We start from the raw sequence: 116,827 nt of genomic DNA on the forward strand, positions 1-116,827 counted from the left end.
TTCAGGCAAGTGGATCCTGTGCCCCTCCGCTTCCTCCAGAAAACCCCCCGGGCCTTTGATTTCCCCAAAAAGGGAAAAGCAAAATTTGCTTTGGTCAAAAACATGACTTTGGACCCCTCACAGCATCCATTTTTTTTTTTTCCTTAGCCCCGGTGAACGCTTTTCGCGGTTTCTTGGTCAACCCGTGGCTTAACAGGGATGGCCCGTTTTAAAACCCCTTTTCTTTTTCCCAACCCCTCTTGGTGGGGGGATCTTGAAGCAATGACTCCCGCAGCTGTCCACCCCCTTTTAAAAAATCCCCCACTTTTTGAATGGGTTTTTTTTTCAACAAAATTTTACCTAGGGGGCGGGGTCCCTACACTGGGCCCGTTTTTTTCCCTTCCCCCCTTTCCCTTATTAATGTTTTGGGCACAAGCTCTGAGAACGCCCAACCCCTTAAACAATAACCTTTTTTTCTTTCCCTCCTTGTCAATGTTTGAAGGTCGCCTTTTGGACAGCTGTCAAAACGAAGTCTTTTTCCCTGTTTGGGGTCGGCTTCAGAACTGGCTTTAAGACCCCTTTAAAGCCCCTTTTCAGGTGTTTTGACTTTAAATGGCTGATTAGTTTGGGGGCACCAGGTTCTTCAAAATTTTAAAACCCCTTTCCAAAATTTAATTTTTTTGACAAACGGAATTTTTTGGGTTTTCATTTGTTGCCACTTCAAATCAACAAAAAAATGAAATAAAAAATTTGAATGAAACAGGTTTTTTGGGGGTGCATGAATAAATAAATATATAATTACACCTTTTGAAAGCAAATTTCTGAAAAAAAATCAAGTTTTTCAAAAAATTCTAATTTACTGGCTTTTTTCCTGTATAAAAATTTTTTATTTTTTCTTACCCAAAATGGCAAAAGTCCCACTTTCCCCTACTTGAGTAAAAGACAGGGGTTCTTGTGTTAAAAAAAACTCTGGGAAAAGTGGAAATACTGATTAAACTTCTTTATCAAATAAAGTAACAAAGTACAGGCGTTTTAAATTTACTTAAAAATATAAATTAAAAAATAGAAACCACTTTTTTTAAGCTGTTTCCTACATTTTAAATGGAAATTTTTCTGCCAATAGGACTAATCTCCCTTGTGTTCATTTTCAATAAACTCGTCGTCCAGCTACTATGCTTTAAAGCCACCGCCACCAAAACTGCAAATGATTTTGCCGCCCAAAAGAATACCGCCGAATCGGGCCCTTTTATCTTGTGTGGTGCGTTTAAATGCAAAAGTTAAAAATTTTTCCCCTCCCAAATTTGATTGAATTTTTGGGAGGGGGAATGAAAAAAAATAACTAACTCCATTGAAATGTTTTAAAACTGAAGTTTCGAGCCAATTTTTTAAAATGTAAGGAGTAGAAGTACAGATATTTGTGTAAAAATGTAAGGGGGTTTAAAATAAAAAAATCGCCCTAAAAATAAGTAGTAAAGTAAAGTAAAAATATCAGAAAAAAACTACTTGAGGAAAAGTAACAAAGTATTTGTACTTCGTTACTTCCCATCCCCTGGTTTTTTTAAATGATTTTTCAGGTGGGGAAAAGTGTTCTCTGGGGGATTTTTTTCTGGTTTTCTTCACTGGATGTGAAGCATTCCACCTTAGGTTTTTCCCAAAACCAAGCATTTGAGTTCACTTTTTTTCCCGGGTTTTCCCGTGGCCAATTCCTCATTTTTGCACAAACCCTTCCCCAATGGATCCCCCAATTTTAAAATGACCTGGGTTTTTCCATAAAAGAAATTTTTCCCCGGTTTTGGACGAGCCCCGACAGGATATTGCTATGAAGAAATTTTACCCTATTTGGTACTATGTTTTTGTTTTTTTTTGTTTAGGAGCTGCTTTCATTTAAAGAGACCCCCCATAATGAAGTCCACACCACAAAAAAAGTGAAGGCCCCTAAAATTTTTATTTTAAAATTTCCCCAGGGAAAACATTCAAAAAATTCAAGTTTCATTCAAATATTTAATTTTGTTTAATTTTATTGTAAAAAATTGTCCCGTATATATAATAAAAAAAAAATGTTTGAAATTTCCCCTATGTGTTTGTGTGTATGTATATATACACTTTATTGCCAAAAAATAAATTTTCTCCCCGCCTTGGGGCTCACAAATGACTTTTTTGACATCCCGTTTTCCCAATCCATAGGGTTCAATATGACGTCGGGGCCCCCCTTTCAGCCAAAAAGCTTCAAATCTTTTGGGAAGGGTGGCCCCCAAGGTTTAGGAGTGGTTTATGGGAAAATTTTTGACCTTTTTTTTTTTCCCCAGAAAGGCCCTTTTTTAGGTCGCCCCACTGATGTTGGGACGAGAAGGCCCGGCTCTCCGTCTCCCCTCTAAATTTATCCCCAAAAGGGGTTTTTATCGGGTTTTGGGGCAGGACTCGTGCGGCCATCAAGTTTCCCCCACACCAGACTCGGGCCCTCCATTCTTTTTGGCCTTGCTTTTGGGGCACTGGTGCAACCCGTCAAGTTGGGAAAAGAAGGGGGCCCGCTCCAACTGTTCCCCCAAAGTTGGGACAAGGAATTGTCCAAAAAAATCTTGGATCTGAAACATTTAGAGTTCCCTTTCCCTGGAACTAAAGGGGCCCAAACCCAGCTCCCCGAAAACAACCCCACACCAAAAAATCCCCCCTCCACCAAACTTTTCACTTTTCACAAAAGAGTCAGACAATAACCCCTTCTCCTGCAACCCCCCAAACCCCAACCCTCCATCAAAATTGCCCGATGGAGAAGCGCGAAATTTGCACTCCAAGAAAAAGTCTCCAAATGCTCTAGAGTCCCTTGGCGGGTTTCTTTAAAACCCCCCGATCCACGCTTTTCATTCACTTGGGGGATTTTATGGTTTGGGGTCAGGTGCTGACCATGGAAAAACCCCTTCCATGAACTCTCCTGCGCAAAATGGGGCTTGAGCTAATCTGAAGGCCACATGAAGTTTTGGGGGTCTGTAGGATTGACTTTTGGGAGAAAGTTGGGGACCTTCTTTGCACTATGCCCGCAGCATCCCCCCGACCCTGCTTTCCGGGCATTTAGTGGGGTACCAAATTTTGTGGCTAGGGTTTCTGTGTTCCCCAAAAAAATTCCATTTTTTTTATAATACAGCTACATTGACTGTGGAAAATTTAGGGCGAGGGAAAATTTCACGGGTGGATTTGTTGCAAAATGGGATCCATCAAAAGTTTCCCCGCTGGGGAAATTTATGGGGCTCCCCCGAGAGCGCCCAAAATTTTTTCCCCCAAATGTTTGTAAAAAAAGTTGCATGCCTAGGTTCTTGAATTTTACACCTGTGGGCCCTGGGAAATGATTGGGAAAACCTAATTTCCCAAAAAAATTTGGAGGGTGAGCAAATACTTTTGGCAATATAGTGTATACACATATAATATTTATATATATATATATATATATATATATATATATATATATATATATATATATATATATATATATATATATTAGGGGTGGAACGGTTCACAAAATCCACGGTTCGGTTCGGTTCGGTTCACAGTTTCGTGGTCACGGTTTTCGGTTCAATATATGATAATTGTTACCCTGAAATCCCATAAACATTAATGAAATTAATGAAAAAATCCAAAAAAATTAATGAATTGTAATTATTTTTTATGATCTGCAGAAACCCTGGATCATTTCCGCATGTTTTGCTGCTTTGAATTTAATCATCTCGCACATGCCCTCTACGATCTCCAAGGGACTCAGAGCGGAGCGGTAGGGAGCCACAGCAGAGGCTGTAGGCTTTGGTTTGTGCTGCCGGTCTGGAGCGCAGCGGGGCGGAGCGCTGACGGAGTATGTGGGATTTTGGGGTTAGCATGAATTTGTTGGTCATGTTGCTGTTAGCATAAACAAAACGTGTTGCACAATGCTTGCACACTGTTGCACTTTTATCCACAACTTTCTTTCCACCGTCATCGCAGGTCACTCTAAATCAGGGGTCACCAACCATTTCAAGGCTGAGGGCTACTTCATGGCTATCGAATCATAGGAAGGGCTACCAATACTGACCTATGAACAAGAGGGGTCAGCGTTCACCTAAACTTCATCCAAATTAAACACATTTTTATTAACTTTTCATTTCTAATTTTCCTTTAAACATTATAATTTTAAAATCTCTATAAATGCTAAAATGCCCTATATGATTACTATGATGAAATGCTCTAAATTATTAAAAAGAAGAGTCAGAATAAAATAAAATTTCAAACCTAGCCCACTGCTGAGTTGCTGTTTTTAGAAGGCGTTGAGGGCACCCCATGTGGTCCTTGACGGCCCCTTGGTGCCCGCGGGCACGGCGTTGGTGACCCCTGCTCTAAATGCAAAGCGGTCTTATACAGCAGACCTATAAAGTGCTGCTGGTGCGTCTTCTAACTCCTGTTCTTTCCAACTCGCCATACCCACACAATTCTCCACAACAACGGATTTTTTTCTGCTACACCCGGCTACGCTGCTTCGCTTCTTCTTCTTGTTTACTATTGGTGGTTGGCTTTGGTCGCAGTACCGCCACCTTCTGCTCTGGAGTGTAAACGCTTCGCCTATGAGAAAAAGGAGCAGCGCATGAACCGAACGAAACACACGCGAATCGAACCGAGACAGTCGAACCAAACAGTTCGGACGTTTTTCATAAACCGTTCCATCCCTAATAAATATTTATATTTATAAGAATAACATAATAGGGAAGAGTTAAAATATAAACAATAAAATTCTGTAAAGTGTTTTAACAATATAAAACTGGAGAATAAATAACCAATATGCAGCTATGGACATTTTTACAGTAATGGATATTTGAAAATAGCAGCAACATCAGAGATGTGCAGAATGACAGCAGCAGGTTATTTAACTGACTAAGGTTTCTATCATTACATTTGATTTTATTTGTTCCTGCTCCGGGTGGTTGGAACCTTTATTCCACTCTGGATTCTTGTGAGTGTAGTCTTTGTTCACTTTACAATAAAAAAGAAATAAACAAACAGTTTTGAAAACTTCGATTTTCATTCTTTTCCTGCTTTTTGTGTCAACTTTCGCGGTTGCTAAGCAACAGAGCATACGGCGGTAAAACTGAGCTTTGCGCAGGCTGCCTGTAGGAAGAGACAGACAGCCGCCATCAGCTAACGGACTGCACCTGCTGAGCTCGCGCCACCCGCCGCCGCTGCGCAGCTACAATATTTTACTGGTCTAAAGGTTTTCTCCCCTGGACTGCCTAAAATGAACATGTAAGGTGAGTACATCTGCCCGATTTGACTATTTTAGACGCCATGCAATTTTTATTGTTTCTTGGAGTTTTCTAGGTTTGTTGACTAGTTTTATCAGCTTTATACTAGTGATGGTGAGGTGAGGCCTCATGAGGCATCGGTCTCCGCCAGTCACGTGACATTTGTTGCTAAGACGCCATTTTAGGTGGAGAAGGCGTAGTGTAAACAACCGCAGCATAGCTAAACGAAGGACTAAAGGATTGAGTTTGTTTCTCTGACTATATGGAAAAAAGTAAGCAGAATGCGTAATTACCGTACCGGCAAAAACTTAATAACGAGGCCAGGGACCGTTACTTGTCGAAACTGTCGGATATTAACGGCATAGATCCTTATGATCTCCGCAGCAAAGACTGGAGCTCCGACGTCACTTCACTGCCTCCGACCTCATCAGTGGACATAACAAACTACCTAGTGTTTGGCGTCAGTGCCTACACTTGCAAGGAATTCAAAGCATATAAGTCACTGGAAGCACACGGACAGTTCACAAATGGCTCCTTTTTTGTCTCATTTAGACAGGGGGAACAGATTATAGCAGGTGGCCTGCTCATAGGCGGATCTACTGGGGTGGCATAGGGTGGCAAATGCCACCCTAAATAACAGCCTTGCCACCCCAGCTGCCACCCCAGTTGGCGGTAGGGGTGGCGAGGCTTATAAATTATGGATCATTTGAGAATTACGACCGCTAATTTCCAATGTCGGACTGCAGTGAATGCAGCACGAGATGACACGAGAGCGACTGAGACTGATTGTTTTGAAAACCGAATGGGGCAAAGCGAGGGAGCCAGGGGTGATAGGGAGAGGAGACACGGGATGAAACAGGTAAAAACTGATTAACTATCTATCGAGAAATGAAATCATAATGAAAGCACAATGTTGCTAGCATAGCTGCAATGCTGATTTTGAGATGATAACAATCAGGTTGCAGAACGTTATTTCTCTAACTATGATGTTAGTTAGGCCTGACGTCTCAGGCTCATAAAGACATATTTGCGGTCAACTATGACAGAAAAGAGATTATCAAGTTTGGTTGTACTCAAATCAAAACGCACAAAGGCTTTGGATCTAAATAAAGTTGTGAAGCGTTTTGCTGAGCAACATGGAAATCACTGCATTCAGCTGTTATAGGCATGTCAACTTTATGTACTGCTCTCTGGTGGGCCTTTACAGAGCTGTTACATTTTGTTTTGGCACCTGAGAAAATCTGATATTTCCTTTAATAAAACCAAAAGTGTTAAAAGTTAAAAATGTGATACTGGTGTAAATCCTGCTCAATATGAAGCAGTGTTGTTGTTTCTTTTTTTGTATATATAGTATGAAATTATCCAGAAATGACCTGTATGAACCTACTCACAAGCAAAATGTATTTTTATGTTGCTTCTTTTCAGATTTGTGGAGATTTTGATGTAACATACAGAACCCGCCTTTTTGTTGATTTGTTGATACAGCAGTATGGAGGACCAACTCTGCCATATTTAAAAATAAATACAGAAATAAATAAATGCTTAATAAATAAATAAGCATACAATTAATTGCCACCAAAAATACAAACAACAAATAAATGTAAGTAGAAATTAAATTATACAGCTAGTCATAAAGGTTTATAACTCTTTTAATTGGCTTCTTTATTTCTTTGCCTTTTTAATATTTACCTTATTTATTTTTTTGTCATTTATTATCTTCAACTTCATTTTTTAATTACTTATATTTTTAAGTATTTATTTATGTGCATGTTATCATATTTTTGTCTGTTTTATTCTTCCTTTGTATTTTTTTTACCCTAGTTATTTCTTCGCCGCTATTTCTTTCTGCCTGCCCTTTTAACATTTCTGCCTGCCATTATAATATAATTTCTAATTACATTTATTTGTTGATTGTATTTTTGGTGGCAATTAATTGTATGCTTATTTATTTATTGAGCATTTATTTATTTCTGTATTTATTTTTAAATATGGCAGAGTTGGTCCTCCGTATACAGCTCTATCTACAGCATATTTACATGCATGAAATGTCCCTTTCATGTTGCCGTAACTGCTGTATGTCAAGTTACTGAGTAATAAATGTGGTAAATGTGTGTTCAGAGTAAACATTACATAGATGTCCAGTACCTTGTTCGGTGCCTTGACCCATTTATTTCTATTGTGTAGTTATGCTCACTTTAGAACAGTTCAGTCCATAGATCTCTGATGGGTAACTTTTTCTTTCTATAGTTTCTTCTTGTGCAAATGCTGCAAAGCTGCCTCTCTGACAGTCAATCTCACACATCTGCGACTCAGCACCTGTGTCTTACCTTAATACCTTTCCTGTCATAAGGCCCCTCTAGAAGTAGTGTTATCATTCTTCTATCTCCTATTAAGTGAGATCACATTGTACGATGTATTATTAATATGAACTGTTTCACATGAAACACTAGTACTGTACATACTATTCTCACCAAACTGTGATAACTGTGATTAAATTCAGTGTAAACAAATGCCATATGTTGCCACCCCTAAAAAATTCCTGCCCCCCTCTTGCCACCCCATAAATATTTTTCTAGATCCGCCCCTGGGCCTGCTATAATTTGTTCCCCCCTTATAACTTTAAGAAATAAAGGTCAATCAACTCCAAAGTTTCAGGGGTTAGTTGTCATCATAAAAGATACTTATAAGCCAAAAATGAAAAAGCTGGGGCCTTTTTTGTCGGATTGAGACAGGGGGAACAGATTACAGCAGGTTTTATTTCATCCCATATTGCCAGTTCTGACAATATGGGATGAAATAAAACGGCTGATGTTAGAAGACAAACTGTTTATTAAGGATAGTACAACATAGATAAATTGTAAGTTACTATAAACACAAATATAGATTTAAGTACTAAATTTCAACCAGGAAAAAATTATTTTCCTTCTGCATATAGTCTTTAATGATTACACGTGCACTCCATTTTCTATTTCATTTTTATTACAAGTATATGGTTTACAACAGTTTGCAATGGGATGAGAACATTTGGACACTGTGAAACAATGAGAGATTTTTTTAAGGAACGTGTGGAAAAGAAGAAGGATCTGTTTGCTTTCAGAGGAAGGAGTAGACACTGCTTTCAGCGACCAGCTTTCAAGCAAACGTTTGTGTTTTATTATTAGTTTTAAATCAATATCACTGGCGATATTCTGCTATAACATGTGAAGTAAAGAATAAAACAGTAAAGCTCAACTTTCATACACATAAAACCTTTCAAATTTCAAGTTCTGCACGTTGGAATTGAAGCGGAGTTAACTCGGGTTGTTCTTCCTACTCCGTGCGCGCTCCCGACGAGGGGATACAAATTTTCGCAGGGATAACTACCTTGGCACGACACCGGGACTGGCAGCCTCTCACACAACACGATCGTGTCATTTCTGGTAAATAATTGTGCCGAAAGAACAGCCGCGTGTGGGTTATCTCGACTTTCCACCTAATATGGTGGTTTTCCCACGATGCACCGCGCCCGAGGTAAACAATTGACGTCACCTGGCGGAGACCGATTGAACCGTTTGGCCAATTTGCTTCAATGATCCCCACAGTTCATGAGGCTCCATGTAAACATGTCGCCACCTACTGGTGTAAAGCAGAACTACAGTTAGTAATAAAATCTGTGATTTTTTAGCAAACGTTTTTCTTTTTTCCCCTTTTAAATTACGTTGAAATTGTTAATTGTTAGTGTGTATAATAAAATCTTTTGTCATTTTTTTTAGTATACAATTTCTTAGAACAATCATTTAAGGTGCACAGTTCTGCCATTTTAGTGAAATAAACTCAAGCAGACAGTGAAAGTGTTTGTGCAAATTGGGCAATGATGAGCAAAATGAAAGGTAATTTTTATTTAAACATAATAGTTTTTCCACATTTTTTGGTTTTATTCAGTCGGAATTTGTGTTCAACCAATCTTTTGGCTAAACCGACCTAATTTGGCAGTGTTTTTACCCAATCTATATTTTAAATTCAATTCAGTTTATTTATATAGCGCAAAATTCACAACACATGTCATCTCAAGGCACTTTACAGTTCAACCAGATCATCCAGTCAAATTTATACAAAGTTTTCTATCTAAGGAAAACCAGTTGATTGCATTGACTCAGTGACTCAAATACAATCCCTCACACTAAGCATGTTTGTAGCGACAGTGGAGAGGAAAAACTCCCTTTTAACAGGAAGAAACCTCCAGCAGAACCAGGCTCAGTGTGAGCGGCCATCTGCCAAGGTCGACTGGGGTTCAAGGAGACAGAAGCTCTTTTTACTAGGGCAAATCAATGAAAATTAGTCTCATAAGCCAAAATAATTAAGTTTAATCGCAATTTTCAAAAGTCAAAAGCAGGTTTTGAACCATCAACCTCAAGGGTGAGGGTACTGTGTCTTATGCTGCATTCACACCAGACGCAGCAAGAGCAGCAAAATCGCGTCTGCTGCTTCCTTTTTGCTGCTTGTACCAGTTAGTTCTGACGCGCGGCTAAAGCAGCTTTGCTGCTCTGGCTGCGCGGTTGAAAAGTGGGTCTGACGCGCGTTGGGTGGAGCTACTCTATCCTTTCTTTGCCTTGCTGCTATATTTGCTGTGATCAGTAGGAATAAAGTAGTTTTAATGTTTTTAAGTGAGAAAATCCACCAAAAAACTTAATCAGCCGAACCCTGGCCTAAACGCACAAATTTTTCACCAAACCAGCCTCTCATCCATACGAAGCCGGCGTTTCGGGGGTCTGTAAACAATCTTTTTTTTATTCAGCCTTCAGAGTGGGAAGATTTTGAAACGCCGTTTTCGCGTTTCCATCTTTAAGCTCTAACTGCATTTTTTTTTTACACGCATGCGTCATAGCGTCGCCTCTAAACACGCATGCGCGACACAGTATCACAACAACAATGGCGCTGTACTGTGTTGAATGGTTGCTGCTCATGCTACTCACCCTGCTGCCGGGCTTACAACAGAATCTTCTTCTTCTGGAATATCTCCAGGAAGAACAGAGCAATATCGACGACATAGTTCAGCACCTGAATTTGACTGAACCACGAAAATGGACCCGCAGGGCAACCATGTATAAATATTACTGCGCATGCCCAACATTTCGTCGCCTATTTTTGTTTTGGCACGACAGCGCCACTTACGGCCTGGCATACATTTCGCAGCGTTTTCATGCATTCGTGTGGACGATCGCATTTATTTTACGTCTCCGTCTTTACGGCAAACGTTCTGGAAAATATTAGCGTTTCGTGTTCGTTTTGACTTTGTGTGGACGGGGCCTAAGATCCAAAATTTTGATATCAACACTAGAAATCCCACAGATACGAGAAATTTCGTCAGTCTCCAGTCCCCCCTGACAGTACTCCACAACTCATGAATCCCTTTTCAGATGTTAATGCCCCATTAGCGCTGTGGCGGGAGAAACATTTCACCCCCTTCAGTTTCAGTTTTAGCTCAAGTCTCTCTCTTTGAGAGTGTTTTACCTGAGAGCAGGAGGAAAAACATCATATTTGTAATTAAATATAACTAGGTCTACGTCATCAGTGTCGACAACTGCACAATGATTTCAGCGCAGCGATCAGATGATAACTGATCTGTACATAACTCAAGCGATCTCTCCTCTCTCTCTGACTCTCCTCTGCTGCAGCTGAGACGGCATCGGGAAACTACAGGAAAGTTCGCAATATTGTCACAGATTCAGCTTTTTCTGGATTAATAACTGGTCTGCGGATTATTTATTCTACAAAACAGACACATCTCCACAACTAGAACAAGGCAAACAGTGAGCTACAACCGTAGTTTCCTCAAAACCAGTCTCCTATCGCGCTGGGAGAATTACATTGGACACTATGGGGAGCTCGCTGCTCCAAAAATGTGCAGGAGGAGCGAGCTCTGCAAGTTGCAAAATAATCAGAGAGAAATATTTAAAAGCGTCACCAAGGAGAGGTGGATTATTATCAGAGATGGGAAGTAACGAAGTACAAATACTTCGTTACTGTACTCAAGTAGATTTTTCTGATATTTTTACTTTACTTTACTACTTATTTTTATGGCGACTTTTTACTTCTACTCCTTACATTTTTACACAAATATCTGTACTTTCTACTCCTTACATTTTAAAAAATTGTCTCGTTACTTTAGTTTTGAATCATTTCAATGGAGTTACCGTTATTATTTTTCACGTCATCAATACCAAATTCAATCTAATTGGATGGGAATCTACGTTGCATTTGACGCACCACTACAAGATGAATCAACAGATTCGGCGGTATTCATTGGCGGCAAATCATTGCAGCTTGGTGGCGGTGGCGTTAGCATAGTAGCATGGACGACGAGATGATAGAAAATGAACACAACGGAGATCTAGTCCTATTGGCAGACATCCATTTAAAATGTAGGCAAATGCATGAAAAAAGTGGTTTCTACTTTTACTTTTATACTTTAAGTAAATGTACAAGCCTGTACTTTGTTACTTTTACTTGAGTAAAGAAGGTTAATCAGTACTTCCACTTTTACCAGAGTATTTTTTAACACAAGTATCTGTACTTTTACTCAAGTACGGAAAGTGAGTACTTTTGCCATCTCTGCTTTACGAGGGGTTCAGTAAATCATAGTGACTCGCTCTCAACAAGGCAGAGAGAGCAAGCAACGAGGCACCGAGGTAGCATTTGTTTTACGGATCAGATTTACAGCGTTTCCCCTTCAGATTGGCTCATCACTCCCCCAGTCTGTCCACAGAATTACATTAGGCACAGAACCAGCTTCATGCATCAGCTTCACTGCACCATATATTTACTATTACACTGGGTGAAGAGTGGCAAGACTGCTAACAATTAGATTACAGAAATGTGAACATGCTTAACCAACTTTCAAGGGCCATTGTAATATTTTGAGATCTATAATCTAAAGAGATAGCAGTGTTAATGTGGAGAATATATGGTCATGTTTTCTGGCAGCCGGAGGAGACCATTGAATCAGGAAGCCACACACAGATGGCTGCACCTTTAGTCAACATAGCAGACGAGTGACGGTTGCTAAAGGGTAAGTTAATGTGTCCCAAAGCAGGGAAGGAAAATCCACAGCTGACTGAGTTCTGATGTTCTAACCTTTCGGAAGCAATCCTGCTAAAAAAAAAACTTTAGATGAGTCAAGAAAAATCAGAGTCATTTGATGCATCCATTTTCTTTTGCAGACATTCTCAAAGCTGAGAGGAAAACCTCCATCAGACAGAGTGTCGTTAGGTTAAAATTATCAGTGCTCCAAGCCCAGCCCCTCCTCAAACATTTCTTGCTCCACTCCTCCACACAGGATTGTTCATTCATACAAAAGTTCTTGTTTTTTTTCCTCCAGCAGAGGAAGGAATGCTGAGAGCAATGACTCCCCCTTTTTAATGATTAAACATTGCTGAGACTTTGAAACTGTACGGCAGGTTTATTAAGGCATTCTGGGTCACATGCAGACCTTCAGACATGAAAACTGCTAATTTTTCAGGTATAATTTCATATATAATTTCATATATAAACTGTAACTGACAGCAAATCATCTCTAAGATAATGAAAACACTTCTTTATTGATAGAGGAGTCAATGGCAGAAGATGGACTTTCATTTAGAAACTATTTTAGATGAGTGTCTGAATGTCTAGTGGATGAAAAAGTAGCGGACTCGAAATTTCCCACAATGCACCTTGAAAAGTAGAGATCCTCCATGAATGTTTTATTTACAATCGCTAATGAAATCCAAACAGCTACATTTGTAAAAATGGTGGTTTCTTTTAATTGAATGTTCCGACAGACGAACTCTACTTTTTGCTCCCCATTGGTCACATGACTCCACCTCCCCGCACAGGTGCCTGTGCCATCATTGTTATTTTTCATCTTTGTTACAGCGGGCCGCTGTGACAACAAATCCCATAATGCAAACTTTGCAGTCATTGTCTTGTTGGAAGGTGAACCTTCAGCCCAGTCTGAGGTCCTGAAGAGGTTTTCTTCCAGGATTTCTCTTTACTTGGCTGCATTCATCTTTCCTTCAATTGCAACCAGTCATCCTGTCCCTGCAGCTGAACAACAACTCCATAGCATGATGCTGCCACCACCATGTTTCATGTGTTTTCTCCACACATACAGCTCAGAATTAATGGCAAAAAGTTTAATCTTTGTCTCATCAGACCTGAGAATCTATTTTTTTTTGGCAAACTCTATGCAGGCTTTCATATGTCTTGCACTGAGGAGAGGCCTCCATCGGGCCGCTCTCTGCCAAGCCCTGATTGGTGATGGGCTGCAGTAATAGTTGACTTACTGCATCTCTGGAGCTCAGTCACAGTGATCTTTGGGTTCTTCTTTACCTCTCTCACCAAGGCTCCTGTCCTACGACTGCTCAAGTTGGCTGGACGGCCAGGTTTAGGAAGAGTTCTGGTCATCCCAAACGTCTGACATTTAAGGATTATGGAGGCCACTGTGCTCTGAGGAACGTTGAATGCTGCAGAAATTATTTTGTAACCTTGGCCAGATCTGTGCCTTGCTACAATTCTTTCACTGAGCTCCTTGGGTAGTTCCTTCAATCTCATGATTCTCGTTTGCTCTGACATGCACTGTGAGCTGTAACGTCTTATATAGACAGGTGTGTGTCTTTCCTAATGAAGTTCAATCAGTTTAATTAAACACAGTTAGACTCCAATGAAGGAGCAGAACCATCTCAAGGAGGATCAGAAGAAATGGACAGCATGTGAGTTAAATGTGAGTGTCACAGCAAAGGGTCTGAATACTTATGACCATTTGATATTTCAGTTTTTCTTTTTCAATAAATTTGCAAAAAATTTTGCATTTGTCTTTTCTGTGAAGATAGAGTTCTGAGTGCACATTAATGAGAAGAAAAATAACTTTTTTATTTTTCTCCAAATGGTTGCAATGAAACAAAGTGTGAAAAGTTAAAGGGGGTTGAAAACTTTCCTTAAACACTGTACATAAAATTTGATTTTCTTTTCTTTTTGCAAAATGGGCCTCATCTGGGAAGGTTTTGTTTGTATGTAAAGAATTGAGATCAATGCAGGGAGCTGGGCGGGGCCAAAAGGAAGGACTTTCCCTCGGCCGGGGAATGTCTAGATGTAACTACATTAACCTTTAGCAGTACATCTAAGGCTGAGAAACACAACATCATTTATTATCCTGTAGTATTTATATGAACTAATTGTTACAATGGAGTCAGCACATCTTTTAGATTCCCCTCAGCTTCTCTTTTCCACCAATATCCAGTCTTAGGATAAATCTTTGCTCATATGTCTTCCTCTTTTTACGTTTTTCTACTAGATGCTAAGAGTTTATTACAGAGGTAGAGAACATTGAGCCCTTTAAATATGATCTTGCATAGCTCTGGCTTTTCGATTCCAAAGCATTTCCTGTCAGCTGTCATGACTTTATTTGAAAGCTAAGCTTTCAAAAACAGGTGCAACTTGACAATAAGGAGAGTGTCCCGACCCAACCCAGCTCCCTAGGCTATACATTCCTCTGCTTGAGCCTGAATTGGAGACCTAGAAATCACCAAAGCCATGTGAATGTCCAAACCCTCTGCTACAGTTTCTGCTTTTTCTATTCAGCTCAAAATTGACATGCAAGCAGACACACCAGTTTGTATAGTGAACTGACTGCTTCTCAGACAAATACTTGTTTAATGGGGCTGTTTAGGGGACCAATGCTGGATAGCAGTTCCTAATTTCTGAATATCCCTGTTGTCGCAGAACTATTAAAAAACTAAGCTAAATTTTTGTTTTGTTTTACAGTATTCTGCCAGTCAACGTCCTCTGCGTCTTGCTGAGCTTTTCCTCCTAATGAGATCAAATGATGGAGCTATTGCTAATCCCATTTCAATAGAGATGCACGATATATATCGGTCACCTAAACTATCGGGCCGATTTGGGCTTATTTTCTATCGGCCCGATAGCCATATTTTCCCGATAAAAATAGCCGATAATTTAATAAAAACGCGGAAACTGCGTTCAAGAGTAACGACTTTTATTTTGAAGACAGAAGCCATGACGCGCAGTGGCACGTCACATCCAATGCATGCAGCCAGTGAGTGGGGAAGTAGACAAACATGCCTTCACCAGTATGGTCGTTCTTCACAGTGGCAGAAAATGACAATGCTTTCGCTATATGCAATGCCTGTTCATTGCGGATTCCGAGAGGAGGAAAAAGGTCATCAAGCTTTAACACAAGTAATCTTATATCTCACCTGAAAAGTCGGCACCGCGGCGAAGAGGTATTAAAAGAGTATGAGGCAGCGGCTGCAGCAGCTAGCACAAGCAGTGAAACCAATGCGGTAACTAAAGGAAGAAAATCCGATGTTACCATTCTGCAGTCTTTTGAAAAAAGGAGACCCTTTGCGAGAGACAGTGAAAAAACCAAAGCCATTAACGGCAAAATAATGGAGTTCATTGCACTCGGCGACCAGCCTTTCTCCGTGGTCGAAGAGCCATCTTTTCGTAGCCTGTTGGCACACTTGGAGCCACGCTACACTCTTCCAAGCCGCCGCTTTTTCTCAGACGTGTCCCTCCCTGCACTTTATGATGTTGTTGCCACACACATCCACAGCCTAATCGAGCAGAACGGACTACACATAAGTTTCACAACAGACATATGGACGTCCGATGTTAGCCCTGTTAGCATGCTAAGTCTAACAGCACAGTGGCTAGACGAGGACTTTAATTTGCAACAAGCCATGCTGCATGCTCAGGAGTGCCCCGGATCACATACTGCCGCAATGATATGTCAGACGTTTAACACCATGCTTGCACACTGGAATATAACGAAAGACCAAGTGCATGTCGTGCTGAGGGACAACGCACGCAACATGATCAAGGCCATGGAGGAGTGTGGGCTTGCCAGTTTGGGCTGTGTAGCACACACGCTACAGTTAGCTGTGAACGAGGCTGTACTGAGCCAAAGAAGCATCGCAGACTGTGTCGCGATAAGCAGGAAGATAGTCGGACACTTTAAACACTCCAACGTCGCCACCTCCCGCCTACGAAACTTACAGAAACAACTTGGCATGAAAGAGACAAGGCTTCAACAAGACGTGGCTACTCGTTGGAATTCAACCTTCTACATGCTGACCAGCTTGTTGCAGCAGAAACGAGCCCTGGCAGCATATGCCGTCGATTTCGACTTGCCTGCATTTCTGAGCCCAAATCAGTGGGCTTTAATCGAAAATATGCTAACAATTCTTGACCCGTGTGAACAGCTGACAAAAAACATGAGCTCAGCTACAGCCACCGCAGCTGATGTGATCCCCTCCATTGAGACCCTGAAACGTCTGTTAAACAAGACTGTTGCGACAGATCATGGAATCAAAACTTCAAAGAGTATGCTACTGCAAGCTGTTGAGCAGCGTTTCAGTCACATCTCGACAGAGTCCGTGTGCTTTCTGGCCACAGTGTTGGACCCCAGATATAAAGACTGCTTTTTTGACCAAGCAACAAAGAAGGAAGCAATGGAAGTCTTAACGGCCAAAATGAGATCACAGACAGAAAATGAGCCAGAGGAAGAGCCACATGAGAAGAGAACCAGGACAGATGACAACAACAACAATACTTCCCTGCAGAAAATGTATGAAGAAATCCTTCACGAAAATGCCACAAACGAGCTGAACCACAGCCAAGCTGATCAGCAGGTAATTGATTTGTTGTTTATATAAAGCTTTGGGCTATCTGATAAAAATTTTTTATATTATGTTAAATATGCTATGTATAACATTAAATATAATTTTGTTTTTGTTCTTTGTTATTCTTCTATTACTTTAGATTCAAGCCTATCTCTCAGAGCCCACAATTCCTCGATCCGAGAGCCCCTTGGACTACTGGAGAAGCAACAAAATCCGGTTCCCACAACTTGCCCTCCTCGCACGGAAGTATCTGTCCTCTCCTTGTACAAGTGTGGACAGTGAACGTTTATTTTCTGCTGCTGCAAATGTTATTGATGAAAAACGAAACAGACTTGGATGTGAGAAAGCAGAGATGCTTCTCTTTGTTAAGAAAAATCTCCCACTGGTGCCCTCCCCCAGAATATAGAAAATATAATGCAGATAATTTGACAGTGACAAGTTTGGGGGGAGGTTAGGATAGGAAATGTTGAGAAGAGAAAAATCTTTGAAGTTGAAGTTTTGAAGAATTTAAGCATTTTATTTTTGAAACAGATTTAAATATTTACGTCCCTAAGGGATGTACGTTTTGTTAAAATTAAGAGGCACATTTTATGCTTATTGTTGTTAGAACTTTTGCTATACGTTTTATGATGGCATATGACCACATGTAATGACATGAAACAGTGACAAGATTGGGGAGTGGTTAGCAAAGGACATGTTAAGAGGAAATCATTTAACTTTTAAGTTGAAGTTGTAAGCATTTTTTTTTATCTAAATGACTGAGTTTTTTTTTATGCAGTCAAGCATTAACGGTTTTCAGGATGCACTTTACTTTATTACATACCTCCATAAGAGATGCACTTTTTTTGTTAAATTATTATGCATGTTTGATGCATATCTGTGTCTTGCTACATGTTTTATAGCAGATTAACTTATTTTTTTGGTAAAATGAAAAGAAATAAACATTTGCAGTTTCACAAAGTTGTTGTTTTTTGTTATAGATAGGTCAAATCAGCTAATTCATCAGTTATCTATACTGCACAAAGTAGATTATATCAATATATTATGTTAATCTTGTGTTAATAAGAAAATGTAATAACATTTTTACATATCGGTATCTGTATCGGCCCTGAGAAGCAGGAAATTATCGGTTATCGGTATCGGTTGAAATTTTTAATATCGTGCATCACTACATTTCAATACTTTCTACCCCATAGAAGTTCCCCTCAAATGAGACAACTGAATGAGATTGCTGCCCAAAGACTTTGATTGAGCTAAATCTGCCGTTAGCTCTCTGCTCCATAGATTGCATCGCTGGCACATTGCTTCTGTCTTAATTCAAACCTTTTTTTTTTCAGAAATTGATGCTTTTTAAAGATGAGAAGCTATTGCGATATTGTTAACTTGATGCGATCGGTTGAGGTTTTTATGATTGCTAACCTACTTACATCTGATGATAAACTGTCAACTCAATATGAATGCATAGGATTGAAATTAGGTTTGAATTGGGCAGCATGTGCTGTAACTGGATCTGAGTCGTGCTTCACTTATAAATACATTTTATTGACAAATATGAACTAAAGCTAGAAGTAATCAGACTACATGGACATTAATTGGTCCCCTTTGTCTTGCAAAGTACACCGAAATTAGATTTTTGTGAATCTAATGTAAAGGTTTAAAATGAAAATTTATCAGTTGCTGTTTGGATTATCTGAGTGTGCAGCTGTTGCAGCTGTCCAGAGGAATTCCACCCGAAGTTAAGTTATTTTCTCTGTGATATCTCTAACTGACTACTTTAAAACATAGCACCTTCTGCTGCACTTTTCTACTGAGCACTTGTCAGTTTCACACTGTTTTATTTCTGATAGCAAGGAGTAGCTAGCCTAGGCTAGCGCTAGCTTAGCATTGCTATGGCTTCTCTCTCTCCCTCCCTTGACTCTTTTCCAACTCTTCCTTCTTCCTCTCCTCTCTCCTGCTCTCTGTGTCAGATGTTCAGTTATTCCTCTGCCTCCTTTAGTGATAATGGTATGTGTAATAAGTGTAGTATTTTTGTAGCTTTGGAGGCGAGGGTGTCAGAGTTAGAATCCAGGCTTCAGGCTGTTGAACATCCAGGAGTTAAAGTAGGCCCCCCACGTAGCTGTCCTCCAAAAGTGCCTGAGCAGCCAGGCGATTGGGTAACTGTACGCAGAAAGCGTAGTCGTGGATCTCTGCCCACTGGTCACCACCAGCCCGTTCACGTTTCTAACCGGTTTTCCCCACTCAGTGACACACCCACTGAGAAGCCCACTCTGGTGATTGGCAGCTCCATAGTCAGAAACGTGGCATTAGAGACACCAGGGACCATAGTCAAATGTTTGCCGGGGGCCAGAACGGGCGACATCAAATCCTACCTGAAACTACTGGCTAAGGATAAGGTTAAATACAGTAAGATTGTTATTCACGCTGGTGGTAATGACACCCGGTTACGCCGATCGGAGGTCACTAAAATTAGTGTTGCTTCGGTGTGTAAGTTTGCCAAAAAAATGTCGGACTCCGTAATTTTCTCTGGTCCCCTCCCTGATCTGACCAGTGATGACATGTTTAGCCGCATGTCGTCATTCAACCGCTGGTTGTCTAGGTGGTGTCCTGAAAACAACGTGGGCTACATTAATAATTGGCAATCCTTTTGGGGAAAGCCTGGTCTGATTCGGAGAGACGGCATTCATCCCACTTTGGATGGTGCAGCTCTTCTTTCTAGGAATCTGGCCACATTTATTAGTCCTCCAAAACCCTGACCACCCAGGGTGCAGACCAGGAAGCAGAGTTGTAGTTTAACACACATCTCTGCAGCTTCTCTACTGTTACCCACTCTTTACTCCATCCAGACAGTGTCTTGCCCACGACCAAAATCTAATAAATTAGCAAATATTCCTAAAGGAGTAAATCATGATAATCTAATTAAAATAAAAATAACTCCAATTGGGGAAAAAGTTAAAACAATTAAATGCGGTCTGTTTAACATAAGATCTCTTTCCTCTAAAAGTCTGCTAGTTAATGACTTGATTTGTGATAATCACATTGACTTGTGTTGCCTTACAGAAACCTGGCTGCAGCAAGAGGATTATGTGAGCATAAATGAGGCAACTCCTTCAAGCTATTTAAATTTTCACATACCCAGAAGTTCTGGGCGAGGAGGAGGAGTAGCAGCAATCTTCCAGTCTGACTTACTGATTACTCCCAAAACAGTTAATACCTACAACTCTTTTGAACATTTAACCCTTAATTTCCCTGATCCAAATTTCAAGGCAAGAAAACCTCTTCTTTTTGTAACTTTGTATCGTCCACCAGGTCCTTACTCTGAATTTTTAGATGAGTTTTCAGAGTTCCTTTCTGATTTGGTATTAAAAACTGACAGGGTCATCATAGTGGGAGATTTTAACATCCATGCTGACATTGAAGGCGATAGCTTAAGAGCAGCCTTTAATGCTATCTTAGACACTATTGGCTTTGTTCAAAATGTGAATAGTCCCACACATTCTCATCTTCATACTTTGGATCTTGTGCTGACATACGGCATAGAATGTGAAGAAATAACAGTATTTCCTCACAACCCTGTCCTCTCTGACCACTTTCTAATAACCTTCAGGATTACTTTAACAGAGTTCTCCTCCCCCAAAAGAAGGTTACATTTTAGTAGATCTTTATCAGATAGTGCAGTTATAAATTTTAAAGAATCTGCTTCACTTTCTCTCTCCTCTTTGTCGCTGAGCAGTGCTGCAGAATGCAAAAGCATAGCTTATTCCCCTTCACAGGTTGATGATTTTGTTGATGGGGTTGCTAGTTCTCTGCGTGCTGCCTTAGACAATGCAGCTCCTTTGAAAATGAAAACCGTTAAAAATAGAAAGCTTGCTCCTTGGTTTAATGCAGAGCTGCGTACTTTGAAGCAAAATGCTAGGAAACTGGAGAGAAAATATCGCTCCACAGGCCTGCGGGAGTCCTTCCTAGTCTGGAAAAATGGTTTACTGCTGTATAAGAGGACCCTTTGTAAAGCAAGAGCAGCATACTTCTCCTCATTAATAGAGGAGAATAAGAATAATCCTAGATTTCTTTTTAATACAGTTGCCAAACTCACCCAGAGCCATAGCTCTGTTGAACCGTCCATTCCACCTGCTCTTAGCAGCAATGATTTTATGGGATTCTTTATAAATAAGATTGATCTTATTAAAAATAAGATCATAAGCACTCCTCTATCCGCGATTGTACCTGAGGTAGTCATGGAATCTGAACCGGGTTTAGACTGCTTTGATCCAGTTGAACTCTCTGAATTAGCAAAATTATTGTCTTCATCTAAGCCTTCAACTTGTATGTTAGATCCAGTTCCAACCAGGTTATTTAAGGAGGCATTCCCTTTGATCTCCTCCTCCATTTTAGATGTGATTAATTTATCTCTGTTTCAGGGATATGTACCTAAAGCTTTTAAGGTTGCTGTAATTAAACCTCTGCTTAAGAAACCGTCTCTTGACCCAGATGACTTGGTTAATTATAGACCTATATCCAATCTTCCTTTCTTATCCAAAATTCTTGAGAAAGTAGTTGCCAAGCAAGTTTGCGATCACTTACACCATAATGAACTTTTTGAAGAGTTTCAGTCTGGCTTTAGAGCTCATCATAGCACTGAAACAGCTCTGGTGAAAGTCACTAATGATATTCTCATGGCCTCAGATAATGGACTTGTATCTGTGCTCGTCCTGTTGGATCTTAGTGCTGCATTTGATACAGTTGACCATAATATTCTTTTAGAAAGACTTGAACATTTTGTTGGAATTAAAGGAACAGCATTAGACTGGTTTAAATCTTATCTATCTGATCGATTTCAGTTTGTTCATGTTAATGATAGATCTTCAACATGCTCAAAGGTTACCTGTGGAGTACCACAGGGATCAGTGCTAGGACCAATTCTATTTACTTTATACATGCTCCCAATTGGTAGAATTATTAGACAGCATGGGATTAATTTTCACTGTTATGCTGATGATACCCAGCTATATCTGTCTATAAATCCAGATGAAGCTAACCCATTACATAGATTACAGGCATGTCTTGAAGACATAAAAACCTGGATGACTCTTAACTTTCTGCTTCTGAATGCAGACAAAACAGAAGTTATAGTCTTTGGACCAGAGTCTTTGAAAAATAAGCTGATTAGTCAGTCACTTCATTTGGATGGGATTAAACTGATTTCAGATAATAAAGTAAAAAATCTTGGTGTTGTTTTTGATCAGGACCTGTCATTTAAATCCCATATCAAAGAGGTTTCTAGAATTTCCTTCTTTCATCTGAGGAACATTGCAAAAATTAGAAATCTCCTGTCCAGGGGTGATGCTGAGAAACTAGTCCATGCATTTGTTACTTCAAGGCTGGACTATTGTAATTCTTTACTATCAGGAAGTCCACAAACTGTAGTTAAGAGTCTTCAGCTGATCCAAAATGCTGCAGCCAGAGTTCTGATGAAAATTAAAAAGAGAGATCACATCTCTCCTATCCTGGCTTCTCTTCATTGGCTTCCTGTTAAATCAAGAATAGAATTTAAAATCCTCCTTCTCACATATAAAGCCTTAAATGGCCAAGCTCCATCTTATATCAGAGATCTGATTGTTCCTTATGTTCCTAACAGAGCACTTCGCTCTCAATCTGCAGGTTTACTAGTGGTTCCTAGAATTTCTAAAAGTAGAATGGGAGGCAGATCTTTTAGTTATCAGGCTCCTCTCCTGTGGAACCAACTACCAGTTTTAGTCCGTGAGGCAGACACCCTGTCTACTTTTAAGGCTAGGCTTAAAACTTTCCTTTTTGATAAAGCTTATAGTTAGAGTGGCTCAGGTTATCCTGAGCTATCTCTATAGTTATGCTGCTATAGGCTTAGACTGCTGGAGGACATAGGGACCCCCATTTCATCATTCTGCTTCATTCTCTTTCTATTCTCCTATTCTGCAGAATCTGTTAGTTCAATCTCTAACCTTCTGCTCTATCTGCTTTTCCTCAGAGTAGCTTTGCCTTGTCTGTTCCTGTTTGGCTGTGACGTCATCCTGGAAAGAAACATCAGCTGTGCTGTGACTGGGTGGATGTGCTTTCTTCGTCCTCTGACATGGGAGCTGGCTCGGAGCTCGTCTGCCTGGCTGTGTGTTTCCTGGACGGGGCCGCCTATTACAGCTGCTTTTGTGTCTCTGCTTCCGTCTTCTTGAACCCAGTCGGCCTCGGCAGATGGCCGCTCACACTGAGCCTGGTTCTGCTGGAGGTTTCTTCCTGTTTAAAGGGAGTTTTTCCTCTCCACTGTCGCTACAAGCATGCTTAGTGTGAGGGATTGTATTGAGTCAATGAGTCGATGCAATCAACTGGTTTTCCTTAGATGGAGAACTTTGTATCAATTTGACTTTATGATCTGGTTGAACTGTGAAGTGCCTTGAGATGACATGTGTTGTGAATTTGGCGCTATATAAATAAACTGAATTGAATTGAATTGAATTGAATCAGAACTGATGACCTGCAAAAAACCTGGTGTAGAAATTATTAGAATAGATAATATACGTTCACTCTTGTTGGAGATAAATCTATTTTAAAAACGAATGGATGGTGACAATATATAAATAGCTGTTCATTTAAAAGAAGAAGGTTTTAGATTCATTATCTGAGCTCAGCTGGCAATCTGTAAACATGGCTATAAATAGAAAGAATATAAATCTATAAATTCCCTGCTTTTGTCCATGTGCAGATTAAGTCTGAGTGTGTTTGCTTGGCAAATTCTTCATTTAGCTGACAGAACAAGATTGTGTTTCATTATTTTGTAAAATAAGTCATTTTAGCCCAGTGTGAGACCTGGCTGGAGTTAAACCGGCCAGTCTGTCCTCCCCACTCAGACACAGGCAGCCATCAGAACATACTGCCTTCATAGCAACTCCATGAGCCATAGCAACGGGCAGGGAGGCCTCGCTGTGAGAGCGTGCTGTGTTTCAGATCCAACCAATGTCCTTGTCTTGTATGTTACATTCACCACTGTAGCTAATGTGGATTAATATTCAATGAAGCTCAACACGAGGCTGCCACTGTTATTTACCCTCTCTCCAGTCTGTTCCGTGCTCACAAGGCCCCACTGTGGAAAAACTCCATATTCTGAGTGTAAAAACTCCCGACAAAACAACAGCAAAAAGTTCTGATTACAGTAGATTCCCTTCAATTGTAAAATGTGATCTTTTTTCAGCTGCATTCTGGAGAACTCAGGTCATGATGTTTTTATCACACATTCCCATCAGGAGCTCCACAAAGCATCCACTCACCCACCCTGTCAGCACTGTATCAAAGGATGCCCTCAGAGGACTCTATGGAGCCGTGCAACATATACGACAAACCACAAAGCCGCAGTAAATGCTGCCAGAAACGGTTTTAATTAAATGGATTTAATGACAGAAAGACCAAATAAATCAGCTGGAGAAGTGGGGAACTGGTGCATTGAAGTTTCTAGGAGTTCCCTTATTTTGTTTGGGGGTGAAGTTTGGCAGTGGGGGAGGGGCTGGTGGCCACACTGGTGTGGCAACAACAGGAAACTGTGATGAATTGTAAAGTTGCTTTCCATGTGGGCTGAGTGGGTGAAGAGATTTGGAGTTTTGGGGGATTCTGGAGCTGGATATAGTTCATCCATCACACTGAGCGTGTTTGTTTACAGTCAGGTTTGGGGAATACGTAAAACCAGGAACCCCCCCCCCTTTAGACTAACCTATAGGAAGGGAAGTTTGAATCTCTTTTCATTTTGGATGAATTAAAATAATCAAGTATCTAGTCAAGACCAAACCAACCGAGACCAACACGAGACGTCTTCAAGGTCTTGGCCTCTAAATGTCATGAGACATTGAGACATGAAGGGGCACCATTTTTACAATTCCTGCAATGTAGCTCCTGGGATATGTGGACAACCAAAATATACTCTAAAATACAAAAATATGAAATAAATAAATGTTTCATGAAATGCTTATATATGTATTTTGTTTTACATATTAAATATAAACAATTTAATAACAAATGTAAGATACTATATCTAAAAACACATTTGATATGATAAACTAAATGCTTGAATGTTGTTAAAAAGTAAATATATTTAATTAGAAGTAAAAATAAGTACTTTCCTGTATATTTTTTTATAGTAAATATATACAAGGAGTAAAATAATAATATGAGTTCTTAGGGGGTTGCCAGTCTGTCTCATTGTTATTTATGGGGCAGAAATGTTTGGGAACCTCATATTTAATACATGATTCAAATATTAAAAATACTAATAAATCATGAAATGCACAATTAAAAGGCCAGCTAAATAACTACTGTCAATTAAGAATTTATTAATTTTAAATGAAATACAATAATTAACTTTATCTTCAAAGAGTAATATAGAGTAAAATGTATTTTTTTACTGTTGAATTGTTATATTTCTTGTTAGATGTTTGGGAACCCCTGTTCCAGGATCTCATCAGGATTTAATTTCATGACAGAAGGTTAAAATAAACGAAGCTTTGTGTAATGAGTTGTTTAGATTTATTTGTTTTTGCTTCACTATCTTGAATTCCTTTCAGCATGCAGGACATTAGTCTAACAAGGAGTCAAGCTGTTTGTTTGAATGGCAGCTTTAGTCTGTTTAGCGTCAGGGGTCAGGCTGGATGTATGGTGGCGGCAGCATGTTGACACTTCACACACTGGCATGTTATCCACCCACATTTGGGATCAGATGCATTTTTTCCTGTAAGATAAGGTCAAAAATGCAACCAAAAAACTTGTAAACAAAATTAAAAAAAATGAAGCAAAAAGGGATGGGCTTTGCAAATTATTTTTACTTCTTTTATGTTTCATTATTTAAAATTTCACAGATTCATTGATTCATTGAATCTAGAAACCCCAAACAAGGTAAAAAAAATGATTTCCTGAGGGGAAAAAAAAGTAAAATGTGGACGCACTGTATATACACAGTATAAATACCTTATGCACCTTTTTCTTCTTCTTCTTTGACTTTTTAAACTGATGTAACAATTAAATGTATCCACTGTAAGATCAATAAAGCCAATCAATCAATCAATCAATCAATCCCTGACCCAGTATAACTGTGGGCCAGATAATACATTTTTGTTCATTTTATGAATTCAAACACCAAAGCAGATGTTTTTACCTAAAAAGGCATCTACATGACAGACATACGAATAAACACTTTATCAAAGAATCCATCACAATGTTTTCCTACTGCAGCCTGATGGATTTTAAGGTGGTGCTAGGAGAGAAATATCAGACTTTCCAACTTCAGCAGGTCTATCAGTTAATTTCCTACAAATTTCTTTAATAACTTCTGATTGCTAAAATGATATAAAGTCTTTCTTTCACATTAAATATCAAGCAGCCTGAATGTTTCTAGATTTAAATGGGTAGTTTTTGAGGTGGGTTTTTACATTGTACCTACAGGGGATTACTACCTCAGTTTCTTCTTTTAGTGTAAATCAAAATTAGTTGGTCCCAAAGTCATTGGTTTGTCTAAAAGTGACCAAGAAGACTTCTACATTTTCAATTAAAGAATATAAAATCATAGGAAAACTCTAGATTTATTTATAAATACTGTTCGATAAACCTTTAAATCCTTTTCATGTTTGCATTTTTTAACAAACCAATGAAGTATCTTTATCAAAAGGCTTTTCCAGACAGATCAATAATGGTGAACCCTAAAACAAACTGTTCAGAAATGACAAACAAAAGCCTACAAGAGCTACCGTAACATTTAATTTCCTATTTGGATTAATAAACCATTTTTGTTATTGAATTCAAAGGCATTGATGGTTTATACAGGAACAGAACATGTAAAACACTTCACACCAAACCAGCTACTTAAATGAAGCACTGAAGAAAAACAAATATATAAGTCTAAGGAAATGTACTTTGAACATTTTTATATTTCGTTACCAGAATATTATTCTGAAACATGTTCCCGCTCATTTATGGCTTCACAAAGGCAGCTCCTTGTGGCCATTTTCTTCCTTTGTCTGTATTTTTAAGGTTAGATTTAGTTTCTCTGACCAACTACTCTGGATTATTATTAAAGAAGAACCCAAAAGAGTTATCTACTTTGGTTAGAATAATAGCTGCTATTAAGCTTTTTGTATAGCCATACTTTAAATTATTAAGCAAATACAAACAAAATGGACTAAATTTTCAAAATCTATTGGGTCACAACACCAATTCAACCATTATCGCTCATCCAACCAATTAGGTTCAATTCAATTCTACTTTTATTACACTAATTTATAAGACATGGCAATTTATAGAGAAAATTCGTCCAGATCATACAGTCAGAAAGGTTCAAAGTTTTCTATCCAATGAAAACCAGCCAATCACATCCAGTCATTGACTTTTGCAGAATTTGATCCTTCAGGATCCAGAGAATGTAGACATTGTGTCGTTGACTCTACAGCAATCCCTCATATTGAGCATGCATACAGCGACAGTGGAGAGAAAAGAATACCTTTTAACGGGGAAAAAACCTCCAACAGAACCAGAGCCAGGCTCAGTGTGAGCGGCTGAGGCCAGTAGGGGTTCAATTCTTTCCATGTTAGAGAAGGTAACAGTTATCTAGCTCTGTCTAGGAGAGGAAAAAAACTAAACAGATGAGCTCTGAGCCAGTTTTTATGTCAAAAGGATGAAAATAAACACAAACAGCTATTCAGAGCAAAAGCTCAGCCCATAGCTATGTCTAGGAGAGAAACGGTAACCTGACTCCGCCAGATGGATTTGCTCCGCATATCCATCTGGAAACCTTCCTTTGAAGTAATTTTGGGAAGGGGCGAAAATACTGGTTAGCTGATTGGCCTATGTTGGTGATGGACGGGCCAAATAAACCAATCAGATCAACGAAGCATATGACGTACTAACAGAGCGACGACGAAAACACAACCACAAGCCAGGCTACTCTTGACGAAACCAGTCGGGAGAAGAGCAAAAACATCTTTTCCTCTGAGGAAAGCCTCCAGAGCAGTGTTTTGCTCTTCTTTAAGTGAAGAAATACTCTGTAATTCCGATAAAACTTGCTCAAGGCTAGTTTCATCGGCTGAAGCCGCCATGTTCTTTAGACTGAACTGTCGCGCTTCTCGTTGCGTCACACCTCAACCCGCCTCAAAGCCAACGCTGATTGGACGTTCGTTTGGTGAACGGCTCCAAATGTTCTTTAACGGAGAGTCTCACGAGGCTAGAGAAACGGGACAAAGCACAGAAAAACAGATCCAAATCTATATGCAGTAATAGAAGTCATAGGCAGCAGCAGCACAGAGGATACCTCATTCCATAACGGTGCAACAGCCAGGTATAGATGGCAAGATGGAGCTACTATGATGAGATGGAAGTAGATGGAAGTTGAAACAATATTTGATGCAGAATTGTCATTTCTACAGCTGAATGTGTTGTTGTTACAACGACAAACTATTAGGAATAGGCAGAAGTTAGAAGAGCACCCAAAATATTATCTAAGAGATAGTGAACATCTGAAACTACAGAAAGGTGCTGACTAAACACAGTAAAAGCCTCCTCAGTGGGCATGTGGAATTTGCACAGTGAACTATGATCCCTCCATGGCATTATTTCACCTCAGATGAAGGCCTGATTACTTCAGGGTGAGTTGGAGCCCATCTGATCAATTAAATAATGGTCAGTGGTCTTAGATTTTAGGCAACAGCCATGCAGTGAAGCAGACATAAGGAAAGATCACAAGCAGCTTTGCAAAAGAAACCAGGTAAGAAGAAGATCCAAACCAAATAAAGGGTTTCCAATAACAAAAAATAAAGCATGAGTGAGAGGGAGATTTAAAAGCAGGGGCAGGAGCCGCTCCAAGAGCTCTGGAAGGGGATTAAGGGTTTAATGAACTGCCCATTGGAAGCCACACATTTCAGCAGCAGGCATTAGAGCAGGGCAAGGGGTGCCTGTCACAGGAGTGCTCATGTGAGGAGGGAACATGAGTCTGCTACCATAGTGGTTAAAAAGGCTCTCTCTAAGAACCCACAACTCAAGATATTATGAGAATTTGCAAAAATCCAGATAATTAATTATCTATATCAGAATCAATCATATATAAATGTAAATGTTCTGTTGGGGTATGGCTAAAGACTGGAGTGGATACAAACTTCCCTCTATGGCAGGATGTATCATTATTTATCCATGGTGGTCCAGCTCATAGGTTGATATTTTTAAGCTAGGGATGCTCCAAAACAAGCCCTCTGTTTCTGATACGATGCTGACATTGCATCTTTGAGTATCGACTGGTACACATATTAACTCAATACAATAGCAACATGAATCATACATACTTTTTGCTGATGAAGATTCTCAGTCATCCAGGTCATAGTCATTCTGTAAAAGTTTTTAAAAAATCCACTGGACTTGGTTTCCAAGATTTGAAGACGTTTCGCCACCTCTCAAGGAAGCTTTTTCAATTCAAATTTCTGGATCCGCAGTGAGTTTGACTCTTTATATAGACAAGGCCTTGTATCGCTTGGAAACATGCAAATGGTAACCGATGAATGGGTCGTTTGGTTCCATCGTTAGCCTGTAATATCTGAAACCTGTCTATGATTCTGAAGGTCGGTTGTTAAAGGGGGGGATTGTCGTTAAAGGAACGACAATCCGAAACGTCTTCAAATCTTGGAAACCAAGTCCAGTGGATTTTTTTTTTACTTTTACGGAATATACATACTTTTATTACTTATTTTGTATGTAGCATATTAGAAAAGGCTTGATCAAGTCTTATTACTCAAACAGAGAACAACAGTCAACAAAGTAGTTGTGAAAATAACCAAACCATTGATCTTCTCCTGCTTATCTGGCTGGGTCACGGTGGGGCGGGGCCGACAGTCTATGGGGGAAACCTGGGGTACACCCTGGACAGGTCACCATTCTGTCTTAGGGCAAAACAGAGACATAGAGATGCCAGTTGACCTAACAGTGATACCTTTGGAAAGGAGGGGGGAGCAAGCATGAGTATCCAGAGAAAACCCACTTATGAATAGGGAGAACATGCAAACTCCATGCAGAAAGACCTCAGGCCAGATATTGAACCAAATAGAAACAGCACCACCCTGCAGCCCAACACCTAACCCATTTGAGATTAACCAATGGGCGACTTAAAACTCTAAACAGAAACAGAGAGAAGGAGAGTGTCTCTATCAGAATACTGATATGGAAGATTTTAGATGCTGGTTGAGATATTCTGAAATTTTTTTTTTGCTGATATTTGACTGATTTCCAATATTATTATCAGATTCGAAAATCTCTAGTTTAAGCAATCAAGTTTTTTTTTTTTTTTACTAATCCTACAGTAAATATGTGAAAAGTAGGGGAAAATGATGTGATGAAGTAGGGAAAGAAATTGACTTATTTTACCAGCATATGGCAACATAAAGAATGTTTACTGGAAAGAATATCAGACAATTTCTTTGTATTCGCTACTGTTAACATGCGACCCAACAGTAGCACTGCAGCTCAGGTCGTTATTGCTGGACATCAGACAAATTTAAGCTGGGCTTGAACACCCTTATAGAAGATAAAGATAGTCAATAAATATTAAATAAATCATCTCCCGTCCTCTATGTTTACATACAAGCTAACATTAGCACTGCAGCACAGATTGCTAATCCTAATGCATGAGGTCAGAAAGGTGGAGTTTCACTTTCATGCCATCTTTGTAAAAAAAAGATTGTAAATAAAACCCAAAACAAACATCCAGAAACCTTCTTATATTAATGCCTAAACTGGTGTCAGCATTGCTGCTCAGTTTATCACTGCAGGATGTCCAGAAAGGACACAGCTTGGCTATTGCTTCATAAAATATTTAATAAATAATAAACTAAGCTATGACAGAGTTGGGTCTGTTTTCCAGTGCTTAGACCTGTTTCTCTCCTAGACATTCCTATGGGCTCAGTTTACATGTAGGTTATCACTAGCAATACAGGAAGTTAGAAAGAGGGAAAATTTCAAAATTACATTCCAACAGAATCATTGCCTTTTTTTAAACTACTTCAGTAAAACATTATGACTGGTGAAGCTAGAAAACAATTCAAAGTTTAAAGCTTACCAGTGTCAGGTTGGTTTGATGTTTTTGATCACCCAAATGTAGAGATGAGGAGGCAGAGATGAGTTTGTAAATTTAATAAGTTTCCTCAAGCAACTGAGGCAAAAATCCAAAAATGAAAGATGCTGAAAGCAAAATTTTAGGAGAACTTCAAGGAAAAACAAACACGAGAAGCCAGGAAATGACAACAACAATAACCAGCAAAAAGTGACTGAACATGAGGTGTATAAATAGGAGACTGAACAAAGACCAGACTAATCAGCAGATTGGGAGCACGTGTGAACAGAGGAGTCTAGAAGGGAGCTAGGGAAGAAGAGAGTGTTTTCAAAAGTAACTACTGTTGAAAACACAGAATAAACACAGAAAGACGTGAATCAAAGTGTAACTGAAAACTCAAAAAAGAAAACAGAACCAAAAAGTGCAGAGTCATGACAACCGGAGCCATGTTTTAAATTCCATATAAACAGGATCAGGGCTGCTCAGTGGAGCAGTTGGTAGCACTGCAGAGAGTTCCTGGTTCAATTCCTGGCCTGGGGTCCTTCTGCATGGAGTTTGCATGTTTTCTCTGGGTACTCTGGCTTCCTCCCACAGTCCAATAACATGACTGTTAGGTTAATTGGCTTCTCTAAATTCTCCTCAGGTGTGAGTGTGAATGATTGTCCTGTTTGTCTCTGTGTTGCCCTGTGATGGACGGGCGACCTGTCCAGGGTGGACGCCGCCTCTCACCCATAGACAGCTGGAGATAGGCACCAGGCACCCCTTATGTAGCCTGGGTGCCATTCCTAACTTAGTCCCGCCCACAACGTTTGAGGTCGGGAAGTTCGGTCTGGCATTGCTCAATAGTAGCGCGAGTATGCTCGGACAATATCTGGTGGGCCAATCAAATTGTCAGGGCGGGGTTTATACGATGATGGACAGATGATCAACAGTAACGTAATCAACCACGTCACCAAAGCGCGCTTGGGTGACAACAACAATGGCTGCCGCTGGAGAGTTTAGGTGAGTAAATTCTGCTATTAGGTCTGTTCTAGAAGATATCGACAGCAAATAAATTTTAAAAGAGGAACAGAGAAACTTCTTATTCTAGGCGTGAAACTGCACGCTTTCATTTTTGTTGACAACAACTATGCCTCGCTTAACATACGCACGCACTCCGTTGCTCTTATTGGTTGTAGGTCTATCCAATTGAGTGCAGAGGCATTTTTTTTCCTGGTTCGTTCAAAACACGCCCCATAATCACAGCTCTATGGAGCAGAATCAGACTCATATTCTGACTAGAATTGAGTAGGACTACGTCAGGCTAGCCCTTATGACCCCACTTGGGATAAACGTGACGGAAAATGGATGAACAAACAGGATCCTTCCACCCGCCCATCCCTGGAACATGCCTCCCTGAGCTGAAAGCCATATCAGCATTCAGTGTCTCACTGTCTAATCTTAGATCCATCTGATAAATGTTTCTCTTTTGTTTGTTTTTTTCTATGGACAGCCTGCCACAACACATTCTGGGTACAAATGTTAGCACGCAGCTCCCAATTTAAACATTTAAGGACTTTAATAGGAAAGTGGAAATTCATCTAAATAAACACCATATTGAGAGAAAAGGCTGAACTCTGTGGTTTTTACTTTCTATTGCTACTCAAGGATTTTGGAGTTTTTGCTTCAATAAGCAAGATAGCAGGCGACAAAAGAGACAAACTGTCAAAAGAAAGAGAAAACTGTGTCCCTCGACAGAATCCATTTAGGGTGAATGAGTGTGCACTTGATTCAGAGAGGCTGAGAGAGGAAGAGCAGGGAGCAGGAGAGGGCGGTAGAGGCAGGGGGAGGGAGGGAGGCAGGCAGACACCTCAGCACTGCCCCAGCGGCTCAGGCTACCTGTTGGTCCTCACTGCGGGAGAGAAGGACGCCGGACATGGTGGTGAACCTGAGCGGGGGAAGCAGACTTCACATGAGGAGGAAGAGAAGCTCCAGCATGTTTCCACGCATATTACTCTGCTCTGTTTTGTTCGCGTACCACGGGACGCAGACCTGCAATGGATTTAACATAGATGAGCAGTTTCCTGTGATTAAAGAGGGGAAAACCAGCGGGAGCTTCTTTGGATTCTCAGTGGCTCTGCACAGACAGACCAAGGTCTCCAACAGATATCTGTAAGTTGTCGGATGTGCGTGTTTTTACAAACTCTTTTCTGTCACCTTAATGAATTTACAGGCTGTCATGTGCCCGTACTAGATCCGCTCCTTCCGAAAACAGCCATTACCTGCATGAGAGGAGCGGGTTTGGTGCGCATTCACCTGCGTTACCCAAACCTTTGCGCACGCTGCAGGCTGCAGGAGCAGAGCCTCTAACGCGCACATTACTCTATAATCACACCTTTGTTTCCTCAAAGCATTAAAAGACGGAAAAGGGTGGATTAATGTTTTTAAGGAGTTTGAAATTGTTTTAGAAAACCCGTAGACCCAGGGCCGGACCAACCATGTATGGGGCCCCAAGCAGAATTTCAAATTAGGACACCTTTCTTTTCCTAAGTGTTGAAGGAAGCAATTTCCAACAATATACCCAAACAACAAAACTATTGATTTAACCTTAAAATATAACTCTATTAGAATTTATTTTTACTGAAAGCCAAAAAAATCAAGACTCTATTAAAATAAATTGGGGTAAAAGTTTGCATGTATTCTATTTGTATTTATTTTAATCAATAATAAAAAATATTCTAAAGTGGCAATTACTTTAGTTAAACAGTTTAAAGACATTTGAAGGAAGTATCAAAATAAGAAAAATGTTATTTTGAAATATGAATACTGTTCTTAATTGCTAAATGAAATTTATAAATCAACAAAACATGACTTAATATATGAACAATTTCTAATCTAATTTCTCCTATATATATATATATATATATATATATATATATATATATATAAAAAAGAATTGTTGAAAGGGCATCAAACATGACAGAAATAGTGATGAAGATTTTAGATATAATCAACTGAGTTTGCAGAGTCTGCATGTGAAAGGTGATCCCAGAACACAGCTATAACAATTCCTCTTAGGGTTAATAAGTCCATCTTTTCAAACTTAAGCATTAGAACTCTTCAAATCGCCAGTTGGATAAAAACTTAACTCTTTGCTGTAAATTGAAAGTCTTCTTAACCACAAGTTCAATGACAGCTCTTAACTTTTTACTCAGGTTATTTTTTTTATTCCTAATTCCAATCTTCGTATGCTTCGCCTGAAACAACCAATGGGAACAACAACTGACTGAATCCACAGTCTGCAGCTAAATATGAAGTAAAACCTTTGGTTGAAAAACCAAAGGAAAGTATTCTAGATTATAGAATAGATATAAGTGCAGTTTGTTTTCTTTAACCTCTTCATAAGTTAACTTAAATCTCTGCTTGCCGCTGATTTTTCTTCAGTTTCTGTTTATGGACATAATAAAGTCATAACAAAAGCACATAACATGGGTCTTAACTTCAGCATTGGAGTGTTTGCTGAAACAATGCAGAGCTTATTGCTTCCGGTAGTATCAGGTCAGAAACGTGATGGGACTCGTTGTTTTAGTGTGCAGGGTTCAGCTGTGTGAAGTGGAGACATGTCAAAATGTATCTCCGGAGGCCATCAAGCAGATTTTCTTTATCTGACAACAAGAATTTCCCTCTTAGTTTTACAGTCATATCAATCTGTATTTTGCTCATTTAATATTTCCACTTAAAGATATATTTACAGCTAATTGCATATAATTACAATACCATCTATGATTTGGAGACAGGGATTACTGATAAGGGTTTTTCCATGATTACATTTAAAATGGTTGCAGTATATTTTACTGGATATAGTATAGAAGAGTTAAAACCATGGATATAAGTGTGCTTAACCCCCCCGAAACCTTCTCAATGTGAATAACAGTTCTTTGAAACTCTCAAGTTCCTGGTGTTGGATTTAAGTCAACCAATAACCGTGGCCTCTCCATCCTTCCGCATCTGTGATCGCACCGCATCTCCCTAACTTCGGCCCATCTGTGTCACAGTTCTGCTTTCACACAGGAAGGAACTTGTAAACCACCTGTAAACTGCTTGTCATCAGCGCGTGGAGCTTATCAGTTTAATTCCTGCAAGGTGCCAGATTAAAAATGTGCCACAGAGTTTAGGTCCGTTACTGGAACAGATAGCTCTGTGCAAGTGACATATGATGTGCCATCACAGCTCTGTCCCACAGGGGTCCTTTCATTGCTTTGTCTGGAGCCTAAGAAGGGTGAGATAAGGTAAAAATGAGACTGTAGGGGCAGTGATGAGGAAAATATAAAACACTGGGATCTAAATGAAAGGGAAATAAAAGGATTCCTAATTAACCTTTATGTTAGCACTGTTATGCTGATGTTTCCTACTTGATTGTAATGTAATAGACTCAGTTAGACCGGGCAACACAGACTGAAAGGTCAGAGGGCATTTAAGGCTTTCTTTTGGAGCATTATGTAGAAATGTAGAACCTGAACTGGCCACCTTTAACTAGCTTCAAAGAGAAAACACATTAAACTGGTTTTACATTTGAATAATTTTGTTTTAATTAACAGATTTTTTTTAGGTTCTATCCAAGGGCTGCAAACGGCATGTAAAATTTAACTTGATTGCCGAAAATAAAAATACTGATGGTGAAATTCAACATTGTTAGGCAACTTCTGCATAGTTTTATTGGTGTGAAGAATTACTGGGATCACTATAACTACTTATTTATCATTTTTAAACTGTACATTAATACATTTTTGGGGCAAAACTGGTTACAAAAAATGGATGGGCAAAATGATGCAAATATGGAAAAATGACGCAAAATCCCAGTGATCAATAATGTCATCACATATATTCCCTTTTTATATGTTCCAGCTCTAATCCAAACATGCAGATGCTTTTATTTTTAGTTTAGGAAAAGCTGCTCACTAGCATGAACATGATTGGTGTGACTTACCTTTTGCTGTAGTATATCTTCATTATCTACTAATGTTGGTCATTTTTAAATGTATTGGTCTGATAGAGAAAAGATTGGTCATGTGACAGTGATGATGATGTAGCAAAGTATTTTGGGTGTTTATCAGAAGCAGAAAGGCTTTTTTTACTGGTTGGTTTGTCAAAAGTGTAGGAATGAATCTAAAATTTTGTATTATGTGAATATGGGTTGCCATACGTACAGTACTGTGCAGAAGTTGGAAACCATCCCTAATTTCTCAGCTTGGAAAAATCACATTCTTTGTAATAATCTTTAGTGGTTTTGATGAATCCCGTTCGTGTTTTATGGGCCTTATACTGTTTGTTCTTATAGGATTTTTCTTGATTTTACAGATTTTTTTGTGTGGACAACAATATAAGATCAGACCATGTGTTTTTAAAAACTTTTTCTTAACAAAAACTAACGTTGGAGCCCCTCAGTAAACAGTTTATATCATAGCTGTTATGTGCAAAGCTTAGGAAGCAACTTTTTCAATAGGGTTTGCCTTCACACCATTGGGTGGACGTTTATTTAAATATGTTACAAATAGAAATATCAACAACAAAACATTGCAATGCTGCCTGGCCAAGTACTTTTGGACATCATATCTGTCAACTTACACAGAAACTGAACCTCTTTGAAACTCTGGCGGTTGAGCTATTTTGTTAGCTAACTGAAGATCACAGGTACTCTGTTTTAAAGCAAAGAACAAAAAAAGAAAAATGGGATTTATTTTGACAAAGAATAAAAGTGAGACTTTTTTTGCAAATGCCTATTTTGAAATCAGCTTAACTGGGACATCTCTTACAATAGATAAACAGTTCCTAAAGTCAGACATAGAGCCGGATTGATGAGTCATGGTTTAGGTAACTGCTGTATAATTGTTTTGTCTCCTTAGTAAACTGTATTTTCTAAATCAGACTCTGTTTGAAGGTAACGTTAAAAAAACACTGGTTCATAAATGAAGTTTAGAATCTTGTAATGACAGAATGAGCAGAAAATATTCAGCCTGAAGAAAACAGTTTCAGAACTGATGTAAGATATTAGGTGGAAGCCTGGCTGCCGAGAATGAATATAAGTAGATGCAGGAGGACTCAAGATTTTTGTCTTAACTTGCATTTTGTTTGAATAGAACCTTTTTGTCCTCTCATTATTCAGAAATACTGAAAGTGTTCACCCCCTAAATTCTTACAGAAGGTTTTCTTTAACCTGTTGAGACATCCATCATTATCCAGTATGGTGTGATTTGGGTGGTTTTTGTTGTAAGCAAATAACCTTTTGGAAATGAAAATAATAAAAAAAAAAGATGCAAACCATATATAAAACTTTGAAAAACACTTTTAAGCAACAAACGTTCTTAAGCTTAGCTTTGTTTTTTTCTCAGATTTTATTGCTTCATGTGTTCTTTTTTTATTTTGTTTTCCATATTTAAATTATTTAAAATTGATTTATATTTTTATGTTTTTTTATGATGTTTTTTATTTATTTTATTTATTTTTATTTTTCAAACTTCTTGTATTTTCTGCTTTTAAAATGACGTTTTTCCGGATCACATTCTCTTCAACTTGAGCCCATTGATCAGTGAAAATGTTGCTACCATCCCTGCAGGTTAGGCAGAGTGGGGGTGGGTGTTCAGCTAAAGGCAGATATCGTTGCCTCTGGAGTCAAACTGCACCTGAACAACCTAAAGCAACCTGAGCCCAATTTGTAGCGGGGTATACTACCTCTCTCTGTCTTTGAATCTGTCCTTTAGAGGGTTTTTGTTGTTGTCTTCAGTTGTGGTGAGGAGGAGGGACGGGGCTGTCAGCTGGCCATCTATTGGCTCCTACATTTCTTTGACCCCATGGTATGCTTGGAATGTTTCACTTTTCTGTGCAAAGTCACAACCTGTCGGGTTTCAGGTTGAGGCAAGCTGCAAGTGAGAGTGATGATCTGAGCTGGATGCAATTCTTTAGAGAAAGGCAGCTTCTTAATAATAAAAAAAATCCTGCTTTTTAAGATGAATTTTGATTAGATAAGTCATTATTCTTTAAGCAGATGAATATTTAAACAGAGTTGAAATGTTTTTTGCTTTTCTTTTTCCTAAATGTCCATCTTACTGCCTGAGGCTATGAAAACCAGACATTTATTTAATCGGGACCTTCCCCTCAGTGCTCCGAGGTGCTAATTAAACTGGTATGTTGTGGTATACACTCTAATCTGATGTTCAGTCAGAACATGCAGAAGGCACAGGTTCTGCTTTTCTTTCAAAATCAAATGTTCTCCATGTTAAACAGCAGCTGTTATAAGAAAAGGCTCACAGAACAGTCTCAGTGTACCAGGAACCAATTAAAGGCAACTGATTTTAACAGAGTAGGATGAGATTTCCCTTAAACCAAAGACTTATGGGTGTCCTAGTTTCTGCTTTTATTTTTAATTCTGTCATTTTCGGTCTGTCTCCCACAGAACTTCCTTTACAGAAATATATGACTTCACCGTCACTTCTCTCTTAGATTAAACAGCGGACACAATAGCACTAACAGTAAATGTCATGTAGGAAAAGGAACCATGTCCCTTTGATTTAGTCATACACTTCAGTCATACACTTCGTCATATTTGCTCATATTTAGCCGCTCTGTGCTTCAATTTGCATGAACATTTCCAAATAAAATCCTAGTTTATTATTTAGGAATATATAAAGAATAATTCTATAATACATGGATCTATCACCAGGACAACCAGTTTATTCTTTGTAAATCTGGCCCTTATGTTGTTAGAAGAAAGCTGCTGTGTGGAGGAAATGCGCCATGTTTAAGTCAAACACAGAGCAGATTTTAAGAAGAAGCTACTGTGGTCAAATCAAAACATTTAGCCTAAATGCACAAATGCCTTATTTCAAAGATAACTTGCACTCATACCAGCTAAAGCCAAGGAACATGGTGGTGGCAGCATCATGCTGTGTTGACTTTAAGAGCAACAGAGAAGCTTAAAAGATCAAAAAAGACCAAACAGATGTACTAATGTTTGTAAAATGATAAAGATGAAAATATGGAAGAGTATAAATATTTTTAGAGGCTATGGAAGAATAGTGAACTACGTAGAAGAGTTCACAGAGAGATGTATCCACCTTGAAATATATCAACATATTTAATGTCCTTTTAGCGTACGGACGGCGATGATAGTTATGGACATGGCATGCTTCCAATATTGCTCTTTATACACAGGCAGGTGCTCTTTGTCTTTAAAGCGTGGCTGAGGGGGAACTTTTTAAGGTGCTGCAATAAATCACTTTAAGATGGTAACCTTTGACTCCATGCACGATAGCAAGCCAGTGCTAGCTGATGTGCCACAGTTCAAAGAAGGCATTGTTATATACTGAAATGCATAATTGGCATGCCAGTAATTTGAAAGTAACTAGTTATGAAATGTGAATCTGTTTTTAACAGGTTTAATATATTGTTTATTTTTTTAAATTTTTATGATAGGTTAGAAGCACAGAAAATATAGCAAATCAAACGTTATGTTTATTAAGTTTAAAAATCTTTTGTTTCTAACTTTGGCACCAGCACAAGTTCCTTTATTATTCTGCAGCCGCATGATTAACATTTTGTCATAGGATGTTGAAAGGTTTGCAAGTCAGATTTTATGCCTCCTGCTTATCGCAGGAAAGATAATCAAAGGCAAGACAAAGTTCAGGTAGTGACAAACGTTTCTGGAACACAACACCCTGCAGCATAAGGAAGGAGCAAAAGCAGGTTAATGTTCTAGAGAGGGAAACCTGCAGCTTTAAAAATGTAATGCTCCAGAGATACAATACCTTTTGCTCTTCCAGACATTTCTCACCTTTGAAGCGGGGAATTAATCCAGCCGCATCAGGTTACGCAGGCATCGTTTCAGACAAAGCATGCTTTAAATGATGCGTCTGCAAAGAACATGTCCTGCTCTGTTTTCTGTGGTGATCTTTGTGGTTCTGAGTACGAGCACCACTTCCACAGACTGCCACTCTGGGTTTCTGAGCAAGAAACTTAACCCCACACTGTTAATTCCACACCGTAACCCAGGCGCCCCACGATGGCGGCCCAATGCTCCCCAATGGGGATAAGTTAAATGCAGAGGTAAATTGCTCCAAAGTTCAATATTATTATAAATTCCTTTATGAATGACTGTGCTGAGGGAAATATGCAGAAACAGCAGTGAGAGTAATAGTTGTACAATTTTGACTAAACTTGCCAAAAACATAGAAAAAGTCTCTAGATCAGGGGTCACCAACCTTTTTAAGGCTGAGGGCTACTTCATGGCTACCAAGTCATAGGAAGGGCTACCAATACTGACCTATGAACTGGAGGGATCAGTGTTCACCTACAGTAAATCTCATCCATAAGAAACTCATTTTTATTCTTATTTTATTATTTTATTCATTCCTTTCTTTTGAAACCACTGAAATATGATAAAATAGTTAACATGATGAAATACACATAAATGATTAAAAAGAAGAGCAACACAATAAAAAAAAATTAAACTTAACCCACTGAGTGAGTTGTTCTGTTTTCAGAAGATGAAGAGGGCACCCCATGTGGTCCTTGAGGGCCTCTTGGTGCCCGCGGGCACCGCGTTGGTGACCCCTGCTCTAGTTTTTCATATAGTCACCTCTTTAAAATAAAATACAATTCTTAAAAGGGTCTTACAGCTGCACAGATATAGTGACAAAGTTGCTTAGTTAGCAACAGAGGACTGTTGCTCCAATTCTGTGTCACTACCAAGAGCATTGCAGTACAGGGCGCTGTAGCCATCATATGCTAGCCAGTTTTACTGTGAGACTGACAGCTTTTCAAAATAAAGTGCATTTGAACATTTCCTGGTCAATAGTTAATATTGATATTTGACAGACTTGGCCAATAATGACTTTTCCTATGATGAGATGATGCTAAATTATAAAGGGAAACAGACCAAACCCAGCTTGAATCAACTAGAATACCGTATTTTCACGACCATAAGGCGCACCGTACTAAAAGGCGCACTCTCAGTTATGTGTCCAATTTCTGTATTTAACACACACATAAGGCGCACCGGATTATAGGGTGCGTTTTTTATATACAGGTACATGTCCTCTACTACCTTTAAATAGCTCTACTGCGTATTTAAAAATACAGCGGGGGCAAAACTGAGTATGACTGTGCTTTATTCATGTATTTATTACAAAGTATTAATCAAACCTGGGAGCTGGCCGTGAGACAGACACATCGCAGATGACACAGCGCTGTGGTCACTCCTAAATTAACTTAAAATCCTGAAACCTGCCGACGGAATATGTTCGCTTTTATTACCGGTATCCTGGTGCCTGCAGTTTAAATTATTTAGATGAAAAACACCTGCCAGCAGCCGCGGTGAACCCCAGGCTGCCCAGCCTACAGGCTGCTGATGAAGAGATTTCTGCTGTCAGCGCACCGCTGGTATGTGGGGGTCTGAGCGCCTCCGACAGAAATAGATAATCTGGATGAACTGACTGCATTATGAAGTTTTCAGGTGGACTTTCTCACTTAAAAACATATTAAAACTACTTTATTCCCACTGATCACAGCAAATATAGCTGCAAGATTTAGATTATTTAGATGAAAAAACAGCTGCCAGCCACCGCGGTGAAGAGGAGGAGACCCGGCCCGGAGGCTGCTGTTGAATTAAGTTTTCAGGTAGAAAAATAGAGCGGGAGCAAAACTGAGTATGTTTGTGCTTTATTCATGTATTTATTACAAAGTATTAATCAAACCCATCAAAGTCATCCTCCTCTGTTTCTGAATTAAACAGCTGCGCTAAATCAGACATGCCAGTTTCCCCTTCTTCGCTGTCAGAGTCACTTTCCGTGCAGCGCGGCTCCTCAGAAATAATGCCGGCTTTTGCGAAAGCTTGAACAACAGAGCCAGCAGACACGTTAGTCCATCTACAATCCATCCGCAAACGGTGGCGTAACTTGCCCGGCGCTGCCTTCCACTTATCCTGAAACTGTGGTCTCCGTCTGTCATCCATCGCTCCCACGCCGCTCGCAGCCTTACTTTGAACGGCCGCTTCACACCGATGTCGAGCGGTTGAAGTTCCTTTGTCAGACCCCCGAGATAACGGCGAGCACAGCGTTCATTTGATTCACCTTTTTTTTCAAATCGGCTATGAGATGGGCACGCAGCGATGGTGATGCGTGGAAAAAACCACCTGGTCTCCTCACATACACCTGCCTCAGCCACGCTTTCATCATCTCCTCATCCATCCAGCCTTTTTCATTTGCGTTAATATCATATGTCATCAGAGCGCTGTGCCTGTCTCGCTGTCAGCTCCCAGATCAGCTTCTCTGATTGGTTGATGCGGCGCGTCCAGCAGCAAAACTTAAATTTTTCCATCTCGAGCAGCAGCAGCACGTTGGCGGTGCGTCAGATGCTTAAACGCTCCCGACGCACTGCGCCTGCTGCACCAAAACGCGCTGCGGGACCTTTTGCTGCACCTATACGCGCGTCAACCATTGACTTTGCATGTAAACTCGCTGCTTCTGCTGCACCTGCTGGGTCCGGTTCACACCGATGTCGAGCAGCGTTAATTTGTTTCCCCATGTTTTTCACATCAGCTGTGAAATGGGCACGCATGGAGTTACATATTAACAGCGATGGTGATGAGTGAAAAAAAAACACCTGGTCTCCTTACATTCAGCCACTCTTTCATCATCTCCTCAATGAGGTGGTCTCAAAAGTCGCAGTTACAACACACATAGGGCGCACCGCACCAAAGGGCGCACCGCACATTTTGAGGGAAAAAAAAGACGTTTAAGTGCGCCTTATAGTCGTGAAAATACGGTACGTACTATTGGAAAAGAGGCTTTAGCTCTCTGTACAGCTGACGGAATCTCTGGTTCACATTCTTCTCTAACTCGAATTATATTAAGGGCTTGACCCTAAACATTAAAGGGCTTTAACCCCTTTTAAATTGTTGAAACCCTTTACAGTACAGTATTTTATTCTTTAGGTTTTAACTCTTCTTCTTATACATTTTTCTAAGGTCCATATTTGTGTGACTATTTTTTCTATAACCTTTTGCTGCTGTAAACCCTAGAATTTGCCCGTTGTGGGACAATAAAGGGATTTTCTATTCTATTTTATTCTTTCAAGGGGGCAGGAGCTATTTTACAATAAATAGCTTGTAGTTGACTAAATCTGAGACTGGCGCACACTTATCCAGATCTTTGTCTGAGTCTCTTAGACAAGATTATCCACTTCATTCAAGCATCCACCGACTACAGCCCAAACAATGTGTCGAAAGGCACTGAGAAAGACAAAATGCAAGTTATGACCACGTTTGTGTTTTGGTGGGCCTGGTTTCAACAACACACAAAGGAGCGCCGAATTATACATTTTCCTACTGTAATCAAAGGCAAGAAGACACTGAATCGGCTTAAGCCAAACTCTTTAGCAAAACTGATGATTTTCACATGACCACTCACCAAAGTCCTACAAAAACACCAGCAAAGCCTTTGCTGTTTTTTTTCATCTAAAGATACTTTCATCGCAATAAAAGTCTGTTTCTGGAATATATCAAACCAATAGCTCATTGTTTAGCTAAAAGCTACTTCTTCTCTCTGTATTTTTTTTCTACAACATGCTCATATTTGGAATCTGTTACCACTGCGTAAATCACCAAGGCCTCTGCTACTCTTGCTTGTGATTCGCTTGGGCTTCTGTCCATCTTAAATTGGTGCATATCATTGGATTCTGTAGAATGTGACCTAGAGAAGGCTTCTCTTGTATCACATTGGGAATAAAGGCACGACTCAAGTTTTGGTTTTAGTGTAAACCTCAATATGGTGTGCAATATAAACTCAAGTTACTCATGGATACATTTTCATCCACCCTTTTTTAGTAAAGCAGATAGCGATGCAGTTCCACAGAAGGCAAAATATTGTTTTTGACTAAAATTGTCAACCTCTGGGTTGTTAACAGTTGAGAGGGATTAAACAAAAAGTGTTTTTTGTTAAATTTTTATCATTATTTTCTTGCTCATTTCATCCAGTGTTGCCTTTTTTGTGTTTATCAGTTGCAGAGAGAGATAGGAGTGAGTAGAGCGTATGTGTATTGTAAATAATTTATCGTTACTGTTGGGAAACAACAAAAAGTTTGTGTTTTTCCTAACCATTAGGGCACATTACATTTTTGCTTAAAATGTCAATATGTTTAGAATATCATTATGATTCTGTCACTATCACCTTTGTCTTTGCTGATTCAAAAAATACTATTATTTAAGACTGATTAATGGTAATCAACTTAAAAAACTTTTATAATACTAATTAATTCCTTTTATATAATCCAAAAAATATTGTTGAAACCATTGATGTTTTTAGTCATCAAAATAATTCAATTTAAAACTCAGTTTATGTACATAATGCCAATTCAAAACAGGTCATCTAAAGGCGCTTTATAATTACTTATTACCTAACTACCAATTAAAAAGCTATGCAAATAATTCTGGTAGTGAACAACAGAAAACGTAAAACTCGTTTTACAAATTCTGACAAACTGGTTGGAACCACTCTATTTATTTGAGCAATAAAACTTCAAAATGTGTCTTTATTAGGGATGGGACGATTTATGAAAACCGTCAGAACCGTTCGGTTCGACTGTCTCGGTTCGGTTCGCGTGTGTTTCGTTCGGTTCATGCGCTGCTCCTTTTTCTCATAGGCGAAGCGTTTACACTCCAGAGCAGAAGGTGGCGGTACTGTGACCAAAGCCAACCGCCAGTAGTAAACAAGAAGAAGAAGCAAAGCAGCGTAGCCGGGTGTAGCAGGTAAAAAATCAGTTGTTGTGTAGAATTGTGTGGGTATGGCGAGTGGGAAAGAACAGGAGTTGGAAGACGCGCCAGCAGCACTTTATAGGTCTGCTGTATGGGACCACTTTGCATTTAGAGTGACCTACGATGACGGCGGAAAGAAAGTAGTGGATAAAAGTGCAACAGTGTGCAAGCATTGTGCAACACGTTTTGTTTATGCTAACAGCAACATGACCAACATGTCATGCTAACCCCGAAATCCCTCATACTCCGTCAGCGCTACGCCCCGCTGCGCTTCAGAGCGGCTGCTCAAAGCAAAGCATACAGCTTCCACTGTGGCTCCCGTCCGCTCCCCTCTGAGTCCCTTGGAGATGGTAGAGAGCATGCGCCAGATGATTAAATTCAAAGCAGCAAAACATACGGAAATGATCCAGGGTTTCCGCGGATCATTTAAAATAATTACAATCCATTATTTTTGGGGGGATTTTTTCATTAATTCCATAAATTTTTATGGGATTTCGGTGTAACAATCAACATGTATCGAACCGAACCGAAAACCGTGACCAGAAACCGTGAATCGAACCGAACCGTGGATTTTGTGAACCGTTCCACCCCTAGTCTTTATGTTACCAATTAAGCTGCTGTCCCACTAACAATCAGCTTTTGACTCTTTTCCCATTTGACTGAAAAGCAGAGTCTGACCCCCCGCTGGCGAGCTGCTTGGCCACTGTCCCCCACCACTGTGTGTCTGATGATGGCATCACGCTGGGTTAGTGTTGATGATGTCAACAGTGTGACGGAAATCAGGGAAGTAAACAATGGAGAGCAACAGGGACGGGAGCCAGAGCGTAGTCATTTTTCTTTATTGTTTCGCTCTTTAATCTGTCTGAATCCCTCTCACTTAGAGCTGCGCCATGTTCATTGAATGTAAACAGAGTTGATTCTGCTTGTTAGATCAGAAGCGACTGGCCACTGCATGAAAAGTGAGATTTTCGTCCCCGTAAACCCCCGTAAACTCCCGCAGATCTGCCTGATTTTCGTCAGTTTCCGACAATTTGCAACCCGTGCTTGTCCGCGTTTGTCGTGCCACAAATTGTCGGAAACGGACTCTGACGTATGTGGAGAGCGATCAGCTGTACTAATGGCCCTAATTAGCATATGAATGCAGCAAACCCGCTCGGCTGGCCAGGTCTGGCTTGAATAACCTACTCAGTATTGGCTGAAACCACTATTCTCAAACAAATGAAATCGCTCGTGATTGGCAGCAAAACCACACGTGGCCACGCCAGGCTTTACTGAGTATTGGACGGAACCACTTCTTGTTAAACAAGTAAAGTCGCTCGTGATTGGTTGGCATATATATATATTTACATATAAATTTACATATATATATTTATTCATATATATATTTATATATATATATATATTTATTCATTCATATATTTATTCATTCATATATTTATTCATTCATATGGTGTGTATTTATGTTATCCTACACTACTACACAATTATTATGCTACCATCAAGGACATGAATGAATTTATACAGGAAATGAACATTTGCCAGGAAGCTGTTTATGCAAAGAAAGAGCTTTATTGAAACACACACAACTATATACAACGCGTATCCAAACACATGCGTATCTAAAAATTAAAAGTCCGTGAACGGTCCGTCTGCTTCCTCGGGGTTGGAGGTAACAGGCAGCATTCCCTCCGAGGCAGGTCCGATGTGCAGACGCCTACTGTGCGTGGCCCTGTACTTCGGCATCGCTTCTAACCGGGACTGCAGCTTAACACATAGTTCAGTGAGATCCGGCCTACGAAATGGCAGCGACCGTACAATCCATCCAGAGACACCGCCGAGGAAGGCAGACTTCCAGAGTTCCACTTCCTCATCTGCTAGCACACTCTGCCTCGCTTTCAGCAGCTGAAAAAAAAAACAATGAATCAGCGCACTGCGTATGGACACAACACATCTATTAATGCACCTGAAAAATAGTCACCAAATAAAGTCTTACCCTCTTTCTTCTGGCCCGACTCCGAGCAGATAGCTTCCGCACGCAGCGTGTGGCTGGCTGCGTATATCTGAAGCTCCTGCGTACCGTCTGAAAATACGTCTTACAGGCAGCTGGAAAACAATTAAATGAGAGTGGTATAAATAAAAAATCAAACGCAAGTCACAGTAACAAGGAAGGAGAAAACATTAAAACAAGTCACTTAGACACAATGTCGTCTTTATCAACATCGTGCAAATCTGGACTTGCTGATATGGCTCCGAGCAAATAGGAGGTCTGTGAAAACAAAATGTAAAGCTATGATCGGTATCTATCCGTATCCATTTCCTTTTACCGCAGAATGAAAGCATATTCTTTAAATCTTACCCTTGCTCCGGATCATAGCGCCTGCAATTAGTCTCCGAGTTGTGAAGACGGCGTACTGCTTCCTGTGAATCACAAAAAATACACTTTAATAAAGCTTGTTCTTGCAAGGCTACTATTAGCCGTAGCTTTAGGCTAGGCTGCTATTAGCCGTAGCTTAGGCTAGGCTGCTTTTAGCCTAGCAGGCAGTAATCGAACATATATTTACCGCTAGCATCTCTTCTTTGAGTTCGTCTTGTTCGATGCAGAGTCGCCATCGCGTCCAAGAGGAGTTTTAGCCCGAAATCCAGACGCTCCAGACCGCCTGCACAAAGCAAAGCATACATCCTCCACTGTGGCTGCACACCGTGCCGCTCTGAGTTTCTTGGAGATCGTAAAGAGCATGCGCGAGATGAACCAGGGTTTCCGCGGATCAATAAAAATTATTAAAAAATCATTCTTTTTTTTAAATCAAGGCCTTAATTGGCACTAAAATTATTTAAATATGTTTATCGAAGTATTTATAATTCTTTAATAAAAAATGCTTATAAAAACTATTTCATCAGATATATTATATCGCTCCAGGCGGAGAAAAAGCTAGAGGATATATATATATACGTATATATGTGTGTGTGTGTGTTTACATACATACAGGAGTCATGGAACTGTGCTTGCAGCTCCTTCATATTTCATGTACACTAATAACTTGTGTACATGGTTCTTGATGATGGCATTAAAATCATTTCAAATAGCATTAAAATAGCATTAAATTAGAGTCACTCATTCCTGTATGAACCCTGTGAGCGCTTAATTTAATATGACATATTAAAAAAATCCCACCATCATCCAGCATATGTTCAGTTTCTGCCCAAATATATATATATATTTTTGTAGATTTTTGTAACGGGGATAAGGATAATTCAAAACTGCTTTTTTTGAATGAACTTGTTCTCTTCTCCCAAACATCTCTTTTCATTCCTGTAATAAGAAGTTTCTTTTGAATGGATTTGATTAAAGTTTAAGTCCCTCGGTATAAAATAAATATTTTGATGGAGATGAGAAATCTGCTTCCTCGTTGGTGAATAACCAATATATTCAATATAGCACCAATATATTTTAATATATAAGAATTGTGCTATAATTTCTAGTCACCGATCTGTTGCTGCTATATTTTAATTTGACGAACAGGAATTTGTCGATGTTCTTTTTCCTGTTTGGTGCGATTGCAATTGCGGATCTTGACCTGGCCGGACCTTATGACCACAGTGTACCAATCTTCTGATGGCTACTTCCAACAGGATAATGCGCCATGTTATAAAGTGAATCATCTCAGACTCATTTCTTGAAACTTTTCCACTTAAGTTATTGTGAATTGAGCATATTGACAGACAACATTTTATTTTTTATCTTAAATGCAAATTTTTTTTTTTTTATAATTACTGCTCTAAATGTATTGCTCTGTCAGCTAAAGATCTGTTTTGGTCTCTATACTTTAATTAAATAAATCAATTCAAGCTAAAATGTAAGAGGCTATACTGAGCCTGATCTCTTTGTATCAGAGATTTTCTTACCTTTTAGAAAAATGTCACTTGGAGTAAAACCCCCCCCTGCAACCCTGATTTGCATTTGTATAGCTCACAGCATGTTCATTTACATGTTAAAGCCTCCCCTAGAATTCCATAGGGGGGAGGCATGGGGGGAACACTGCCTAACAAAGTCCACGTCAATTTACGGGAGTTTTCGGCGAAGCCTGCAAATTGTCGTAAACTGCCGCTAACCTGAAGTTCCACGACAATCTACAGTGCCGCATATTGACGAAAATCCCACTTTTCATGCAGTCGGCGCGTTGTGTTGACATCTGTACTTTGCCTTCAGTGGTGTCACGTAATTTAGTGGGTCAACCTGGGTCTGATGTCCCCACGGCTTGTTCCCATGCGTCAGTGAGCTATTCCCACTGCCACCAAAAGCTGATTGCTCCTGGGTTTAGACTGATTTTTCGGCCTGTGGAAAAGGGGTATAAGAGATAGCTTTGTAGTGTTTTTTTCCAATGCAACCCTATTAAATGTTGGACATTAAAACATTGTAATGAAGAAATAATTGTCACATTTGATGTGATGATGCAAGCTGTGATAATCCACATTCTTCCTGTTCTTTGTGTTATTATGATGCTTTCAGCAATCCCCTTCAGCAACCTGGGTGCCACCATCTGCATCAGATATAAGGATCTAATGCATGGAGACCAGTTGGCTGACCGGCTAACTGACATGCTAATGTTGACGGATAATTATTGCAGTCTAAACACCATTAGTGTGCATACTGATAATTACTGCATCTTTGTGATGCACTGTGTAGGCCTTGTAGGATCTATCTGTTCCCTTCAAATCCGGGCTGATAGGTTGCTGCTGATGCTGGATTATCGCGTGGATGGCCTCCCGAGTTGAATTTCTCTGACTGTGACTCTAAATGAGTTTGCTCTCCTGTTACTGTTTTACTGGAGGCAGATGGTGGTCATCAAACAGGATGTTTGTCCAGACAAAATAGCCAGTCCCAGGGCTGGGGATTTCTGTTCACCAGTAAAGAATATTTGACGTTGCAGACAGGAAGCCGTATTACCATTTTTATGCTCTTCATCTTTTTTCCTTTAAAAGTGATGAGTTTTACTGGTGTGTTGGGTGTGTGTGGTGCACTGTCACAGAAAGAGGAAAGCAGTTTGAGAAGACCTGACAGAAGTTGGAGGGGATTTTTTTTATAGCTTTGAGCTGTAGCAGCAGTTTAAGAACAAAGATTCACTCAGGAGTAGCACAGAGATGTTATTCCTGTTTGAGGTCTGCCTCAGCAGGAATACTTCCAACCTTGACTGGCTTCAAGTCTGTCCAAGAACTATAAATATATAAAAGTGATGCAAACAGAGTTTGAGCTGCTAGTTCTACATTGGATGGTTTATTCAGTAACCTACCTGCCCCCTACCCCTGCTTAGCCCATCTGACACATCATGTCTGTCATAACAACTATCTTCTTTTCTTTCAATGCAGTCATTACATCATTATAGTTGGATAAAGAGATCTCAGGCCCACTCTCTTTCTTGTCCTCATGCTTAATTTAATCTGCAAATTGAGTCGCTGCATTCAATATTATCTCCATTTATTGGCTTAGCGGGCCTAATGGCGAGGCTTCCCTGGGATCAATGCGAGTCCCATCTACTGCTTCATAACGTGCTGAAAGTCAAAGGGGGATTTTCTTTTCAGGTTTTATCAAAGCATTATATTATGTTGTCCAGTTTCTCTCTGTCTGTACCTTCAGTTTCTTAGAGTGATGCACAGAATGTTGTGCAAGAGCGTCTGTAATGAGATGCTGCAGTAAATTAAGGCTGTTTAACATGGAAAATAATGTTACATCATTGTGATTTACAAAGACATCATGCACAAATTATTTTGCAAATTTGCTTCCAGAAAAAGCTGTATTTGTGATTTGTAAAAGAAATAAGAAAATTCCTGTGAAAAGTTGATATCCTTCACGCCAAAACCTATGTGCATGGGTCCACGTATTTTGAGGGGAAACTGGTGAAACAGATGATGGCTGAGGCGGGGAACTGAAGCCAGATGGCATCATGGTTTTTTATAGACATTTAATTTCCCTTCATATGAAACTTAAATCACAGATGGATTTTATTAGATCTGACACTGCCGTGTGATATGTTGACACTGACAGGTCCTGTCACAAATAACATAAAAGACAAATTCAAAATAGAAGTCCGCATATTGTTAAAGCTACAGTGTGTAATAATTACAGGGATATAGAGTCAGAAATGTAATGTATTATACATAACTATGTTATTTATCATCATCTATGAGCTCAGCCTCTTAACCTTAATATTTGCGTTGCTTTAGAATTCGTTATTTATAATTACATAGGAGCGGGTCTCGCAGCCATGGAGGCAGACATCTTTGCGCTACGGCAGCGCAGAGCCAACAAACTAGCGATTGCGAGATCGCCAAAACGTCACAACGATGTAGAAAAAATAACGGGTATGTTTATTATCTTAAGTCTACATGAAATCTATAACCTACACAGACTAATGAAATACTATCTGTAAAATTATCTATGTAAACAAACCTCATCACTTGAGAAGGTAGGTGATGCGGACGTCGTGGAAGACATTTTGTTCCGTAACGCTCGCCGTACTGTTGGGGGGGAGAAGCGGTGGGGGGGAGATGTTCATGTTGCAGCGGTCTGCAGTCTGACCGCTAGATGTCGCTAAAAGTTACACACTAGCTTTAAATGCCTTCCTCAAGATCATATTCCCCTCTCTTTATATATATATATATATATATATATATATATATATATATATATATATATATATATGTATATTAAGGGTGTGCAAAATAATCGTCATGACGATGCATCGTGATTCTAATTTTTGTGATCTACTGCATCGATTCTTGAAGGCAAGAATCGATTATAAAAAAAAAAAATGAACAAATAAAATACATGAATGGTTGGCGCACATCAGCCAAACCAAGTGGAATACAACTGATGTGTTGACGGCCGCTGCTTTGTGTCACAAGCATGTCTGGCCGCGGGATACTGCGACGAGTCATATGAAATAAAACATGGAGGACACTATGGAAATTCGCCCCCCCACTCCATCACATTTCAAGTCAGATGCTTGGATACATTTTGGCTTTAAAAACAAATAAGGTAAAAATGACATTGATATGATGCACGTCATTTGCAAAAGGGGAAATGTTATACATTTGAATGTTTTCATTTCATGGTTTTAAAGGACCACTGAGGCCATGTAAACGACACTGATTATTCTTATTGTGTTTACTTTAGGTTGATGAATCCTAAGATGTTTTTGTCAGTGTGTCCACGCCAGTAATAGTAATATTTCTGTCCAGTATTTGTTTTCATGGCAACACCTCCAAAAGTCGTTTCAATAAATACAGCTATGTAGGAATTCAGTTGCTTTCAGTTATGTATCAATTGAAGACACGATCCAGATCATACACAGCCAGTCAGACACTGGTAAGGGCTGTATCTTTTTCTTACAGTGTTCAGTGAAAATATCGCAACGCATCGCGATGCATCGCAATATTTCAAGTATCGTGATGCATCGTGATAGAATCGCATTGTGGCATGTGAATCGTGATGCGAATCGAAACATGGCTTCTTTGCCAATACCCACCCCTAATATATATATACAGTATATAATTTAACAAAGTTTGAGGAATGAACATGAATCGTTGTAAACATTTAATGATGATGATAGCTATGGCAGATAATTTGGAAATAGAATAAGAAGGGAACGCAATATTTCCTGAACCTGGATGATGACTGGCTATCATTTGATTAGACTCCATAAAGCATTGCTTCCCAATCCACTGGACCAAGGCCCTCCCAGTTAAGCACAGGTGTCAGACCTGTGATGAACCAATGTGCATAAATCCGATGTAGAAAAAAAGGAAAGTGTTGCTGGGTACATGTTCTAAATAAACACTAATAAATATGAATAAACATTCCATGGTGCATATAGAATATAAAATATATTCAAGTAATAAAGACATATATAATTTGCATATATATTATGGAGGGAAAGAGGGACAAAGCTTCATGCAGAAGTTGGTTTATAAAAGATAAAAAATAATCAATAAAAGATTAGGAAACAGCCTAAACTTTTTAATTCTTATAGATTGTTGTAAAAAACTTAAAAACTATTTTATAAGCTGCTTTATTCACTTGCTTCATAACAACTGCTATTACATATATAATGGATTATTATTTCTGCTTCATGTAAGCCAGGTTATTGCTCCTGTTTCTCTGCCTTCTTTTCCAGTCATAATAATTGATGGGATCAGATCAGGTAACTGCGGCTCCAGATTCTGTTGTTTAAAACTTATTTCAAAGGCTTAAACTGTTGGCATCTTCTGATCACAGATCACTAACACCCAAACAATTGCTGCAACCTAGAAGAATGTTTGGATGTGTTTGGATTTTTAAATGGACTTCAGAAAAATGTATTTGAAAATGTTCTTTAAAAAGAGAGCAATTTAAAGGGCAGGAATAACAAGGACGATGAAAGATGTCGTTAAATGTACACAAATATTGAAATGCAGTGCTGTGAATGAGCTTTTACAAAAATATTGTGTGATGAGTTCAATGACAGTCAGTTGTGTTGGAGACTTTCTTGACATACATTGTTGCAGCAAACTATACAAAGTTATTCAAATTAGCAGCTTTTATTTACCTCCCAGCTGGCTTCCAGGGTCAGTCTAGCAAAACTTTGAATGCCGTGTTCTCCCTAATGCAGGCTAATGGGGAGAGTGCCGTTAAAATGTTCATATATTATTTAATTCTTTCCCAAATTCCACAGGTTTTTCTCATTGGAAGGTCCTAGACTCCAATCTTTCAGGATCTGTAAATAGCCAATGTAATTCTATAATGCAGAGAGAAAAAGTATTGCCCAGTATTCTAGGATAACATCTACTGGAGTAACTAAAGCTCTGAGTGCTTTAAAGCTGCAAATCCTCAAACGTTTACCACTTTTACTCAAGGTATATATATATATGTATATATATATATATATGTATATATATATATATATATATATATATATATATATATATATATGTATATATATATATATATATATATGTATATGTATATATATATGTATATGTGTATATATATATATATATATATATATATATATATATATATATATATATATATATATATATATATATATATACATATATATACATACATACATGAGTTGTATGTCCCTTTTGAGTACAGCAAGAAACAACAATTACATAAAAACCAAAATAAAAAGGAAACAAACAACAACAAAAAATAAAAAACAAACCAAAGATAAAGTGCCTATGTTATAGCATATATCTAATCTTTATCCCTTCATGTCTTCTATATAATTTAAAAATACCCCCCCAAACCTGATTAATCAGATCTTTTCTCCCTCTACTACTGAAGGTTAGCCTCTCATTTCAGTCATCTGCTCTGTCTGTTCCTTTAAACAGCAGATGTCAGCTGGTTTCCAATGCCTCAGTATTATCCTACATTCAGTTAAGGCTGCAAATCGTATCCAAAGCCTCTGTCTTTCAGATAGACTAATGTTAGAAATGTTTATAAATCTATTATTAATGTAATATAAATACTGATAACAGAAGATTTCCAGAAAGGTCGGGGAGTAGTTTGCTCTTACTTCCAACAATTGAAAGCTGCCATCATATTAGTGCTTTAATAGTGCAAATTTACTACAGTATGGCTATTTTCACAGCTGCAGCTACGCTAACGCTACTGTTGTCTTTTGGTAAATTTCAGAATTTACATATATTGTCATATACAGTATGTTATTCACGACATAATTGCTGAGGATGACATGCAGTGTTTTAGTCTGTTCTTGTCTAATTACTAATGACTGAACGTGTAAAGGGCTGTGACCTGATATTTTGATACTTAAGTAATCTCTGTGCATTGTAAATGTTAAATGCTTGGTGCTGTGTTAGAGTAACAAAAAGTTGTAATTTTATTAATTGTTGAAGTGACATAGAACACAATATTTGCAAATGCAAAGACAGAAAATGTAAGAACATCTCTGTAGAATCATCACAATACATTCTAAAACAGGAGTGCCAAATGAGCCATACATCCTTAGAAAAGGAAATGATTCAATAACTCATGATTCAGGCAATAAATGGAGAGTTTAACCTGCCCAAATATTGACTCAGAGTTACACCTTTGAAATCACATATGCCTGAACAAGCCTGTTTGCTTCATTTTGTAACATTGGAAAATTCCTCATATTGCAGGAAATAGTAAGTTATATGCAAATCTGTGCAGTAAAGGAAGAAAAATCACAATTAATTGCATTTTCCCGTAGTTAGAATCCCCTTAATCTACTTTTTTTTCTATCACAGGAAGAAATTACTCAGACCCTCATTCTGCGTTCAGAACATGCAATTAAATCCGTTATGTTATTTTTTTGACCTGTGGAAACAAATTATGTTGCTTTTCCACCATTTTTCTGTTGAGTGACTCTAAATTGGTCTTTTCTGTTTGTTTGTTTTGCTTTTATTTATTTCAGAGTTTAAGGTTGATACCACTCTGTCCTGTTGTTTTTTGTGTGTACTTGTATACGTCTTGAGGTGCATGGAGTGCCATATTGAATGATAAGCAATAAACTTTTAGATTTTGGTCATGCTGGGTGGCTGTTCTACATGCTTAATGAGCCAGCTTTGGTTTTAGGTTTATATCTTTATCTAATTGAGACATGCCAATAAAAGCCTCTGCAGAGGCTTGCTTATTAGCTTGCTTCACTTTATAACTCAACTTAAAAGCAGTTTCAGCTCACCAAATGAACCTTGCATGCAATAATTAGGCTGGCAAACCCCACTCTGTTCTGTAGCGCTTTGGAATAAGTCAACTTATTTACATATTTTGCCATTACAGCCTTAAAGCGAATGCATTATTTGGAATTTTATAGATGAAGAGAAAGTAATTTATATTAACAGAGGGGGAAATTCTTTCAAAGAAAAAAAACAAATCATATTCATGTCCCTTTTTATAAAGTACTCTGGTAAAGTTCGATCAAAAAGCTATGTGTGGTGGGGGGAAAAAAACGGAAATCCACCATACATTAGCGATGTAGCATCATGTTGCTGAGATTCCATCTTCAAGGGACAGAGAAGATAGTCAAAGTCGATTGGAGGATTGGTGGAGCTAAATAGAAGACAATGGTGGAACTAAACCTGTTTTACTCTAAAGAAGTATGACTGGGACTAAAGTTTCATGTAGAAGGGCGACCTGGAGCCATTTGTGAAATCAAAGACGTTTGGAATATAATTACTAGATACTAATACAAGCAACATAAGGTCTCCTTATGTGAATATTCAGCCTTAAACCGATACAAGCCTGAGTTTTAGATTGATGATTTTATCCAAAAATCGTAGTTTCGTCTTCAGTAACCATTTCCTTCAGAGTTGCTGGTAACAGATGTTCAAAGAGAGATAAATAGCAGAATAGGAAACCCTTGCAGATTAAAATTTTCCCACTGTGGAGTTGATATAACAAATGAGCGCATGTTGCTAGCATTTTGCTTTAGCTGCATTATGTGCAGTCTGTTAGCTGTGTTATGCTGGCCATACACTGTACGACATTTTCAATCGTTGTACTCAGCTTAGGGATGGGACGATTTATGAAAACCGTCCGAACCGTTCGGTTCGACTGTCTCGGTTCGATTCGTGTGTGTTTCGTTCGGTTCACACGCTGCTCCTTTTTCTCATAGGCGAAGCGTTTACACTCCAGAGCAGAAGGTGGCGGTACTGCGACCAAAGCCAACCACCAGTAGTAACAAGAAGAAGAAGAAGCGAAGCAGCGTAGCCGGGTGTAGCAGAAAAAAATCAGTTGTTGTGGAGAATTGTGTGGGTATGGCGAGTGGGAAAGAACAGGAGTTGGAAGACGCGCCAGCAGCACTTTATAGGTCTGCTGTATGGGACCACTTTGCATTTAGAGTGACCTACGATGACGGCGGAAAGAAAGCTGTGGATAAAAGTGCAACAGTGTGCAAGCATTGTGCAACACGTTTTGTTTATGCTAACAGCAACATGACCAACATGTCATGCTAACCCTGAAATCCCTCATACTCCGTCAGCGCTCCGCCCCTGTGCGCTCCAGACCGGCTGCTCAAAGCAAAGCCCAAGAGATTGCGCTGGTCTGACTTGTCAATCTGGAAGAAGAACTCCCTTGTTTGCACATGCAAAGTCTGGGAGGTTCTGGTAAATTGGCTCGTAGACTCTCATAGCTCTGCTCAACAGCAGGATTTGTCACAAACACCTCATGAGTGCTGAATTTCAAACATGTTTGATTTCCTCCCGACCTAATGATTCCTGATTGGGAGGTGGTTGTGAAAGGCTGATCGCCCCTCGTTAATCCTTTATACTACATGACGCGGACGCATGATGAGGCTAAAACTCAGCCTGATCCAAAAAATTCCTGCATGACTGGAGAATCGTCTCAAAAAAATCGTAGAGTGTATGTCCAGCTTTAGGACTAGCCTCTCACAGCACATACAGCAAGGATAGTTCTTGAAGATGAAGACTCCAGAGACACCTTTGGTAACACATGGATTACGTATTGATGGATTATTCAAGGTGAACAGAATCATTTTGGTTTAGGCTGTGCTACAGAACATTTTAGTCAGGTAATCAGGAGGTTTCTAAAGGATTCAATTGCAGAGACGGAAGCTGAGGTGGCTTCTTGCAGATTTAATAACGATTGGTGGCAACAGAAGCATGAATCTAGAAATAACTTATTAAGAAACACAGACCAGAGCGAAGGGGAACACATAGCTTAGAGAGGGAATGAAGAGAATCCAACAAACAGTAACTGCAGAGAAGGAGTTCATATGTCAAACAGAACAAATACTGGAGTAATCAACTAATTGGGAGCAGGGTGGACAGAAGGATCTAGAAGGGAGCTTGGAGAAAGTAGACTGGCACAAGTGGGCAACAGAGAGTAAACAAGAAATACATGTGCTGAAATACAACCGCAAAACAACAAGGATGTCACAAAATGGGAATGAAACCAACGACCTATAAAACAGAATGACGTAAATCCAAGTTTAACTGAAAACTCAAAAAGAAAACTTAAACAGAACAAATAAGTCCAGAAAGGGCCGAATCATGACAATCCCTCCTACAGCTAACAGCATATGAAACAAATAAACTGTGATTTCACATTTAATTTCCCTTTGGGATCAAAAAGGATATGTCAGAATTGAATAGAAAACCTATTTTCTGTATCACAAAGCACAGCTGAGGCTATGGGAGAAAAAACAATGGTAGGATAAATGTTACTGGAGGACACGGAATAAGCTGGAAAGTTGTTTTTATTTGATTGATTGTTACCTCTGTCAGGTCTGACAATGGAATAAAAAGGCTTTAGTTTCTTTAGGTTTTCTTTCCCCTGAGGACAAGAACCACACCCTTTGAGAAACATGCTGCCCTAAACCTTATCTGAAAGGTAATCATCCTCCCATGCAGGGTTCATTTACGTCTGCACACTAACAGCAGCAATACTGCTTCAGCTTCATAAATGATTGTTGAACCATCAACCAGAAACTCAAAGTTCCCTCATTTGTTCTGCCTCACTTCTGTTTCCGTCATTTACTTTTGTCTTTTCTTCATATGATTTGGTACAAATGACAATATCTGTGATAAAAGAAATAGAAAAAAGTAACTAATTTCTTTAAAAAGTAAAGAGCAGCTTCTCGGGGTGGAACAAAGAAAAAGTAAATGTACCTTTACCTCTCCTGCTAGCTTATAACTTGTGATCCTGAGAAAAAGGATCATCTAAAACCTTACAGTCATTTTAATTAAGTTAGATATTCCATTTAAATGTTTAATAAATTGCAATAAAATAACTAATAATACAATACAACTAAGAAGACCTGTTGATAGATGAACTGAGCTCTGCTCATTTAGCTTAAACTGATTCAGCAGCAGTTAGTCAATCTCCTCTCATGTGCTTTCTTTCATTAATGTGTCAGGAATGCAGATAGCTGTAGCTGGCTGTTTGGGCCATGATAAATGTGTGGCTTAGTCAGTCGTTCGGATCACTTGTTGGTCCATCAGGGCAAATTTCAACATGTTCTCAAAGAAGGAGGTGGAATGCAGCTGCCAGTCGCCCCTCTCCCATTGACAGCCTGTTTATGAGGAGGTGATGAGCAGAGAGAGTGGAAAGGACAGAGCACATTGTTTTGGTTGGAAAGGAAATGAGATGATCCGTCATGGGCGAGTCAGACCCAGTTTAGTATCGTTTTTATGAAGGCTGTAAGAAGATGGATGGATGGATGGATGGATGGATGGATGGATGGATGGATGGATGGATGGATGGATGGATGGATGGATGGATGGATGGATGCTAAATAAGAAGCAACCCTATGTACAGACCTATTAGTGAGCTGTTTCCTAACAAAATTAATTTTTTGTTTTACACTTGTGTAAACAAAATGACAAATAAAATCTGTCTGAAGTCTATTATTATTCAGAGTATTTGTTTTTATTAATATATTATGAGGCTTTTGAGAGGAAAATTGACACAATTTTTTCAAGTGAAAGATTAGCTTCAGTTTAGCTTATTAATATGGTGTCAATTCACAACACCTTGTTTCAAGGCTCTTTATAGACAATTCAGTCAGATCATGCAGTCAGATTGGTTCAAAGTTTTCTCTTTAAGGACAACCAGTTGATTCAATAAAGTCTTTGGACTTCATGCAAGAACCGTCTGTAAGAACGAATCTGTTCCTAAGTTTTTTGTAAGGGACATTTAGGAGAAAATGTTGCATTCAACATTTTTCTCCTATTTCTGATCTTCTTTCAGGTACGAACAAATTTTGTAAGTGTTCCAGGCTGATGTAGGAGTCTTGCTCAGTCACTCAGGTGTTATCCAAGCCAAGTTTTTAACTAAATTTAAATAAATTGTCCATTCTATTAGGGTACCTCATTATATATGTTAAACTCTGCAATTATAAATTAGATTTTTTTTGCTGATAACAGAACTACTGGTCACTAAAACTGCCACTGGGATGTCGCTATCCAGAGGAAACTGGCTACATTTGTTGTCATTTTGAGCAGAGATCAAGCTACTATTGAAATAACATCTAGAATAGAAAATGGAGGAAAAGTTGATCTAAAAACAAAATCTAAAAAAAACCCCCATTAAATTAAAGATAAAATACATAGATTTTATTTTTAGGCCATATCGCCCAGCCCCACACAGGGTTACGTCCCCTTGGATGAACATGTGGCGACAGTAGACATTTGTTTGCATAGCATCGTTGACTATATAGCAATCCTTCACACCGAGCATGTATTCAATAAAACTCCCTTTCAGCAAGAAGAAACCTCCAGCAGAGGTAGAAGCACTGATCCATGAATACTTTCTATGTTAGAAAAGGTAACAGCAAGCTAGCTCCATAGGTGGCTCTTTCTAGGAAAGAAACTGTTAGCATATTGGTTCTGAGACATTTTCCATGCCAAAAGGGATGAAAGAGAGCACATAAAGATAGAGGTTGACCTTACAAATGTGCATGAGGGGAAAATTGAAATAAAATCAGGAAGAATTATCAAAAGTCATCCTTATGTGACACTGTGTAACATCATTCTGATGTGACCCCTGAAGTACACAGAGGGCCCTCCAGCAGCCTAAGGCTATAGCAGCAGTACTATAAAGATAGCACAGGATAACCTGAGCCTAAAGTTTTTAGCATATACAGGGTGTCTGCCTTGCAGACTAAAACTGGGTTGAGGTAAGGTTTTTTTGCTGTTTTTTTTTCTTTTTAACTACTTCCTGAGTTTAATACATGGTTTAATTAGTGCCATAGAGAAACCCAACAGATTTACTTTCACAGGTGGAGTATTTCAGCTTTTGCTATAATAATGACATATATATTTGTGCAAAAAAAGTTTATTGGACATAAAAAAATAAAAACACAAAAAAAATATGGAAAAGAGAGATGAGCAAACAGGTAAAATGGAACAGGTGATAAGAGGAGAGGACACAGAAAATACAAGATAGAATCCTCTGCCTCTCCTTCTACACCTGAAGAGAGATAAAAACAGAATAAACCAGCCTCTCTATTATAACATTGTTGAAAAATGAAAAGTTCCACTTCATATAAGCTATATTTTGTGGGAGCAGCAGCTAACTATAGGGTTAATCTGTAAACACCTGGATCAAAACACCCGAAGGTGTTCAGTATATGTGCGTGTGCCTGAAAATGTAAGGGTTCTGAGTAGAACTGTTCAATAGTAGTTGTGAGGAGCCAAAGACCTGTCCCCTCAGGGCTCTGAATCAAACAAGGGAGAAATTAAAGCCCCCAACATCCTAACCCCCCCAGAGCATAAGAGCCCCAGGAGGGCCGAGACTGGCTGGAGCCATGACTGTATAACACACCTGACCACGCAGATACAGAGAACCACCAACCTCCATTGTCTGAGGCACCAGCCAGGGTTTTAGGGGTGTACCATTAGTGGAAGTGTGATCACACCTGACTAACAATGAAGGGCCAACCCGACAACAAGCACCCAGTTTTTGCCAGGCACCACAAGAAGCATTTTTCGAACACAGTGAAAAAAATAATGCAACCATTTTTGGCATTTACTTAAAGATATTTCGTTAATTTAACACAATTGTTTCATGTTAGCATGGTAGTAAATAAAACTGTTGTGTTAAAGTAAATAGATAAAGTAAATGCCAAAATCAGTAGCATTATTTCTTTCAGTGTATATTTTATATATACACTGAAAAACACTATATTTTATATTTTTAAAACTTTTTCCAGCACCTTATACCACCACCAGTTGTCGGCCGTAATCAGTTTTGCGCGGATGACTGCCGGGGGGCGGGGTTGGCGGGAATTACTCCTCTGCCATGGCGTAGTAATATAACCAACCAGTGTCGCAATTCAGTATTCTCAGCTGTAGAGTTATCAATGCTGTTTTAAGGTCTGGGCCTGGCAATGTATTAAAACTTCGTTTTTTGGGGGGTTTTTTTGGAACGTTGGCGAGGCAGCTGCCTCGCCAAACTCAAGATACTGCTGCGGGAAACACTGCAATACTAACATTACATTATCACACCGTACTCTCAGTCACTCAGTAACATAGCCTGTGAATTCCTAGCTAGCAGTTACTAGCGTAAACAAATAGCCGCTAACGTTAATGTGTACTAGGCTACTTCAGTTGGCTTACTTAAAAGTCTATGACTTACCCTTCATGTGACTCGACAGCGCAGACTCACCCATTGTGAAAAGCTGCACATCTTTTTTGCAGACTTTACAAGAGGCTACTCGTGGGGTTTGTCCCCGTTTAATCCATAATTTGTATTTTTTTCATCTTCCAGCCAACGTTCATTGAAACGACAACCTCCCGCCATGGTGCAGTAGTGGTTTCATGTGAGCGGAGTCACACATGGAAATAGACTGGCAGATCGCAGTCACACATAAGCGAGCAGGTTTCATTTTTGGGCTCTCCAACATTTTATTTCTACATTTAATAAACACACAATTCAGTTAGATAGGTATTTGTTGCAAAAGAAATAGTTACAATTTCAAGCATTTTCAAGCATTTCATCCAAAATATAAGCACTTTTCAAAGGATGGTGATGATGATTTCCAGGACCCGTACGAACCCTCAGAGAGAAATGTGTCTTAAATATTTTCCACTTATGATTAATCTTTATGACTGCAGAGTGAAGAACATCATCTTTTTGTGTAATATAAATACCTTTATTGTCCCACAATGGGGAAATACCCTCTGTATTTAACTCTTCTCCTAGGGTAGCAGTGGGCTAGCATTGTGTGGCGCCTGGGGAGCTATAAGAGGTTAAAGGTTTTGCTCAGGAACCCAGAGTGGAGGCTGTGGGTATCGAACCGGTTAATTGCAACCTTCTCAGACGACAAGCACACTGCTCTAACCACTAGACCAACCCTCCTTTTTTAGAGGTGAACATTTAACCTTCTCCACATTACAGAAAATTTTATTTGTAATGTAGTTGGTATGTCAGGATACAAAAATTTCAAACTCGATACTTAAGAAAATATTCAATACCATTTTCAATACCATGGGAATAAAAAATGCCATTAAAAGACATAAATACATATTCACTATAAAAGATACATAAAAGACATAAAAGATAATGTTTTTTTCAATTTCAACTATGCTTTCTCAACAGAATCAGAGATTATATTAATTAAATAAGAGTACAAATACATGTAAAATAAATAACCCAAATATAAGAAAATTTGACAATATCTTGAAAAATAATTTGGACACCTAATTGATATGGTGTTCAATTATCATCATATCCAGATACAGAGTTTGAGCGTTCAACTGAACACAACCCTATTCTGCAGTCTGTCTTTGCACAGTGTTGGCAGACACCTTTATGCTCCGTCCAGCAAACTGCTGAATGTCCTACAATGACAATGATGCAGCACCTTACTGTCTCCCATTCTTCTAACTTGCTATTGAAGCTGCACATATTTTAACTTAATTTACTTATTTAATGTAACTTTAGCCCAGACTCTGTTAATTAGCCACAATGTGTGGTGTTGCACTCATAGCCTACAGCAATATTCCACAGACCACACTGCAACAAAAAGGCATGAACATTGCTTCTCTATTCTGCATTTTGGAGTGACTTCACTACAAATGTTACTCATAAAAGCATAAAAGCATGTGCAGGCCTGTGCACAGGCCTGCACATGCTTTTATTTTTTCATACAAGTCTGCAGGGGAGAATTCTTTCTTTCCCGGGAATAAATGCTTGAAAACACTCAGTATTTCCACAGAATGTTTTGCCCTCATGTTGGCATCTATATTTTTTGAAGGGTACCATTTATTAGTCGTAAAACATGATACCGCCACTCCTATGCTTCACAGCTGGGGTGTTTTTCTAACACTTGCAAAGCTTCCCTCTTCTTCCAAATGTAACAATGGTTAATAAATCCAAACAGCTCAGTTTTACTATCACCAGTCTAGTGAAATGATTTTTCATTTGCTCCTCTTAGTTTTAGCCTCATAAAATCTGAGGTGATAAGCCGACATAGAGACTGTGTAGTACGTTTGAACTCTGCATTCTTGCTGGCTGCAAAACTGATTGCCCCTGGCTACAATAAAGTGTATCTGGATCATTGTGCACTTCAGCAAACATTTTTTTTTTTTTTTTTTTTTGTGAGTAAAAAGTGCTTCCTCTCTCTGTGGCCTTTGAGTCGACTTTCAGCAGCTTCACTCAATGTGTTTTAATGGTTGTTAGGTTGACAATCTTTACTCTAAAATACACTCATCTCTGCTGTTTATACTTGCATATGATTGGTTGAACAGATACACAAGGCAGATTCTAGTATCTGTAAATCGTAACCAAGGACGAGCGACACTTCTCATTTCTTAATGTTTTTTTTTTTTTTTTCTCCACACAAAGATTAAAATGTGTCATCCAAAGGCCTTTTTAAGGTGTGTTTGTCAAGGCTTGAATATATAAAAGAAAAGAAGACTTTATTAGCTTGTTCTGAATTTTTCACAAATAAATTTAATGAAAAGATCATTTTAGAAAGTGACGTAAAACAGTTTACTCATTTAAAGTCAGACGGTGAGGAAGTTCTGGGTAGTCTTTATAAAGCTTATGCTGTGTAAGCAAACCCAGTCCCATGTGTTGCAGGAGTAGAATGAATATTATTATTCGGCTGCAACCTGCTTTTTTCCCCTCTAAGATTATCTAAGTCCTTAAAGCGGGTGTTATTGGTGCAGAAGTCTGCGCTCCAATTCTTCTGGATTTCTGTTTGAGCACGCAGTGCATCAGCTGGCCTTGAAGCGTGCCTCTCGCTTCTGGCATAATTTCAACTTTATTGATCTAAGACTGGAGAATTTTACCTCTGCATTTAACCCATCCTCTTGGAGAGCAGTGGGCTGCCATTGTGTGGCGCCCGGGGAGCCATCAGGGGTTAAGGGTTTTGCTCAGGAAGCCAGAATGCAGGCTGTGGGGTTCAAACTGGGTACTTGCAACCTTCTCAGAGCACAAGTGCACTGATCTAACCACTAGGCTATCACTCCCCCCGCAACACTCCGGCACTGTGTGGCTTTTCTTTCCCACAGAAATCTCTAACCTTGAAACATGGTGTTTTGATACATGTTGTGCTGCTCCCAGCTGAATGATCAGCCAAACATTGGTTGCAGAAATTAGACATCTGTCTTATATCAGTTTACATTTTCAAAATGTTATTAAAATGCATTAAAACTTAAGTTAAACATTTTTTTGCAAAAATCGTACATTTTGAGAAACTTTGCCATGTGTAATTGTTCGATGCTTGAAATGTCTTAAAAGCTTTCTTTGTTGTTGTGGTTCAGCTGATAAGATAACTGTTCGGCTGCAAAAGCAGAACAAGATTTAGTCCCGAATATCAACAATAATGTCAGGATTGCAGCGTTGGATCTAAAATAAAGACAGGATTGAGATGTTTAACTTTAAAATGCTGTAGCTCAGAACTCCTTTAGATTTTAACCTGGATCTTTGCTGTTAACCCAGCTTAGTTTAGGGTTTTCTAAAACTATCTGGGAAATGCTAAACTTGGTGTCCAACTATCAGGCAGGATCAGTTAAACAGTGATAAAAGCACACAGGTGAGACAAAGTTAATCTAAGACTCGTCATGTTCAGCTGATTAGTCAGACGGAAACTGTCTAGCCTGATCTGATGTTTTCTAGATAAGATAAGTTTATATGGGGGCACCTTGTCACTAGACTCCAAAAACAACCTAGTTTGGGTTATTTTGGGAACCCAGTCCAAGGAGCAGATCCAGACTCCAACCTGTGGCCAGATAGACACTACAAACCCTTTCAGTGTGGTATATCAACATCTGGCTTAAATATAAAAGAATTTTCTAAATAAATTAATACTTTTTATCTTCTTTTTTAGAAATATATATATATATATATATTTTTTTTTTATTTATTTTTTTTAATGGGAACCTTAGGTTTTTTATTGTGTAGCACATATTATATGTTTCTCCTGCAGTATGTTGTCTATATACTCCTGGTTGTCTTTATCTTTTTTATTTGTATTTATTGTATTATATTACTATATTACTATTACTATATATATTTATTATATTATCTTTTTATTTTTACCCCCCCCCCACCAGTACATGTCAGGAAGAATAAACAAATAAAATCAACTTAATTTTAGTTAATTTTAGTGGGATTGTTTCCCCATCCCTCTCTTGTTTATTGGCTCGACATCTCAACCTTTAATCAAATAACAAAACGACTAAATACCGGGTTAAAAAGAATAAAACAAAAACTTGGATTACAGAGAGAGTAATATGTTTTAAATTGAAAGAAAAAAAGCAGGTTTATATTCACTCAAAAAATAATTTAGTGACAAATTTCAACAATTCTGAAACCTCAGATCTCGATTTATTCACTGGATTGCTGATTGCCCGAAAAAAGTGAAGCCACCGTCCGCCATGCTGGTACTCCCCACTCCCACTGACACATGCAGTAAAAATGCCTGCCTGTGCAGCATTTGGCTGCAAAAACAAGCAGTTTGCTGGCTGTAGGAAGATGTTTCACAAGTAATTTTACAGCCAGTGGATGTACTAATCAGGGAAAATCAATATATACACCAATTTATCCTAGATTATAGTATGTGAGATAACATTAGCCTGGCTAGCTGACTCGAAAATATTGACTAGATCAGCCATTGACATTGTGTCTAATGTAAGAAAATAGAAAATAATTCATTGTGAAATGTCAATGTCAAATGTCAATTCTTTATGAATTTGATGATTCTGTTGTTTTTGTAGTGTTTGTTGTATTTCTCATTTGAAAAAGTCATGTGCTGACATATAGGTAATTACCGTAACAATGCGATAAATACAGTTTGTCATTTTTGGCACATCTGAATTATTTTGCACTATTGACGCATTAATTTATTGTGATTGACTTATATAATTTGTGATATTACTTGATTTGTAGACTTCATTGACTTCATAATGACTGCAATGTGATGTGCCTATTTTTTTGTATTATAACTTAAAGTAATCTACTTATGCTATGAAACAGCAAGTATGTGTCAAAGTAATGAATTTATCTTTATTCTAAAAGTCTTAAGTCCCCCTGAAAATGAGAACATTATTGTTCAATGCTTTAGCGCACATAGGGCCGGATCTATCAAAGGTTTGCGTGTATAAAAACGTGAGCTATTTCACTGCGCACGCTAAAAAATGTACAAACTGATCTATCAACAGCGTGCTAAAAGGATTTGGTCTTTAAAACGTGCTAAATAGCGCCTCTTATCCATTTAGTACTTTTTCTGCAATGAATATGCAATATGGGGCGTTTACACGCAAAAGTGCGTCTTGTGGGAGGAGAACATGTAAATATATTAATTTGGCACTCGCAAAGTGATTTATTAAACCTGAAAGCAATTTTGCTAACGGTATCTGACTCTATATTTAACATGTTTCAAAAGAAGGTGCAAATGGTCTGTATGCGTAATTGCGCACACATGGCAGCGGTTATTGTCGCAAGAAGGAGACATTGAAATGAAGCAAGGAGACGCAGAGAACGCATTTTTTCACTGTGTGAATATTTTTGCAATGAAGGAGGAAACGATCATCAAAACATATCGTTTATCCAGCATTGCCATTTTGGAGCTGTTGGGGGAACTCCGAATGGATTTGGAGCCACGCAATACCAGATATCACAAAACTCCTTGCAACGTTGCACTTTTTTGCATCTGGGTCATTCCAGCGTACGGTTGCAGCGAGAGCTGGGATCTCCCAATCTCGTTTTTTCAGAAGTGCTGTCCGAAGTGCTGTCCGACGGGGTCGGGGTTCTCCCCCTGCGCCTGTGGAGCAACATGCCAAATGCTGCGGGTATGCGTACGCGCAGCACACATATTCAGCCACATACCACCTTAGGGAATAAAGGTTGCCAAAGTTTTTTCTATATATATATATATATAATAATTTTTTTGTTGTTGTTGGGGGTCACTGTAAGATTTAAATATTTTAATGCACTAGTTTGTCCAAACTACTTTGCCGCTAACCACAAAACGCGCAAAACCATCATTTAAATAGGGCGTCTCCAACAGTTTTGCACCTTCCGCCAGTTACGCAATCACTCTTGTTAAATCACCCGCAAACCATGGTTCAGCCCCTCGCGCAAAATTCCAGTTTGCGAGCGCAAATTACTGCACGCAAAATTGGATCTTGATAAATCCGGCCCATATTGTTTACATTGTGACCGGTCTAACTATGGAGTACCAATATGGAGGCAAGTGGCTTCACTTCAACCCCATATCCACGGCCAATCAGCAATCCAGTGAATAAATAGAGATCAGTGATTCAAACCTGTTGTTAATGAACTGAATATTTGGTCAAACTATTTAAGATCTTTTCTGCTCCTTAGATGGTATTGAACAGCTAGCATCAGCTTGCAATTACAACTACTGTCTAAATTAAAGAATCTAATTTTCTAATCTATAAGCAGTGAGTTTGGGTTCTGGATGAATCAAAAAGGCAGAGGAGAAAGGACAGATCCTTTTACAGTTATTACCTTACATTATAGTTTTTTTTTATTGTCTGGCAGACTTTTAAAGTGATCAGTCCTTTGTTCATTCATAAGACACAGTTCTTACAGTAGAAAGATCTTGCTAGATGCAGGGGATTTCAAGCATGAGCCTTTTTTTATTTATTTTAACAAGGGAGATATGAATATATTAACACAGTACTTAATGCCTCACACTCAGTTTTTAAAAGTTCTTTCAACATGAGAAACATGTGATATTGTGGTGTTAAAAAGCCAGATTTCACAAGTCTCACCTCTAAGGAAGAGAACTTTTATATTCTCATAAAATGCGTACCATCTGGATTGCATAGGACACTGGTTTGCTGCTGGTTAGAGGAATACTTCGGAATAAATATTAACACATACATTTTAAAGTTGTCTTTTAAAAATGTTGTAACCCCTTAGTTGTTATGTAATAACCACTGTTTTGGACTTGACTTTCAGTACCTAAAAAAACTAGTAGAACAAATTTGACTCATCATCAGTTAAAGAATGTTGTGTTTTCTTTACAAAGACACCAAGCTTTTGGATTAACTTCAAATGGTTCAAAAACAGTTTCCTTTCGTTTGTTGAGGTGACAGCCAATGGGTATAGAATGTATCTCTAAGATTGGGGTGGCAATATAAATGTGCTTTTAGTTACCGTATTTAGAAAGCTGAACAATGCACCTTATTGGAAATTGGTGGCTTTCTTCTTCTAGCTATCAGATGAAGCTATCTGTCTTTGTTGAAAAGCACAACTTCGGACGTGTTCCCATTGACAGTATAATAAGCTGGGTTTAATGCAGTGAGTAGAAGTGGTGTTTTGATAAGCAGGAATTGACAGAACAAGCTTAATGCTATTGTGAGATGCCAGAGTAATTTGATGCATCATTCAGTCTGAAAGACATCCATTTGGTCATGATTATCAAGCTGCAGCATAGTTTCATAATCATGACCCTGTAAGGATCTATGACCCAGTCCTAGAAATAGACTTTTAGTGCCACAAAAAGCTCTGCTGCATCTTGATGTCTTTCTCCATTAAGTCTTCAGACATTAAACCTTCCTGGAAAACAAATTTCTTTTCTCTTGATTAAATGAAAATCATGTTAGAAAGACTCCAGTTCCAGACGACAAGCCCAATTCACATCTGTAGTCTTTACACCTTAAGGATTAAGCCAATTATAAGTTCCCTTTATTTTGCAACTTTACTCTAAATGGGAATTCGAATTCAACTGTATTGTTATTACACTGTCACAAGTACAAAGCAACGAAATTCACTCTCTGCATTTAACCCGTCCCTTTGGGGAGCAGTGGGCTGTCATTGTGCGGCGCCCCAGGTGCAGTGTGGGGTTAAGGGTGTTGCTCAAGGACCCAGAGTTGCAGCCTGTGGGAGTGGGGCTTAAACTCAGAACCTCTGGGACCCAAGCTTAATTTCCTAACTACTAGGCCACCACTCCCCGAATGGAGAAATTACCTCTGCATTTAACCCATCCCTTTGGGGAGCAGTGGGCTGCCATTGTGTGGCGCCTGGGGAGCAGTGTGGGGTTAAGGTTCTTGCTCAGAGACCCAAAGTGCAGACTTCACAGCACAAAGCACTGCTCTAACCACTAGGCCAACACTCCAAATCAGGTCCAAGTCTTGAATTTAAGTCCATCTCTACCTGCATGATTTCTTTTAAAATATTAACTAGAAATTATTAACCAGAAAAAACGAAAGTGCATGTTACCACCGTATGTCTATGTTTGAAGTAAGTAGATTCTGATCTCTCCTGCAAAGTCCCAAAACAGTGGATCTGAATTTTACTCTGGCGCTAACTGCTATGCTACCAAAACATGAGCTTAACAGTTATCTTCTTCATTTCAAGCTGGTTAACTAAAGAAAAAAATGTTTGCAGGTGGATATTGTGCATAGCTTGTTTTCTACCGGTTGTACCAAACCATCCATTAATAGATAGTTAATCATGGCCAATTTGATTTCATTTACACTATTATGTTTAATAAGTTAGAATATTATGAAAATGTTTTAATGATTTCTGTTACCCAATCAAGGAAGAGCACATTATATAGACTAAATCAAAACAGACTGATGTTTTTATTCTTTTGTTTCTGTTAATTATGATGATTTTCTGATTACAGCTAATGAAAACATTTACGGTTGTCATATTGCATCAGACGGAAAACAAAAACATTTCAATTCAGAAATGTTTTCCTTTTGAAAAGTATGCCTAACACCTGACCAGTGTCTTTGTTCTTCATGGGACGTTCTTGCTGTTTTTTGCTGCAAACTTGGAAAAGTTAAACATTAATTGTTAATTTTGAGATTGGCTACGTATCAGTTAAAAAAAAACAAAAAACTGCTAATGACACTGAAGTTAGCATCTTCTGCTTGGAGGTTTCTATTAGTGCTATAATCTAATTATGTGCTCGATTTATTTTACACTAAACACTAGGGATGCACGATATAATCGGCCCCCTATCGGTATCGGCCTGTATCGACCTTTAAACTGAATATTGGACATCTGCCACCCCACCGATATTTAACCTGATATTTGATCAGCTTCTGAGTTTCTAAAGTCTAAAAAAAAAAAAAAAAATACTACTTCTTCTTCTTCCTCAAAAACTTCTTTTTTACAGACTTAAAAACTTCTAAAGATGAGGGAAAAAATATTGATACATTAAAATATCACAATATCTTCATATGCTGATATATTGCCATTTAAAAACACCATATCAGTCTCTTTTACTAATGAAATATTGCTATATGTCATCGTTATGCTACCAAATCCCCTGAAAATTCCCGAAATTTTGCCATATTTTTATATGTTGATATATTGACGCGGTATCGATCTATTTTACTAACAAAATCTCACAAGAATTTGCAAAATATCACGAGAGTTTGTAACAGAACGATGAAATTTCACGAGATTTTGAAAGTAAAATAGATCGATACCGCGTTTTTAAAAATCAATTTGATATCAGCATATGAAAATATATTTGAGTATATTATTTTTCAAAGTGTCAGAAATGGATAACAAAACTGCTATTTTCAATGACTACTTATTTTTGTCCAGCTTTAACATCGATATCGATATCGGTTATCGGCTACATGAGTTTCAAAATATCGGCATATCGGATATCGGCCAAAATCCCAATATCGTGCATCACTACTAAACACAGATTGTTTTTAATGAACATTTCTTAAGCACAAACAAAATGGGCTGCAACTAATGTTTTTTTTGCAAATAGATTAAACTGTGAGTTATTTTCCCAATTCATCGATTAATCATCGGATAGCAAAGGTTCCTTAAAGTAGACTTTTTACTACATTAAACCAAGTGAAACTCAAGTTTTTCCATTTGAGGAGTTCAGAAAAGAGCATACTGACATTTTTTTTTTTTTTTTTTTTAAATGCAAAATATTTATGTATTTTTGCAATCTTGGTATAATTGCTGCTCTAAGTTGATCACTCTGTCAGTTAAAGGCGTTTTTTAGAGTCTCTATACTCCATTTATTGGTTAATCAATGACTAAATTAGTTGACAATTATTTTAATTATCAATTAATCCCTTTAATTGTTTCATCCCTAATTTCAAGTATCTTTTGGCATTACGACCACTTTAGTTCAAGAGATACATGAACTGCACATTGTATGGACTAGTTCCACCCTACATGAGTAACACTAAGCTATTTAGAGATTCCCCTTTTGTGTGCGAATCTTATGAAACCCAATATTAGGTGATTTGAATTGGAAAAAGCTTCCTGGATGGGAAGCAAAACATCTTTAAACTTGGAAACAAAGTCCAGTAAAAATTTTTTTAACTTTTTTGGAATATGATGTACTTAAGCCGGGTAGATTGTCTCATTATACACCAAAAGAAGTATTAACAAAGTGAACTTGTCTTGTTAAAAAATCAAAAGTTAACCGGAGGTAAAGCCACACTACTGAAGGTTTTTTTCAGCTCTCAGATCATGTCTCTCTCAGTAACACTCTGTAAACAGATTACCAGCACCTTTCACCTACAGAGTGCAGTGAATAATTCTTGTGCTTACGATAAACAGTGTGAGCCCTGGCAGGAGAGCAATCACTCTACTTCAAAGTTCACTGCTGTGTTAAAAGGTTCTGTGGTAGGGAGTGTCCATGTTAGTGTGTGTTTGTTGCCCTGACTTGCTCTGACTGCTTGCTCATTTTTTTCCTTTTTGTCTTTTAAAGGTCACATAAACTGAAATGGCCTTTTCTGTTTTGTTTTGCTTTGGGTTCTTATTTATTTATTTACTCTCCAAGTCTTGGATGTCACACTGCCTTTACATTAACTGCATGCAGGTTTTAAAATGCTTGTTATGCTTTAAAACTCAGAGATTAGATAATCTGTCAGATAATCTTTGATGCAAGCTTGTGTCTCTATCTTGTGTCTTCTAACAACATCCCCAACATGATCTTAATGATTGCGTCTCCCTCTGTTTCTTTGTCCTTCCAGGCTTCTCGCTGGAGCTCCCAAAGAAAAAGCCAATTCTCTTCCAAATGTTAATGAAACAGGCGCGGTGTACTACTGCCCCATCACCACAGACACCACAGACTGCACCAGGATGGATCTGGTCACATCAAGTAAGCATGAATCACAGCTTCTTGATAGGATCACCTGATCCAGTGTGATATATATATAAAAAAAAACACATCAAGGTCCTGTAGGAATTATATTTCCCATAGTGCCACCTAGTGGCCAAACAACTACTTTATTTGGCAACCGGGTCCATGGAAAGAATTTGTGTGTTTTTTTTTTTATTTACTTTATAAATGCTTCTTCTTTCTAAATTTACAGAAAAAAAGATCTATAGCCTGCATGGCCTTGGCTGGTTGGTTGTATTATAACTAAAGCTGTTATGAAAACTCTTTTTAGTCACACCTACTGTAAATACATCCCATCATTAGTGAGGGAAGGGCAGCTGCTCAGACAGCAAAACTCATGACGATTACTCAGAGATGCATTAATCAAATGAAATACCACTTTGTGCATGGTTTTGATGAAGGAAAAAAATAACATAGTTAATAGCTCATAAAATGGACTTGCTTTAATTGAATTCAGTTCTGTATATTCATGTAATGCCACAACACATGTCATCTCAAGGCATTTTACAGAGACAATCCAATCAAGCCATAAATTCAGATGGAGAAAAAGTTTTCTGTCAAAGGAAATTCAGGGGATTGCATACAATCATTGACTATGTGGGATTCGGTCCTCCTGGATGAGCATTTAAAGACAGTAGATATTCGCTTGCAGTGTGTTGTTGGCTCTCACACCAAGCATGAATGCAGCAACAGTGAAGAGGACACTCCCTTTTAACAGGAAGGAACCTGGCTCAGTATGAGCGGCCATCTGTCGAGGCTGACTGGAGTTCAAGAGATAGAAGCAGGCAGAAAAAAAAAAGCATTTAATCACTGATCTATAACTACTTTCTATGTTTAAAAAGGTAATAGTACACTCACTCCACAGGTGGCTCTGTCAAGGAAAGAAAGAGTTAAGCAGATGCGCTCTGAGCCAGTTTTCATTTCAAAGCGATTAAAGAGAGAACATGCAGTTTGGCACAATAAACGCTGAACCATAGCCACAGTTTGTCTAGGAGAGAAACAGGACTAAACCCTGAATCTCTACCATTAGCTTAATCAAAAAGAAAAGTTTTATGTCTAGTCTTAAATGTAGACAGTGTATAGAAATGTGTCTTTGTAAAGTTAAGTTAATCATAAATTAGGAGCGATATTTATGATTATTTAGTGTGTTTTAAGAGAAAAAGAAGGAGATAATTTTTTCCAAGTCATTTTTTTCACAATGTCATTCATTCATTTACAAAAATCTTACTTTGTTAAATATTTAGTCTGGAGCTAAATAGTTATTTAACAAACTAAATATTTAATTTGCAAACTAATTATTTAGCTCAAAACTAAATATTTATTTAACAAAGTAAGATTTGTTTAATAAATATTTAGGGCCTTTCCAAACCATTTAGGGCAAGTGCACCATTTAGCCCTTAGACAGTAGTGAGTCTGCATCAGTGCAGGCTCGCTGGAATTTGGCGGTGGGTGTAACGGTGAACTAGTGGCGGAGGAAACACGTGCATTTAAATGCAAGCTCTGGTTTTCTGCATCTTCATCATAATTATAATTAATCACTAAATCTTTGAAATAGTTTTGACTTTATATATTTATTTTTAAGATGGGGCAAATTTTTGATAGCATGTCAGCTTGCCCCACAGAGCTACAGCCATGCACATTTGTCAGTCACACATTGTGTTGCCAGACAAACACACTGTGTTGCCATAGCAACAACTACTTTCCTTTTATTGGGGCCATAAAGTTTGTTAAAAAAAAAAAAAATGTAATAAAAAAAAAAAAATTTGACCATGTTTAGAAAACTAAAACGAAATTGGTTTAAAAATAAGAAGTATTTTGTAAAAAAAACAAAAAAACAAAACAAAAAAGCAAAATATAATCTGAACAAAATTTTTTAAGCTGAAAAAAATGGAAATTGGAACAAACCGGAAAAAAATATTTTGAAACTGTGCATCATTTTTATTTTTTATCTATTCACATACACAAATGATCAATTCTGCCTTAAAGACATTTCTAGTTCACACAGTTCCTGAATGCACATGCTGGGAATATTTTATCCAAGCACTAAAACTGTCAGCCATCATTCCACACCCCATGTCACATAAGCCCCGCCCCCATGAAGAGGTAAAAGCAGTTTGACAAAAAAAAATTTGAATCTTGAAAATAAAATCTGGAACCTGAGCAATAGTGTTAAACATCATTTGCATTTTTCTTTTTTTCAGTTTTTAAAATGATTTTCATTTACAGCTTAAGCTAGGTTTTAGAACAAATTTTATGGCCCCATTTTAGCTCCATAATTTGCTATTTAATGTTGATGTTATATTTTTTAGTTTTTTTTTAACAGATGTTCCTTTTTTGATTAAATTCAGACTTGTGTAACATGTGTCATAATGAACTGTAAAGTGCCTCGAGATGACGTGTTGTGAATTGCCGCTATATAAATAAACTGAATTGAATGGAATATCTAGAATGTAAATGGAGGAAGAAAAGTAATATAGGCTCCAAAAATCAGCGTATAATTTTTGGCAGCACATGTCAGAGATCAGTTAAACTGATGTGATCTGGTTGAATTGTGTCTGTAAAGTTCCTTTAGATGACGTGTTGTGAATTTGCGCTATGTAAATAAACTGAATTGAATCGAAATTTAATTGAATTAAACTCAAAATAATCGTGACTCTAACTCTGAGCCTTTGTTCCAAATTCACAGCTGATACATCAGAGATCGTAGATGGCATGTGGCTGGGTGTGACAGTTATCAGTCAGAGGAACCTTGAAGAAGGGCGCGTGTTGGTGAGATAATACACTCTATTAATCAGTGCTATCGCTGAAAACACACAAACATCAAGCATTTAGGCCAAACCAATAAGGGGATACATTTTAGGTCCGTCTTTTCACAGATGATATGTAGTGAAAAATAGTTGATTTATTTTTTAAGGCATTTTTTTAGGCATCATTTCATGATTTTGGTCCTAAACTTCCACTGCTGTGAGAAACTATATCCCTGCAGGCAATCCAGGCCATTTTACAGATTAAAGCCGGGGGAAAAAAAAAAAAATTAACTAGACTAATTTGCACAAATTATGTGTGGCGCTGGGTTCTGCATCTTCTTAGATATCAAATATTTGATGATTGTCGTTAAAATGTTAAAATCTGACATACTTTCTCCAATTATATTAAGTTGTTTTGGCTTTTTATTCTATTTCTTTTTTCTTGTTTCATTTTTGTTATATTTGCAAACAGAAATAAATATAGACAATCATTAGAATGTTATTGTGGAGGATAATCAACACTGCAATACTCTGCTTTATACATGTAGAGAAAAGCCTAGTTACTCTGGTTATTCTCTTGGCATCTCATTGAGGCTCTAATGATGGTATGATGACATTATCAGCTAGTAAATAAAACCGCAGCTTTCTATTTGCAGGCATGTGGTCATCGTTATGTGAAGGTCATGCCTGGGGAGCAGAGGCAGATGATTGGAAAGTGCTACGTAAGGGACAACGATTTAACATTTGATGACTCAGATGAATGGCAAAGTGATTATTATGAGCGCTGTGACCCTGGTAAAAAGTTGGAAGATGAGATAATGTGCAACCTGGGCATCTCTGGTGGCTTAACAGAGAACGATGTCTTCCTCGGAGCTCCGGGCAGTTTTTTATGGCAAGGTGAGAACCTAAAGGCTGCTGGCCAAGCTTCCCTTCTCTGTATGAAGTTGGTCCGATGATTGTCTGGCTTTGCTTTGTTGTACAGGAAATGTCCATGTAACCTTGAGGGATCCAGATAATCCCTTTATTTCTGAAAGCTTCAACATTGGGAAACTGGAGAAAAAACACAGTTATATGGGTGAGTGCTTATCTTCTGTGAATGCTGTGCGGAGCAGGAAATACAAACACAGGCTTTAAAGGTCAAACGGAAATTTTATTAAAGCTAGCATCAGTAAAAAACAATCAAAAAGCATGCTGCATGTTGGTGATGATTCACATTAATTCTCTCAAGGTTAGAGATATTAGACTGAAAAACAAAATGATTTTCTTTTACAATATTTTGAGAGAAAATAAGATAAAAAGGCCTCAGTTTTAAATTCTGATTACAGAGTTTAAGCTGACTGCAGCATGTTGCCTAAACAGGTGTATATTTACTTGCATTAAATCTTAAAAATACGTCTGTTTTTTTTGTTTTTTTGTACGTGTGCTTCTTCGTAACTGTGCACCTAATTGCCCTCCAATTCTTTTCTACAATGGACTTATGCTCACAAAATTCCTTCTTTAGTAAAATATTCTTTATTACCACAAAGTCTCAAAAAAAGGATTTATTCATAGTTAATAGTTGCTAATAAGCAATGGTGGTAGTGGTTTTTTATAAAAAAAAAATGGGGAAAAAACATAGTATGCAAAGGAGTCATAACGATAAGTGATTTACAATCCTTCTGAAATGGTCTTTAGATTTTACATTTAATCATTCCTAGGAGAGAATTTAATTAAAAGAGCTCATTGGGATCCCTTTGCATACCCCTTTTTTATTTGTTGCAAGGATACAGAATACAGAAGTTTAGCATTTTGTTATAGAGCAGGGCAGGTAGGGCAGATTTGAACTCTTTAGTTAAATAGAATTACAACCTTCCAATCGCATGTGACTTAAAGCACGTTTTGGCATGAAAAGTAGATTTTCAGGTGATTTCTTAAGGTTTTAGGTCAGAAAAATGGTGCCTTGGTATATTAAGTGTAGTTGCATGACCAAAATGATATCTCTGCTATCTCAATATCTGCAGATTGATTTCACTTATCCTTTAATGCTTCATTTTGCAGGTTATTCAGTTATATCAGAGAAGAAGTTGCTGAACCATGAGTCCTACACACATGTGACAGGGGCCCCCAGGGATGAGTCCAAGGGCTCTGTGATGTTGGCAGAGCTAGAAAATAGAAAGTTTCATGTAAAACACACCATCATGGGAGAACAAGTGGGCTCTTACTTTGGGAACAGCCTGGCTGCCACTGACCTAAACAACGATGAGTAAGTTTCTGCACTGATAACAAGGTTGTTTTTTGCAACAGTGTTCTAAAACTGCAAAACCTTAAAGTATTCTTTGAATATATGTATGATACATGGTGGTTAACTTGTTTCCATATGAAAATATGAAGAGGTTTAACATGCTTACACTGTGGTTACAGATGCATGTCTTTTTGAAGCCACAGAAGATCATTAACTTTATTTTTTAGGATTTTATTCTGTAGGATCGTCCCACACTACGATGCTGCCACCAGCATCTTTCAGTTACTTTTTTGTTTCAAATGCCACTCCAGCCATTTTTACGCTCCCTGGATTGGAAGCAAAACATCTTCAGACTTGGAAAACCAAATCCAGTTGTTTGTTTTTACCTTTTTAGAATGACTATGACCTGGATGACTAAGAATCTTCACCAGCATTTGACCAGAAGATTTTCATGGGATGGGTTGAAGGCAGACAGTTAATTTTGTTGCTCTGTACTTGTGACAGTGTAATGACAATAAATCCCAAAGAAAGAGAAAAGAAGAAATAAATGACAACTGAATACTTAAACTTTTTTTAAGGACTCAGCAAATGTATGCCACACCTTTCAGATTTTTATCTGTTAAAACAAAGTTAAAAACCATGTATCTTGGACCTTTCCCTTCAAAGTATCTAATTTTGTGTGCAAATATTGGATGGAATCCCTAAAAACAGTATTGAACTTTTCATTGTTATTCTCCAAGTTTAAATTCTTTTAATAAATTTTTTCTTTGGACCTCCCCAGTTGGAATGACCTGATCATAGGCGCCCCCTTTTACTTTGATCGCAAAGAAGAGAAGGGAGGAGCGGTGTACATTTTCATGAACGAGAATGGATCTTTCCAGAGCACTTCCACTGTGATGCTGAGAGGTCTGCCTTTCTCTGGGTTCGGCATTGCAGTTGCCGCCATCGGTGATGTCAACCAGGACGGATTCCAAGGTGTGTCCCTGAACATGACCATTCTTTTACTCTAATTCAGAAGATTAAAACATGAAGCAGAGGCTTATTGTGTTTCTGACAAACAGCTAATTTTGTTCCAAACTGTAGATTACTTCTGATCTTCAGCTTTTCACTGGACTGAAAATGGGTTTTGGAATTGAAATTAACGATGGCTTTACCAAGAAGCATCCCTCCTGTCTATGTTTTAGTTACTTGCTATTGGTTGCTTACTGGAGGTGTTTCTCCTGTTCTTTGCAGACCTTGCAGTAGGGGCGCCTTTTCATGAAACAGGACAGGTCTACATATGGATGGGAAGTAAAACGGGAATTTCACAGGAGCCCAGTCAGGTAACATCAGTCCTGGTTTCTTTCATCCACTCTTGCAGCTTAGTTAAGTTCTTTTAATATAACTTGTCTCTGTTTCTCTCTAAAGGTAATTAAGGGTAAGTCGCAAGAGGGCTTCCGGACTTTTGGTTACTCCATCAACGGAGGCATGGATGTGGATGGCAACAGTTACCCTGACATCTTAGTGGGCTCACTGGATGACCGCATAGCCCTTCTGAGGTAGAACAAAAAAAAAAAATTCTCATTGATTTTTAAATGAAAGCAATTGTTCTTTATATTTTGTACAAAATGGTGATACTTTAGGCAACTTTTCCTTTTTCAAGTATTTTATGATTTAAAAAACTTGTTCCATTAGCTTAATGCCATAAAAATGTTGCTTACAAAATCCCTCTTTCCACTAGTTAGAGACGCTTACTTACATTTTTCAGACTTTGATGGCATAGAAAATAAAAAAAATAAGTTATTATATACTGTAGAGAGTTGCCGAGCTTCACAAGTCCTTTTCGCACTTGAGTACAATTTTAATATGCCTTTCATTCAATAGTCTAATAAGAGATTATTCAATAAAAGCAAAACAATACTTGTTAAAATGGCTCCTCAAGTGCCAATGTTGGCTTGTAACATCAAATTGAATGTTTAAAATGATAATAATATTATTATCAGCAAGAGGATACATTTGCAGCTGGACCCAAAATGCAGAGGCTGAGGCAGAGAAGATATCCTGTAGATTTATTGCAGCCAAAATACAAGTCCAGATAAATTAAACATCCAAGGAACAACAGAATAGAGTTAACAGGAGGTGAGTGACAGGAAGTGATGAAGACGTGACACAATGATGGCGATCCAGCAAAAACCAACTGCAGAGGAACGGTATATATACACTGAGGAGGAGACTAACAGGACAAAGACTGCAGTAATGAACTGAGTGGGAAAAGCTGTGCAGAGAAAGAACTTGAAGAAAACCAATGGGAAGGAAGATGACACTAGGGGGCAATGGAGAGTAACCAAGAAATATCCTAAAGATAACTGTAAACAATGAATGACAAAAAAGACTAGAGTCTGCTGAATAGGAGATGACTAAAAAAAAACACCAAACAGGAACAATAAGACTAAAAAAAATAACTCTTAACAGTAAAAACAGAATAACATAAATCAACTGAAAACCCAAAGTGAAAACTAAACAGAACCAAAAATCCCAAAATGGCAGATCATAACAATTATACAGCATTATGTGCAAACAAAATAAACCTAAACACCGTTAATAATAATTGAACTTTATCGATCTCACATTAACTCTCTGCATTTATCCCATCCCCTTGGGAGCAGTGGGCTGCCATGGTGCGGCGCCTGGGGGACAATCAGGGGTTAAGGGTCTTGCTCAGAGACCCAGAGTGGCAGTCTGTGGGACTCGGACTCAGAAACTCAGGATTCCAACCTCTCTGCCCTAACCACTAGGCTGCCACTTTCCCTGTTACAAAAAAACAAATTCAGTTAAAAAAGCTGTTTTCTAAATCAGCGTTTTCACTTATAATAACAATCCTTGCTTTAGGCAATGCATATTTATTAGATAGTTGGATATGAATGAACATTGAAATATGATTTGGATTAAATACAGAATCCATTTTAAAACCTTACATTAAAACGGTATGAAAAGATACCATATTTTTTCATATGAAAAGTAGGTTTTCAACCATAACTGATACTAAATCAGCATTGATTAAACCAATCTCTCAGTTTTGATCCACATGTACTGTTGTGTTGATTTTAATTAAGTTAAGAAATCAGGATAGATTGATGTTGACAATAAGACATTTAACATCTCTAAATCCATTGTAAATCCCATTAGAAAAGTTTTTTCACCAAACGGCAAAGGGTTCAACATTGATTTGATTTCAGTCAATAGACAAACACAAAACAACATTTAATTCAGTTAATTTGATGAATATTTGATGGGTCCACCATCAATCATTCAGCTTAACCCTAAATCAGCCTTTTTAACCATAATCTAACACTGGCTTAACATCTTTTTGTTATCTGGATAACATTTTTACTTTATTCACCTAATCTCAAATTGTCATGATGCTGGAGTAACCAGAAATCTTACTCAGGTTAGAGCAGCAATACCCCAAAAGGATGTAACTTGAGTAAAAGTAAAAAGTGTGGTAAAATGCAATGCTGATAAAAGTACTTGTCTTTAAATGTACTCTATACTACTATACTATTGAGATAAAGAGCTATTTGTGTAACAGGAAGGTTTTGTTTGTCATTGAGAACGAATGGTGAACATGTTCATGTGATGGTTTTTAGAGCTCGACCTGTGATTCATCTGACCAAAAACTTCACTGCTGAGCCCAAGATTGTGGATCCTAACCAGTGTCGTGGGAATAATCCTTGGTAATATGTCTCTAAAATATAAAACTCCAATCTACTTTGCATGAATGAATTTGCTTTACTTTCTTTTACTTTGCAGCATCACCGTTAATCTGTGCCTGGCATTCACTTTGAGCAACGGAAACAAAGACTTTAAGAAAAATATCAGTAAGATGCTTTAACATAAAATCTAAAACTTGATGTATTCAAATTTCAGTTGGTTGTTTGTGACATTTTGTTTATGTCTTTTCTTTGGTAAGTTGTGGATTTCACAGTAAACGCGGACGCAGGAAGAAGAATATCTCGAGTTCGTTTCCAGAATAATGACCAGACATATTCTGGATCTCTGACTCTGAAGTCGTCTAATTCCGTCTGTGAGAGCCTGAAACTGAGCGTTGTGGTAAGATAACAACAATGATTGCAGATCTTCTAGATGAATCCATTATTTGCATATTTCTGGGCTTTTTGTCGGGTATCCACAGAGTCCTGCAAAGGTTTTTATCCTTTTGTGACTTTTAACATTTTGTCATGTTGTAAAAAAATAAATGAAATTTCTGTTTTGTAGATTGAGATTTAAAAAATTAATTCTTTAAAATAGCTTTTCACAGATGTCATTTTCTTTACTGAAAGCCCAATTCAAAGGCTTATTCAAGAAGCACACAGTGATCAATGCAGGCTTGTTTCTAACATTAATGCAGACCAATAGGAATGCATCTTCATCCCTCAGTCCAGAAGGAATCCCGCCCCCCGAGGAGTCTGAGATCTGTAACAGTCAACCTGAAACGCAGACGTTTGGGAAAAAAAACCCAAAATGAAAAAAATGTGAAAATATGTTAAATTTTTTTTTGAATATATATAAAATATGTAAACAACATTTTAAAAGTAAAATCTGAGTAAACAAGCCTTGAAAAAATAAAATGTGAAAAAAACAGCAAAGTTACTTTCAATCTAGTTAGATGAGATTGTGATGATTATTAATTTCAAATGTACATTTACAAAATGTGTTTTTTTTCATATATTCAATTCAATTCAGTTTATTTCTATAGCACCAATTCACAACACATGTCATCTCAAGACACTTTACAGTTCACCAGATCATCCAGTCAGATTGATTCAAAGTTTTCTATCTAAGGAAAACCAGTTGATTGCATTGACTCATTGACTCAAATACAATCCCTCATACTAAGCATGCTTGTAGCGACAGTGGAGAGGAAAAACTCCCTTTGAACAGGAAGAAACCTCCAGCAGAACCAGGCTCAGTGTGAGCGGTCATCTGCTGAGGCCGACTGGGGTTCAAGGAGACAGAAGCAGAGATACAAAAAGCAGCTGTAAAAGGCGGCCCCGTCCAGGAAACACACAGCCAGGCAGACGAGCTCCAAGCCAGCTCCCCTGTCAGAGGATGAAGAGAGCACAGTCAGAGAATCAGGACTACACTGAAAAACAGGCCGATCTCCAACACCTATAAACAAGGGTGTTGATGGAAGCAGCACAGCTGATATTTCTCTCCAGGATGGAGTCACAGCCAAACAGGAAGCAGAGAGAGCAGAAGGTTAGAGATTGAACTAACAGATTCTGCAGAGTGGGAGAATAGAGATAGAATGAAGTAGAATGACGAAAAAGGGGTCCCTATGTCCTCCAGCAGTCTAAGCCTATAGCAGCAGAACTATAGAGATAGCTCAGGATAACCTGAGCCACCCTAACTATAAGCTTTATCAAAAAGGAAAGTTTTAAGCCTAGCCTTAAAAGTAGACAGGGTGTCTGCCTCACGGACTAAAACTGGTAGTTGGTTCCAAAGGAGAGGAGCCTGATAACTAAAAGATCTGCCTCCCAATCTACTTTTAGAAATTCTAGGAACCACTAGTAAACCTGCAGATTGAGAGCGAAGTGCTCTGTTAGGAACACAAGGAACAATCAGATCTCTGATATCAGATGGAGCTTGGCCATTTAAGGCTTTATATGTGAGAAGGAGGATTTTAAATTCTATTCTGGATTTAACAGGAAGCCAATGAAGAGAAGCCAGGATAGGAGAGATATGATCTCTCTTTTTCATTTTCATCAGAACTCTGGCTGCAGCATTTTGGATCAGCTGAAGGCTTTTAACTACAGCTTGTGGACTTCCTGATAGTAAAGAATTACAATCCATTTACAAATGTGTTTTTTGCTTGTAACAATAATGGTCAAATTTCGCTCTATAGTCTAAAGTGGTCTGCTATCAGATCCCAAAAACACAGAGGGAGGCTGGTTCATTTACATCAGGTGGTAACTACCCACCCCCACTGGTTCATCTAACTACTTTTTTTTGTACTTTCATAGTACTTTCAGAACAACAAAAAAAAGTAACTACTGATCTTTAGAGATTAGGTAATCAATAAAGTGTCCTCCTGTGTTCATTTCATCTCTTTCTCATTAAAGAATAAATAGAACCGGTACTTGGGTCAAATTAGATCAGAATTCATTTTAACCTACAAGCAGAATGCTACTATGTGTGTGACAGGAAAGGAACACTGCACATTAACCTAAACACGATCTTCATAGGGTTGGCAGAACTATTAATTGGGGGAAGCATTTTTTTTTTGCAAAGACAGCAAAGCTGTTTAGAGATTATGGATTTATGAATGCAGCTGAAAAAAGGTATTTTATCCTGCATGTGTACAACACCTCTAAACTTAAAGCCAGAGCTGCTCTCTCTGCTTTTTCTTAGCATAGTAGCTTCATCTGGTCTGTTCCATAATGGAGAGAAATATCAGCTGTGCTGCTGCTATCAACACCCTTGTTTATAGATGTTGGAGATCGGCCTGTTTTTCAGTGTAGTCCTGTTTCTCTGACTATGACTAACTAGGTGTGCTCTCTTCAGCCTGTGACATGGGAGCTGGCTTGGGGTTAGCTGTGTGTTTCCTGGATTGGGTCGCCTGTGGAGCCGATTTACAGTTGCCTTTTGTATCTATGCTTTTTTTTCTATGTCTGCTTCTGTCTCCTTGAACCCCAGTCGGCCTCAGCAGATGGCTGCTCACATTGAGCCTGGTTATGCTGGAGGTTTCTTCCTGTTCAAAGGGAGTTTTTCCTCTCCACTGTCGTTACAAGCATGCTTAGTGTGAGGGATTGCTGAAGAGTCAATGAGTCGATGCAATCATCTGGTTTTCCTTAGACAGAAAACTTTGAATCAATTTGGTTAATTTGGAATGCGCCGTGAAATGATGTGTATTGTGAATTGGTGTTATATAAATAAACTGAATTTAATTGAATTGAGCTCCCACGATAGAATCCCGTCAGAGTTCAACCAAAATCCGAGGAGCAATGTTCACAGATGTTCACAGATGTTTTTCCTTTTAAATGCGACTTAACTTCAGCTGTTTACCAAGGTTGAACCACTAATAATAACTACTCTCAGATTTACAAAGCTGCAAGAGACAAATATTGATGCCTGGCATATATCTCTGCCCCTCCCTGTTTGACCGTAGTGTAAATCCGGATAAAATGAACTGAAGGCTATGGTTGTAACATGACAAACTGTAAAAAAAAAAAATTTAAGAGGTTTAAAAAGTTCACCAAGTTCCTGTAATTTCAACTCATTTTGTCAAGCTGTTGTCAGTAAATGATTCTCTCCCTAACCAACAGGAACCTGTGCGGGACAAACTGGAACCAGTGGTCTTCTCCCTCAACATGTCGCTGCAGAAACAACAGCCTAGAGCCAGACGTTCCATGCAGAACCTGGATTTCTTCCCCATTCTAAGCCAAGAGCAGAAACTCACCCAAAGAACGGAGGTACCGACTTTAAAAACATCACTGAGCACAAATTGCCTCTTGTCATTAAAGGTATGATTAGATGCTCTTCTGTCCTGCAGATAAACTTCCAGAAGGAATGTGGCTTAGACAACAAATGCACCAGTAACCTGAAGCTGTCTGCCGCGTTTGCTGATAAAGATGACATTGCTTTCCCCAGGCAAACACACACTCTGAACGATGAAGCCATGTTAACCTATCACCTCTTAAATGAGCTACATTTTGCATCTGTAACTTGTGTTCAGGAAGGGCGACGGAAACACTCAAGTACTCCAGTTTAACAACACAAACCAAATAATCAAGCTGTTGGTTAATGTGACCAATTATCCTGCTCCTGGAAAAGCTGCAGAGGACGCCCACCAGGCAGAGCTCATCATCACCATCCCTAATAATACACTGACATACTCTGGAGTCAGATCTGATGTAGGTCCACTAGAGGGCAGTAGATCTCAGGGAAAGTTGCATCATAGTGCTCCATAAACATTTTCCTTTAAATTATAAGAATGTAAAATAGCCCCATGCATGCTCTATGCACCTCTAATATGAAATATTTGATGATAATTTTTGCAGAACTTGGATGTAGAATGCACCTTTGAAGAAAAAGTCATTTGTGAGCTGGGAAATCCACTACAAGGCAAAGAAAAGGTACATTTTAGTCCTAATTTGTGCTTCTTTTGTGAAATTTGATTTGAATTTTTAGATAAAAAGCAAAAAACATTTAAAAATTGTATTTGAAAAGCATTCTCCCTGTTTGTGTAAATTCTACACATAAAATCCAACGGTAACAATGTGAGAAACGTTTTTAGTGATCTAAGCATAGGTACCAGAAAGAGTGAACAGAGAAATCTAATGTCCATAAGGATCCAGTTTTTTTACTCCACCTTTAGCAAACATCTCATTCTCCAGTCTATCAGATTATGATGCCAGACGTTTGGCAGACCTATCTGTAGGCAGTTTGGAGCGTTCTTCTTTGGAGAACATCTCAGCTTCCATCAGACTAAATGAGTCCAGTTTGGACTCTGGCTTGGCCAGTCTGGGACATCCACAGAGTGGTTCTGACTCCTTGGAAATTGTGGCTCTGTGCTTTGGGGCAGATTTTCATCTAGCTTTTCTCTTCACATTGTCTCTTTCATCTTTCAGTCAGTCTCAACTGACACTTCCTGCTGAAAATATCCCCATAGCATGATGCTGCCGCCACCGTACCGCACTGTTGGGGTGGTATTGTTCCTTTAGGTGAGCGGTGCCTGGTTTCCTGCAATCATAACTCCTGGCCTTCACTCCAAAGACTTTCATCTTTGTCTCATCAGAACAGAAAACTTTGCTTTTCATGGTTTGAAATTCCTTCAAGAGCATTTTGGTAAACTCCAGAGTGAATGCCATGTGCCTTTTATTGAGGCGACAGTGGCGTCAGAGGTTAGCCTGACGTAGTCCTACTCAATTCTAGTCAGAAATTAGTCTGATGCTGCTCCATAGAGCTGTGATTATGGGGCGTGTTTTGAACGAACCAGGAAAAAAAATGCCTCTGCACTCAATTGGATAGACCTACAACCAATAAGAGCAACGGAGTGCGTGACGTATGTTAAGCGAGGCATGGTTGTTAACAAAAATCAAAGCGTGCAGTTGCACGCCTAGAATAAGAAGATGAGCCTTGATCGCGTTTCTCTGTTCCTCTTTTAAAATTAATTTGCTGTCGATATCTTCTAGAACAGACCTAATAGCAGAATCTACACACCTCAACTCTCCAGCGGCAGCCATTGTTGTTGTCACCCAAGCGCGCATTGGTCACGTGGTTGATTACGTTACTGTTGATCATCTGTCCATCATCGTATAAAGCCCGCCCTGACAATTTGATTGGATCGCCAGAGAGTGGGCGATAATACTCGCGCTACTATGGAGCAATGCCAGACCGAACTTCCCGACCTCAAACCTTGTGGGCTGGACTAAGTTCGGAATGGCACCCAGGCTAGTCAGATGTAGGAGTTTACCCTGAAATTTAAGAGTAGACAGTTGAAGCCCCGGCACCGGCTTTCAGTGTTGTATCCTTGGGCAAGACACTTCATTGCCTACTGATGGTCAGAGGGACTGGTGGCACCAGTGTACGGCAGCCTCGCTTCTGCCAGTAAGCACCAGGGCAGCTGTGGCTACAATGTAGCCTGCCATCATCAGTGTGTGAATGGGTGAATGACTAAATGTAGTGTAAAGCTCTTTGGTCAAGTCTCCTGACTTGAAAAAGCGCTATATAAGTTCAGACCATTTACCATTTATTAAGGAGTGGCTTTCATCTGGCCATTCTACTGCACTGGCTTGAACGGTGCATTGCTGCAGAGATTGTTACCATTCTGGAACAGTCTCCTCTCAAAGAAAAAGGCTGGAGCTCTGACAGAGTGAACGTGGAGCCCTTCACCTCCCTGACCAATGTTCTCCTCAGACGCTCAGTGCAAACAGCTGGCCAGTTCTAGGAAGAGTCCTGATGGTTCAAAACCTTTTCCAATTAAGGAAGAGGTCAATCTCCCCACCGGGACCTTTCAAAGCAGCAGCTTCCCTAGATTTGTGTCTCAAGGAAGGGTTGATTTAGTTTTTAGAGCAGCATGCTCATGTTTGTAAGAAGATGAATGCAAGTCATTGGTTTGATCCCCATACCCTGGCTCCCTTTGCCCCATATTGCCCCTCTTGGTGCCAGAAGGTGGTTTCTGCTCCTGTGTCTCGGTTACAGTTTGTAATTTGAAAACAATAAAGATAAAAAGTGAGTTTCAAATCCCAAAAATACCTCAATACTCTTAACCCTTTACCTCATGGGAAAACTAACAAATAATGATAAAGAATAAATGGGCATGCCAGCAGTGCTCCATGGTAGAGTTATGTTCCCAGGCAGTTTTTTTGGTTTAGAAGCATATCTGCTCTCTACCACAAAATCCCTCCAACAGTATTTTCAGATATTGACAAAGTCCTTCAGCAGTGTAATAATCATCAGCAGCATCATATGGCATTAAAGAATAGAAAGAAAATAGAAGGATTGGTAGAAGCCCAGCCTAAATCTGAACTTTCATTTGACTGAAAGGATGTGGCTAGAAATAAACAAGCGATCCACCTTAAAAAGTTTCCAAAGTTAATAAACCATTAAAACCCTTCTGGTTCTGCAAAACAACATGTGATTGATGTGTTGTTTTTTCAGGTGGAGCTGAAGCTGTCGTTTCAGACTTCAGGCATCAGTCTGTACACAAAAGATATAGTGACTGAAATGAGGCTATCAACGTAAGTATTTAAAGCAAAAGCCTCTAAATGCTTTTTTGGTGTTTCCTGTTTACAGGGATCTGATCTTTTTATTGGCTACTTTTTAATTCTGTGTTTTGGTGTCCATTCTGTGTTTTGATATGATCGAACTCTTCAGTATTAGTGAGCAGGATGACCTGACGCTGTCGACCCTGGCCATACTGATTGAAAGCAACATCAATCCCTTCTTCACCATGTGAGTGTGGCATCCTTACAGATAGTGACATCTGTAAATAGCACCTTGCAAAAATATCAATGTAGCTTCAGCCTTTTTAACGTCTAAATATAAATATTAAAGGTAAAAGTGTAGATGATGCAATATTGATTTCATATGGTTTTGCATTAAAATCATGCAGCAGGACATACTAGGTGGTTCGAGTTTATGAATTTTCACAGACTTATTTTTAACACTAATATCACAAATTTAAGTCAATTCGATTCAGTTTATCTATATAGCGCCAATTCACAACATGTCATCTCAAGGCTCTTTACAATTCACCAGATCAAATTGATTCAAAGTTTTCTATCTAAGGAAAACCAGTTGATTGCATATGCTTTTTTATGCCGGTGCCCGTGAAATTATTAAATTGATCATTGGTATTACCATTTTGGTCTACAAAAAAATACTACAAAATGTCAATATCGTGTAGTCAACAATTTAAAGCTACGAGTTAAAACCGCCATGCACTCGCCGACTCGCATTCCATACTGTATGCAAGCTGTTTCCCAGTTCTGCTAATGCTACTCCCACTGCTAACCCTAAAGGTAGAGTGGGTAACAAATTTGGCTTTTTTATTAGTAAAAATCAAGAACTTTTGAAAAATACAAATTCTGCGAACGTCTAATAACATAACTTAAAAATGAACAGCCTTTTGAGAGCTTAGAATGCAATAATAACGGTGAGAAAACGAGTATCAATGTAGCTTTTACCAGAAAGAAAATTGATGCTGAGGTTTCAGCTTTCTTTTTTCAGTTCTGCTCTCACTGCAATCTTGAATCTAAAAAGTCACTTTTTCTTGCAATAGATGACTTTTTTGGTTAAATTGAGGAGGTAAGTGAGACACTTTGCCAGTGGAACAAGACAGTTTACATTGGAAATAAGAAAAAACAATTGCCTTGTCTTATTTCAAGTGCATTTTATCTAATTATCTTATTTAAAGAGTTAAATACTAATTCCATTGGCAAATCATCTTATTTACCTATTCAACTTAATGGTAAACACACTTAATTTAAGACATTTTTGCTCGTTTCTAGATCGTTTCTGCAGTGCTCAGAGAGATCACATGTATTTCATTATTTATTTTAGCTAATACATCAAGGATGAATAAGCCAGCTCCATCCTGCCGTTAGAGGCAGCCTGTTGGTTTGTTAGCCTACACTGGATGAGCTGCGATGCAACAGTTACCAGCCACTGTTATTTTTCACTAAAGTCCTATCAGCTAGTAGGCGTAGTCTTCTTTAAAGGTGCAGTAGGAGATCTTTTCTGACAAATTTTTTACAATGTGGCTTGAAGATTTCCCCACAGTGGCGTTGCAAGCAGTGAAATAGAAGGTCTGGAAGTGAAACTAAAATAAATGGTCCCCGCTACAGTGTGAAATGAAAGTGTAAGGTTCACCAATCACAAAACACGGTCCGTTGTACACTATTGGTTCCCGACACGTCAATCATGGTCGTCTGCTTGTCCCTCCCCCCTGTGCACGTACCCTGACACTTGAAGGAATCGACCCCCCAATGCTCGTGCAGGACTTGCAAGCTATCCACTGTTATGCTACATTCACACCTAATGGAGCAGAAGCTGCAAAACATGCGTGCTGCTTCATTTTTCATGCTTGTACAAGTTTAGTTCTGATGCACGGGTGAAGCATTTTTGCTGCTCTGGCTGCGCGGTGGAAAAAGTGGGTCCGAAGCACGTTGGGCGGAGCTACCCTATCCTTACTTTGCCTGTAACAATGGAAGCTATATTTGCTGATCAGTGGGTAAAAAGTAGTTTGAATCTATTTTGAAGTGAGAAAGTCCACCTTAAAACATGGTCAGTGCAGTCAGTTCATCCAGATTACCATCCTGCCTTCCAATATTATTTCTGTCGAGCCGCTTAGACCCCCGTACACCGGCGGTGCGCTGTCATTAGGAATCCCATTCAACAGCAGCCTCTGGCCCGGTCGTGGTGGCTGGAAGGCCTTTTCCATGTACGTAATCCAAACTGCAGGCACCAGGATAATAAAAGTTAACATGCTTTACCGGCAGAATTTGGCATTTTAAGTTAATTTAGGCATTAATAAACTGTTTCAGAGGAGTGATCATAACGCTCTGCATCATCAGTGCTGTCTGTCTCCCTGCCAGCTCCCAGATCAGCGACGCACTGCTCCTGCTGCTCTAGACGCGCTGGGGAACCTTTTAATGTGCCGTGATGCGCGTCAACCATTGACTTTGGATGTAAACTAGCTGTTTTTGCTTCCTCTGCTGCTTTAGGTGTGAACGTAGCATTATGTTGTTTTTAGCTCGTCTCACAAGCACTCGATCTCATCTGAACACCTCGACAGACAGCATGCGCGTTCATGTGTTTTGAAGGCGTGGTTTCGAGGGGTCGTCTAAAGGGGGAGGCATGGTTGTGTATGTTCAAAAATATAGCTTGATGGAACCGTTTTTCCAATATCTCCTACAGCACCTTTAAGTCCTTTCTTCAGGGAAATGTGTTTCATCATTTATTTTAGCTTATTTGACAAGGATGACAGAGGTTGATGCGTTCCCTCCATTTAGAAGAAATAGACTCCAGTAGTTTTTATAGGATTGATAGTGAACCACCAGAGAAAGCTCTTCGGTCATTTGTGATTCATATAGTTTACCACTAGATGGAGGTAAATCCTACACACTACATTTATCTGAAAAGCCCATTTGATTCCTTAAAGGTATAGAGGAGGATTTTCATAATTTTTTTAAAAGACCTGCCCTCTCCACTCTAAAAAAATGCACATGTACAACCCTCTTCCTGCTCTCGAGAGGGAACGCCTATTAAATGCGTGTGAGAGCACGTTCACGCTCTGTTTAGAAGTTGCTGTTAGCATCACTCATACAAGCTTACTTTCCTAAAGAAGATTTGCAATTTTTCCATTATGTCAGACTTACCACCAGAAAGTGAAAATAGGGAAGAGCAGCCTTACATAAACATGTCACCAGAATGAATGACAATTTGGAGGACCACTTATTTTGATGATCCTCCGGCAAAAAGAACATCCTTCTTCACAGATGTTCGCCCTTTTTTGGCTTCTTTTTAATATTTTTGGCTTGAATGTGAGAAATGTAACGCAGAGAAGAAGACATTTCTAAATTTTATAGCAGAGCTACTAGAATCTGTTAACAACTTGTTCTCATGTCGGTGCAAAAACCATTGTCAACTTTGGCATTGCTAATAGAAGTTAATATTTGCATACCTAGAAGCCAACCCTGAAGGACGTGCGTGTGAATCTATGCTGGATTCTTCCTGTTAAAAGGGAGTTTTTCCTCTCTGCTGTTGCCACAAACATGCTTAGTGTGAGGTATTGACTGCGAGTCGATGCAATCAGCTTGTTTTCCTTAGATAGAAAACTCAATTTGACTGGATCATCTGGTTGATGTCTTGAGATGACATGTGTTGTGAATTGGCACAGAATAAATAAACTGAACTGAATTGTATATTTTGGACACATCAACATTTTTTTTTACTATTTATTATATACTTTATTTCCTTAACTTAAATAAATCATTATATTCTTCACCACTTTAGATGTTTTGTGGATGAAGTATTTAAAAAAATGTTTTTATTGAAGAACTTGTCCTTCAACACCATTGTATTAAAATTTGAATTCCAGTGAAACACATCAGAAGTTACCTTACTAGTAAAATACCCATCCGCCCGTGGGTGTAGCTATAACATCCCTATAAAATATGGTGCGGTTTGTGAGAAGGTTCCAGGATGCAAGTATTTCTGGAAGATTCTGTCAGAACCTCCCAGCAAAGAAACTGTACAAAGAGACAACCCTGAAACATTAGTATGTTCAGAGTGTAAAATCCTAACCCTTGTCTTTTTCAGTATGGAACCAAAGCGAACTAGATTTGGTGGCGAAGTGATGGGAGAGTTTGCTATGGTCAACACCAGTAACGTGGGTAGTCTGGTGGAGTTCACCTTGCATGTGAGTCATCTCCTCTGCTGTATATTTAATCTATAATATGTGTGCTCCCCCACCCACAGTTTCCTCATCCACACCCTGTCTTTGAAGTAAAAAAAAAAGTTTATATTGTGTGGGCAAGGCAAGTTTAATTGAGCTTTGTCTTGTGGTGTAAGAATGCCCAGGGGTGGATGCTGCAGCATTTAGCTGCTTTTCTTAGCTGAACTGTATCTAAAGGTCTTTTCTCTAACCCAAAATACTTCTGTCATCAGGTGGACATGAATGACAATCTTCCGGGAGACATGGGGAGTCTTGCTGTTGAGTTTAATTGGCCCTATGAGGTGGCCAATGGCAAGTGGCTGCTGTACCTGACAAAGATTGTTGTTAAAGGAGATTCAGAAATTGAATGCAACCCAGGAGGAGAAGTTATCAATCCGCTTAATCTAACTGTAAGGTTCTGTTCCAGCTTTGGTTTGGATTGTTGTAAAATAATTTTGAATGTGATTTTGCTTATTCTTTTGATATCACTTCCACCTGTTTGACTTTATAAGATTTGACATGAGTTTTGACTGATCTTCTAACGGCAGGAAGACTAGTCAACATTTTTTATCAGTAACAAATGGTATCTTGGAATACTTAAAGCAAGGTTTATAGGGTTGTTACTATACTTAGACTTTCCAGAGATCAATAAATGAAAGTATGGAAGCAGTATTGACATTTCAGAGCACATTTGCTGTATTAATTTGGATAACTGTACAACATACAAAAGCAGCATGGAGTTTAGGATGCTAGGAAGACTTTCTGATCAACCCAGTGTAGATATGTGCCACACCTTGGATCTTTTATTCCAGTTTCCAGTTTCTCTCATGCATTGAGAGTGCAGTCCAGATGAATCTCTTTTGAAATTAGAAAAGTGGTTATGTAACAGAGGAATGACTGTGACCAGTCATTATAAACACAAGGTCAATATGGAGGAATGTGTCTCTTCACAGCAGACATGGGCAATGTGGAGTCAACAAGTCATCTCCATGTCATGTATTTAATCTACCCAGCCAATTAACCAGGTGAGTCCAATCTGCACAGGTTAATTCACGGTGAAGATTGGACTCACCTGCTTCAGACTTGTTGACTCCACATTGCCCATGTCTGCTTCACAGTGCTTTGTTTAGGATTTTTTTTATTTTCTTTAGTAAATCCTGTTGGTCTTCATCTGCAGTATTTAGACAGGAAATGCAAAGATATTCGTATGGGTCATAATGTTGAGAGTCAATCTAAGGAAGGCTGAGTTGATTAGCCTTTACATGGGGTGCCTGTACCAAGGCTACCCATCATCCCCAGCAATATGAACTTTATATCTGTCCTCTGTTTGTGCCAAGGACTTACCTTTGTGCAATTCACTTACCTAGCCAAAGGGGCATTGAGACCTGCATCCTGGCTGCTGCAGCGCTATCTTATCTAATTTATGGGTTCTTCACACTTATGAAATATGTCAGGAAATACATAACATACCTGTGAATTTCAAACCCTACAAAACACTCAGACAAAAAGCTGGTTCTTCCCAAAGACAACACCAAAATGAAAACTGAGCGCTGCTGTGTTTGCTGTCCAGTACAGCAAGGACTGTTTTGGTCCTATGTGGAATTCAAGCCAGTTTAGTGTTTAACTTGAAAGAAACAATTCATCCATCTTACGCCACTTATCTATCAGGGTCACGGTGGGGCTGGTGCCTTTCAGATGAGCATCCCCAGTCAAACCAGCATACCCGACAGTGGTGTTGGATGTAGGAGTTTGCCCTGAAATGGAAAGGTTGACGGTTCAAGCCCCGACTCTGACTTTCAGTGTCGTTGTGTCCTTGAGCAAGACACTTCACCTGCATTGTCTAGTGATGGTGGTCAGAGGGCCCGGTGGCGCCAGTGTATGGCAGCCTCGCTTCTGTCAGTGAGCCCCAGGGCAGCTGTGGCTACAATGTAGCTTGCCACCATCAGTGTGTGAGTGTGTGCATGAATAGGTGAATGAATGTAGTGTAAAGCGCTTTGGTCAAGTCTCCTGACTTGAATAAAGGTGCTATATAAGTACATGCCATTTACCCATAGTCAAAACCTGTTTATCCCTTTAGTTTAGTATGAAAAATTCACTTTAAACTACCTCAACAGGCGTGTTTCCCTTTAGTCATGTACAAAAAAAGGAATTACATACTTTTTGGTGTTTTTTTAAGTGCAAGGCAATCTGACCTTCAATTTTTTTTTGTACATGACTAAAGGGACACACACAGGTTGAGGTAGTTTAAAGTGTATTTATCATAAAAAGCTGAAGGGATAAACGCAAAACTGACATCTTGCTCATGTTGACTATAGGTATGCTGGTCTGACAGAACACTGGCAGTCTATGAGCATAAAATTTATGATATTTTTCTTTAAAAAAAGTACAAAGCTGACACAGAGTCTGGTTCTGCTGGAGGTTTCTTCCTGTTAAAAGGGAGTTTTTCCTCTCCACTGTCGCTACAAGCATGCTGAGTGTGAGGGATTGCTGAAGAGTCAATGAGTCGATGCAATCAACTGGTTTTCCTTAGATGGAAAACTTTGAATCAATTTGACTAGATGATCTGGTTGAACTGTAAAGTGCCTTGAGGTGACATGTGTTGTGAATTGGCACTATAGAAATAAAATATATTGCATTGAATTGAAGCTTAAATAACATTTAAACAGGATACTGGATACTTGTTTGAGGCTATGCTTCAATTTTGAATGTGCTTGTTATACATTTAGTCCCAGCACAGTCCTGGCACCCAGAGTAACATTTCGAAAGACGGAGAAAATTATAGTTGGAGCTGCAGCTTAGATGATGCTCATAATTTCACAAAAGGTTTCATGTGCAGCAATAAATAGCAAAGTTAAGATTTGATGTAGCCTTACTAGACCTGGACATCGTCTATGCTAACTCCACCATGCTTCATTTCTAATTATAACTCCCTGTTAGCATGCTAATATTTGACCATTACCCTGAAACTGGATGTGTAGGAGGTTAGTGAGGTGGTATCATACAATAGGAAAAGTTTATTTTGGAATCAAAATGTATATGTGGTGAGGTTGAATTAAGCTAGCTTAGCAATTACAGTTCATTTTGGCCTAAATTAACCTGATTTAATTTGCCCACTCACATACACAATAAAGAGAACTGTAGAAGCCTAAGCAAAGGAATAAATGTTAGTGGTAAATAGTGTTAAAATGGCCTTAGAGGCAAACCGCTGTTGAGAAACACTCTTGAGGAAAAAATCAACAACTGTGGCACCACATTCTGACCTCAGAAATTCTTAAATAGAAACACACAATGTGTGCAACCTACATATAGACTGTGGAAATGACACTGCTATTCTGAGGCGACTTTGGTCATGTCTTTATCTACACCAGTAATTACCAGCAGTTCTCTGATGTAATGTCTCTGCCTTCCTCCTCCCTTTCATCCACCCTTCTCTTTCAAACTGCTCCAGTTGTCACAAAGCAGATCTAAGCAGGCCAGATCCAAACGGCAGACTGCAGACGATGACACGAGTGAAACAATTGAGCTGCAACCTGTTGAGTCCCAGGCAGCAATCAAGTTTCTCACACCTCGAAAATCCTACAAGTTGGTAAGTTGTGGAGCATCAGCGGGAGACTTTCTCATCTATCCTCTTTTATCTGACACTTTGAGAATGTGTAAAAAAAAAAAAAAAAGTTCAACAAACACAACAAAAGCATCTTTAAAAATAGCTCAAACATGTCAGGGGCAGTTCATGTTTTATTGCCGTATGGGTAGTTTGGCTTTTTGCATCGGTGCCATAAAATGACAAAAGAAAACAGAATGCTTCTCAGCAGACATTGACAAAACAGCTGGTGATATTCAAAGCCTTATAATGAACACATCTGGGTTCTTGAGCTATTTTAGTCTCATTCAGCTGACTGGGTTATGATAAAAATAAAGGTCTCTCTGATATACTCTCCCTTCACCATGTGATATCTCCTAGGAAGACAAGAAACATCAGATCTAAACCACAGATAAGAACTGACGCCTCTGTTAGTGTTAGATCATTTAGTTGAGGCTTAGGCCTGTTCAGCAGGTCATAGTGATCTCTTTGTAAGTTGTTTTGCTGGAACAAGTCTCCCAATTAATGAACCAAAACCGTGGGGGAGATAGAACACAGCGTTCCTCTGCAGAGCATGAGAGCACGCCTGCAGTAGATACACACACACTTAGATAGTAAGCAACTCCTTGTTAACAATTAGCACTTATGAGGTGACATATTTGGTTCACGTTTCCAGCGACTACAGGAGATTACAGAAAAGATGTCAACGATCGCTGGAGTTAAAAAGTGTAAACTTTTGTGTTGCATTACAACAACCAATGAGAGATTAGATGTGGCTGTGATGGAGGGTGAAGAATAACAAAGGAGATGTACAAAATATTATTTATAAGAGGAAGAAGGGAATGGTCTACATTGAAAGGTTGATTGGAGGTTTTGGAGGAGCCAAATGCAGAGATGAGTCATTGTAGGTTTAATCTCCAAAAGCAACAACAGAAGAAAAAATGAAAAATAACAAATACAGAAAACCAAAATCTAGGAAACATCCAGGAAACAACGAGGAACCAGTAAAGAGTGACTGAACACGAGGTGTATAAATGGGAGACTGAACAAAGACCAGGCTAATCAGCAGATTGGGAGCAGGTGTGGACAGAGGAGTCTAGAAGGGAGGGATTTATTTTTTTCCATTATAACACCAAAATAGTCTTATAAATAGATAAATAGATACAAATAAAATCTTAAACAATTTAAAAAGTGGAAATTTGTGAAAAAAAAGCCTAACCCCTTCTATTATTCTGTACTTTTAATGTTTCATATTTTAATTATTTTTCTAGACTTTTTATTTTCAAATGTATGTTGTTGTTTTTTTCGGTTAAGCTTTATAAATTGCATTCTTTTCTAAATGCGTTTCACAGATCAGATCATATTCTCTCCACACTGCTCTTGTATGAATTACAGAATGCCTCATCTTAAAAGCAGCTGATTCGAATGATGAGGTGGAGTTTGTCTCTCACTGTGTGAATTGGTGGCGATATGTGGCCAATGTGGTGATTTTGTTACTATTTGCATTGGGTGTAAACGCACCATAGGACTGTTCCCCTCCCTTGCAGCCCTGGAATACTGTGCACTTTGTGTCTAACAGGTTTACCTCAAAGAAAGAAACCAGAAAACGTGTGTTTAAAAAGAAAAAATGGAAATGTCGATGTGTTTTGTGCAAAATAACTTAGAAATGTAGATGATAACACATAAACATATTTTGACATTTTTAATCAGTTGATGACTTACAGTAGAGGTCAGTCATATGAGTGTGTTCCTGATGACAAACATTTGCTTTTCTCATCGTATAAAACTAATAAAAAAGGACACCTCAAGTTATTTTAAGCGCTTCCCCCAGTGATGTTTAACCCTTATAACAGCAAAACAATCCCCCCTTTTTTAACTTATGCTCAAGTTCAACTTCCTCAGTAAGCAGGAAGTGACATCCGTTATGTCTTTCCCAGCTCACACAGTAAAGAGAGGTAAGCATTAGCGTACCAATTAATTCTACATTTTAATGTTTTTACCCAGAAACTAACATCATCCAGCTCAGATTGTCAGCGCTGTTACAAGCACACATTACATTATATATATAGTCGTTTAGGGAAAAAAACAAAGGATTGACTTTGAGAAATATATTGATTTTTTGTTCTCCTCGTGCCATATGCTGCTCCATACTCTGGCTAATATCGATTTATCGTTACTTTTAGTTTAATCTTCAAGTTCATAACAAAAAACACTGATATTGGGATGAATCATTGTTGAACTTTAATTAAGCACCAGCCCATTTTCAATAATTAATGTTTTATGATCAGTGTTATTGGAAGGTTTGTCTTGCAGTGTCTAAAAAGCTCCACTTTTTTTTTTTCATTTTGTATACACTTTGTTTATACAAAATGATAAAAGTTGTGAGTCAAAGTTTTGAGTCAAAGTATGAATACAAGCTTCATTTTGACTCACATCACCAACTGCAACACAAAAGTTTCTGTAATCAGAACTCTGATTTCCCAGGCTGACAATATTCCCTCAAGAAAAGAACAGAAACATGTCAGGAAATCACTTAAACATGTGGTTATCCAAACTGGCCTTCTGTTAAACAAAGAGACGCAAACATGTTTTAATTCCATACATGTCAGGGATTTCTGAGAAACAGAAGGATTTTCTCTAAACATAACATACCAATGAATTCCAAGTCCAACAACATACTGAGACAACAATTGGTCCATCTTAAAGACAGAACACCCTAACCTACGCTGAGAGGTGATGTGATGTGATCCAGTGCAGCGATAGAGGAGACTCATATACTGGAGAAACCAAACAACAACTACACAAACGCATGGAGCAGCATAGGAGAGCCAGCAACTCTGGGCAACATTTAGCTGGAAGCTTGAACCTCAAGAACAAAGGACACACCTGTCAAAATGTTAACATGTCGGACAGAGAGCACAGATGGTTTGATAGAGGGGAGAAGGAAGCCATCTTTGTTAAAATAAAGAAGCCATCGCCGAACGAAGGGGCAGGATTGTGGTTTCAGCATCCAATCATCTACAATAAGCAAAGTCCACAATGCCTTTGTGCATGCACGGTTCAACAGAGGTCAAAACGTTTGGCCACCAAGCAAAACACTGCTATTGAAATCTGTATGCTTGTACGGATAGCAAAAAGTGAAAATTAAGGGTTACCGCATATTCAGCAATTGATTTATAGGTTTCAAGCTTCAAGTGACTAGCCTGACGTAGTCCGACTCAATTCTAGTCAGAATATGAGTCTGATGCTGCTCCATAGAGCTGTGATTATGGGGCGTGTTTCGAACGAACCAGGAAAAAAAATGCCTCAGCGCTCAATTGGATAGACCTACAACCAATAAGAGCAACGGAGTGCGTGACGTATGTTAAGCGATGCATAGTTGTTGTCCACAAAAATCAAAGCGTGCAGTTGCACGCCTAGAATAAGAAGATGAGCCTTGATCGCGTTTCTCTGTTCTTCTTTTAAAATTAATTTGCTGTCGATATCTTCTAGAACAGACCTAATAGCAGAATCTACTCACCTCAACTCTCCAGCCGCAGCCATTGTTGTTGTCACCCAAGCGCGCATTGGTCACGTGGTTGATTACGTTACTGTTGATCATCTGTCCATCATCGTATAAAGCCCGCCCTGACAATTTGATTGGATCGCCAGAGGGTGGGCGATCATACTCGCGCTACTATGGAGCAGAGCCAGACCGAACTTCCTGACCTCAAACTTTGTGGGCGGGACTAAGTTCGGAATGGCACCCAGGCTATCAAGTGACATGCGCAAGAATGACAGTTGTGCTTTGTCCTATGTTTGATTACTCTTATGGTGACTGAAGACAGATGTTGGAGAAGGGCTCATTATGCTTGACACACGGACATCCTGAGTCTTCATGCTGTTGGGGAAAGATAGTCATTTCTTTCCTGCTGTTTTTCCACAATGTGTTGATAGTGTTGATATTTTTGAACTAAATCCCAGAATGTCTTTAGATGTGTACACTTTCTGCGCGTAGTTACAAATTTTCCTAGGTGCGTGGCAGTGCGTGGAAGACTGAAATAGCGTAATTTGGCCGTGCAGACCTCGCAGACGTGTCAAGATGTAGATAACCAAAGTTATTCTGTGGCGTTGTCCTTACAAAAAACATCATGATTCCTCAGTCTGCTGGTCCAAAGTGGTCTGATGCAAGATTTCAACACAAAGAGAACAACAGTAAAAAAATTTCAACAGTGCAGTATCCACAGTGACTTTAAATGCGGCTAAACCTTGGAGCTACAGGTGTAGCAATCCCTGTTGACTTGTGATAATCGTTAAATGGGTCAGAGTAGGGTGTCAATACTTTTTTCTTGATGTAATAAGCATGGGCTTGTATAGTATCTTTGCAGTCACACACACACGTCCTGTACGCTATTAAATACAATACAATACAAAAATGTTGAATACAATTTTTATTTATTCAGATGCTATTGTTTGTTTTCTATTATATATATATATATTTTTTACAAAAAAATTTCTATGTTTGTTGTACTTGTGTAAAAGCTTTTTTCCTCACCCTGTCCCTTGAAGGACTGCTCGCAGGAGATGGCCAAATGCGTGAAGTTTACCTGCCCTCTACTCAACGTCTCCAAATCAGCTAAAATTTATGTCCGCTCCCGCTTGTGGAACAGCACCATGTTGGAGGTCTGCTCAGTAGCTTAAGTCACACAGATAGTCTCTAAAAAAAAAAGTCTCCTCTGAAGATGTTTAGATATTTTTGGTGCTTGTGTTTACAGGACTATCCCAATGCTGTGGAAGTTACTGTCCATGGTAGCGCCACACTGAAGCTCATTACGGATAAACCAACCATCAAGATGGAACCCAAATCTCTGCCTGTGTGTATTAGCTAGATTACGCTTATGACATTGTTGATTACAGAAGGTATAAAAAAAAAAAAAAAAAAAATTTTGCTTATTTGTTTTTCCTTGTAGTTTAAAGTGATTATAGAACCAGAGGAGAGCGTGGAGGTACCCTATGAACTTCCTCTGTGGATCATCATTTCTGCAGCTGTAGCAGGAATCGTGCTTCTTGGCATCATCATTCTAATTCTATGGAAGGTAAGACTACCCTGGTTTATACTCCGGTAGAATTACATGCTGCCTTTTTGCAAACAGAGCCTATAGGAATAAATAGGACTGATGTCTAATTCTCATGTTAAACCATAATTCTAACCATAACATCTTCATTCGCCTTCCTACAACTGTGACTACGCCCCCACCCCCTCCCCAATAGTGTGGCTTCTTCCAGAGGGCTAGCAGGAGGGAGATGTATGAGGCCAAGGCCCAGAAGGCTGAGATGAAGATCCAGCCCTCTGAGACAGAAAAGATGATTGAGGACTACTAAGGCCCCCATGTGTTTTCCCCACACCACACACCAATGGGGCCTCTGGGTAAAGACACCTCTGAAAACTCATCTTTCTTTGTAACATAAACATGGGTCTTTTCCATAGTTTGGTATGCAACAACCACAAACTGCAATGTATTATTTTGTAATTTCATATTACAGTATATACAAACTAGGGACTCTACACAAACAAAATTGACTTGTGATTAATTGTTTTGGAATTTGTTTCACGGTTGTAGTATTACTGCAATCCACTAAAGGGTGCTGCTGTTTATTCTCAAGTCGAGCCTGACTAGCTGTTTCCATTCAAATGTGGGGCAAATTTTAAGAGAATGTTTAAAAAGTCAAAGACAAGAAGATGCGAATTAGACATGTTTCCATTCATTTGAGCAATTTGTCAGGGCTAAACAAAGAGAGCATTGACAGGGCTCGATGTTAACCATTGCCCGATTGCCTGGGGCAAGTAGTTTTTATTGTCGGTAGAGTAAAAAATTTAATTGCATTTGCCCGTCAGGCAAGTGCAATGATCGCAAAAAACTATATTTTTCACTAAAAAATTACTTTAAAATCAAAGACATTCACTGAAAACGACCCACAAGCGTTGCCGCCGCCATTTTTGTTGTTTTGTACACATTCTTGCGTGATGTGAAAAAAACGCATGAGTTTCCGCTAGATTCAGCTCTTAGGGAGAGAATTCTGCAGAGCAGCAGCTGGATGATGAATTTAATCTATACTATAATACACGCTAGATTAAAAATTATCAGTCAGGGATTAGGAAAATAATAATAGTATGCGCACAGTGTAAATAATAATAACTGTATGCACACAGTGTAACTATTTCTATCATGTGGCAGTCTTCTGTACAGTGGTCATACATTAAAAAATGTTCATTAAATGTTTTTCTCTTAGACATTGGAGTGGTGCATTTAAATGTTATAGAGCTAAACATGTTAAATGGGTGAGTAGTAGTAGTGTAAGTTTTTAACCTGTCAAGTTTTTTTTTAGATTTTTAACATTAGAATTTCTATTTTTCCAAGCACACAACAGTTTAAAGCAAATTTTAGTTGGAAAAGAATGTGCAGGAAGGATTGAAAAGCATGTTAACACCATAATGTAGGCTTGAGTTCATTATCTGACGCATGCATATACACACCAGGAACCTGGAAACTTACTGAATTACAAAAAAACATTTAAAAAACAAACATGTTTAATTGATATATATACAAAAATGAATATTAGGAACTATATTTATCAAACATTATACTGGGCAAGTAAAAATAGTTTCTGGGCAAATGAAATGTGAAAGCCACTTGCCCGAAGGGCAAAAATCCTTAACGTCAACCCCTGATTGATACTACATACATACATTGATGCACACTTGGCTGTAGTAAACATGTACAGCTAGCTTGTTTTGTCATCAGGCACATTTTAATGACAATATGTCAGCTTTTATTTGTGATGGTAGATGCCATCCAGAGACATCAGAAGCGTGATTTTAATGATTGGTTCAGGATGCTATTGAAGACTGGAAGAGATAATCAGTCATGTGAGGTAAATATTATCAACGTCAGAAGTTAATCGAAAATTGTCTCCATCCTCTTTTCTGTGCATTTAAACTTTTTTGAATCAGTAAAAAAAAAACACTTCAAGCAACTGTTAAAATTTTTTTGCAAAATATATTACAGTAAGTTGATTGAAATGTTTCTGTTTTCATCAATCTCTTCTAAACTCATGTGGCAATTAGCACAGCGGATGGAGAATGATTTTGTGAGTTAATGTGTTTCCTGAAACCTAATTTTAACATTCCTCAGCGAGTACCTGAATCTCCTTTTGAAGGCTCTGCTAACAGCACAAAGTCTGTTCCAGCGATTATTGTTGGGTTACTCTAAACAAAAAGCTAAATAACAGTTAACTTCCCCTCTATTGAACTAAGTGGCCAATAGTATGACAGCATACTATAGTGACCTATCCTGTTTTTTAATGATAGTGTTGAAAATCAAATGTTTCACATATTTGATCTTTTTTCACTCCAATAATCTAATATATTTCTGATTTGTTGTCTGCTATAAATATGACTAGTTTCATATTGTATAGCAAAACATTTTGTTGATTAGTCAGTATGCAATATGGCCGACAGTAATAGTGAAATATTATGCAGTACTCTTTTCTAAAATTCAGCATATTAAAAATATACATATTTGGCCCTTCATGCTGTGGAACAAGCGTATTGATTCAAGAGAACATTTTTGTCATTGAGAAAATGGCCGCCTATCAATGGATCATTAGTCAGTCAATTTTATATAAATTCCTTAATCGATAACTTACATCCCTAATAACAACACAAAGTTGTGTATAATTAAGGGAAAAGGGGGATTGTTTTTCTTTTTCGGTTGGATTTAGATTTTAAATTGTGAGTTTCAATTCAGTTTATTTCTATAGCGCCAATTCACAACACACGTCATCTCAAGACACTTTATAATTCAACCAGATATTCCAGTCAAATTGATTCAAAGAATTTTCTATTTAAGGAAAACCAGTTGATTGAATTCACTAATTGACTCTTCAGCAATCCCTCACACTAAGCATGCTTGTAGCAACAGTGGAGAGGAAAAACTCCCTTTTAACAGGAAGAAACCTCCAGCAGAACCAGGCTCAGTGTGAGCGGCCATCTGCTGAGGCCGACTGGGGTTCAAGGAGACAGAAGCAGAGATACTACAGCAGCAGTTTAACTACACCATTCTAATATGTGGAGATTTTGATGTTTACCATTGAAATGTAACACTGACTGTTTGTTCAGGCCGAAAGGTAGACTTTTCCTCCAGTCCTTTGCACCCTCTAATACGTTGTCTCCCAATATCTCCATTTATCTTCCCATCAACTTTGCCTGTGTTGATGTGGAGGATTTGGAACAACATGAGATTTGGTAAATAGCAGAGCTGGTATCCTTATGGCTTTTATTTGACAATGGCTTCCACTTTTCCACCCAGGCTAGCTAGATTTAATGGGCCTCTTGCAAGAACTGTTCATATGCACTGATTCAGTAATTTAGAAGTAGGAGTAATTTAGAAGGAGAGGACACATTCACCATTTTTCTCATATTTCTAATCTTCTCTCAAGTCCAAACAATTTTAGGAGTGCTCCAGACGGACGTAGGAGTCTTTCACAATCAGTCAACTGTTCACCAAACCTAGTTTCTCACTAAATGACCACATTTGTTGTTACTTAATAGCAATTTTCCATTTTATCAGGCTACAATATTTTTAGCATTTTTATTTGCTGATGACAGAACTATCAGTCACTACACCTGCAGCTAGCATGCCAGTATCCAGAGGACACTGGTTTAAATTGTTGTTATTTCGTAAAAAAGAAAGTCAAAGATCAAGCTACTATTGAAATAACATCTGGAACAGATAATTGATGAAAATTCAGCAAGACTCGTCTAACAGCAAGACTTTTATACAATATTTGGGTCTGTTTAGTAAAAGAAGAGTTAGCAGAACATCGTCATGTCGGTAGATGTTGAACTCATAATAAGCATGATTACATCACATGTTGCACCTCTTGCCTCCATGAATAGTTTTCATTGACTGTTTTTGGATCAAATTAGTTTTCTTTATATGATTTTTTTTTTTTTTTTTTACAAACCTGACATAAAACAGTCTAGAAATGTAATATAATGGTAAAAAGTATATATTCAAAAAACTGGTAATAAACCTCAAAAACATGCATTGTAGTTTGTGGTTTTCGGTTGTGAAAGGCTCTTTAATTCTTACTGCTGTCGCTCAGATGGGAATAATTTACTGCTTTTCTTCTGCTTATTCTAACTGATCATTATTCCAACTTTCTCTCAGGCTGATTGAATATCTTCACTCTTAACCCTTCAGGTCCTGTTTTTCACTTTATTCTCTGTCTTTTCCAGGACTCTGTCTTTGCAAGCAACCTGTTTTTCCACAGCTCCTTAATCCCATCTCTCCTTGATTATGACTCCAGTTTTTCCTAACATTTCTGCTAATCTCATCTGATCCTCTAAATATCTGTTTTTTGTTTTTCCCTCTGTCCTGCCAGCTTGGGTTCTTCAAGCGAGCCATCTACTACCGGGTAATGCCAAAGCACCGCGGGGTGAGAATTCGCAGAGCTGAACGTTATCAGTTCAATCTGGGATTTCAGCCTGAAGAGCCACAGAAAAAGTACTGGATCACCAGCTGGACTGAGATGCAGCATTGCTACTACTGATCATTTTGAACCACTCACTGCCACAGAGGCTAAAAACCAAGAGAACACTGGGCTTGATAGAGCTATATGGACTTCTATGGTGCACGGACCTACTGTGGACAATGCATTTCTTTTTTTTATTAAAATTGATGTCCTCGAATTTTTTGTGCAATATGCTGAACATTTGGAGAGATTGTAATTTGATAAGCATTTTTTTTTCTTTATTTTTTGGTATGCTGTTTTTTTATTGGAATCAATGTTGCATCTAGAGGGAAAAAATCTGTTGAATCTGCGAGTAACTTTTCATCCTTTTAAAACATTTTATTTTCTGAGCTGTGATTTGAGCTTTTTAATGATCTGAAGTCATGTCCCAGTTTATGTTATTTTATTTTGAGCACCAGCCACTCCGTTATGAATCGACGTCTGCCTTTTAATGAACGTCCGTGCAGGACAAGCATCGCAAAGACTAATATTCCTTAGATGCAAGGTTGATACAGGTTTTGCTGATGTCACTCAGACTCTAATAGTTTCTCATAATTTCCACATCAGGAGCCATCCAGTCTGCAGATTACACCTAGTTTTTATTTATTACCGTGTGGAGCTAACAATATGAAATGATGCCGTGTGGCTATTTTAAGCTTCTCATACAGGGAGTCTGAACACTGGAAATGTTAGCAGATTACACAGGTATGGATGAAATTGTAAATATTGACAAGTTAAGTAGCGTGTTTGAATGAATGCGTGTATTTCTGGACTTTGTTCTTGCTTTTCCTCATAAAGCAAATGACAGACACTGAAACCAACGGATTCCACTGAATACTAACAGAATCGTAAAAAGGACAGTTAGTCTACCAATATATAAGGATGTTCAGTTGATGTATAAAGTTCAAACTCCACTGTCTCTCAAAAAAAAGAAAAATTAGATGACAAATTTTATAAAGTTTTTCACCTATAAAGTCACCCATATCCTGTACAGCTCAACAGTGTGGCAAATATGTTGTTAAAATTGGTATTTGGCTAAATCACCTTTCAATTTCACATCAGAATTGCGTCTTCTGTTTTACGTTTTTCTGTTATTGTTGCGACATGGTTTGTAATTGGAAAACCTAACCCGTAAAAATATGCAGAAAAAATTTATAAAAATAAATGGTTTTTGGAATAACATTGTGGTCTTCTTTAAAAAAAAAATAATAATAAAAAAAAAAAATATATATATATATATGGTTTCAATTCTTTCTAATTTTTTGTTTTCAAATTTCTTTTCCAGATTGAGTTTCGCAGCTTTTATTCTTTTAAAATCCCTTTTTCTGATCACAAGCCCAATAAAAATGTTGTTGCTAACGTCCATTTGACCAATACAATTGTTTTTCGTTCTCATACAATAAGAAAGCCCGCCCCCAGGAGAAAACAGAATGTGATCTGGAAAACACAATTGGAAAAAAATATTTTTTTGAAAAAATAGGACATACATTTTTTTTAAAATGAAGAATTAAAACAAATAAATCTGAAAACCTTTTAGTATTACGCTTGCAAAGTTTCTTTCTGGATATCATTTTATTAAATTTAACATTTACAAAATGTGTTTTTTGCTTGCAACAATAATGGAACAAAATTCACTCCATACATTCCGACCTGGAAGAAGTTGTTTAAAAGTTACAGCTTGAAGTTTTTGCTCTCCTTCTGTGGTGTTTGTCAGCCAGTAGACAGGTCTGCTAATAATGATGCTAACCTTACCAAACAGTTTATTTATTAGCACCAACACTCAAAAGCTTGAACTTCTTCTTCATGAAGGAATTTTTTTTTTCATCCCTGTTATGGAGCTAATAGGATCTTGTAATGCCTAAGCTTCATCTTGTGATAGCGACCTATTTCTATTTATCCAGAATCCTTTCATGTCAATGTTGGCATCATAACCGGAGGGATTTTTTAAATATATTTGGAGCTGTCAAAAATACCACAAAATAATAATACGCTTTATATTTCTGTAAAATTGGTCAAATGTGGACTGATATTCTGTCCAATTTTAGATATTACATGGATGGTTTTTTTTTTATTAGTTAGATAAAAAGTAGGATGGAGTTGAGCCACCATGGTCCACAGTTTTACATGCAGATTCAGCTCTAAAATGATCTTTGCAATTCGATGCCACCTCCATCAACGCTAAAAAAGATATTCTGTCAAGCAAATTATCAAAAGTTTTGGGTCAAACCTGGTTAGTATTTTCAGTTTTTTCAAAATCTTTTTCCGCCTGAATAAAAATAAAAAAATAAACATATCTGGCCAAAGAGAAAACACATCTATGGTGATATTTCACTGAGTTGCAGTTTTTTGTACCAAGCTTACATTTTATAACACTATGACATATTTTCCCACAATATCATGAAAAGCTTGACTTGTTTTGTGTCCCTTTCCCCTCTGATAACTTCGTCAAGTGGGAGAGCCACACCATGAATTTACTGCAAATTAATAAAAGTTAAATAGTTTAAATTGTGCATCAAACATTGTCTAATGTTGTGAACAATTAAACAACCAGGTGGAAACGGTTAGAGGATTTCATTACTATTGTGTGTCCTTTGAAAACCACAGTGCTTTGTTCGGTCAGACGCTGCTTGAGCTCGGAAACCGTTTGTCTGCGGTCCCTCGGTTTTTTATGGAAGCCCGTTTCCGCCACTCTGTAAAAAAAAAAAAAAAAAAAACAATCTCAATATAATGAGATAGTATCTCATTATAATTCAATTCAATTCAGTTTATTTATATAGCGCCAAATTCACAACACATGTCATCTCAAGGCACTTTACAGTTCAACCAGATCATACAGTCAAATTGATACAAAGTTTTCTATCTAAGGAAAACCAGTTGATTGCATTGACTCATTGACTCAAATACAATCCCTCACACTAAGCATGCTTGTAGCGACAGTGGAGAGGAAAAACTCCCTTTTAACAGGGAGAAACCTCCAGCAGAACCAGGCTCAGTGTGAGCGGCCATCTGCCGAGGCCGACTGGGGTTCAAGGAGACAGAAACAGAGATACAAAAAGCAGCTGTAAAAGGCGGCCCCGTCCAGGAAACACGCAGCCAGGCAGACGAGCTCCAAGGCAGCTCCCATGCCAGAGGACGAAGAGAGCACATCCACTCAGTCACGGTCAGAGAAACAGGACCACACTGGAAAACAGGCCGATCTCCAACATCTATTAACAAGGGTGTTGATAGAAGCAGCACAGCTGATGTTTTTTTCCAGGATGACGTCACAGCCAAACAGGAACAGACGAGGCAAAGCTACTCTGAGGAAAAGCAGAGAGAGCAGAAGGTTAGAGATTGAACTAACAGATTCTGCAGAATAGGAGAACAGAGAGAGAATGAAGCAGAATGATGAAATGGGGGTCCCTATGTCCTCCAAAAGTCTAAGCCTATAGCAGCATAACTATAGAGATAGCTCAGGATAACCTGAGCCACCCTAACTATAAGCTTTATCAAAAATGAAAGTTTTAAGCCTAGCCTTAAAAGTAGACAGGGTGTCTGCCTCACGGACTAAAACTGGTAGTTGGTTCCACAGGAGAGGAGCCTGATAACTAAAAGATCTGCCTCCCATTCTACTTTTAGAAATTCTAGGAACCACTAGTAAACCTGCAGATTGAGAGCGAAGTGCTCTGTTAGGAACATAAGGAACAATCAGATCTCTGATATCAGATGGAGCTTGGCCATTTAAGGCTTTATATGTGAGAAGGAGGATTTTTAATTCTATTCTTGATTTAACAGGAAGCCAATGAAGAGAAGCCAGGATAGGCGAGATATGATCTCTCTTTTTAATTTTCATTAGAACTCTGGCTGCAGCATTTTGGATCAGCTGAAGGCTTTTAACTACAGTTTGTGGACTTCCTGATAGTAAAGAATTACAATAGTCCAGCCTTGAAGTAACAAATGCATGGACTAGTTTCTCAGCATCACCCCTGGACAGGATATTTCTAATTTTTGCAATGTTCCTCAGATGAAAGAAGGAAATTCTAGAAACCTCTTTGATATGGGATTTAAATGACAGGTCCTGATCAAAAATAACACCAAGATTTTTTACTTTATTATCTGAAATCAGTTTAATCCCATCCAAATGAAGTGACTGGCTAATCAGTTTCTTTTTCAGAGACTCTGGTCCAAAGACTATAACTTCTGTTTTGTCTGCATTCAGAAGCAGAAAATTAAGAGTCATCCAGGTTTTTATGTCTTCAAGACATGCCTGTAATCTATGTAATGGGTTAGCTTCATCTGGATTTATAGACAGATATAGCTGGGTATCATCAGCATAACAGTGGAAATTAATCCCATGCTGTCTAATAATTCTACCAATTGGGAGCATGTATAAAGTAAAGAGAATTGGTCCTAGCACTGATCCCTGTGGTACTCCACAGGTAACCTTTGAGCGTGTTGAAGATCTATCATTAACATGAACAAACTGAATTCGATCAGATAGATAAGATTTAAACCAGTCTAGTGCTGTTCCTTTAATTCCAACAAAATATTCAAGTCTTTCTAAAAGAATATTATGGTCAACTGTATCAAATGCAGCACTAAGATCCAACAGGACGAGCACAGATACAAGTCCATTATCTGAGGCCATGAGAATATCATTAGTGACTTTCACCAGAGCTGTTTCAGTGCTATGATGAGCTCTAAAGCCAGACTGAAACTCTTCAAAAAGTTCATTATGGTGGAAGTGATCGCAAACTTGTTTGGCAACTACTTTCTCAAGAATTTTGGATAAGAAAGGAAGATTGGATATAGGTCTATAATTGACCAAGTCATCTGGGTCAAGAGACGGTTTCTTAAGCAGAGGTTTAATTACAGCAATCTTAAAAGCTTTAGGTACATATCCCTGTAACAGAGATAGATTAATCACATCTAAAATGGAGGAGGAGATCAAAGGGAATACCTCCTTAAATAACCTGGTTGGAACTGGATCTAACATACAAGTTGAAGGCTTAGATGAAGACAATAATTTTGCTAATTCAGAGAGTTCAACTGGATCAAAGCAGTCTAAACCCGGTTCAGATTCCATGACTACCTCAGGTACAATCGCGGATAGAGGAGTGCTTATGATCTTATTTTTAATAAGATCAATCTTATTTATAAAGAATCCCATAAAATCATTGCTGCTAAGAGCAGGTGGAATGGACGGTTCAACAGAGCTATGGCTCTGGGTGAGTTTGGCAACTGTATTAAAAAGAAATCTAGGATTTTTCTTATTCTCCTCTATTAATGAGGAGATGTATGCTGCTCTTGCTTTACAAAGGGTCCTCTTATACAGCAGTAAACCATTTTTCCAGACTAGGAAGGACTCTCGCAGGCCTGTGGAGCGATATTTTCTCTCCAGTTTCCTAGCATTTTGCTTCAAAGTACGCAGCTCTGCATTAAACCAAGGAGCAAGCTTTCTATTTTTAACGGTTTTCATTTTCAAAGGAGCTGCGTTGTCTAAGGCAATACGCAGAGAACTAGCAACCCCCTCAACAAAATCATCAACCTGTGAAGGGGAATAAGCTAAGCTTTTGCACTCTGCAGCACTGCTCAGTGACACAGAGCAGAGAGAAAGTGAAGCAGATTCTTTAAAATTTATAACTGCACTATCTGATAAAGATCTACTAAAATGTAACCTTCTTTTGGGGGAGGAGAACTCTGTTAAAGTAATCCTGAAGGTTATTAGAAAGTGGTCAGAGAGGACAGGGTTGTGAGGAAATACTGTTATTTCTTCACATTCTATGCCGTATGTCAGCACAAGATCCAAAGTATGAAGATGAGAATGCGTGGGACTATTCACATTTTGAACAAAGCCAATAGTGTCTAAGATAGCATTAAAGGCTGCTCTTAAGCTATCGCCTTCAATGTCAGCATGGATGTTAAAATCTCCCACTATGATGACCCTGTCAGTATTTAATACCAAATCAGAAAGGAACTCTGAAAACTCATCTAAAAATTCAGAGTAAGGACCTGGTGGACGATACAAAGTTACAAAAAGAAGAGGTTTTCTTGCCTTGAAATTTGGATCAGGGAAATTAAGGGTTAAATGTTCAAAAGAGTTGTAGGAATTAATTGTTTTGGGAGTAATCAGTAAGTCAGACTCGAAGATTGTTGCTACTCCTCCTCCTCGCCCAGAACTTCTGGGGATGTGAAAATTTAAATAGCTTGAAGGAGTTGCCTCATTTATGCTCACATAATCCTCTTGCTGCAGCCAGGTTTCTGTAAGGCAAAACAAGTCAATGTGATTATCACAAATCAAGTCATTAACTAGCAGACTTTTAGAGGAAAGCGATCTTATGTTAAACAGACCGCATTTAATTGTTTTAACTTTTTCCCCAATTGGAGTTATTTTGATTTTAATTAGATTATGATGATTTACTCCTTTGGGAAACTTTGCTAATTTATTAGATTTTGGTCGTGGGCAAGACACTGTCTCAATGGAGTAAAGAGTGGGTAACAGTAGAGAAGCTGCAGAGATGTGTGTTAAACTACAACTCTGCTTCCTGGTCTGCACCCTGGGTGGTCAGGGTTTTGGAGGACTAATAAATGTGGCCAGATTCCTAGAAAGAAGAGCTGCACCATCCAAAGTGGGATGGATGCCGTCTCTCCGAATCAGACCAGGCTTTCCCCAAAAGGATTGCCAATTATTAATGTAGCCCACGTTGTTTTCAGGGCACCACCTAGACAACCAGCGATTGAATGACGACATGCGGCTAAACATGTCATCACTGGTCAGATCAGGGAGGGGACCAGAGAAAATTACGGAGTCCGACATTTTTTTGGCAAACTTACACACCGAAGCAACACTAATTTTAGTGACCTCCGATCGGCGTAACCGGGTGTCATTACCACCAGCGTGAATAACAATCTTACTGTATTTAACCTTATCCTTAGCCAGTAGTTTCAGGTAGGATTTGATGTCGCCCGTTCTGGCCCCCGGCAAACATTGACTATGGTCCCTGGTGTCTCTAATGCCACGTTTCTGACTATGGAGCTGCCAATCACCAGAGTGGGCTTCTCAGTGGGTGTGTCACTGAGTGGGGAAAACCGGTTAGAAACGTGAACGGGTTGGTGGTGACCAGTGGGCAGAGATCCACGACTACGCTTTCTGCGTACAGTTACCCAATCGCCTGGCTGCTCAGGCACTTTTGGAGGACAGCTATGTGGGGGGGCCTACTTCAACAGCCTGAAGCCTGGATTCTAACTCTGACACCCTCGCCTCCAAAGCTACAAAAATACTACACTTATTACACATCCCATTATCACTAAAGGAGGCAGAGGAATAACTGAACATCTGACACAGAGAGCAGGAGAGAGGAGAGGAAGAAGGAAGAGTTGGAAAAGAGTCAAGGGAGGGAGAGAGAGAAGCCATAGCAATGCTAAGCTAGCGCTAGCCTAGGCTAGCTACTTCTTGCTATCAGAAATAAAACCGTGTGAAACTGACAAGTGCTCAGTAGAAAAGTGCAGCAGAAGGTGCTATGTTTTAAAGTAGTCAGTTAGAGTTACTTAGATACAGAGATATCACAGAGAAAATAACTTAACTTCAGATGGAGATCCTCTGAACAGCTGCACACTCAGTTGCACACTCAGTTAATCCAAACAGGAAGCAAGAAGCTTAATAATGAGATAGTAACTCAATATAATGAGATAGTATCTCATTATAATGAGATAGTAACTCAATATAATGAGATAGTAACTCAATATAATGAGATAGTATCTCATTATAATGAGATAGTATCTCAATATAATAATTTATATATATATAATTTATTTTTTTAACCAATTTTTTAAGTTAAAATTGAGTATTTTTGCTCAATAGCTCCCAGGTCATGTGACCTATTGATGCAAAATCAGTGTGAAATTGTTCTACTAGTCTCTGTAGATGGGGCACACTCATTTGATTTTCATTTTAACTCTTTTTTTTTTTTTCTACCAATTGTTTTAGTTAAAATTTAGTATTTTTGGTCAATAGCTCCCAGGTCATGTGCCCTATTGACCCAAAATCAGTGTGAAATTGTTCTACTAGTCTCTGTAGATGGGGCACACTTATTTGTTTTGCATTTTAACTCTTTTTTTATTTTTTAGCAATTTTTTAAGTTAAAATTGAGTATTTTTCTTCAATAGCTCCCAGGTCATGTGACCTATTGACCCAAAATCAGTGTGAATTGTTGGGTCCCCCCTTACATGGGCCCCCCACCCGTGAGAGGGGCTATAAGGGTCGTATGCAATGTGTGTTGGCCGGGGGAGGGGACCCTGGTGTTCCGATCCTCGGCTGCAGAAGCTGGCTCTTGGGATGTGGAATGTCACCTCGCTGGTGGGAAGGGACCGGAGCTAGTGTGTGAGGCTGAGAGGTTCTGGCTAGAAATAGTCTGTCTCACCTCGACGTATGGTTCTGGTTCTGGAACCAGTCTCTTTGAGAGGGGCTGGACATACTTCCACTCTGGAGTTGCCCACAGTGAGAGGCGCTGGGCAGGAGTGGGCATACTTGTTGCCCCCCATCTCGGCGCCTGTACGTTGGGGTTCATCCCGGTGAACGAGAGGGCTCCGCCTAAGGGTGGGGGGACGGGTTCTGACTGTTGTCTGTGCTAACGGGCCTTACAACAGTTCAGATTACCCACCCTTCTTGGAGTCCTTAGAGGGAGAACTGGAGGGTGCCCCTCCTGGGGACTCCCTTGTTCTGCTGGGAGACTTCAACGCTCACGTGGGCAATGACAGTGAGACCTGGAGGGGCGTGGTTGGGAGGAATGGTCTCCCCGATCTGAACTCGAGTGGTGTTCTGTTGTTGGACTTCTGTGCTCGTCATGAATTGTCCATAACGAACACCATGTTCAAGCATAAAGGTGTCCATATGTGGTAAAAAATAAAAAAAGAGTTAAAATGCAAAACAAATGAGTGTGCCCCATCTACAGAGACTAGTAGAACAATTTCACACTGATTTTGGGTCAATAGGTCACATGACCTGGGAGCTATTGACCAAAAATACTCAATTTTAACTAAAAAAAATTGGTACAAAATAAAAAAAAAGAGTTAAAATGAAAATCAAGTGAGTGTGCCCCATCTACAGAGACTAGTAGAACAATTTCCAAGTGATTTTGCGTCAATAGGTCATGTGACCTATTGACCCAAAATCAGTGTGTATCAGGATATGTACCTAAAGCTTTTAAGGTTGCTGTAATTAAACCTCTGCTTAAGAAACCGTCTCTTGAACCAGATGACTTGGTCAATTATAGACCTATATCCAATCTTCCTTTCTTATCCAAAATTCTTGAGAAAGTAGTTGCAAAACAAGTTTGCGATCACTTACACCATAATGAACTTTTTGAAGAGTTTCAGTCTGGCTTTAGAGCTCATCATAGCACTGAAACAGCTCTGGTGAAAGTCACTAATGATATTCTCATGGCCTCAGATAATGGACTTGTATCTGTGCTCGTCCTGTTGGATCTCAGTGCTGCATTTGATACAGTTGACCATAATATTCTTTTAGAAAGACTTGAATATTTTGTTGGAATTAAAGGAACAGCACTAGACTGGTTTAAATCTGATCTATCTGATCGAATTCAGTTTGTTCATGTTAATGATAAATCTTCAACATGCTCAAAGGTTACTGCGGAGTACCACAGGGATCAGTGCTAGGACCAATTCTCTTTACTTTATACATGCTCCCAATTGGTAGAATTATTAGACAGCATGGGATTAATTTCCACTGTTTTGCTGATGATACCCAGCTATATCTGTCTATAAATCCAGATGAAGCTAACCCATTACATAGATTACAGGCATGTCTTGAAGACATAAAAACCTGGATGACTCTTAACTTTCTGCTTCTGAATGCAGACAAAACAGAAGTTATAGTCTTTGGACCAGAGTCTCTGAAAAAGAAACTGATTAGCCAGTCACTTCATTTGGATGGGATTAAACTGATTTCAGATAATAAAGTAAAAAATCTTGGTGTTATTTTTGATCAGGACCTGTCATTTAAATCCCATATCAAAGAGGTTTCTAGAATTTCCTTCTTTCATCTGAGGAACATTGCAAAAATGAGAAATATCCTGTCCAGGGGTGATGCTGAGAAACTAGTCCATGCATTTGTTACTTCAAGGCTGGACTATTGTAATTCTTTACTATCAGGAAGTCCACAAACTGTAGTTAAAAGCCTTCAGCTGATCCAAAATGCTGCAGCCAGAGTTCTAATGAAAATGAAAAAGAGAGATCATATCTCTCCTATCCTGGCTTCTCTTCATTGGCTTCCTGTTAAATCAAGAATAGAATTTAAAATCCTCCTTCTCACATATAAAGCCTTAAATGGCCAAGCTCCATCTTATATCAGAGATCTGATTGTTCCTTATGTTCCTAACAGAGCACTTCGCTCTCAATCTGCAGGTTTACTAGTGGTTCCTAGAATTTCTAAAAGTAGAATGGGAGGCAGATCTTTTAGTTATTAGGCTCCTCTCCTGTGGAACCAACTACCAGTTTTAGTCCGTGAGGCAGACACCCTGTCTACTTTTAAGGCTAGGCTTAAAACTTTCCTTTTTGATAAAGCTTATAGTTAGAGTGGCTCAGGTTATCCTGAGCTATCTCTATAGTTATGCTGCTATAGGCTTAGACTGCTGGAGGACATAGGGACCCCCATTTCATCATTCTGCTTCATTCTCTCTCTGTTCTCCTATTCTGCAGAATCTGTTAGTTCAATCTCTAACCTTCTGCTCTCTCTGCTTTTCCTCAGAGTAGCTTTGCCTCGTCTGTTCCTGTTTGGCTGTGACGTCATCCTGGAAAGAAACATCAGCTGTGCTGCTTCCATCAACACCCTTGTTTATAGATGTTGGAGATCGGCCTGTTTTCCAGTGTGGTCCTGTTTCTCTGACTGTGACTGGCTGGATGTGCTCTCTTCATCCTCTGGCATGGGAGCTGGCTCGGAGCTCGTCTGCCTGGCTGTGTGTTTCCTGG

General features: G+C 38.7%; 2 protein-coding genes across 2 annotated transcripts; both read left to right on the forward strand.

Moving 5' to 3' along the window:
* Positions 1 to 16,540: 16,540 nt before the first annotated feature.
* On the forward strand, positions 16,541 to 17,649 carry LOC119792893 (E3 SUMO-protein ligase ZBED1-like). The gene is made up of 2 exons (XM_038299732.1): positions 16,541 to 16,900; positions 17,031 to 17,649. The coding sequence occupies exons 1-2, from the start codon at positions 16,595 to 16,597 to the stop codon at positions 17,295 to 17,297; spliced, it is 573 nt and encodes a 190-aa protein (XP_038155660.1). The 5' UTR covers positions 16,541 to 16,594; the 3' UTR covers positions 17,298 to 17,649.
* A 15,114-nt stretch (positions 17,650 to 32,763) lies between these two features.
* On the forward strand, positions 32,764 to 106,923 carry itga3b (integrin, alpha 3b). The gene is made up of 26 exons (XM_038299703.1): positions 32,764 to 33,125; positions 72,691 to 72,818; positions 75,526 to 75,608; positions 76,243 to 76,483; positions 76,569 to 76,661; positions 77,624 to 77,828; positions 78,589 to 78,782; positions 79,041 to 79,129; positions 79,215 to 79,345; positions 81,434 to 81,520; positions 81,597 to 81,664; positions 81,757 to 81,896; positions 85,112 to 85,258; positions 85,339 to 85,436; positions 85,522 to 85,699; positions 85,847 to 85,921; positions 88,449 to 88,528; positions 88,665 to 88,742; positions 92,613 to 92,712; positions 92,961 to 93,137; positions 96,176 to 96,313; positions 100,856 to 100,969; positions 101,062 to 101,160; positions 101,257 to 101,382; positions 101,558 to 101,714; positions 105,734 to 106,923. Exons 1-25 carry the CDS (start codon positions 32,890 to 32,892, stop codon positions 101,666 to 101,668), a joined length of 3,216 nt encoding a protein of 1,071 aa, XP_038155631.1. The 5' UTR covers positions 32,764 to 32,889; the 3' UTR covers positions 101,669 to 101,714; positions 105,734 to 106,923.
* The last annotated feature ends 9,904 nt before the right edge of the window (positions 106,924 to 116,827 follow it).

This window comes from Cyprinodon tularosa, unplaced genomic scaffold, assembly GCF_016077235.1.
Source record: "Cyprinodon tularosa strain WSP-4 unplaced genomic scaffold, ASM1607723v1 ctg433, whole genome shotgun sequence".
Classification (NCBI taxonomy): domain Eukaryota; kingdom Metazoa; phylum Chordata; class Actinopteri; order Cyprinodontiformes; family Cyprinodontidae; genus Cyprinodon; species Cyprinodon tularosa.

Bases quoted from the DNA above. Each gene is read 5' to 3' on its own strand.
- LOC119792893 (XM_038299732.1), top strand. From the start codon at position 16,595: ATGCTACTGCAAGCTGTTGAGCAGCGTTTCAGTCACATCTCGACAGAG. The intron at 16,901-17,030 runs GTAATTGATTTG...CTATTACTTTAG, and splicing joins ACAGCCAAGCTGATCAGCAG to ATTCAAGCCTATCTCTCAGA.
- itga3b (XM_038299703.1), top strand. From the start codon at position 32,890: ATGGTGGTGAACCTGAGCGGGGGAAGCAGACTTCACATGAGGAGGAAG. The intron at 76,662-77,623 runs GTGAGTGCTTAT...TTCATTTTGCAG, and splicing joins GAAAAAACACAGTTATATGG to GTTATTCAGTTATATCAGAG. The intron at 81,897-85,111 runs GTAAGATAACAA...CCTAACCAACAG, and splicing joins GCCTGAAACTGAGCGTTGTG to GAACCTGTGCGGGACAAACT.